The sequence below is a fragment of the Staurois parvus genome, unplaced genomic scaffold (genome assembly GCF_062004578.1).
Source record: "Staurois parvus isolate SC_StPar_1 unplaced genomic scaffold, SC_StPar_1.0 ptg000149l, whole genome shotgun sequence".
Lineage (NCBI taxonomy): Eukaryota > Metazoa > Chordata > Amphibia > Anura > Ranidae > Staurois > Staurois parvus.
The window spans coordinates 1,801,212-1,945,390 of record NW_028317945.1 but is presented as its reverse complement, the minus strand read 5'-3'; the positions used below and the strand labels follow the sequence as shown (position 1 = coordinate 1,945,390).

Genomic DNA, 144,179 nt, shown 5'->3' with positions numbered 1-144,179 from the left:
CTTTTTATGAGGAGGTGAGCAAAACCTTGGACAGAGGGGTGGCGTTGGACTTGGTATATTTGGATTTTGTAAAAGCATTTGACACAGTTCCCCACACACGGCTAATGTGTAAGGTAAAGTCTACAGGATTGGAAAAATCCGTATGTAAATGGATAGAGAACTTGCTAAAAGATCGTATTCAGAGAGTAGTGGTTAATGATTCATACTCTGAATGGTCTAGGGTTGTCAGTGGTGTACCCCTAGACTCAGTGTTGGGACCCTTACTTTTTAATGTATTTATAAATGATATAGGGTCTGGGATTATAAATACCATTTCAGTCTTTGCAGATGACACCAAGCAGTGCAGTGGAATAACGTCCTTACAGGATGTCTCCAACTTACAAGCCAACCTCAATGCACTGTTTAATTGGGCAAATATGTGGCAAATGAGGTTTAACGTTGATAAATGTAAGGTTATGCACTTGGGGGCTAAGAATATCCATGCATCATACATACTAGGGGGGAGTACAACTGGGGGAATCAATGGTGGAGAAGGATCTGGGAGTTCTGGTAGATCACAAGCTTAATAATGGCATGCAATGCCAAGCTGCAGTTTCTAAAGCAAGCAAAATCCTCTCTTGTATTAAAAGAGGTATAGACTCCAGAGAGAGAGATATCATATTACCCCTGTACAAATCATTAGTAACACCTCATCTGGAATATGCAGTTCAGTTTTGGGCACCAATTCATGAAAAGAACATTGGGAAACTGGAGAAAGTACAAAGAAGAGCAACCAAACTGATAAGAGGCATGGAGGAGATCAGATATGAGGAAAGATTAGAGGAACTGAATTTATTCTCTCTTTAGAAGAGGAGATTAAGGGGGGATACGATCAACATGTATAAATACATCAGTGGTTCATATAGTGAACTCGGTATAGAGCTATTCATCCTGAGGTCATCACAGAGGACAAGGGGGCACTCTTTACATCTGGAGGAAAAGAAATGTAATCTCCAAACACGAAAAGGTTTCTTCACAGAAAATGTGGAATAGACTCCCTCTAGAGTTGGTTCTGACCAGCTCAGTGGATTGCTTTAAAAAAAGGCCTGGATTCTTTCTTGGATACACAGTATATAACTGGTTACTATTTATAGGTAAAGTTGATCCATGGAATATCCGATTGCCTCTCGGTGGATCAGGAAGGATTTTTTCCCCTGCAGGAGCAAATTGGATCATGCTTTGCTGGGTTTGTTGCCTTCCTCTGGATCAACTGTGGATGTAGGATTATAACTTTTTTTTTTTTTATGGTTGAACTGGATGGACTTTTGTATTTTTTCAGCCAGGCTAACTATGTAAATAATTTCCTTTTAGGAAGGGGGAACAATCTTTTCGCTCCATGTGTACCATATTCATATTCAAAATACTGTGTTGGTTTTCCTGAGTTGCTCAAGGTGTGTATAGGCAATAATATTATTGCTATTATTATTAATAATAATAATAGTAATAATATTATTAAACATTCCATTGGTGTTTTTTTCTGACTGCATTGAGTCAGTAATATGCTAATACAAATACAGTTCTTTGTTCTGTTATTTGTTTGTTTTTTTCTTATACTAGTAATGGCGGCGATCAGCGAGTTATAGTGGGATTGTGGGACTACGGCAGGTATTCTGAAACGGGGGGGAACTGACTGTCACTGACATCCCCAGTGACATTCCCAGTGACACTAATACAGTGATCAGTTCTATTAAAAAGCACTGACACTGTACTAATGACACTGGGCAGGAAGGGGCTAATATCTGGGGCGATCAAAGGGTTAACTGTGTGCTGTGTTTGTTTTACTGTATCTTACTGTACAATACAAAGCAGCATGCTGGAGCTGACAGGGGAGAGATCTGTATTGTTTACATACAGACCTCTACCCGTCAGTGTTCCTCGGTGATCGCCGGGTGCTGGCGGGGAGTCTCCGGCAGCTGTAGCCGCCAATACCAACAGGGGACCCAAGAAGAGGAGGTTTGGGGCTGCTGTGTGCAATATCATTGCACAGAGAGGTGAGTAGAATATGTTTACATTTCAATTTTTTTTAAATTACAGTTAAAGCCATTTTCATGCACAGTATATACACTTCAAACTGATATGTTTTGGAAATACAGTTGCAAGAAAAAGTATGTGAACCCCTTGGGATTACGTGGAGTTTTGCATGAATTGGGCATAAAATGTGCTCTGAACGTCATCTAAGTCACAACAATAGAAGAACACAGTCTGCTGAACATAATACTACACAAACATTAGATGTTGCCATGGTTTAATTGCACATAACATGTAAACATTCACAGTGCAGGGAGGAAAAAGTATGTGAGGCCCTAGCTTAATGACTTCTCCCAGAGCTAATTAGAGCCAGGAGTGAGCCAACCTTGACTCCAATCACTGTGATGATATTGGATGTGTTGCTGACAGCTGTCCTGCCTTTAAAAAACACACACCTGTTTTGGGTTTACTGGTTTCAAGAAGCGCTGTCTGATGTGAACCATGCCTCGCAGAAAAGAGCTCTCAGAAGACCTACGAACAAGAATTGTTGACTTGCATGAAGCTGGAAAGGGTTACAAAAGTATCTCCAAAAGCCTTGATGTGCATGTGTCCACGGTAAGACAGACTGTCTACAAATAGAGAAAGTTTAGCACTGTTGCTACTCTCCCTAGGCGTGGTCGTCCTGTAAAAATGACTGCAAGAGCACAGCGCAGAATGCTGCATAAGGTAAAGAAGAATCCCAGTGTGTCAGCTAAAGACCTACAGAAATCTCTGGCACATGCTAACATTTTTGTTGGCACATCTACAATAAGGAAAACATTAAACAAGAATGGAGTACATGGGAGGACATCACCGAGGAAGCCATTGCTGTCCAAAAAGAATATTGCAGCACATTTGAAGTTTGCAAAAAGCACCTGGATGTTCCACAGCACTACTGGCAAAATATACTGTGGACAGATGAAACCAAGATTGAGTTGTTTGGGAAGAACACACAACACTATGTGTGGAGAAAAAAAGGCACAGCACACCAACATCAAAACCTCATCCCCACTGTAAAACATGGCGGAGGGAGCATCATGGTTTGGGGCTGCTTTGCTGCCCCAGGGCCTGGACGGATTGTTGTCATTGATGGGAAAATGAATTCCAGAGTTTATCAAGACATTTTGCAGGAAAACGATACATTTTTTCATGATGGAATAAGGCTCTGGACAGCATCGGAAACGCTTATAAACACGATTTGCCACGTTTTGCTGCGTTTACAAGCATTTTGTGTTTGAAACGCTGATAAAATCAACTGCTGAACACAAGTTTTCTGCGTTCAAAAAAACGACTGTAAACAAAGATGTGTATATGGACACATAGGAAAACATTAGGGTGAGTTCATGGGCTGCTGAAAAAAAAGCTGAACAGCTCCTAAACGTGAGTTTATCAGCTGCAGTGTACATGAGCCCTAAAATGCAAAGGAGTCTTTTTCCTCAATATTGAGCAATACAGACTAAAACAACAATCAGATAAACTTTCAATCCTGCAGATTGAAAGCACTTTAGAAAAAATGTAAGGTACTTGTCATGACAATCAAGAGTCAGTGCCCTTCAGTGCTGCTTACTAGTGCCCATCAGTGCCACCTATAAGTGTCCATCATTGCCACCTATCAGTGCCGCATATCAGTGGAGCCTCATCAACACACATCAGTTAAGGAGAAAAATTACCTGTTTGCAAAATTTTAAAATAGGAAGAAAAACTTTTTTTTTCAAAATGTTTGGTCTTTTTTTAGTATATAGTGCAAACAATAAAAAACCCAGTGGTGATTAAATACCACCAAAAGAAAGCTCTATTTGTGTGAAAAAAAATTTCATATGGATACAATGTTGCATGATTGCACAATTGTCATTCAAAGTGCAACAGCTCTGAAAGCTGAAAATTGGCCCTGGCAGAAAGGAGGTAAAAGTGCCCAGTAGGCAAGTGGTTAAAGACACCCATTATCATCTATAAACTTTCTGCCCCTCTATCATCTACATACTTTCTGCAACAGTCCTGCTGCTCAGAACTATTTCTCTGAACATCTGAGAGATATCTAATATTACACCCTTGATAATTAACCCCTTGCTGGACACTTTGCCACTCAGTTCTCTTAGGGAACCAATGTTCTACAACCGGTTCCATGTTGCAGAAATTATTCCATCTAGTGCAGACTTCAAGAGCTCCAACGTGGCCGGCCAAAGACTTACTTTTAGGACTGTATAAGAGTACCTGTTATCCTGCCTAGTGGAAAGTTTACAGTTACCTTGCAGTTATTGCATTATAGTCTAGGCCCTAACCTCCTCACCATAATAGACTCTAAGCAACTTTGTCAATCTATTGATACCAAATTCACCATCACCTTAAGTTGCTCATTTCGAGTGGGGAAATATACATTTTATGGAGCCTTATCAGAATCTAGGGAGGCACTCCTATTACATTGGTTGATATTTGAAACTGTCAACAAGTGTTCTGCTTTGTGATCTTTTGTCATTTTTGAGTATTCATATTCTCAATACATCTTGTTATCATACTCCATGGTCTCGAGTCTCATTGCAGGGTGACCCTGAGGCACTAGCCAAAAGTTATCAACCGGTGCCTATTGATGAGTATACCCGAGGTGTCAGAGGCACAGTGGTATTTGTAGAGGTCAGGGTAAGAACAGAGGACCCAATACAACCAGTGGCTTCTGCGGGGGTAGCGCAACAGTAGTATATACAGGAGAGGAAGGAGAAGAATGTAAGAGTGGGCAGTATTAGCAGGAGAGGAGTGTGAAGTATATGATTGTGAATAGTTTGTGCAGGAGAGATATGTGATGTATATGATAGTGGGGGTAAGTGCAGGAAAGGACTGTGGACTGTGATGCTATGCGTATGAAAGGAGTGGGGAGTGTATGACAGTATGTGTAGGAAATGAGTGTGATGTGTATGAGGGTATGACAGTGGGTAGTATGTGCAGTAAAGGAGCAAGGAGGATGTAACATGGCCAGTATATGCAGGGGAGGAATGTGGATTATATGAGAGTATGACAGTGGGTAGCATATGCAGTAGAGGAATGTGTAACAGTTTTGAGTATATGCAGGAGAAGAGTACAGAATGTGTTTGATGGCAAGCAGTATATACAAGAGAGAAATGTGGAATGTATGGCAGCAGTTAGTATGTGTAGGAGAGATGTGCACAGTGTATGATGGTGGTTTGTATGTGCAGGAGAGGAGTGCGGAGGGTATGATGGTGGTTTGTATGTGCAGGAGAGGAGTGCGGAGGGTATGATGGTGGTTTGCATGGGCAGGGAGTGGAGTGTGGACATATTGACATTGGGTAGTATGTGTAGGGAGGGGAGTGTGTAGTGTATGATGGTGGGTGTTATGTGCAGAAGAGGAGTCTAGAGGGTATGATGGTATGTGTATTAAAGGAGTGTGGAGTGTATGATAGTATGTGCAGGAAATGAACATGGAATGTGTGACAGTGGCTATGTGCAGTACAGGAGGGTGCAACGGTGGCTGGTGTATACAGGAATGCAGATTGTATTACAGCATCTAGCATATGCAGAAGACAGTGTAGGAATTTTTGAAGATAGGAAGTATACGCAGTAGAAGAGTGCAGACTTGATGATGGTGTGTACAGGGATAGGAGTGTAGATGGTATGCGTTTTTTTTTTTACTACAAAATCCTCCTTGAGATTGAAAAATAAAAAAGCGGACATTCAGGAGGTGTGCCATAATAAGAAGTCAATTCCTATGGTGGTACACAGAGAGGAGGAGGGGCCAGGGGTGTCGGCGAGGAACCTGAAAGAAGAGGATCAGGGTCTGCTTTGTGCAGCACCATTGCACAGAGCAGGAAAGCATATCATGTTTTTTATTTTTAAAAGAAAAAAAAGTTAACTTTACAAAAGCTTTAGGTTCTTGGCAAACATCTTCCCTTACAGAGAGGGGTAAGCATCTCAATATCTGGCACACTGCTTTCACATCTGATTGCATTTTCATTTTGTCTATAGCCCAGTAAGGTGTCACTGAGTGGTACACATTTGGACAGTGGTAGCATGGAGGGCAACTGAAGTTGTTGTGATACGACCCTTCACTCACTTTAGCTTTAGTCCAGCAAAAAAGATGGCGTTCTTTCTTTATGTAGAAATCAGTCTGAACACTAGTTAACCACTTTCCTACCAGAACAATTCTGAAATTTCTCACATACATATAAAAATCTGCATTTTTTTTTACTAGAAAATTACTTAGAACCAGCAAACATTACATATTTTCTGAAATCAAATGCCCTGGAGAATAAAATGGTGCTTGTCACAATTTTGTATGTCTCACAATATTTGTGCACTGGTTTATCAAACGCAAATCTTCAGGAAAAAATACACTTTAATTAATCTTAGTGCGTACAAACACAATAAAATTCCCCATTTAAAATATAATAGATGATGTTCTACTGAGTAAATAGATACCCAACATGTCATGCTTTAAACTTGCACATACACATGGAATGGTGGCAAACTATGGTACATTAAAACGTACGTTAAAAGCACTTACAGGTTACCAGTTTAAAATTAAACAGGAGGTCTGGTGCTATAATTATTGCTCTCACTGTGACATTCTCAATGATAGCTCACATGTGTGGTGCAATCACAGTTTACAGGACCATTTACATTTGCATGTGAGTACGGGAGACCCTTTTAAAAAATTGTTTTAAAATGTATTTTTTTTACACTGTCTCTTTACTTTCTTCTTTTTTTTTATTCAACTTTATTGCTATTACAGGGGATGAACAACATCCCTTGTGACAGCATGGGCAGTGAAAAGTACTCTTTATGGGGATATCTGGGGTTTAATAGACCCCAGATCTTTCCCCTGCCTTTAACCGCTTGCCTACAGGGCACTTATACCCCCTTCCTGCCCAGGCCAATTTCCAGCTCTCAGCGCTGTCACACTTTGAATGACAATTGCGCGGTCATGCAACACTGTACCCATATGAAATTTTTATCATTTTTTTGTGACAGAGCTTTATATTGGTGGTATTTAATCACCTCTGCGTTTTTTATTTTTTCCTAAACAAACCAAAAACCGCTGAAAATTTTGAAAACAAAAAAAGTTTCTTAGTTTTTGTTGTAAAATTTTGTAAATAAGTGATTTTTCTCCTTCACTGATGTGCGCTAATGAGGCTGCAGTGATGGGCATTGATAGGCTGCACTGATGGACACTGATAGGTGGCACTGATGGGCACTGATGAGGAGGCACTGGTAGGTGGCACTGATGGGCATTGACAGGCAGCATTGATATATGGCACTGTTAGGCGGCACTGACTGGCACTATTAGGCGGCACTGACTGGCACTGTTAGGCGGCACTGACGGGAACTGATAGGAGGCACCGATGCACACTGATAGGCGGCACTGATTGGCAGCACTGATAGGTGGCACTGATGGGTGACACTGAAAGGCAGCTCAGGTGGGCACTGATATGTGGCATTGATGTGCACTTGTAGGCACTGATATGTGGCATTGATGTGGCACTGGCACGTGGCACTCTTCAGCACTGGCAGCTGGCACTGATGGACACTGACAGGTGGCACTTCTGGGGCCACACTGATCATCAGGGCACACTGATCATCAGTGCCCTGATGATCAGTGTACATGTCCCCTCCGCAGAATGCCGATTACCGGCTCTCCTCTCCTTTTGAGCTGTCAGCGTGACAGCTTGAGAGGAGAGAAATGCCGATAACCGGCATTTCAATGTTTACATGTGATCAGCTGTGATTGGAGACAGCTGATCACATGACTGAGCAGACATGTTCGGCTCCTTCCGTAAATTGGCGTTGCGCGCTCCCTGATGTGTGCGGTGAGAATGGGAGGACGTCATATGACGTCCTCCCAGAACAAGAGAACCACCTTGTGCCCGTCATTGGACTATATGGCGGGCGGGAGGTGGTTAAAAGCATCTGATGAAACTAAGATCGGTTTGATCAGATGCTTTGCAAGCTGGTAACGGCTTATAAAAAACAAACCAAAAGTGACAAAATTCTTGTTGCTTCCGGTTTCATTCATCACAGAGGAGGGTAGGGTATGGATGTACCTTCTTCTCCTCTGTGCTCAGCTGGCCAAACAGAGAGCTCCTGGCCTCCCCAATCACATCAGAGAGCTTGGGAACAGCAGCAGGCAGCAGAAGGGGGGGGGGGTATCTGTGCTCTTTAGGAGTGATTGGGCTGCTGTATAGACACTCGGATCACTTCTACAGGAAATCAAAGGAAACCTATTTCAATCATAATTACAATAATGGGTACGGATTTTGATACTCTATTGTTGTCTCCATGCATAGCTGACAATCATGAGTCCCAGAGATGTCTTTATTATCATGATTTCCATGACAGAACCTTCAGACACTGAAAAAGCAATACTGCTTTTATTGAATATTGCAATATTGAATTCTAGATAAAAATTTTAACAAACAAAATATAATATTTTCTATTCTACTACTTAAAAATGTACAGTGTAATTTTCTGCTTCTGAATTAACAATTTTTGGTTGACGTTCCTGGAGTAAACTGTGATGAACATCTTCACAGGCCCCATATACTTTACGTTTCTTTTCTCCAAAGAAACGTAAAGTATAAGGGACCTGTGAAGATGTTCATCACAGGTTACTCTGGGAATGTCAACCAAAAATTGTTATTCAGAAGCAGAAAATTATTTCATTGTCCATTATATGAAGTGCAACTCAAATTCATATATCCTGGCATTGATCACTGTTCGATTTCTGAAAAAGATACATTGAAATCTAAATTGTAAGAAGACGCAATCTACCTAGTAGGCATGGAGTAAGCTTGCTGTCCTTTTTACACAATAATAATGTTGGACGTCAGCCGATTAAAGTTCATAAGCAATACGCAAGCAGTGTTGCTGCTGGACTAAGAAGAACAGCCCTTGATCATCCAAAAGACCAAATATGGGTTTTAAGAAAAATGTACAATCTAGTAAGCAATGAACATGTTGTAGACAATATGGTGACAATTGTGAATGTTGCATCTGGAAATATTGTATGTTAACAAATTTGAAGACAAAAAAGGAGGCTACTCCCTGAAATATTGCTCCAAACAAGAGACCAGAAAAGGAAAACACAGAGGCTCTACATAGTTTTCATTTTCAGCTCAATTATGAGGACAAGAAACCTGAAGAATGAAAAATAAATCTGACACCAATATTTGTAGTAAAGACTTAATGTAAAGAAATTGTTGTAAAGCTGTGTACAATATTTAAACATTTTTTTTAAAGAGTGGCACCAATTAGGGAAATTATATTTTGCATCCTCTATGTTTTTCAGATCAACTTTTAAATATTTTTATTATTTTCATACAAAAGCTTTCTTTCTATGCCTTTTAAGGTTTGTATTTTAAATATAACAACTTATTTAGAAAATTCTTTATACTCTATTGACAATTTGATAAATCTTGCATTATTTTTTACTGTAGGCTGACATCTGTTTAGAGTTGTTCCTTAAGATTACTTCTAATAAGATGACAATAATTGTTTCACATATAACAAAGACTTATCCAGAGTTTTGTGTTTGTTTCAATAACTGTTGGTAAGTATTTTCTATTTAAAATTTTTTATTAAAAATTGTATGCTTACATATGGACAATGTGTAAAAAACCCAGATGTTGGCAGTATACAGAGACCAAACCCAAATAAATGAATGGGGCTGTATTATTCATACCTATATTAACCATTAGCCGCCCGGCCTATAGCCGTTTGGCGGCCGCAAAAGTGCTGCAGATTTCCGGGGTATACGTCATTTGGCGTCCTCCCGCACATGCGCAGTTTGCGCGGTTGCAGAGCCGCGCGGTTGCAGAGCCGCGCAGCAGCGCGATCTGTCACCGGCCGTGTACCTCGGACATGGCCGATGACAGATCTGAGTACCGGCCCCCGTTGCCGGTACCATGTGACCTACCATGACAGTTGTATACAATGGATGGCTTCATTCATGCCATCCATTGTATACTAGTGCCTAGCTGTGAATGGTCACAGCAGGTCACATGCACATGTCATGTGATTAGCTGTGGCCAAATCACAGCTAAGCACAAAAAAAAAACCTGAATGAATCTATGTCATTCAGGTAAATGCTTGCTTATAGCAAAGTAATTCTTTGCTATAAGCAAATTGTGTAAAAAAAAAATAAAAAATACTGATCACTTCCCCAAAGTAGTACAATGTTACTATGGTAACATTGTACTACTTTGGTCATAGTGAAATATGAAAAAAAATAATATACAATTTAAAATAATAAAAAAAAATATATATATATATTTTTTTTTTCATACTGTCACCAGTCAGTGTCCCTGTTCACTGCTATGCCAGTTATATGATGATGCTGTACTGCACTGGTGACAGTATGTAAACAAAAAATAGTGAAAATAATTTTTTTAATTTTTTCATTTTCCGAAAAATGACCAAAAAAATACAACTTCAAAAGACTCGCCATTCCTCTTATGAAGTACGTCGGACTGTCTACTCTGCAAAAAGGGGTCCTTTGGGGATATCTGTACTATTCTGACTTTCTTGGACCTCAAGAAATTAGATTGGCTGTCAGTACTTCAGGATTGATCAATCTTCAGATCTATACCATAGTTTGTGAACTCTATAACTTTCCTACAAACTAAATAATACATCCTAATTTGGGTTATTTTCACCAAAGACATGTAGCAGAATACATCTTGGTCTAAATTTATGAAGAGCAATTATTTATTTGTAAACTTTTATAACAGAAACAAAGAAAAACGTGTTTTTTTTTCAAAATTTTTGGTCTTTTTTTGTTAATTTAGCAAAAAATAAAAACCCCGGCGGTGATTAAATACCACCAAAAGAAAGCTCTAGTTGTGTGAAGAAAATGATAAAATTTTAGTTTGGGTACAATGTTGTATGACTGCGCAATTGTCATTCAAAGTGTGAGAGCGCTGGAACGTGAAAAATGGCCTCCGTAGGAAGGTGTAAAATTGCCCGGTATTGAAATGGTTAAGAATGTTTTTGTTTTCTATAAATAATGTTATTAACTGGTTGCCGACCAGCCACAGTGTTTTTAAACGTCATTCTGCAAAACAGGTAGGGGGCACGCGCGAGGCGCGTGCCCGCCCTACCCGTCCCGCCGATCACGGCAGCGGGTGTCAATCATCGAGTCCCGGCCGGCTCCCGGCGATTGCTGGCAAACAGTGACACAGAGAACAGCTGCAGCGTTTACACTGCAGCTCTGCTCTCTGTCAGTTCCGAGCACCCTGATCCTGAGAGAAGAGTTTATCTCTTGGGATCAGCATGAACCTGTTAAGTACACACCCCCGCCCCCTAGTAAAACACTCCCCTCACACAGTTAACCCTTTCATTGCCTAAAAAAAGTTAACCCCTACCTCCCCAGTGCCATTAGTACAGTGTCAGTGTTTTTTTTTTTTGCACCGATCACTGTATTGGTGTCACTGGGGATGTCAGTGACCCCAAGTCAGTTCCCCCCCAGTGTCAAAATGTCCGCCGCAGTCCCGCCATAAGTCGCTGATCACTGTCATAAATCGCTGATCACCGCCATAAGTCGCTGATCACCGCCATTATTAGTATATTTTAAAAAAAATCCCAATATCTTTCCCGCCATTTGTAGACGCTATAACTTTCATGTAAACCAATTAATTTACACATATTGGGATTTTTTTTTTAGCAAAGACATGTCGCAGAATACATTTTGGCAGAAATTTATGACGAAATTTGATTTTTAAATTTTTTTACTGGACATGTTTTATAACAAAAAGTCCAAAATATTGTTTTTTTTTCTCAAAATTGTCAGCCTTTTTTTTTTATAGCGCAAAAAATAAAAAACGCACAGGTGATCAAATACCACCGAAAGAAAGCTCAATTTGTGGGAAAAAAGGATGTAAATTTAATTTGGGTGCAGTGTTGCATGACCGCGCAATTGTCAATTACAGTAACGCAGCGACGTAACACAAACCACTTCTGTAACCTCTTTCTGACCACCCTACAGCAGAAATACTGCTACAGGGTGGCACGGGTGCTCAAAATCACATATATATATATATATATATATATATATATACATACACACATATATATATATATATATACACACACACCCACGTGATTCGCGCTCCCGTGGTTTTCAAGCCCCTCCAAGATAGCGTCAGATTGCCCGTCAGTACACCATCACATTTAAACCCCTTGATTGCCAGGAGCACGCTCATGCACAATAAACCTACATTGCTAGTAGAGTGTCTGAACGGATCAATATCTTTGATCAGATCAGCACTGCAAGGGATTTCCGGCAAGAAGAACCGCGATCGGGAATGCGCATAAAGATTCCCACAGTAGAATTGCCGGTTGTGCTCATGCACGCAGAAACACGCATACGTGCACACGCACGGCGAAGATTGGCGCCAGATGGACTATTTAAGGTGTGCCTCTGCTCATGTCCAGTGCTGACTGGTCTTCAGCTCCCCCCTGTGTCCTGCTGTTCCTGTAGGATTCCTCCGTTGCTGACCCGGCTTGTTCCTGACCTGACTTTGATTGCTCTCCTGATACTGGTTCCTGACTTCGGCTCTGCTCCTGACCTTGGCTTTTCCTTCTGATTCTGTACCGTGCTGTCCGACTGTTGATGACCCCGGCTATTCCATGACACTGCTCCTGTCTCTTGTCCTCACTACCTGCCTTACTCTGCTGCACGCCTGGCAATCTACCAAACCTGCTCTGCCTGCTACTCCTGTGCCAAAATCAGATGATAATCAGCCTTCCAAGGTCATCATCTGCAAGAGCAGCAAACAACAACCACTGGCGTTCTTGTCCCCCTGGTGCCTAGACTCCCTCTGTTCCAACTTCAGCGGGGTCAGGGCTAGTGACACAAGTAAGGCCGACCTGGTCAATTCAGTCTCCTATCAGGTATATGACAAGCACTATACCAACGTTCACATTAGTATAGTGTCCCCAAAAACACAGTGTTAGTGGGATCAGCCCCGGCACCTGCCAGCACCTGCGTTTAGCCCCTACGCTTACCCACCCCCCCTTCTCCCCCAGCAAGTGCAGTGTCAGTAGGTCACTGTCACTTGATACATTGCACACAAAACCACAGTGTTCGCAGAATCAGGCCTGATCTCTGTTAGCACTTGCCTGTAAATTTTGATGACTCTCATATGCAGCAGAGTGCCAGTACTAGTGCCGCTCTACCTTTCGGTGAACTGGCAAGTACCAGCGGTCTAGTACATTTTGGTCTTTCACATACCTCCTTGATTTTTGGAGCTGTTTTTCATGGAATATCTGTATGTGTTGATTGTGGATCAAAGCAATTTATATGCACAACAATTTATCGCCGCCAACCCAAATTCAAACCTTGCCAGACCAGTCGCATGGAAACTCATTATAGTTTTCGAATTTACATTTTTTTTGGGCCTAACCCTCAACATGGGCATTACTAAAAGAAATAAATTGCGGTTGTATTGGTCCGTAGACCCAATTCATCATATGCCGTGTTCTCTGCTGCCATGGCCAGGCATAGATATGAGAGTATAATGTGTTTTATACATTTCAATTACAACACACTCTGTCACCCTCGGGGTAACCCTGAATTTGACCGGCTCCACAAAATTCAGCCCCTCGCAAATCACCTTAACTCACAATTTTCAGATGTCTAGCAAAAACATCTGCATTGATGAGTCCCTCATTAAGTCTAGCAAAAGTCTGCGTTGATGAGTCCCTCATTAAGTCTAGCAAAAACATCTGCGTTGATGAGTCCCTCATTAAGTTTTCTGGCCGTCTTGCAGTCAAACAATTTCTCTCCAGCAAGCGTGCCAGATATGGGGTCAAGATGTAGAAGACCTGTGAGAGGACAACAGGCTATACTTATAAGTTTCGGATTTACGAGGGAAAAGATAGTCACAAGGAGACCCCCGGATGCCCAGACTACATGGGGAGCAGTGGCAAGATAGTTTGGGATTTGGTGTCATCCTTTTTACATATGGGGTACCACTTATACGTGGACAATTTATATTCAAGCGTGCCACTATTTAGACATTTGTTTAATCTTGGAACTGGCACATGTGGCAAAGTGTGACCTAATGTGTGCCCACCATTAGAAGTGGGTGGATGCAGGGCGGTGTATTCTAATGGTGTGCATACCACACACTTTTTCTGGCAGAGATTTCTTCTCTTTTTTTCATTCAGTCCACAAGGTGCATACAAAAAAAAAAAAAGAACATAGCATATACACCCAACAAGGACCAGCGATCTACTGATACATCACTGGACTTTGAATGGTTATACCAGGATGATGCCTACAGCTGCAGGCATCATCCTAGTATCATTTTTTCATGTAAAAGCAATCCTAGTGGCTAATTAGCTTCAGGATTGCTTTTACAAGCAGCGGGAGATGATGCCCCCCCTCCCCTGCTGCCTTCCATGGCCTTCTTGGGCAGTCTCGTGCCATCGGGGGAACCTGAGAATGCAGCCGGTGTTTCTACCAGCATACCATAGAGCTGATTGGAGACCAGAGGGGTGCCAATCATCTCTATAGTCTAAGAATTCGGAAGCTACAAGCATTTCATCACTTCATTTTCGCAGGATATAAACAGCAGCATTTGTAAATTGGGAAAGCATCTGATCACACCGATTTTGGTTTGATTAGATAATGTAAGGGCAGAGGAGATATGCAGAGTCTGATAGACCCCAGATTTCTCAAAAAAGAATATATGACAATGCCAATTGAAGTTATAGGGGATATTTGCATTCCCTGTCATAGAATTAAAAGTGATAAAAAAAATAAATAAATGAAAGGTACAATGTAAAAATAATTTAAAAAATTCAGAATAACTAAAAATAAATAAATAAATCGCCCCTCCCATGCGCGCACACCTTGTGTGTGCACAAGCCTTGACCCTGTGCCGGTATGTAAACAGCGGTTGCACCATGCATGTGAGGTATTGCCGTGAACGTCAGATCAAGGGCAGTAATTCTAACACTAGACCTCCTCTGTAAATCTAAAATGGTAGCTTTTAAAGGCTTTTAAACGTTGCCTATGGATATTAAAAATGTTTGCAGTTTGTCATCATTGCAAGGGGCATGCACAGTTTTAAAGCATGTCATGTTTCGTATCTATTTACTTGGCATGCCATTATCTTTTACATTTTACCAAATAATTGGCCAATATATTGTGTTTTTGTGCATTAAAAGTAAAAAACGTGTATTTCTTTTTTTTAATTGCATTTGAAAAATCGCTGCGCAAGTACTATGTGCCATAAAACATTGTAGTACCCACCATTTTATTCACTAGGGTGTCTGCTTTAAAAAAAATATATAATGTTTGGGGGTTTAAATTAATTTCCTAGCAAAAAATACTGATTTTTTTCATGTGAACAAAAAGTGTCAGAAAAGGCTTGGTCTTCAGGTGGTTAGAAGAGTGAGTGATGTGTAGCATAAACTTCTAATGCTGGGCATAGAATGCCCCCACCCCCCAAAACTACCCCTTTTTGGAAAGTAGACACCCCCAAACTATTTGCTGAGAGGCATGTTGAATCAATAGAAGAATTTATTTTTTTACGACAAGTTTTTGGAAAATGACAAAAAAAAAAATATATATATTTTTTTTTTTACACAAAATTGTCACTTAAATGATTTACTGCTTACACATGTCATGGGTATATGTGGAATTACTCCCCAAAATACATTCTGCTACTTCTCCGGAGTATGGGGGTACCACATGTGAGAGACAGTTTGGCAGTCTAGCCAAGTACAGGACAACAAAATCCAATAAGCACCTTCAGGCTTTTAAAGGGCTTTATTTCCTCATTACACTTCCAGACTACCTATCACAGTTTCGGAGGCCATGAAATGCCAGGATAGCACCTAACCCCCCAAATGACCCCTTTTTGGAAAGTAGACACCCCAAGGAATTTGATAAAAAGCACGGTAAGTATTTTGCAGATCTCATTTTTGCCACAAGTTTTTGGAAAATGAAGAAAAAAACAAAAACAATTTTTCTATTCTTTTTTTATATTATTATACAGTATTTATATAGCGCCAAAGGGTATGCTCAGCGCTGTACAGTAGCAAGGGGGACATAACATGAGACAAGACAGTAACAATACACTACACAAGCAGTTCGAGGGCCCTGCTTTTTTGAGCCTTGTGAGAAAAAATGAGATCTGCAAAATACTCACCATGCCTCTTTTTAAATTCCTTGCGGTGTCTACTTTCCAGAAAGGGGTCATTTGGGGGGGGGTTGTGCTATCCTGGCATATCAGGGCCTTCGAAACTGTGATAGGTAGTGAGGAAGTGTAATGAGGAAGTTACGTACCTTCAGGCTTTCAAAGCGGTTATTGGATTTCAGGCTCCTGTATGTGGCTAGGCTCCCAAAAAGTCTCACACACGTGGTATCCCCATACTCAGTAGAAGTAGCAGAATGTATTTTGGGGTGTAATTCCACATATACCCATGGCTTGTGCAAGAAATAAATAATTTAAAAGACAACTTTGTGTAAAAACAAAAAAAATTGTCATTTTCCAGAAACTTGTGGAAAAAAATTAAATCTTCCATGGACTCAATATGCCTCTCAGCAGATAGCTTAGGGTGCTTACTTTCCGAAAAGGGGTCATTTGAGGGTTTTTGCACTATCCTGGTATTTTAGCACCTCAAGAAATGTGATGGGCAGTCAGAAAGTAAAAGCTGTGTAAATTCCATTATCTATACCATAGTTTGTAGACGCTATAACTTTCACACAAAGCAATAAATATACACTTATTGGGATTTTTGTAACCAAAAACATGTAGCAGAATACATTTTGGCCTAAATTTATGACACAATTTTAGTTTTTTTGGATATTTTTTATGACCGAAATGAGAAAATATCGTTTTTTTCAAACATTTTTTTCAAACATTTTTTTTTCTTCAAAACTTTTTCTGTTTATAGCACCAAAAATAAAAAGTGCACAGGTGATCAAATACCACCAAAAGAAAGCTCTATTTGTGTGATAAAAGGACATAAATCTCATTTATGTACCGTATTGCATGACCGCTCAATTGTCCGTTAAACTAGCGCAGAGCTGTATAGCAAAAAAATGGCCTAAATTGCAGTATCTATACCAGCAATGGGCAAACTACGGCCCGGCGGACCTTTTAATCCGGCTTGCGGAGCGTGGCAAACATCGGCTGTCAGAATGTGTGTAGGCGGGGCAGCGTTAGGAATGTGAGGGGAGCTAGGCTGAGGTAAGTGAATTGACACAGGGGGGACTTGGCTTACTACTTGGGGGGGAATAGTACTGTGGGGGATGAAATACTATATGAGGGATGAATTAATATGGGGGATGAATTAATATGGGGAATGAATTACTATATGGGGGATGAATTACTATATGAGGGATGAATTACTATGGGGGATGAATTACTATATGGGGGATGAATTACTATGGGGGATGAATAACTATATGGGGGATGAATTACTATGGGGGATGAATTACTATATGGGGGATGAATTACTATGGGGGATGAATTACTATATGGGGGATGAATTACTATGGGGGATGAATTACTATATGGGGGATGAATTACTATATGGGGGATTAATTACTATGCTTACTATGGGGGAATATTACTATACTTATTATGGATGACACATACACATCATTCATCTACTCTTGGTCCGGCCCCCGGGTCCAATATATGAACCCATTGCGGCCCTCAAGTCAAAAAGTTTGCCCACCCCTGATCTATACCATAGTTTGTAGATGCTATAACTTTCACAAAAAGCAATCAATATACACTTATTGGGATTTTTTAACCAAAAACATGGAGCAGAATACATTTTGGCCTAAATGTATAACTAACTTTGAGTTTACTACTATAAAAAATATTGTTTTTCTTCAAACTTTTCAGTCTTTTTTTGTTTATAGCATGAAAAATAAAAAGCGCACAGGTGATCAAATACCACTGAAAGAAAGCTCTATTTGTGTGAAAAAAGGACGTAAATTTCGTTTGGGTGCAGCATTACATGACCGCGCATTTATCAGTTGAATTAGTGCAGCGCCGAGTAGCAAAAAGAGGTCTGGCCAGGAAGGGGGGTAAATCCTCAGGAGGGCAAGTAGTTAAAAAAGTGTTTTTATGCACCAAATTATATAATTATGGCTAATATTTAAAATGATGAGGTGTGCTACCAATCTTCCAATAGTTACGTTTCAGTTAATTTAACAGTGTGGGGTTGATTTACAGCAGAAGAAAAAAATTTGCAACACTTTCATCAGCTCCAATGTTATAAAGCCCACATTTTTTTTGCTGGCATCTTCTCAATGCCTTCTTGCAGGTAACAGTCTTCTGCCGTCCTAATTAGGAGGCATGACATGACATAATTCCTGCGCATTCTTGGGAGTTCATTTATCCTGGAACGCAGGCTAAATTTTAAAAATCTAAATTAAGCTGGGAGTGTCTCCTCTGCAATGAAAGGATCCTGATTGATCATCCATTTTTCCCTTTATTTATATTTTAATTAACCACTTGCCTACCAGGCACTTATACCCCCTTATTTACCAGGCCAATTTTCAGCTTTCAGCGCTGCCGCATTTTGATTGACAATTGCGCGGTCATGCAACATTGTACCCATATGAAATTTTGATCATTTTTTTCTCACAAATAGAGCTTTTTTTTGGTGGTATTTAATCGCCATTGGGCGCTTTACTTTTTGCGCTATAAATAAAAAATTGCCAAAAATTAAAAAAAAAAAAGTTTCTTTGTTTCTATTATAAAATTTTTCAAACAGGTAATTTTTCTCCTTCACTGATGTGCGTTGATGAGGCAGCACTGATGGGCACTGATAGGCGGCACTGATGGGCACTGATAGGCAGCACTAAAGGGCACTGATAGGCAGTACTGAGGTGGCACGGATAGCCGGCACTGATAGACAGCACTAATGAGGTGTCACGGATAGGCGGCACTAATATGCAGCACTGATAGGCGGCACTGATAGGTGACACTAATGATGGGTACTGATAGACGGCACTGACTGGCATCACTGCTGGGCACTGACTGGCGGCACTGACTGGCACAACCGCTGGGCACTGACTGGTGGCACTGACTGGCAGCACTGCTGGGCTGCACTGGTGGGTGGCACTGGTGGGCAGCACTGGTGGGTGGGCACAGGTGGGTGGAACTGGTGGGCACAGGTGGGTGGGCACAGGTGGGTGGCACTGCTGGGCACAGGTAGGTGGCACTTCTGGGCACAGGTGTGTGAAATTGCAGAGTGGCACAGGTGGGTGCACTGCTGGGCACAGGTGGGCGGAGCTAGTGGGCGCACTGCAGGGCACAGGTGGGCGGAACTTGCGGGTGGCACTGCTGGGCACCGATCATCAGGGCACTGATCTTCAGTGCCCTGATGATCGGTGCCGATCCCCGCTCTGACAACTGCCGGTTCTCGGCAGTACTTTCCTCACGATCTGACAGCGTGAGGAAAGTGCAGCCGAGAACCGGCACTTGCATTTCCCTCTGATCAGCATGTCATTGGACACCGCTGATCAGGTGGTAAAAGGCCGCTGTGATTGGCCTTTTACCACATCACGTGATCAGCTGTGTCCTTAGGACACAGCGATCACGGAGATCACCGGGTGCGCGCCCCCTGGGGCGCGCAGGAGAGCACGTTCTGGGGGGACGTCATATGACGTCCACTCAGAACTGGCCGGCCGCAGTGCAGCCGTCATTCGGCTATCTGCGGTCGGCAACAAGTTAAGGAGTAAAGCATATTTCCTTTCAAAGGGGTTTTTAAATGCTTATCTTACATTTTAATGACATTTGAAGAAAAAGTACCTATACGTTATTGTGAGGGAGGCGTGGGTGGAACAGAACATGCACGGAGAGCAGGATTACACACAAGGCTTTTATCGAAAAGCAGGGATACCAGAGTTCTGGTAGGCAAAGGGCTAAGTTCGCAACATGGGGCTGGCACACGTCAGGGATAGCAGAGCTCTGGTGGGCAAAGGGTTAAATCCATAACACAGGGCAGAACACACTACAGAATGGGAGGACTCCAGCAGACAAAGGGTTAAGTCCGTAACACAGAACCAATACGCTCACATTACAGCAAAACACACCGTGCTCCACAACAGTGTTGTAAAGTATTCACTTCATCCAACATATACAGAAGTGCTTCCCATCACCAATAAGTGTGCCATGCACTCACCGTCTTCTTTGACCGATATATTATATGGATCATAAGTACTAAACATTGGTATATCAGTTGCTTGTCCACCGCTATCCCTTAGTAGCTATTTCCATGCTACTGGCCCTATAAGAGAACAGATTTCAGCTTCCCACAGGAATGGTACATGCTCAGGGGAAAAGAGGTCAAATCATAGTGCAACGCCATAAAAAAGATTTCCTTTATTAAGCTATTAAAATCCACTCACGAAGTGCAAAACAGTGAAGGCATGGAATTCCAATGACAAAAATGGTTCCTCTCACCACAATTCCTAGTTTGCACAATACCGGAAGTAATGTCACTAGGCTCCACTCACATATTACGTCACTTAATTGCAACTTATCTTTTTTTTAAATGTTCTTTTCTGCAGGCTGTAACACTTAAAACTTAGTTTCTCTTAGGGCTCGTTCACACTAGGCTGTTTTGCCAACGCTTGCCAAACGCCCCTATAGCGTTTGGCAAGCGTTGGTCCGGTGTTTGCGGAGCGTTTTTAACGCTCGGCAAACGCTCCGCAAACGCCGCATGCGCGGTTTAGCGGCGGTTGCTAGGCGTTTGCCGAGCGTTAATAACGCCCCACAAACGCCTATAATGCATTTGAGTGGTGTTACCGCTCCGCAAACACCCCGCAACCGCGTCGCAACCGCACCGCAAACGCCGGCAGGGCGTTTGCGGAGCGGCACCATAGACGAGAATAGGAGGCTTCAAAGCCTCCTGACTCGACCAGAGGCGTCCGTTTTGCCGCGACGCAACGCGACGCAAACGCTCCTGTTAGAACAGCACCATGTGCTGTACTGTGCAGAATTGGCAGAGGCGTTTGGGAAGTGGTAAAAACGCTTCCCAAACGCCTCTCTGCCACCTGCACACAAGGCTAGTGTGAACGTAGCCTTAGTTCTCTCCTATGAAGGGACTGGGGAGCTGCCAGCTTACCTTTTTAGATGCTCTATTTTGGACACTCTAGAAATGAAAAATCCTACATATTTCTCTTTGTTTATGGTTGGGCTGGGCAGCTGTGTGTGCGATAATTAACCCTGTCTGTATTGTGCAGACTGAATTTCATTATCAGTTGTAGCTAGGTTTGGATACTGTCTGTCTTAACCCCTTCCCGCCTGTGCCTCCCGGCCCTTTAAGAGTTTCAGCCGCTGGGTGTGGTGTGGTTTAGGGATCATGTGACCGCCGTGACGCATTGTCATGGCGGTCACATGATTGGGAAAGGTCCCGATCGAAAGAGCAGACCGGGACCTTTCCGTGAGTACCGGACATGTGTGCTGGGAGTGCGCAGGGCGTGCGCTCTCAGCATATATGTTTTTTGTTACATGAACGCAAATGTGCGGCCGCTCGGCGTCTAGGCCCAGACGCCGGGAGGCCGCACATTTGCGTGCGGCCGGCGTGAAGGGGTTAATAAAATAGTTATTATTATACAGTATTTATATAGCGCCAAAAAGTTTGTTCAGCGCTGTACAGAGTAGTGGGGGACAGTACATGAGACAATACAGTAACAAAACAGTAAACGTGGGGTTCAAGGGCCCTGCTCTTTCGAGCTTACAATCTAGGAGGGAGGGGATAGTGGCACAGGAGGAAGTGGCTGTGGGGGATGGAGTGGTAGGAGGAGTGGAGGAGATCGGCTGTTAGGTGAGGGTGGGTTAGGCTTCCCTGAAAAGATGGGTTTTCAGGGTGCGCCTGAAGGTGAGAAGGGTAGGTTGACAGTCTGATGGATTGGGGTAGTGAGTTCCAGAGGATGGGGAAGCCCTGGAGAAGTCCTGCAGTCGGGCGTGGGAGGAGACCAGGGAGCTAGAAAGTAGGAGGTCTTGTGAGGAGTGAAGAGTGCGGGTTGATAAACTAATAAACCAGTTAAAGGTTTATAGGCTAGTCTTCTTGCATTGTATGTTAGGCTAGGTTCACACTGTGACAGGCGCGGCGTCAGACCCCAGCCCTTCTCACCAAACTTGTGACTGAAGGACTAGCCAATCTAGAAACCGCGCTGTCACGTGAGTAACAATGCCACACCCAGCTGCACCCTGCACACCGATGTTCCCACTAATTGGACCACGATCGACGTACCAGCAGCCTGAATGCGATTGTTACTGGGTCAGGTTAATTACGCAATTAACCCTTCACACTGCCACCACCTCCTTTTTATACAGAGAAAGAGGAAACTCAGCAATACACTAGGATGATTGGTTAACCGTCAGTATCCCGCTATCTCTACAGACCGGTTATACAGAGGGTTAAATACTAATAGTAGCGTTCTTTAGGGGCAGGGACTCGTAAGTTACATTCAGGAGCTATAGAAACAGTTCAACACTTTTAGAAAGTAAGATTTATTACCAAAAGGTCGAAAGGGTGCAGTAAAAATATTTACAGAAAGAAGATGTAACCTATATATATATATATACATATATATATATATACATATATATATATATATATATATATATATAAATATACAGAGCACAACAACACAGCAAACAGATAACAGAAAGAAGTATAGGTAAATAAGTACTTGCCAAATAAATGCCTGGGGTTAAGCAGTATCAAGTATGATGAGCTAAAAAAGGGGTTTCTGGGGGGCGTGTCCAAGATGGCGACCGGAGCGGCCGCATAATCCGGAGCTCCGGCGCCGACCAACACAATCCGCTGCCATCCATGCAGCTGCGGACCACAATGGGGCAGCGGAGGCCCCTGGTGACATCCCCTGTATCTAGGACAGGGGCTCCAGGCGATATCTCCACCATCTGTAGCGGCGGACATCCGCGGCCTGGCGCGGCCGCATGATCCGGGACTCCGGCACCTCGTATGTTAACCCGCTGCCATCCGGGTGGCAGTGGCTCATCCGAGGACATCAGAGGCACCCTCTGCATCCCCTGGGTCTGGGAGAGGCATGCCGCTGTATATTGCCGCTCCCCGTGGCGGCGAGCATCTGCGGCCTACTCCACCTGATATGGACCTCCTCATCCGAGCCACAGTGAGTATAGGAGGCAAGGGGGCTGGCGGCTACTGATCATCCTGCCCCCCCAATGACTCAGGAAATGGGGCTCCCGTTCTTTGCTCCAGAAACCGCCCTCCTCTGTGACCACAGCCCCTGTTGAGCCCTGAGGCCTATATACTGCCCTGGTGGAGTGCCGGGGATCCCTGGATCTGTCCTGGAGGGCCCTGGGATCATCATAGGGGGACCTCTGTTCTATACGTGTCCCTCGTCCCTCTCCGACCCTAAGGTGGGAGTTGGAGCCATCATCCTGCTCCTGGGAGTTATTGATGGTGGCTACCAAAGCCTATGTCCTCTCTACATCCTCACAGCTCGCTAATTATTTTTACAATATAAAGTTTTTGCGGATAAGCCCAATAGCATTTATGTAACTACAACCCTAATCCTGTTTCGGGCGTTATAGGTCACCTGGGGTTATTATCTCCTTTGTCTATCTAAGTTCCAGTTGATCACCCTCAGGAGACTCCCTGTATGCCGTCCACCAAGAAAAAAAGGGGACAAGCTCAAAAGTCCCTCACGACATACCTACTTAAGACGCATGAGATTTGCAGCATGTCTCCAGATAATACAGAACGAGCATCCCTGTCCGATCCCACGCAGGATACCACAGCTCCTTCATTAGCTCTGGTCAGTGAATATACACAGCAACTTACAAAGGGAGACCTGGAGTCTTGCTTGGAAACTATGTACACCAAGCTAGCCGCTAAATTCCAATCAGAACTGCATAAAAGCACTAATGTTCTCTCTCAGGAAATAGCCACATTGGGCTCCAGGACTGACCGCTTGGAAACTAAACATGATGAACTTAGCCTGGCTTATGGTGAACTTTCCAGAGATCATGATCATCTACAAACAGCCTTTTTACAATTGCAGGCGCAGGTTGAGGACCTTGATAATCGAAACCGCAGGAATAATCTACGAGTCAGGGGAATCCCGGAGTCTGTGTTTGATCTTTCACAAACCATAACCAAGTTATTCAAATCACTCCTTCCAGAGCGTGACCCTGGATCCTTTGCTTGTGACCGCATTAATAGAGCCCTGTGCCCTAAAACACCTAACGATAAACTGCCTAGGGACATTGTCCTGTGTATGAAGGATTTTCTGACCAAAGAAGACATACTTTGAGCTGCTCGCAATACCCCAACGATCTCCTTCGAAGGCTCGGTTTTACAAATCTTTCCAGATCTTTCTCCGGCTACATTGGAGAAACATAGAAAATTTCTCAGCTCGTATCCGCTATAAATGGGGCTTTCCTTTTAAGCTGATAGTTCCTCACAATGGGAGCACATATATAGCCACATCCCTTCCCGAAGGTTGAGAAATTTTGGCCACATTGGGCCTGGCGGACGCCCCATCACCTCAACGTCCGCCCTCTACCCCTCGTGTCTTTCCCATTTGGCATACTCCATCTCCACGGAGGGATAGAAGGAGAGTCTGACAAGAACCGGGTTGATATGACTATGCTCATTTGCCTATTACCCATGGTTTTGATAGTCCTTAGTCCTGGTCCACAGTTTACTATGACTGACACAAGAATCGGGATACAGGGATTTTGCTCATTTCTATCTCTTACACCTTTAGGATATGCACTTTTGTGGTCACTGCTGTAATATTTCTGTGTTTCTGAAATCTATGTATGCTTTCTCGTTGATATCTGGATGTGTTAAGGCTTATCAAGGGTCCTCGGACCCTCTTAATACCGCCCATTCATTCATGGCTTCCAAACTCTTGAACACGTTACCCCACCCTGCCGCCTGACATGGCCGGAGGTGTCACCGCCTGTGTGGGGTGGCAGCTCTGTTTTCCATGTTTTACGGAGACAGGGTTTGGGCTCATTTAGCCCTTTGATGTTTGAATTTTCTGTTTTTTCAGGTATGGCAAATTGCCTGCCTGATCCATGTTTTTCAGTTATCCTCTTAATTGTAGGAGCTATTAAGGCTTCACTTCTATTGTTTTTTGTCTTTTCTCTTTTCAAAGCTTTAGTGCATGATGTTGGTTCTGTGCCGGTTTGTGGACGTCACGACCCCCATATTGGGGTCTGGATGTCCCCTAAGCTGGTACTACTGCCTGTTAATCTGTCTGATGTGGACTTGCGGGTCCTTATGTCTAGCCAGACAATTCTAGGAGATGTCTTTTCAATGTGTATTTTTATAATGATAGTTACAACTTTTATATACTATGGTAATTCAATGTATTTCACATAATGTCCAGGGTTTCAACTCACCAAATAAGCGCAAAACAGCCTTTCTTCAATATAAGCATCTAAGGACTAAAATTATTTTATTACAGGAAACACACTTTGCAGCCGCAAAACATCCGACATATTTTCATAAATCCTATAGGCAGGGGTATTATACCTTATATTCCTCTAAAAGTAGAGTAGTAGCCATCTTTCTACATAAATCATTCCCCTTTGAGGTTCAACATGTGTATCATGATCTGGACAGTAGGTTTATCATTCTTTAAGGCACCTTCTCAGGTCGAGAATTTAGGATTGCTAATATCTATGCACCAAATTCAGCACAAGCTTCCTTGTGTTTTGATGTTCTGGAAAGGGTTTTGTCCCCCCATCTATTGGTGGGTGGTGATTTTAACCTGGTAGCAAACCCTCTTTTGGACCGAAGCTTCTCCTCGCACTCCTCCCAGGCTTTCCCAAAATCCCTCACTAAAAAACTAGATGCCCCCCAATTTGTGGATACCTGGAGGGCGCATAATGCGGGAGCCAGGGATTACTCATTTTATTCTCACCCACATGACTCTTATGCTAGATTAGACTATATCTATTGTACCCCTACTTTACTATCTAATTCTAGGATAGCTTGCATCCACTTGAGCCCCTGGTCGGATCACAATATTATGGCATTAACCATCACGTTTATAGGATTGGCCCCTACCCCCTTCTATTGGAGACTTAATGATTCTATGCTTACTGATCCTGACTCTCGCCAAGAGGTGGTTACGTCTATCCAGGAATATTTTCAGTCTAACTCGACTCCTGATATATCTTCAACCACACTATGGGTAGCTCATAAGGCGGTCCTACGCGGCCGCCTTATCTCTATGGCTTCATCCAGAAATAGAAAAAGATGGCAGCACATTCTACTTCTTACCCGAGAATTAGAAGCACATTATAGAAGTCATATTGCAAATCCATCTCTTCTTAATAAACATTTATTGTCCCAAAAGCGCTTAGAATTGAATACCCTGCTTTCCCAAAAGACTGAAAAAGCTCTCCGCTGGTCGAAGGCCTCATTCTTGTTACATAGCAACTCAGCATCCACTATGTTTGCAAGGAAATTGAACCACTCTCTGCGCCCCCCACATGTTTATAAGTTACGCAATAACTCGGGCGCTATTTCATCTCTACCTCAGGAAGTTTTGGGTATTTTTGAAAACTTTTATTCTAACTTATTAGCTCCTCCACAGTCAGATTCCGTTCCGCCATCCGACTCATGGCTGGATTCTATACCCCTCCCTGCTCTTACACCTTCTCAGCTTGCCTCTCTTAATGCCCCTTGTACGTTGGAGGAAATAACCTGTGCGATTAGCGTGCTAAAAAGTTCTACTGCACCGGGTCCTGACGGATTCACCGCTAGTTATTATAAACATTTTGCCCCTACGCTGGCTCCCTATTTGATAACTTTATTTAATGATGTCTTGCAGGGGGGTAAGTTCCCTGAGAAGATGCTATTGGCTAATATGTCTTTAATACCCAAACCACAAAAAGACCACAGTTTACCACAAAACTATAGACCAATCTCAGTAATGAATAACGATTTGAAAATATTTAGCCGTATTTTGGCGGACAGGTTGGCCCCTATTATCTCCTCTTTGGTCTCTCCGGACCAATCGGGTTTTATTCCTGACAGATTCATTACTGATAACATTCGCCTCACACTAAATGTTATTCAAGATGCCAATTTACATTCTAAAGAGGTTCTGTTGAGGAGTCTGGACATAAACAAGGCCTTTGACAGTGTTCTTTGGCACTATTTATTTTCCTTGCTGCAGAAAATGGGCTTCAGTGACGAGTTTTTAGCTGGTATACACGCCCTATATGACTCTCCTAAAAACAAGAATAAGGCTTCCTGGCTGTAACTCTGAATTTTTTACCTTGGGTAGAGGTACCCATCAGGGCTGCCCTCTTTCACCCCTTTTATTTGCGCTGGTGTTGGAACTTTTGGCAGTAGCGATCAGATCACATCTGGATATTTCTGGCTACCCATTATTAGTTTCACATTTCAAAATAAGCATGTATGCTGATGATGTTATGCTTTTTCTTACTAACCCATTAATTTCATTGTCTAATTTATGTGCCGTATTGAACGATTTTGCTATAGCGTCAGGTCTTACTGTTAATTTTACCAAATCAGTGATTATGCCCGTTAATGTTCCTGATCCCCTAAGTGCATCTCTCCGTAGTTCTTTTCCATTTCGTTGGGCCATGGACCGGATATCCTATTTAGGTATTCATCTCACTCCCAGATACTCGGATATGTTTGCGGCTAATTATTCACTATGTGTATCACGTCTCTCTACTCTATTGAAGATTTGGCATGGTTACCCTATTTCCTTCCTGGGTAGAGTCACGGCGGTTAAAATGAATATTTTGCCTAAACTACTTTATCTTTTTAGAGCTCTTCCAATCCCGGTCTCGAAACCGTTTTTGGACCACTTTTAGCGGACTATCAACAAGTTTATTTGTGGTAATAAGCGTCCATGTTTTGCTTCATCTGTTTTGTACCGCTCACAACGGATGGGAGGCCTCGGCCTTCCCAATTTTTGGCTATATTACCTCTCGGATTGTTTTGCGCAACTATCACAATGGGCAACTATTAACTCTCAGATCCCATGGATCAAGTTTGAATCTCAGTCTATACGCCCATTCTATTTACCGGGTATTTTGTGGTCCAAAATTTCCCCTCGCTCGCTTACCTTTCATATCTCTATAGTGACCCATTCACTGACACTTTGGTCAAAATACAAATCTAAATTGAATCTGATCTATTCTATTCCCCCAGGTGTTTCACTTTTTGGTGATCCTACTTTTGTTGCAGCTTTTTCTTCTTCTCAAACATTTCGTTGGTGGTATGATCGCTCTTTTATCAGATTATCTGATTTTCAAAGAGGAGGATCTTATATTATCTTTGATATGCTGCGCGTGCTTTTTGATATCCCTCTTCGTGAGTACCATCGTTACCGACAGATTAGACATTTTTTTGGTTCACACTTTGGCCTTGTGCCATCTTCTCCGATTTCCTTTTTTGAACGTATCAGCCGTGACTCTCCTAGGGGAAGGGGTCTTATTTCTGATCTTTATCATCAATCTTTGATCTGACTTTTTCATACACCCCCCCCATATAGACAAAAATGGGAGGAAGATAGTGGTATCACTTTTTCGGATGAGGATTGGGATTCCATGGTGGATAACATATGTAAGTGTTCTCGATCTTTCTGTTCGTGAGACAGCCCTCAAGGTTTTAACTAGATGGTATTATACCCCATCAAGACTACATGTACTGTTCCCACAAACGTCCCCTTTATGTTTCCGGGGCTGTGGCCTCACGGGTACTTTGGTTCATATATTTTGGGATTGCCCGACCATATCTATTATTTGGTGCAAGATATCTGAGGTGGCTACCTCACTGGTGGGTACCCCGGTACGATTATCTTTACAGACCTGTCTATTGGGGGCTCATATCCTGGGGGTCTCTGATGCCATTATGAGATTGATACATACTATATGTATTGCCACTTTATGGTCTATTGCCTTACATTGCTGTAATGCTCATGGAACGTATTCATTATACCCTACTGGATAAGATTCACTTATTTGATAAAAAATGGGAGTCATGGAGGGATTATAGACATTTATTGCATAATTAATAACATTCCTAATGAAAGTTGACTGGCATATACCTGATCATCTACATATTTCATGTACTTGCAACCTACTCTTTTCTATTTCTTCTCTTTCTTTCATTAATATACTTTTCTGTATTGTACTTTTCAAAAGTGCCTTGTTTTTGCTGTAAGTATCATTTGAAAATGTACTGTTGTTTTACAGTCTACTTTTGTACAATAAAACCGTTTGTAAACAAAAAGGGATTTCTGGTCTCACACTGGGTTTTGTTGTTGCCGCGAGATTCTCCTTTGCTTTCTGTCCGTTAGATGTTATATCGAAGACAGTCCTCATTTTTGTGACTGAACACAAAACATAACACTTCTCTTTTCTACTCAAAATCTCTTCCCACAATGGACAAGCCAAGCCTTATTTGGCAAAGAATTGTTAGGCAGGGACTCAGCATCATACGCTGGTTGCATTCCTGAGGGAGGGGGAATGAGGAGATACATGAAGCCTTCTTACTACAGGAAGAGCCTGTGCCTGGCTCTTATATGCACGATACTACACCTCCCCCTCTCAGGTGACTGCATATTAGTTTAAGAGAAATACCACAATGCAGAAATTTGGAGCAGAATGGAGAACTGTGCCTCTCCCTGTGGGCATGATTGTGACACACAGCTATGCCGTTTTTCATTTGATCTGTCTCTGCAGTGCTTTTTGGATGCGTTTTGTGTGGGTTTTTTTGGCCAACTAGTTCCTGGGCAGATTCAAAAAAGGCATAAAAAATGCACACAAAACTCAGCACTTGCATTGTATACAGTTGCAAGAAAAAGTATGTGAACCCCTTGGGATTACGTGGAGTTTTGCATGAATTGGGCATAAAATGTGCTCTGAACGTCATCTAAGTCACAACAATAGAAGAACACAGTCTGCTGAACATAATACTACACAAACATTAGATGTTGCCATGGTTTAATTGCACATAACATGTAAACATTCACAGTGCAGGAAGGAAAAAGTATGTGAACCTTTGGACTTAATAACTGGTTCACCCTCCTTTGGCAGCAATAACCTCAACCAAACATTTCCTGTAGTTGCAGATCAGACCTGCACAACGATCTGGAGTAATTTTGGACCACTCCTCTTCACAAAACTATTTCAGTGTAGCAATATTCTTGGGATGTCTGGTGTGAATCGCTCTCTTAAGGTCATGCCACAGCATTTCAATTGGGTTGAGGTCAGGACTCTGACTGGGCCACTCCAGAAGGCGTATTCTGTGCTGTTGCAGCCATTGTTTTGTTGAATTACTTGTATGGTTTGGGTCATTGTCCTGTTGCATCACCCATCCTCTGCGGAGCTTCAGTTGGCGGACAGATGGTCGTACGTTTTCCTGCAAAATGTCTTGATAAACTCTGGAATTCATTTTCCCATCAATGACAACAATCCGTCCAGGCCCTGAGGCAGCAAAGCAGCCCCAAACCATGATGCTCCCTCTGCCATGTTTTACAGTGGGGATGAGGTTTTGATGTTGGTGTGCTGGGCCTTTTTTTCTCCACACATAGTGTTGTGTGTTCTTCCCAAACAACTCAATCTTGGTTTCATCTGTCCACAGTATATTTTGCCAGTAGTGCTGTGGAACATCCAGGTGCTCTTTTGCAAACTTCAAACGTGCTGCAATATTCTTTTTGGACAGCAATGGCTTCCTCCGTGGTGTCCTCCCATGTACTCCATTCTTGTTTAATGTTTTCCTTATTGTAGATGTGTCAACAAAAATGTTAGCATGTGCCAGAGATTTCTGTAGGTCTTTAGCTGACACTCTGGGATTCTTCTTTACCTCATGCAGCATTCTGCGCTGTGCTCTTGCAGTCATTTTTACAGGACGACCACACCTAGGGAGAGTAGCAACAGTGCTAAACTTTCTCCATTTGTAGACAGTCTGTCTTACCATGGACACATGAACATCAAGGCTTTTGGAGATACTTTTGTAACCCTTTCCAGCTTCATGCAAGTCAACAATTCTTGATCGTAGGTCTTCTGAGAGCTCTTTTCTGCGAGGCATGGTTCACATCAGACAGTGCTTCTTGAAACCAGTAAACCCACAAAAGGTGTGTGTTTTTTAAGGGCAGGACAGCTGTCAGCAACACATCCAATATCATCACACTACTTGGAGTCAAGGTTGGCTCACTCCTGGCTCCAATTAGCTCTGGGAGAAGTCATTAAGCTAGGGCCTCACATACTTTTTCCTGCCTGCACTGTGAATGTTTACATGTTATGTGCAATTAAACCATGGCCACATCTAATCTTTGTGTAGTATTATGTTCAGCAGACTGTGTTCTTCTATTGTTGTGACTTAGATGACGTTTAGAGCACATTTTATGCCCAATTCATGCAAAACTCCACGTAATCCCAAGGGGTTCACATACTTTTTCTTGCAACTGTATGTGATTCCATTAAAGTCTATTGAACTAAAAATGGAAAATGCTGCGGGAAAAGAAGTCCCTGACCCTTTCCAAAAAACAACTGTATAGATGTGAACGTGATCCATAGGAAATCATGATAAATGGCATGCACTGTGTTCCTGCAAAACACAAAATGCATAGAAAAACACACAGGTGTGAACCTGGCCTTAATGAGTACAGACTCACTCTGACACTGTTGAAAAAATCTTGCAGTCATCCATGACACCTTCTGAAAAAAAATCTAAATGGTAAAAAAATGTTTTTTTTTAAATGTATAGGCATGCTGTGTGAATGGGAACACATAACAAACATATAGTTTTTTTTTTCAAATTTGACTGCGAAAGTGGAAATATGTTTTAATTAATAATTTCTTTGCAAACTGGTAATATCTTTGCAAAGTGAATGTGCTTTACCAGTGTGAGAAATCAAAACCTATGTATTAACATATTAAAGTTGTATTTTGTTACATCAAAGTAAATTCTAAAAAGAAAAAAGATAGGCATTAGATTGTATTAATTATATTTTTTTATTGTGTTATACAAATAAAACATAACGTTCAAAAGTTAAACATTTTATACTTTTTGTAAGGCTACTATGCAAAGGCAATGTCTGCAGTATATGGCATAGCTGAATCCAACATAAAAGCCTTCAGAGAGTGAAGGATATATAGACTTTTTGCAGATTCATGTTGCTAAAATAACATTTAATAAAAACTTATCAATCTTTTACATAAAAAAAAAAAAAAAGGTCAGTGCATAAAAAGTAATCTAACTATAGGGTACAAAAAATAGTTATGGTGAGAATCAGAATGCTGATCTAAATGCAATTGCAGTATATTACCAATCAAAATAAATTGCAGTAAGTTTGTGTGTTTAGACTTCAGGGATCGTTGGTAACTTATTTGCGTAAATGGTAAGATACATTTTTTTATTTGGATATGTTGTCTAAATTATTATTTTTAGATGAGTATGTATTTGAACTTTTTACATGACTTGGCTGCAATTATAGGTGGAAAATCTCTTTCTTAAAGTGTAAATGTACCTTTTCTCCAAAAAATGAACTCACACCACCCTCCCGACAACACCCTGTCTGCCTGTACTTAATTGTTGCAACCCCATGCCTGCTGGTGTAATGTTCCATGCAACTTACACTGCAATGCACAGAACTAGAGTCTATTAACAACCTAATGCTTGCAATGGTGAGCCATTAATGGCCAGCATGACCACGTGACTACATTAAATAATGAGGATCTCTCCTGCTTCTGGGAGAAATAAATAATATCCTGACTGTCAAACTTTCTATGACATTCACATCTTTATGAAAACTGTAAGATAATTATGCAGCTGAAAAAAAAAAAACTGGAGAGTATATTTGTTTCTCAACAACAAATCAACCATACACCCTCACTGTGCAAATTATTGCATTCTGACTAACAAACATCTTGCAATGTTCTTTAATTAAAGTGTAATTGGATAACAACTGATGTGACAGTTTGTACCGTACACACCGACAGCAATGTACAGGTTAGGTTTTGTCTGTCTATGCATAGCACACATGCAGTGTCTATTTGCAAAGTAATGTCAGCCACTCCAGCATCATTACAAAGTGTAAAAAGATGTTACATAAAAGCCTTCACACTTATTACTAGCACAGAGTAGAAAGATAACAAGTATAACCTAAAGGCATGTTATATAATGTTATCTAATGATTTGATTTCTTTTATTACAATTGTTGTTAACTTATAATTATACTCACTTCCCCTCCAGCAATTTGATGCCCACTAGATCCTTGAAGACCAATAACATCTTCCTCGGGTCTTTTCTTCGGTAAAATATCTTGGGCCTTGATCTCCCCGTGTCGGGATGCTGTAACTACCAATCAAGCATGTGAATTGATTGATCTTTGAAGTTGCTGAAATTGTATGCAAAGATGTACTTATTCATCTTTTTGTACATTGATAAGAATCTTTTAATGCAACAGAATACAACATACCTTGAAAAATGCACAATGTGCAAGAGAATTTTCTCTTAGCTTAAAGTGTTACTATACCCCGGACCCTGCATTTACTATATCTGGGCTCCCACACTACACAGAACATGGAAGTGCAATTATTTTAGTAAATATAAACTGCTAAATACCTTTTCTCATCAGTAGCATTTAGCAGTCTTGGTGTGCAGCCCAGCACTAGCTAAAGCTTGTAGGAGGAATTTATTTCTGCTGAAGGAGGATGGAAATCCCCTGACCTGTCTGGACAGTGCTGATTGGCTCTGTGCTTATCACATGCTTCCTCACAAGAAAAAAAAACCTCTCTAGCAATATACACCAAACTGAGCATGTGCATGCCTACAGTTCAGTCTGGAGATAAGTGGTGGTCGCTTGACAAAGGGGAGGAAGAAAGGATCAAAGAGCCTTTTTACACAATGCATAGGATTAACCCCTTAGGTTCCACAGTGAGTATAACAAGCATGCTTTACTGCATATACAGACTGATTATACTGTTGTTGGTTTGTAACACTTTAGGCTGGCCATACATTGATCAAAGTTCGACCAGTTCAGCAGGGATCAGCCACATTTTGATCCATGTGTGGCCAGTGAAGTTGATCCAATCCACTTCTGTTTAACATTCCTCTTGGATAAAATAGTGCAGTAGGGAGGATTCCCTCATCCATTTCAGAAGTGTGGAAGGGAGAACCATGTATGGCCAGTTTTTGAAATTGAAGTGAAGCTCTGCTGACTTCCACCATCCAATCACATGCAAGGAAAATTTTTATTTATATATATATATATATATATATATATATATATACATACATACATACATACACACACATATATATATATATATATATATATATATATGTATATAAATATATATATATATATATATATATACATACATACATACACACACATATACATACACACACATACTGTATCAAAGATATCAGATATACCTATTTTCATTCGCATTGCGGGGTTCGTGAGTTTCTAGGTGCACCATGGTGAAATGGATGTTTGTGTTAATGTCGTTGACCACCATGGGTTTACAGAAATTCACCCCTGTCACACACAATCTACCCTCAGGAATGTTGTCTCTTACATTTGTTATCTCATTACAACATATAGATTCAAGTGCTGTTGTCATGGGCATGCATCACCTTTCAACATGTTATATGTTTTACTCGTTTTTAGGGTGGAACATGTAACATGTTCCCATAGCCGCAGCCGTGCCTGCCCCCCCCCCTTCCTCTGACAGATCTGAAAACAGAGCGGCTGTGTGGGGTTCCACCCACGCAGCCACATCATTCATTCACGGACTTCTGTGAATGAACTAACTACAAGTCCCGACAGCCTTAGCGGCTGTGAGCCTGTAGATTTTAATGAACTGCCTTGGCACTGTGGAGCTCCATGGTAGTTCATTGAAGCTTCCTGTCAGAATATCTGCTTACTCGTACATCCCACACAGCAAGCAGATATTTTGACAGGTCTGCAGGAGACCTGCATGGCATCAGCGATCTACTGATCACTGGTGCAAGGCTTTCCAAGCTCCTGCAGACAAAAATAATAAATGCACATTTTTTTTACCTGCAAAAAAATGTGCATTTATTATTTTTGTCCAAAAGGTGAACTTACCCTTTAATCTTTGTCTCCTCTATTTTAGCCCTTGTCTCCATCGATCTTTGGCTTAGTGGATTAGAGGAGAAACATGGATTTTCTTCAGGTGCGGAAACTGAAAGCTAAATTATGATGTAGTGATACACTGCTGCTTAAGTTTGTTCACTCCACCACTCTGTCTCTCAACCCCAAGAATTGTCTCAGCCCCAACTGACACACCTGGCAATAGTGTAAGTGCAAGGACCAATGAAAAGCACACACGTTATAATAAAACACAGAGATCAGCTTTACTGTAAGACCTCTATGGGAAGTAATAAACATTAACAACAGGTATTCGTTTGGTGAATCAAGAGAACAGCAAATACGGTGACCGAAAGCAATATAGCTCACTTTTACACTCAGGCAGCTTTCAGGGGATTCCAACCATGAATAACCCCAAGAGCAGAGGCAAACACTTAAATGGCAACCTCAACGTGGATTTAACTCCTCTACATAAATTCAGCTCTATGATGTCCAAGCAGGAGGAGAGCAGAAGAATGACTCTCTGTTGTGTCAGACTTCTCCCTTCTAACCCCTGACACCACAAGCCCAGTAGGCAAACACTGTACCCAAATGATGCTTAATAGCTACTTTCCAGGGTAAAGCTATTCCCTCACACACCATGCAATATAGAGGCCTGAATACACATGCGCGTGCCCATATGGCACCAGTAACTTCAGTCTCTTTGTAACAGGATGAATCTTGGGATCTTCAGCTGGCCACTTTCATTGGTGCACTTAAACTCCTATGGTAAAGTATAATTGTAATCCTGTGGCAGTATTTGTATAGCAAACCAAATACTGTGTCTGGTGAGTATGGGCAAAGTGTAATGTCTCCGCATGTGTGCAGTGTTCCTGTCATCTGCCAGTGGGAAAAAATCCCTCTCGCCAGATCCTGTGGCTAAGGCCCAAATGATCGTCCTGGAAATGACAGGCTCCTCCGGTCACCTCACGATGAGCACTTCACACTGTCAGTGTAGGCACTGTACTGTAGGCCACCTCTCTCAGCTTGGATGTTCCCCTGACTGATGTAGATAACCAAGCATGCAGTGAACTGACCATAAGCACTTTGCCACATGCAGACTGCCTCCTCTCAGGAAAAACAAGATGGAGTCCTTCACTCTGCTCTCACTAAGCATGATGGCCTTTGTAATTCTATTTCTATATAAGCCTATCAGGCTGTTTCTGTTCAAGACTGCATATTCCACAATGCTTTGCAACTGCACCTCCTGCTTGAGAAAGTCCCTGTCAGTGGCTCCTTAAATGGCTCTTCTGATTGGCTCTCTCTCTATTACAGTCTGAGAGGAGAAGGGGAGGACTGAAATCCCTCATTGCCTTGTGTGTGTCCAGTGCAAGGGTGAGATTTCAAAGGAGATGCAAGTCAACAGGTCACAGCAGACACAGGTAGGATTAATTTCCTCTGCTACACACTCCCTCCACCAAAGAACCTTTGGTCCTCCAAAGGCAGTAACAATCCTTGACCTGGTACATGCTTAATATATACACGCGGAGAAACCAAACAATTTACATTCTCATAAAATCTTGGCAGAGGAACCTCCCACCAGTTAACATAGGAGGGAAGGTTGTCCCGCCTACAAGCCACCTTAGTTGGAATGGCCCAGCCAGATGTGTCAGGGGGTGAGTCAGGATTGTCGACCACCAAATCTGCGGTGGAAGGATCAGGTGCTTCAAGAGTCCTTTTTGCAGTGAGAACGGCTGTAGCCATTTCCTGGCGAGATGTATCAAGTCAAACATCTGGGAGGGAGGTGGCTTGTCAGTACTGTAATACCACTAATGCACCCGTTGAGCCTGGACTGCAACAGTGACGCCCAGGCGTGCAAGGACCTCAGCCTTCAGCTTCTCATAATCCTGGGCAGCATCTGGTTCCAGGTCATAATAGGGCTTTTGGGGTTCACCTGTCAAAAATGGTGCAAGCAGTTCTGCCCATTGCTCTTTTTGCCATCCTTCCCGAACAGCAACTCTTTCAAAAGTTGTGAGGTAGGCTTCCACATCTGCAGGCATTATCTTTTGCAGGAAATAGCTGGCCTGCACCATTTTCTGTTCCACTGGCAGCGGATCTGCGGACTCCTTTAATTCCACCAGGTGTTGGGCCATCTCCTTGAGGAGCCCTCGGCCTGCTTGCTGGGCCTACGCAAGCTGGTGATTCGCCTCCCGTTGTGCTTGTTGGGCCTCCGCAAACTGGTGATTCACCTCCTGTTGTGCTGCATTGGCCTCTGCGAACTGGCGATTGGTTTTCTGCTGGGTTCCAGTGGCCTTCAGCAAGGCTCTTATGTCCTCAATCTTCCCACTTGCTCAAGAAGTCGCCTATCAAATCCACAATATGTGGGGGTAGCTCGGGGGGGGGGGGGCACGGAAATCACCTTCCCTGGGAAAAAGGTAGTCCAGACAGCGGGGTTTTCTTAAAATCTGACTTGTCAGTTTTATTTAAAAGGTTGCAAGCATCATAAACAAATAAAACGGAAAATAAATCCTCGCCATTCAGGCACAAGATTCCTATCTCACCGGTGAAGGGCTTCTCCCTGTCACCAAAAAAAAAAAATCAAAACAGTATGCAAATGTCTTTTCTTGTACAATGCAAACTTTCATCCACAGCTCACTCAGATATGGCTTGGAGTCCCAGGCCAAGAGCAACTTCTTGCTCCAGTCCTGCCTTATATACACACACAACTATAGTGCCAAAAGTATTGGATCATTGGATTCAGGTGTTCCAATCACCTCCATGCTCACAGGTGTATAAAATCAAGCACCTTGTGGTTTATCTTCAAGCTAAAGGCTGCCCTTCCAAAGCTAAGGCTGCATTTTAAGAGTTAAAACAAGTCTGTATTTCAAGTCTGCATTGAAGTAGGTGCCATCCTCATAGGTTGGGGAGCCATTCATCTTCAATCCCCTCCAAAGAGAAAACTTACAATATCGATGATCGTGAGCTTTTCTGCAATCATATTTACTTTAAAGGAGTTGTGTCAACTCCAGAAAGGATCTCCACATTGCATAGCAACTTTTGCTGACCACAAAAATAGTTGTGGTCAATAAATATCTTCTACTGCAGCCCCTTACCTGTACCGGTTCCTAAGAAATTCACATATTGCAGATTTCCCACCTTCAAGAAACAGTACTTTAAATTGGGTCATTACTGAGTTTTCCAGGATGGATTACATTCTGCTTCCTGCCCTCCCTTCTGCTCCAGCTTTGGTCCCATCTTTGTTCGAGAGATTTTCCACTGGGTTTCATCCAATATTGTCTCCGATAAGGGTGTACAATTTACCTCGTTTTTCGAAGGCCTGCTGCAAGTTACTCAATGTCTCATTGAACTTTACGTCATACCACCCAAAGTTCAATAGTCAGACTAAGAGGGTGAATCAGGAACTGGAAATATACCTCCACATGGTTTCTGGTTTATGCTTATCACAATGATTTGGCTGTTCTCCTTTCTTGGGGTAAATTTTTCCACAATCAAACAAATTCCAGTTTTTCTAAAACACCTTTCTTTTATTGTCCTTAGACTCGGTGCCGTCTCTACAATTTGCTTCTGGGTTTATTGGCCCTTATATGATCATCTTCATGATAAATACTGTCTACTTAAAACTTTGCATGCCCACGCTATTCAAGATTTACAACATTGTCTAAGTTTCTCTTCTTAAATTATAACAAGTTCTCTCAGCCTTTTCCGACCACAGCTCCAAACAAACAGGAATACAAAAGGGGATCAAATCTGAGACCCTCGCTTTGCCAGATATACTTCAGTGCCTTATTGGTTGGAAAGAATATAGTCCTGAGGAGTGTATTCACACCACAACTTGTAAGAATATTTCATCAGAAATTGTTTTGTAAAACCTCTCTCAGGAGTAGGGGAAGGCCACTTACTAGACCTTCCACATTCCAGCATTGTCTGCCTCTATGGCAAGTGGTTATACACACTTCAGAGTTTTACCTGGGGTGTCACAGCCATGTCCAATCAGGCTCTGTCTCTTTAACTGTCTGTGTTGTATATTAGCAGCGCCTTCCTCAGCCCAGTCTTTTTCTTGACTGCTTCCTTGGATAGAGTTTCTCTGCATTTCCCTTGCCTGTTCCCTAGTAATCTTTTGTGCTCGGACCCCTACCTAGCATCTTGGTTATCCATGTCTGCTGCCTGCCCTGACCTCTAGCTTGTATGCAGGATATCCTCATTAGTGCCTGCCCTGACTTTGGGATTGTTTCATGGTTATCTGGGTTCACTGTCTACATAGACTTCTCGCCTGTATCCTGGTGACCCATTCCACTCTTCAAGAACCCATAGTGCACACATCTGCTCCAGATCTACACTTAAATTGCCAAAAGTATTGGGACACCCGTCCAAATCCTTGCATTCAGGTGTCCCAATCACCTCCATGGCCACAGGTGTATAAAAATCGCACACCTAGGCATGCAGTCTGCTTCTACAAACATTTGTGAAATAATGGGTCACTCTCAGGAGCTCAGTGAAAATAATACCATGGTATGGTATTACATGGTATTATAAATTCCACTGTCAAATGTTAGTGGTATTATAACAAAAGTAGAAGCAACTGGGAACAACAGCCACAAGTGGTTGGCCATGTAAAATGACAGAGCGGGGTCTGCGCATGCTGAATTGCACAGAAGTCGTCAACTGTCTGCTAAAGACCTCCAAACTTCATGTGGCCTTCCAATTTCCACAACAGGGCATAGAGAGCTTCACAAAATGGGTTTCCATGGCCAAGCAGCTACATTGAAGCCTTACATGACCAAGTGCAATGCAAAGCGTCGGATGCAGTGGTGTAAAGCACGCTGCCACTGAATTCTAGGGCAGGAGACGTGTTCTCTGGCAGTCTGATGGACATGTCTGGGTTTGGCGGTTGCTAGAATGGTACTTGTCTGACTGCATTGTGTCAACTGTAAGTTTGGTGGAGGAGGGATTATGGTATGGGGTTGTTTTTCAGGGGTCGGGCTTGGCCTCTTAGTTCCAGTGAAGGGAACTATTAAGGCAACAGTGAAGGGAACTATTAAGGCAACAGCATACCAAGACATTTTGGATAATTTCATGCTCCCAACTTTGTGGGAACAGCCCCTTCCTGTTCCAACATGACTGCGCACCATTGCACAAAGCAAGGTCCAGAAAGACATGAATGAGCAAGTTTGGGGTGGAGGAACTTGACTGGCCTGCACAGAGTCCTGACCTCAACTTGATAGAACACCTTTGGGATGATTTACTGCGGAGACTGCGAGCCAGTCCTTCTCATCCGCCATCAGTGCCTGATCTCACAAATGCGCTTCTGGAAGAATGGTCAAACATTTCCATAGACACACTGCTAAACCTTGTGGACAGCCTTCCCAGAAGATTTGACGCTGTTATAGCTGCAAAAAGTGGGCCAACTCAATATTGAACCCTACAGACTAAGACTGGGATGCTATTAAAGTTCATGTGTGTGTAAAGGCAGGCATGCCAGTACTTTTGGCAATATAGTGTATTTCCTAGTCTTTCCAATATGTGTTCTTTGTGGTTAACGGTGCCTAAAGCAGGATAAACCTAGTGGTTGAAAACTTGAGTTAGCACGCAAATTGAGTCCAAAGCCCCAATGACAGGGTTCCTGGTGAATGCCGACTGATCCTTATAGTCCCTGGGCAGATCCTATGTCACCTGGGACCCTCCTTGAACACACTGCCAAAGTATAATTCAGCTTTCAAGTCACATCTGTTACACTGCAATAATGTCTGGACCCTGTTCTACAGTGCCAGATTCAAGATCTTATGTGATCTGGTGTGATGCAGCATGGTTCATGTTTCAAAGATCCAGCTCCCAGGTATTACCTGTTCTGCAGTGCTTTGTACTACCATACAAACAGCTCTCAGTCTACACTTCTCAGGTACTCCAACCACCACCACATGGGTATTACATATAGTGTCCAAACCAAATGCACACTGCTCAGGTGAGTATCAGCTGTAGTCCCATGCAGGTGCTTACCCAGGCTGGTCACCGTATACTGGAGAGAGAATAATGGCCACATGTCGTCATAGGACTTGATCTCAATAGAAATTATTTAATGCTCCATGGTCAGACAAACAGCACAAAGGACTCATGGATTAAATAATTTCTATTCAGATCAAGTCCTGCAGTGGTGTGTGGCAATTATTCTCTCTTTCCATCACATAGTGTGTGACTGAAGGTCCACATCAGCGCAGGCACCACCTTGACACCATGCTTGTTGTTTTGATGCTAAACTATCGGCTTCTATACTTCCTGACTTAGAACAAGTGTATCTGGGAATTCAAAGAAAAAGTCAAAATTCCTTATCTGCATGCTTGTTCCAGGTTACAAATTTGAATCTGGGCTCTGGTTGGTCGATGGGCCCTCATCCCTCAATTGGTAGTAAACCTAGGGTGATTGGGTGTGATCTATATAGGAAAAATAGGATAGTACCTATTTTCAGGTGGGATGTGTGTGTGGTTTATGGGTAGCTGGATGCCAGGACAACATTATCATTTATAAAGCCTGCTTAGTTACTACGACCCTCAGTACTAGGGAACTGAATTTTCCACATTGGCAGACCCAGGTATTATATGATATGCACAAAGTACAAGTATTGTTCATCAAAGAAACACACTTTAAGGCCACTTCAGTACTGAGTATACCTATGAAGTATTACACTAAATGCTATATGTCACAATCCAATATGCAAGTCCAAGAGCAGGGGTAATAGGATTTCACTTCACTTTACCAGTACCAGAATTACAGGCATTAGTATGACATGTAATACTAACATCTATGCAGCAAACCATAGTCAAATACTCATTTCTTTTTTGTATAAGCTTGGAGAGTTCAATGAAGGTATAATAATTGTGGAGGGTGGTTTGAACCTCACCCTTGACCCCTCAATGGCAGGGAATATACAGTTGTGTTAAAAATAGCAATGTGTTGAAAAAAGTGAATAAAGCTCAAAATCCTTCTAATAGCGTTTATTTCCATACACACAAATGCATTGGGAACACTACACATTCTATTCCAAATCAAAACATGAAGAAAAAAATATAGCAAATTTGTGTTGTTCCTCTAAAAAAAATTGAAGAAAAGGGAATATTAGACTGTTCAAACATTTTTCAGTTTTATATAGTGAATGTTTGAGTTTGTACAGAAGAATACAAACACTGCTATTTTTTTTTGAAGATTTTGCTCTCCATTGAAACACTTGATTAATATTTAGTTGTATAACCACTGTTTCTGACAACTGCTGTACATCTGTGTTGCATGGAGTCAACCAACTTCTGGCACCTGTGAACAGGTATTCCAGCCCAGGATGATTGGACTACATTCCACAGTTCTTCTCTATTTCTTGGTTTTGCCTCAGAAACTGCATTTTTGATGTCACCCCACAAGTTTTCTATTGGATTAAGATCTGGGGATTGGGATTGCCACTCCATAACGTCAATCATGTTGGTCTGGAAAAAAGATGTTGCGCGTTTACTGGTGTGTTTGGGGTCGCTGTCTTGTTGGAACACCCATTTCAAGGGCATTTCCTAGCATGACCTCTTCAAGTATTCTGATGTATTCAAACTGATCCATGATCCCTGGTATGCGATAAATAGGCCCAAAAACCCACAATTATAGTGAAAAGATCAAAACCCAAAGAGATTACCCAAAAAATAAAAAATATCAAATATATATAAAAGAACAAAAATAAATAAAGTCCCAATATGCAAAGTGTCCAAATAATGTGTCCAAACAAAGATCAATTTCTTGATAGGAAGACGCTTCCTACTCCACTGAAGAAGATGCAAATCAATCACAGGTGCTCTTCAAATACCTCAAAAAACAAAATCTCAACATAGTATATTACCTTTTAAATCCCAGAACTAAAGTGCCACACGTGTATCATGCAAAAAAAAAACACTCCAGTGTCACAGCACTCATGTGAGAGAAAAAAAATATATATATATATTTAAATTTTATAAATATCACTGCAAACTATATATAAAGTGCATAATTACCCTAAAACAATAATCCTTGTTGACAAACTCCAGAAGAGACGTCCCCCAGGTGTCCCCCAGAGCTACAAATTGATAGTGCTGGATAGGAGTAGCAAGGGGGAATTACCTGGTGATCGGGAGACCCTCTACACACGGAAAGGGGATCGCATACTGGGCATGAGGAGTTGGATGCTGTCTTGCTGATCTTATCGTTTTTATATGTAAGTGGCTACAATAAATTTTATATATGATTATAATTCACATACTGATTCCTGGTCTGTTTGTGAGGTCCTGAGGAACAAGAGGATACCAATCTAACGACACTCTGTACATATGTGGTTGATTACAAACTGGAATTTGTTTGTTTTAGGGTAATTATGCACTTTATATATAGTTTGCAGTGATATTTATAAAATTTAAATTTTTTTTTTTTTTTCTCTCACGAGTGCTGTGACACTGGAGTGTTTTTTTTTGCATGATACACGTGTGGCACTTTAGTTCTGGGATTTAAAAGGTAATATACTATGTTGAGATTTTGTTTTTTGAGGTATTTGAAGAGCACCTGTGATTGATTTGCATCTTCTTCAGTGGAGTAGGAAGCGTCTTCCTATCAAGAAATTGATCTTTGTTTGGACACATTATTTGGACACTTTGCATATTGGGACTTTATTTATTTTTGTTCTTTTATATATATTTGATATTTTTTGGGTAATCTCTTTGGGTTTTGATCTTTTTACTATAATTGTGGGTTTTTGGGTTTAAGTCAATGAATATATATTTTATTAGTACTTCAGGGGAAGGATATTGATATGACTTTAAGGGATTTTTGAGGATTTTATATATATATGTGTGCTGATTTATACTTATTCGATAAATAGGCCCAACACCGTAGTATGAGAAACATCCCCATATCATGATGCTTGCGCAACCATGCTTCACTGCTTCACAGTGTGCTGTGGCTTGAATTCAGTGTTTGTGGGTCGTCTGACAAACTGTCTCCGGCCACTAGACCCAAAAAGAACAAATCTTACTTTCATCAGTCCACAAAATGTTGCGCCATTTCTCTTTAGGCCAGTCAATGTGCACTTTGGCAAATGGTAACCTCTTAAGCACATGTCTTTTTTTCAACAGTGGGACTTTGCGGGGGCTTCTTGCAGATAGCTTGGCTTCACATAGGAGTCTTCTAATTGTAACAGTACTTACAGGTAACTTCAGACCTTCTTTGATCTTCCTGGAGCTGCATGTTGGCTGAGTCCTTGCCATTTTGGCTATTCTTCTATCCATTCGAATGGTAGTTTTTCGCTTTCTTCCACGTCTTTCAGGTTTTGGTTGCCATTTTAAAGCATTTGCAATCATTTTCTGCACATCTTTATATGTTTTCCCCTCTCCAATGAACGTTTTAATCAAGGTACGCTGTTCTTCTGAACAATGTCTGGAACAACCCATTTTCCTCAGAATTTCAGAGAGAAATGCACTGTAACCAGCATGTACAACATTTTCTGTCTTCCTTCCTTAAATAAGGGCAATAATTGCCACCTGTTTTTCAAAGAATGAATGACCTCACTAATAGAACTCCACACTGCTATTATTTTGAACATGCCCCTTTCAATTAGTGATTCAATTACACAGAATCAGCAGCATGCATGTCATGACTGTTGGGTCTGTTGGATTTCTATTACTCTACTACACCTGCTAGTAAATTATTGTCTTTTAGAAATATCATTTCTACCAAAAACAGTGATTGATCAGGTTAGTGATGTCTGACTGCTATTATTTTGAACACAACTGTACATGTAACCATGTCACAAATTAATAAGCTTAAAACATAAGACACACGAATTACAGCTAGTTGATGTCTGGCACATACGTCACCCTAAAGATAGGGACTATACTTGGTACTCAGCAACACACTCCATGTACCGTAGGATTGATTATTACCTAATCTCCCACTGCACATCCACAGGCATACATAGGGTCCCAGGTGCAGTTGGACCATGTTCCTATATTTTGCTCATTGTAGCTGGTGGGCTTGATTAAACCTGCTGGAACACAGAAACTGAATGGGGCACTATTGAAGGATGATGTAACTAATGAGGGAATTTCTATAACAATCTCAATTTTTTGTGAAATCATGCTTATGATCCAACACCACCACCTGTTATGTGAAAGGCGTTAAATGTATTCTAACATGGATCTTTATAGCACATGGACCACAACTAAAAAAAGATCTTTTCTGTAGCAACCCTTCCTAAAGAAATAGAGACTTTGATAACATGCCATAAAGAGTACCTACCAATGACATGGTAGTTTTTCCAGTCATTGCAACAGAAGAGGGTTTACCCCCCAAAATTTTTAGAATGCAGGATCTATGAAGTTGAGGGGGTCTTCCCAACTTTGGGATTATATATCGCAAACTGCTTTACAATGGGTGGACATTTAGAAACATGTCTTATTTGAGTCCAGGAGTGAGATCACTTGGGTAGGGTAGTTGTTTTCTTGTACTCTTACAGCAGCACTGTCAGCCAGATTATCTGTGGCCAGGCTACAGCTGACACTGCTCACTCATCTCCAGGCTTGTTTTTCCCTGGCAACTATCTCATATTGCAGTGCTCTTGTGTATTTGAACTGTGTCTCTTGGGCGCCATCTAGGGTATATTGATGGACACAACACCTTCACACTAGTTACTGCAAAGAGCACCTGTTTTAACAATTTCACTGTTAACAGCTATATTTGCTGCCAGGATGTAAATTTGGAACTAGCTTTAACAACACCTTTTATATCTTAACAGATATCTAAAAGGGGAATAGGATTTTAGTTAACTATACACATATTCAATTTAACACTAGATTATGCCAGGTCAATGTGAGTGCACCCGAATTGCTTTTTTTTTTTTTTTAAAGACCTATGTGCGGAGGGCCCTTTAGAGATACAGCTGCAAATTTAATTTTGTTTAATGTTCTTGTGCATTGTGGGACATCTTCTAGTATTATAAAGCAGCAATATTATTGTGAATTGTTGATTGGTCTCACCTTTACCAAAAAAGGTAAGAACTGCATAGTCCATAGAGAGTGTACAACCCAAAAGGCATAGATGACCTGGACCTGGACCAGAAAGAAATCACCTTAACAGAACCAATGTGGCCTATACACAATATAATTCAATACATGTTGCCAAAAATATAATTTTATTGCACTTTTTAAATTTCAGGTTGCAAAATACCCCATAATCCCAACCCAATCAAAGCAATATTACAATAAGAATGCAGTGAGAGGGTGACTAGAATTTAGACAGTATCCACAATGTCAATTACCTCAAACTTCAAGCAGTATAAATGTGTTTTAATACTTTGCTCTAGGTTTCCTCATAGTCATAGAAGATAAGGCAATAGGTTGACCTGGCAGTCCCAGTTCATGCAAGAATTGCATTTATATCCCAATTTTTTCAGTCTTTAACAGTGTCCCTTTATACATATTCTAAATAATCAATTAGAGGGACAATGGATGACTTACTGGTGTGTAGTGTAGATGGAAGGGGCTGGCAAGCAACTAGTCACTGCTCAAAACCATTAGTCACACAATGACTAAAGTATCAGTCCATTCTTCAAGTTGCTTTGGGATCTATAGTGTTCCGTGCAGTAGGTAATTCTTCATCAATAAGCCAGCATCATTAGTCAGCCTTGTTGTCTTCAACTGTACATAGCAATTCAGCTATATACTTTTACAGTAGGCAGAAACAAAATAAAACAGCTGATAATAGTAAGCAGGCGCAATAGGTAGCAGCTTGAGCAGTGAAATAGCAGGAGGCAGCTAAAGCAATAACTCAGTCCTCCATCCCACAAAGTCTGCTCGCTAATGTTCTCAGTCTGCCTTCTGTGCCATCCATACCATCAGTCTGCCAATGCCCTAGCACTGCTGTGGGAACAGCATGACATCAGACATAAAACCCTATGATGTCAAAGTGGTTTGACGTGTAGGTGTACCACAGCTTCATCAGGACATAGGGATCTCATGAACTGACATCCTTTTAAAAGTGGGTTCTTAGGGCTATTCCTACTCTCAAAACTTAACAGGACAGGCTCCAGCAACACATGACATTTTAGAAAAATCTCTAATTACTAAAGCTCTTTTAACAATTTTTTTACCATCTCCAACTTTCACACTATATAAAGTTAAATTAATTCAATAAACAAAGCGGAACTCCACCCAAAAGGGGAAGTTCCCCTTTAAGGACTGCTCCCCCATTCCCCATTAATGATTGGCACCTTTGGGAGGCGGGAGGGAGCGGGTACCCGAATTTGACAGGTACCTGCTCCCACTTCTGGTCCAATCGCCTAGGCGCTTGGAAACGGAAGGTGTAGTCCCTCCCTGTAAAAACATCCAACATCACTTTCCATGAAGCTATAAAGAAAACCGAATAACATATCCCATAGAGAGGGCCATGACATTCAGCAACTCAAAGAAAATTATATTTTATACATGTAACAAAATCTATGGGTCATCACATATTCTTGGATAGACATGTTTTCTATCAATGTTTCCACATTCCATCCTGAGAAAGCAGCAGATATATCTGAGAAATGCATTCAAATGGAACACTCTGCCAGTGGTTAGGAAAACCTCTCCCCGTTTATACTGGAGTAACAGACTGATAAAAACTATGGAAACTCATTAAGCAGTCATGGGCTTTAAACATTCCTGCTTTTTTGGAACAGATCTTTCCACTATCCATTTTGTAATTTGCACATATTGATAAATTGTGTGCATTTTAAGATCTGTGATGGATCCATAGTTATTTTAAAAGAAAAAAAAGTCATCAAAATGGATGGAGTACCAGGTTGGCCCTTCTTCCAATTGTTTTTATATGCATACTGTAGTGTCATGTTTCACATGACTGTCATATGCCTTTAAATGTTGTGTTTTTTCTCTGCTCCTCCCTTTCGTTTAGTTTAGCTAATGTTGCATACATAGCCCTTCCCCTCTGCCAGAGATGCATTGCAGTAAGCCTCATGGCATGGAGCAGGAAACAGCATGTTCTTTTGACCTATGGAATTTCATTGTTGCAAGATTCTCTCAGGTTTATGGAATAAACTTCACAAGATCTACAAGATGTCATTCTCATTGAGTCACCGACTGTGGTATCCAACAGATGTTGAAGTTATCACTATCTCATCACAACTGTAAGTCACAGAGATCACACTATCAATGCTTAGATTGGAGATATAGAACAGTCAAAAGAACAGTGGAATGCTTCATAAGAATCCTTGCTAACTAGTATACACAGTGAGATGTTACATAAATACTGGATATAACAGCTATAGAGTGCAGCCACCTCTACACAAGTTTGTACATGCCTCCAAGTATATCCCAGCATAACAATCATCAGTGTCAGGACAAATTATTGATGTGAATGTTATACAAGTTTATACACTGCATGTGTACACATTACAACACAACACAACACAACTCTTGTCCGTGAACTTATAAGAAAAAAAAGAAAATATTCCTGCAATTATTGTATTAAAAACTGAACTCAGCCACAGAAGAAGTTATACATTTCTCTGTAAAAACTGTATCAACCCCTCTCCTTGCTAACATGTTTCTGGAAAGTAATATACAGTGTGGGGAAACTAATACACAACTACAATCAGAGCTTCATCCAGAGCAGGACTTAGAGAAAAAGAGAAAAAAACGCTTAAATCTTAATGCTGAAAAAGAAGAATTGCTAATATTAATGACTTATGGTCCAATACTGTTAAATGCATGTCTGCTCTCGCTCAACAATCTCATGAGCCAATACAACTAGAGGGGGCTATCCAGCAATTGAATGTTGCTTATGAGAATCATCAAAGCCTGTGTGTTAAATATATTGCTCTGTTAAAATGGTACCACACTCAAGAGTCATTGGAAGAATTAAGGAGTTTTGAGGAGCTCAATCTTGAAAGAGAAAATGTAGTGGTGCGAACAAAGGCAGAGGTGAGAATAGCACAGTTTCATGAATCCAGATCTTATCACTCTGCGTCTACTAGACACTCCTCAAGATCTTCCAAATCCCTACAATCAAGATCTTCTACACTCAGTCAACAACTAACAAAAGCCCGTGCTGATGCTTCTAAAATTCAGGCAGCTTTCGCCCAAAAGAAAGCAGAAATGGAGGCTCAGGCCGCACAAATGGAGGCTCAGGCCGCACATCAGAAAGCAGAGAAAGAAGCTGAAGCCACACGTCAAAAGGCAGAAATTGATATTTTGGAAAAACAATGTGAGCCATGGCAAGGTTAAGGGTCTTAGAACAAGCCGCTAGTGAAAACGAAAGAGACAACAGTTCCAGACACTAAGTTGTATCTTATGCCTCAGATTCTTCTCACACCTCTCCAGAACGTCAACTCCCTGTCACAGCAGCCAAAATACTCAAAGTATCTGCTCTGCACCTACTGTACCTCAAGACCATTTGCCTTTATATCTTCTAATACATCAGACTGCAGCATCTCAGCTAGCCACAGACACTGGTGTGTATTTAACAGACCGTCCACCTTACTTTGACACCAACAGAGTACCTCCTAGCAAATGCACTACTCTACAAACCAACATGTCAATGGACTTTGGACCAGCTCCAGCATTGAATGCCTTAGCAGCAACATATGTTCCCAAGTCACTCAACGTAAGTCCACCAACCGTCACAACCAACTCTGTTCCACCTGCAGTCATGCACCCAAAATCTGAAAACACGAGCATGTTACAGTTTGCTAAATACATGCTCCGCAGAGAGATTGTTAAGACAGGCCTCACTAAGTTTGATGACAAGCCTGAGAATTACAGAGGCTGGAAATCCACTTTTAAGGCCACAATGAGTGACCTAGACATCAATGCCACAGAGGAATTAGATCTACTCATCAGATGGCTAGGTCCACAGTCTACTGAACGCATCAAGAGACTCAAAGCAGTTCATATTGACAACCCTGCTGCAGGCCTTAATGCTGCTTGGGGCAGACTTGAACATACCTTTGGCAGCCCAGAGGCCATTGAAGATGCTTTATTCAAAAGGTTGCAGAGCTTCCAAGGATTTCTGTTAGCGACAATCTAAAGTATCAAGAACTCAGCGATGTTCTATTAGAGCTTCAAATTGCTAAGGCTGACATCAACTTACCTGGTCTCAGTTACCTTGACACCTCTCATGGTATCAAATCAATTGTTCTCAAGTGACCATATGGAATTCAAGAAAGATGGGCAGCGCTTGGATCAAAGTTTAAGGAAGAACATAAAGTTGCCTTTTTTCTACTTCTGCGAGTTCATCAAAAGAATTGCAGACACTAAGACTGACCCAAGTTTCTCATATGGGGCCTGTAACCCTCTCAGTACACTCTCTCCAAGACCTATGAACACACGTATGTTGCACAGAAACCGTAGAGGTCCAGCGTTAGTGAAAAAGACTAATGTTCTACCTGCACCTGCTACAGTTCTTGAAAATACTGATCAAAACAAGAGAATTGAGGACCGAAATCGCCAATGTCCAATACATAGCAAACCACATCCACTTAAGAAATGTATGAACTTCATAAAGAAAACCCTCCAAGAACGTAAGGAACTTTTGAAAAAATTCTGGGTTTGCTACAAATGCTGTGCCTCCACAGAACACTTTGCAAAGGACTGTAAAGCGGTCATCAAAATGTATAGTGTGCCAGCGATGACCATGTGCAAGTTCTTCATTAATATTTCGCACAACTCTACTACGCTCACAATCTTCCTGAGGCAAAGCAAAGCAAAGTAGGGAGTGCCCAGATCAAGCAGCACCTACCACCCCAGTGCTCTCTACATGTACAGAGGTCTGTGGAGAAGGATTTTGCAACAAATCTTGTGCAAAGATATGCTTGGTCCCTGTATACCCCAAAGGTCAACCTGAAAAGGCCATAAGACTGTATACTATTCTGGATGATCAGAGTAACAGATTTCTTGCAGGAATGCAGTTTTTTTGAACTGTTGAACATAACGGGAGATGCTCTGCCTTATACTCTAAGCACTTGTTCCGGTACTACAGAAGTCTTAGGTAGGAGAGCCAGTGGTCTTGTAGTTGCTCCTCTGAATGACAATGTGGAAATATCTTTGCCCACTATCACTGAGTGCAACCAGATTCCAAGCATCAAAGAGGAGATCCTTACTCCTGAAGCTGCTTTCCACCATTCTCAGTTAAGGCACATAGCAAACCAAAATACTAGCCCTCGATGAAAATGCTGATATCCTGCTGTTACTTGGTCAAGACATCCTAAGGGTGCACAAAGTTAGTCATCAAATCAATGGTCCACACAATGCACCATATGCTCAGCGTCTGGATATGGGATGGGTCATCATAGGCAATGTCTGCCTAGACAAGGACAGGAGGTCCTACTCAGTCGCTTCCTTTAAAACACATGTCCTGTCAAATGGACGAACAACTTGTTTCGCACAACGACCACATAAATATATTGTGAAAGAAAGGCTATTTAAAAAAGGTGCACAACAGCACATTATACAAGACAATAAGAAAGCTCTTAATCTCTGGGATGACATCGGCAACACAGTGTTCGAGGTAACCACTAAAGACAATGAGTTAGCAGCTACCATAGAAGACAAAGAATTCTTGGAATCATCTTGGTAGAACTCTTTACTCATGGTTTTCAACAGTTGGGTGGCACCTCTACCATTTTGTACCCCAAGAAAGACTACAAAACAACAGGGTACATGCAGAATCACGGTTTGTTTCTTTAAATCGCAGTTTGAATCAGAAGCCTGAGATGAAAAGGCACTTTGTGGACTTTATACAGAAGGTGTTTGAGAGAGATCATGCTGAGCCTGCACCTCCTCTTATGGAAGGAGAAGAATGTTGGTACTTACCATGTTTTGTTGTCTACCATCCTCGCAAGCTGTCAAGGATCCGGATATGATCAGAGATGTGTGGACTGACACAGGGAATGGCAGGCTTCAGGAGTAATGTAATAATATAATTTATTAAGAGCTACACAAGCATACAAAAACGCACAGTGCAAATAAAACCCAAACCTTCAACTAATATCTATATGTTCAGAAACACAGGTGTAGTCAGGGCTGGAGAGGTAAAGTGGTCAGGCAGGCCGGGTCAGGAACAATTGGGCGGATCTGGTACAGAGGAGTAGGCAAACGGATAGTCAAAAAGGAGAGCTGGGTCAGTAAAGGCACAGCTCAATCGTGGTCAGAATCGAGCAGGAGAATCAAGCAGGTAGATGACAGGATACAGGTACAGGACAACAAGGGCTCATGGGAAACAACACCAAGCAACTGATTGCAGGCCTGGTTACGGTTTAAATACACCTCCTGCAATCAGCCTCAGGTGATGGCTTGATTGCAGGAGGCGAGATACTGGCTGCTGAAAAGCACCCGCTGGTAAGAACTGGTACTGCAGCCCATAGAGCAGGTGAGCCCCAGCACCACCAGCGGTGAGTCCTTTCCTGACACAAGCCTGATCAGATTAAGGTGATCATTGGAGTAATCTGCACTCAGTGACAGACATGGTAAGACATACCCCCTCTCGGAGTTGAGGGGGGGGGTGGAGCCTAAACATGGCGGCGACGGAGAGCACGATGCGAGTGCTCTCCGATAACCTCCAAACTGACCATCCCGAGACCCTCATGGTGTGAAGCCCTACCTGACTGAGGAGGGCTCCAAGGGAGGAGAGGCTGGCGCGGTGAAGGGAGTGGAGAGCGGGCACGGACCTCCGGGAGGAGAACACACTGCAGAGATCCCAGTGCAGCTGTCGGGTTGCCGGGGAATCGATGCAGGGCGGTGTGAGCACGCTGCTCGCCGCAAAGGACTACTGGGAAGCGGAGATGCCGGCCGGTTTCCTGACAAAGCGGCAGTGACACGCCAGTTTCCCCGGCCCTACATGGCTGGAAATTCGTGCGGCTAGAGGATGGCTGATCTGATGTGACAGGGTGCAGCCGGCCCATAGCTGCTTGTACCTCCTGGCTGACTGTTTGATCCTGAAACCCAGAGGAATCCCCCCCAGGACTGAGCAGCAGTGAAGGCCCTCCACACAAGTCTTGACTCTCCGTCCGGAGAAGGGAAAGGTGAGTGAAAGCTGTTGGGGGCCTATTGTGGTGTGGACCCCTGAGCGACATAGACGTCCAAGGGGTGAAGGAGGGGTAGATTCCCAGGGGTTAGAAGAGAAGAAGAGAGGAGGCCCAGGTGTTCCAGGAGAGTAAAGGATATAGGAAAAATTTGCAAGTCTATTAAGATATATAGAGGACATGAAGAACAAAGGTCCCAAGGGAGCAGGGCCCAAAGGGTCCCAAACAGGAACAATAAAGAAAGTTACATCATATGGAAATACTACGCCAGAAAGGGCCCAAGGCACAAAGGGAGAAATGGACACTAGTTCAGGAACTAGCCCTAGATTATCATTGGGCATGAATAGCAACGGTAGCCAACAAACAGTGGATGGCTTGGGAAAAAAAGAATCTGATGGTGAACTACAAATACCAAATAAGAAGGAGATGGTAGAAATGTTTAAAAATTTGGAAAAAATGATAAAATATGAAATGACAGCTATTCGAAAGGATTTAGGACATCTGCTATCAAGAATGGAAGAAACGGAGGAGAAAGTTAAAACTCAGGCCCAGAATATAGATAATCTAAGGGAAAAAATAAGCCAATTAGAAAATAACCAGAAAAAAATGATCTATAGGATGGAAGAACAAGAAAATAAAGAAAGAAGGTGTAATCTTAGAATACGAGGAATCCCAGAGACTGCTAAAGGGGAAATACTATATGAATTAGTTAAAAAAATCCTAAACTCCACAAGAGACAGACCTGAATCAGACGGGATCAAGTTAGACGGAGTGTTTAGAATAGGAAAGTTCAAACAGGCTACTGAGAAGGAAAGACCGAGGGACACAATTGTCCAGATCCAAAATTTTGGGGTCAAAGATGAGATTTGGAAGAAGATTAAGGGAAGATCATTAATTAAGTTTGGAGACTTGACTATCCAAATCTATGCGGACTTAACAGTAGAGACCCTAAGGAGAAGGAGATCCCTGAAACCCCTGTTGGAGCAAATGAGAAAACAGAATGTGCAGTATAGATGGGATACCTCAGCATCTCTAGTTGGCTGGAAAAATGGGGTCACAGCGTATTTGAGATTTCCGGAGGATTTAAGAGATTTTTGTGATAGACTGGACTTGCAAAGAATGGAGATAGCTGGGTGGGAAGAAGAAAAAGAAGACAAAAGAAATACAAATGATACAAGAAAAGAGGACTGGCAACATGTCGGGGGGAGGGGGGTGGGAGGCCCCGGGGTTGGGGAGGGAAGAGAGGGAGAATTAAGTAGAAAATTTTTATTTTTTTTTCGTCTCTCGCCCCTGGTCTTCCCCCTCTGGATGTTGAGACCCGCTTGGAGGCTCCGGTTAGGGGAGGGAGGTAAAGAGTAAAGATTCTCGCTGAGTCTTGACGATAGACAGAGGGAATCAGGGGGGTTGGAGGAGAGGTGAGCCGTACAGAGGCGGAGCTTACGCCCCAAATTTTAAATCAATGGTGGAAATGGATCCACAAATGATTAGTAGACAGTTTATAGGCCTAAAAATGGGTAGGGGAAAAAGAAGAGAGGGTGTGAGGGGGGGAGGGGTGGTGGGGCTAATATTCTGCAAGATATTCGGGCCTAATAGGAGGAGACGAATTAGAAGATAGAGAGACAGAATCAAGAAGGATGGAAGAAATACAGTTTATAACATATAATGTGAATGGGTTGAATTGTCCTGGGAAAAGATTTAAGTTGTTTAAAGAGTTACATCACAGGGCAACGTCAGTGGTATTTCTACAGGAGACACATTTTGAGATAGAATCAAATGTGAAATTAAAATCCAAACATTACCCAACATGGTATTACGCCGACTCTCCAATCAAAAGAGCAAAGGGGGTGGCAATAGGATTGGCAAAGAATATGAGAATTGAGTTGGAAGATAGAAAGACTGACCCGGAAGGGAGATTCCTGTTTTTGAAGGGTAAACTACAGGGAATTGAATGTACACTAGCCAATATATATTGCCCCAACAAGAAACCTGAGATCTTTTTGAAGGGTTTGCTAAAAAAATTGATAGACTTTAAAAAAGGGCGGTTGATAATAGCAGGAGATTTAAATCTTTGTGAGGACCCACAAAAGGATGCAACCTCCCTTGTGCAGAGAGAGGGGGGTAGGTCTCTGAGAGCCTTAAAGAAGGCGATCCACGAGTACCAACTGGTGGACACCTGGAGAATGATGCATATGAAAGACAGAGACTATACCTTCTTCTCTAATGCACATGAGATATACTCGAGACTGGATTGAATTCTAATAGATCATCAACTCATTGAAATGCTGGTTAAAATAGAAATAGAGACAAGAACTTTTTCGGACCATGCCCCAGTCATAATGAAAATAGGATGGGGGAAAAGGTGGACGGGAGGTTTAGGATGGAGGTTAAATGAGGCTCTTCTCTTGGATGAGGATATTGTGCAGAAGATCAGGGAAGAGATTAAGGTATATTTCAAGGAGAATGAGACAGAGGAAGTATCGACAGCCACAGTATGGGAAAGTCATAAGGTATATATAAGAGGAATCTTGATTGCGATGGGAGCAAGGAAGAAAAAAGAAAGAAGAGAGAGGGTTAGTGGACTCTTAGGGGAAATCCTGGATTTGGAGCAGATAGATAAGAAGAAAATAACAATAGAAATAAGACAGAAGTTAATGGATAAAAGACGAATTAGAGAGATTGATGGAAGAGGAGAGGAGAAGAGTATATAACAAAGTATTAAGTGAAAGATATAGATGGGGTGATAGACCAGGAAAATACCTAATGAGAGCCCTGAATAAAAAGAAAAACAGGAATTATATAGAAAAGATAAAAAGCCCTAAGGGGGAGTTGGTCCACTCAACTAAAGAAATCATTAAAGTATTCACGGAGTACTATAGAAAGTTGTATAACATCAGCCACCAAGGTTCACCAAAAGAAATTAGAGAAGGTATTAATGAAAAAAGGATGATATATTTAAAAAATGCGGGATTGCCAAAGCTCAGTGAAACACAATTGAACTCCTTGGACGCAGAAATTTCCCAGGAAGAAATAGAAGTAGCGTTAAGAAGTACAGGGGGAGGGAAAAGCCCAGGCCCGGATGGTTATACAGTTAAGTACTATAAAAAATTTTGTGAAGTACTGTTACCAAAGTTAAAGAAATATATGAATGACTTGGGAGGTGGGATGGAGGGGAGGAGGGAATCCCTTCAGGCCCATGTCGTTCTCATTCACAAGGAGGGAAAAGATCCTTCTCAGTGCTCTAGCTACAGACCAATTTCATTATTAAACACTGATACCAAGTTGTACGCAAAGGTCCTAGCAAACAGGCTGAAAGATCTAATGCCCGAATGGATCCATGGAGACCAGGTGGGCTTTGTCCCGGGGAGAGAGGGTAGAGACAATGGGATGAGAACTTTGATGCTTATTCAGAAAAGTAGAAAAGGGAAAGCCCCGGTGGTGCTCTTGTCAATTGATGCCGAAAAGGCGTTTGATAGAGTGGACTGGGGCTTTATGATGGACAACTTGGAAGTGTTGGGGATTGGAGAGAGAATGCGTGAGTGGATAGGTAAATTATATAGGGAGCCCACCGCAATCATCACGGTAAATGGGGAGAGGTCGGAATCCATTGGGATGTCCAATGGAACAAGACAAGGATGTCCATTGTCCCCCTTGCTATATGTTTGGACATTGGAACCCCTGCTGTCAATAATAAGGAGCAGTGGAGCGATAAAGGGAATACAGATAGAAAACATAGAACATAAAGTAGCGGCCTTTGCGGACGACCTACTGTTTTATGTAGGCAACCCCCGAATAACACTACCAAGTATAATGAAGATCCTGAAGGAATATGGTGAACTATCAAATCTAAAAATTAACCCAACAAAAACAGAGATTCTGAACATTAATATACCAAAGAGCGAAAAAGAAAAGCTACAAAAAGAATTCCCCTTTATCTGGAGAGAAAAAGATATAAAATACCTAGGAATAAAACTTGCTATCTCATATAAACTGTATAGATTAAACTATATTTCTCTGATAAATGAGACTAAGGACGAACTAAAAAGATTAGAAGGAGGAAACCCATCATGGTTAGGACGTATAAACCTAATTAAAATGGTAATTATACCTAAAATACTCTATAGATTTCAAATGATCCCAATCAAACTCCCAGAGGCGTTTTTTAAGATAATGAGAAGAATGTTAACAAGATATATATGGAGGAATAAAAAACCAAGAATATCATATGAAACACTAAGTAGGACTAAAGAGAAAGGGGGGATGGGACTACCTGATGTCAAGAGATATTACAAAGCAGTAATTTTAGCAAGAATTTATGATTGGACTTTTAACTATAAGGGGAAAAGTTGGGTAAAAATAGAAAATGAATTGAGTGGAATTAATTTGAGTAAGATGATATGGGTTCCAGCACATTATAGAGGAATTAAAGAAAGCACAAGCACTTACACTTTGGGTGTGTTAAGGATATGGGATAATTTACATAAACACATGAAATGGGAATTCAATTCTATATTAATGCCTCTTGCAAACACAGAGTTCTTCCCTCCAGGAAAAGATGAGATATCAGGGAGATGGTTTAAAAAGGAAGATATCCAATTGAGAGACGTATTGGTAGAGGGGGAATTGAGAACATTTAAAGAATTAAAAGAGAGGGGAGGAGATATGTTTTCTAAAATAGATGAGTGGAAATATCAACAATTAAAATGTTTTATTGGAACTCTCCCAAAACCCTTGAGATTAAAAAAGGAGTGGAATATGTTTGAAAGGCTATTAGAAACACGCCGAGATGGGAAACACGGTGTCACAAAAATGTATAGAATACTCACAGAATTAGACACAGACACAAAGTTAATTTTTATAACAAATTGGGAAAGAGATATGGAGGTGGAGATAGATGAAGATCAACAGAATAAGATATTTAGATTAGTTCACGAGAGTGTTAGTATGAGAGACGTTGAGATTAATTATAAATGTTTGACACGATGGCATATTACACCGAGCACTGAGCACAGGATGAGGGAGGAGAATTCAAAAATGTGTTGGAGAGGATGTGGGGAGGAGGGCACGGTGTTTCATATTTGGTGGCAATGTCCAAAAATTCAGGCTTTCTGGAAGACAATAGTCAATTTAATAGAAATAATAACTGGAAATAACATAGGATTAGACCCAACCATGTGCCTCCTACATAATGTTGAGACAACAGTAAATAAATACAAAGAATCAGGAGTATGGTACTACTTAAGTGCTGCAAAAGGGTTGATTCCCAAGTTTTGGTGGAAGACAGAGGTGCCGACGGAGGAGGATTGGATCAATAGGGTAAACCAGATTAGTAGAATGGAAAAATCTTATTATATTCAAGAAGATAGGTTGAAATTATACTACTCGCGATGGGAAAAATCAGGATTGAAAGAGAAATATAGAAAACTCTAAAATAGGAAGTTATTTAAAGTTATTGGGCCTTGAGAGATTGGAGACCTTGCAGAGGGGAGGGAGGGGGGAAGGGGGGAAAAGGTGGGTTGGGAGGAAAGGGAAAGAAAAGAGGTAAATACAAGGGACAAAGTAGAAATGTATGGATTATTTATATGTATTGTGTCTCTTCTTATGGAATTTTTGTAATAACATGAAAAATTAATAAATATTTAAATTAAAAAAAAAAAAAAAAAAAAAGATTAAGGTGGTCTTTGACTCAAGTGCTCGTCATGAAGGTGTCTCCCTCAATGACGATCTTCTCACTGGGCCTAATCTGAACAACAATCTCATAGGAGTTTTACTTCACTTCAGACAAGAGCCAATTGCTGTTATGACATTCAGCAGATGTTCCACTGTTTCATCGTCCGTGAAGATTACAGAAACTTCCTTAGGTTCCGATGGTACTGTAATAATCATGTCAACGATGAAGTCATAGACTATCGAATGAAGGTACATCTTTTTGGTAACAGTCCTTCTCCTGCAGTAGCAATTTATGGACTTAGGAAAACAGCTCAAGAGGGTGAGAAATAATTTGGATCTGATGCAAGACAGTTGGTCAAAAGGAATTTCTATGTAGACTACGCACTCAAATCTCTGCCCAATGAAGAAGAAGCTATTGACCTTCTTACTAGAACCCAGAACATGCTTGCCACTGCAAACCTCAGACTTCACAAAATCATCCTTAACAGCGATAAGGTCATGATAGCCTTTCCATCTGATGACCATGCTGTCAGTGTGAAGAAATTCCAACTAGGATCTGACCTGTTACACAATGCAGTCTTGGATTGCTTTGGAATGTTAAACAAGACACATTCACATTTCAAGCATCAGCCTGTGATAAGCCCTTCACAAAGCGAGAAGTATTGTCTACAGTAAACAGCATTTATGATCCCTTAGGTTTCATTACACCTCTCACCATTCAGGGTAAGATACTGCCGAGACAACTTACTTCTGAAAGCTCAGACTGGGATACCCCATTACCCAAGGAGAAACAACAAAGGTGGGAATCCTGGAAAGTCTCTAAAAGCATTAGAACTCCAGATATCACACTCTTACACCCAAACATCCTTAAAGAACGCCACCAGAAGAGAGATTCAGGTCTCCTCTACACCTGCACAATGGCACTATGTTCCCACAAGCCTCAACCCTGCTGACCTCGGCAGTCGTGAAGTACCTACTACTGCATTTCAGTACACATCTTGGCTATATCCACCATGAAAGAAGGTTCTACGCACCTTTACTTCAGGCCTATAAAAGGAACTAGTACTTCTTTTGCCTAAAGAGGAAGACAAGTCATCAACCTGATTTAAAGGGAGGTAAGAAGGAATCGTGCATGTTGCTGCCTTCCCCTCTGAAGTTGGATTTCCATGTCCCAACCTGGACTTTTGAGACCAACATCTGCATTATGATTAATGTTTGCATTGTTTTCCCTTGTTCTTCCCTTCCCTCTTGTTTTGCAGATGTTCCTGGAAAGAATCTTTATTATTATATTGGACTTGAACTAACGTTTATTATAATAGAAATCACAGATTTTGACGGGGAGTGTCATGTTTCACATGACGGTCATGTTGACTGTCATATGCCTTTAAATGTTTTCGGTGTTTTGTCTCTGCTCTTCCCTTTCGCCAATGTTGCATAGATAGCCCTCCCCCTCTCCCAGAGATGCATTGCAGTAAGCCTCATGGCATGGAGCAGGAAACAGCATGTTCTTTTGACCTATGGAATTTCATTGTTGTAAGATTATCTCAGTTTATGGAATAAACTTCACAAGATCTACAAGATGTCATTCTCATTGAGTCACTGACTGTGCTATCCAACAGAGGTTGAAGTTATCGCTATCTCATCACAACTGTAAGTTACAGAGATCACACTATCAATGCTTCGATTGGAGACACAGAACATGTACAAATTAAAAATATAATCAGATGCAGAAATGACAGCGGTTTTGCTAATGTCATTTTAAATGTAATTTTGATCTAAACCCAAATCCAAAAATGTAATATATTGCAGCTTACTAGGACTTGGTGTGGTGGCTGCATTAATTTTTTTTTTCAAGCTTTTTTGCTTTATTTTCACCTAGTAATCCAGCAAATAACTACATCATTCCTTTATTGTAACTATGGAGGGGCCAAGTTTGTTACCACAGTCTGCTCTCCTGATTTGGACTATGAATGGTCCATATCGCCTTATCGCCCCTACATTTTGGGCAAGGCAATTGGTAGTTTATAGACGATAGTTAGGAACGAAGATATTCTTAAGTGCAGCTGAACACATTTCTGGCAAAAACGATGGGTATTTTCTGAAAATGTTGTTAGCTTGAAAAAGAAAAATAATGCATCTAAGAACTGTAAACTGCAGTATATGGCTTTTTTTTTGTTCTTGAGTTTAGTAATCTTTTAGGGCTTAATAAAATATAAACTATGAACAAACACTGTACAACAATTCTACACAGTTGTCAGTCATAATGAATCAAAACTTCATATGGTTATGGAAACAGGTTTTCTTTAATATTACTCACAAATAGATTAGTTATTCTGCACTTTAAACATGTGGTTTACCTTATATTCAAATTGCCAGTCTGCATTAAAAAGGTTTAATACTGTACAAAACTTTAAAGCATATACAGAATTTTCATATTAAAAAAATAATATTGGATAATTAGGAGCCATGAACATTGTTCTCAAGTTATGAAGGAGGTAACATCACTAAAACAAAGATTCTTTCCATAATATAAACTATTAAAAAAGGTGAAAGTCATCTATGCTGAAATGGCCCTAAAAAATGAAAACTGCTATCCTAATATTTTTGTTTTACAGATGAGAACAGCTTGATACTATAATTAGTATGTGTTAAAGAGTCCACAATTTATTTTATTTTATTTTTTTTTAATACACATACATATTTTTTTGTAACGCTTACCAATTTGTGTTAAAATTGTCTTTAAATAAATTATATACATGTACATGAAGCAACCATTTGGTTATTAAAGAGGGTGACTGTATTTCCGGCTTACTGCTGCTAACAGTAGCTGTGCTTTACTGTCCCGTTTCAAATTTTGTGTGAATGGCAAAGCTTTTGATCCATGCATGGCTGTCTCTGGTAGACTTCTGTAGAACAAGAATGTTGGGAAACTTGTCGATCAGCAGCTGCAGCCACTGTTCAGTGTGTTTTCACAGCAAAATTAGTGCCACTGTCAAAATCCCCAGCAGAGAGGATCCCTTCATTTGTGTGGATGGAGGATGTTTTTTTTTTTTTCGATCAGCCCATTGGCTGATTAAAAAGGAAAAAGAAAATATATGGCTAGCTTAACAAATCTATACGGCTGCAGTTTAAGGTGGCCATGAAGACTGACTGGTTTCCAAGATTAAAGCTGGCCAAAACTTCAACGCAAATATACATCAAACTATTGTACAGCAAGCAAATAAAAATCCGATAAATCGAATAAATTATTGTACAGTTTAAAGCACTAAAAATCGACATGGAAGCAGCTATACTTGTGCCCTACTTATACAGGTTGTGTCTCCTGCAAAATGACAAGGTTAATCTTTCAAAAAAGTGGCAGCTAAATTTGCTTTACACAGTTTAGGTGGCTAATAGGGATATTTGCCTTTTTTCTGTCGGAATGCAACCATAGCAAGGAAGCTGTATTTTCAGGTAGTGTACTTTGAGGTATAACATTAAAAATAGTTAATATGTATATATTCACACACACATTTTCAGACAAACTGACATCCTTTCTAAATGGCTGCAGATAGAAGAGGTTACTAGATATGAAATGTTGTTTTAATCAATCTGAACAGACTAACAACCTTCCATTAAGAAAGGGAAACTGTACAGCACAAATTTCTGTGCACTACTAATAGGCAGAAAGCACAGCTGAAACATAAAATCTGAAAATGTCACTGCACGTATGAAAATTTGTGAAAAAAACTATACAAAACAGATGAATGAAAAATAACACACAATAAAACTGTTATTTGTATTAAAGCAGGACTTCACCCAAAAGGGCGAGTTCTACTTGTCTGCATTCTGGACCTCCCCCCCACCTCCACATTTTGCACGTTATGGGGGGGGGGGGGAGCGGGTACCTGCGCCGCATTGATCGGAGACAGAAATTCACCCCCCCCTTCCCACGCAGCCTTCTGGGACACTTCAAAGGTCCCAGAAGACTGTGACCCATTCACAAAGTGCAGCGCGCTTCACGTATGCATAGCAGGAAACCAGCTCTGAAGCCGCAAGGCTTCACTGATGGTTTCCCTTACATAAGATGCCAACCCCTGCCCCCAAAGCCAATTGAAGAATGGGCTTGGGTGGGGAGATCACTGGATCCCTGAACAAGGTGAGTGCCCTTATTTTATAAGTCAGCATTAACAGTATTTGTAGCCACTGACTTAATTTTTTTGAGTGAGCCTGGAGCTCTGCTTTAAGCTGACCAAAGGAGCATACATACATCATGAGAAAAAAAAAAAAAGACAAATCTTAAACAGTTGGACAGTCTAAAATCAAATGGATTCATAGCTGTACGACAGAAAGTCAAATATATAGCAGATTATGTAAATTGTCAATATAAGAAGCACCACATGGTATGGGGACCCTGAAAAAAAAACAGAAATGTGTGCAAACCCACCCTGCCTTAAATTGCTGCTTGGCTGTAGAGATGGCTAGAGGTCCCTGAAGATCCTTCTAACACAGCATTTTCTTTGTTTAGTATTATTAAACTGCAGTTTAGCTCAGTCAAGAGAATGCTGTATTTAGGCCAAAATGTCTGCATTGCAGATGCCATAGGACTTCCAGAAGATATCAGTGCATAAGCCGTAGAAATGCTTTGCAACATCTCAACAGTCATTCAACCATTCAGGGATGAGAATCTATTTACAGGTTTGTTTTCGGTTTTGGATACACCAGCTGGAAGGAAAAAAGGTTTGGAGGAAGCTGGAGGTCAGCTTTAATTTTACAGTGTGATTATACCATTCATATATGGGAATATGGAAAGCGGGTGATCTTCAGTGGTGCTGACCATTCAGATCTGTAATAGGTCTTATCAGAGAAGTTTCTGTGGTCCTCACAGCTTCTGACTATTTAGACCTGTAATAGTGGTTTGTCCAGTTCAGCCTTTTACAAGGTCAAAATGCAAACAAGGAAAGGCAATAAAAAAACAAATCCATGATTCTTTCTTCAAAAAGAAAAAACTCTTTCCTCCAGAAAATCCTGTCCAAATTCGACTGTAGTAGCCATTTTCAAGTGTTCAAGAAGTGTTCCACTTCTGCTAGGTCCAGATACAGACTAAGTTTGCTCATAAAAAATGTCTAACAAAAAAATAGGAGTTTGAAAGAAGAATCACTCTGAATCACTGAAGTCACTTTGAATAAAAGCAGAACAGAGCAATTATAAGAGTTAAATTTTAATTACAGCAACTATACAACATTCTTGTTACAGTCTGACACTAATTCTTAAGCAGACATTTTAAGACAGATCGTGTCAAATACCAAACAATATCTAACCTATTTACACACATTTATAAAAAGTCAAATTAAATTAGACTACAATGTCAATTTGCACATAAAAAACATAGATTTCAAAAGGGATTGCTCCATGTTTTGTTTCAATAGTTACAGTGTAGTTAGCGAAAAATAGTTAAAATATTTTTTAGACTGAAGCAGGATGGTGCAATGTTTGCCAATCATAGTATAAAAGTGTACATACAACATCACTGTGTAGTGATGCAGAACAGTCAGAACCCAATTATCTAGATTAGCTTGAAGAGTCAATAAGTTTCAATGAATTTTATGAAATAAAATAACTCAGAGATCCTTCAGAAAGCAGTTTACAAAATAGATCTTTCAGAGGATGCTTCATCTTTATGAATGAAGTCCCCGACTTGAAATAAAAACACAGCTGATGGAATCTAAACGCCGGAGCTGAATTCTTGTCCTGGGTCAAAAGGATCATCTGGGCTATGCTAGAACAGTCACTTGGCAGGAAGTTTGAGACTGGCACAAAATTACACACTAAAAATATTTAAAAACATTCTGTGCAAATCTGAAACTGTAAGACAAGGTAGTGAGGTATTTTTTCATAAAGAGTTTACTTGCCATGCTCCATTCTTACTGTACATGTTTTTTAGGTCTTATGTCCTTAGGTTATCTCATATGAGAAGTGCTCAAGGTTTCATATTTATGTTGGAGGAACTCTAGACTGTCTATGGTATTCATGCAGCAAAGACTTGAACATTTCCCAAGTAGCACAAATGGATAATATAAAGTGTGTAGAAAACATAAGGATCCATTCACACTTGTAGGACTCCAAACGTTGCTGACTTTGGAGTGCAACTTTGAATGGGTACAACTTGGATGCAACTTTGGCTTTGACCAATGCAAATGGACAACTGTTGCACAACTGACACACGTATAACATTCGGGTGCAACTTCCATGCGACTTTTGAGCATTTACATTGCAGTCTATGGCACTCAAAACACATGCAAGTCGGACAAAAGTAGTGCAGAAACCCTTTTTAAAGTTGCTGTGACTAAGTTGCACAATTTTGAACGGTTGTCATTGAAAAACATGGAGTGCAGCTTGTCATGCGACTTTAGTGTCCAAAGTTGCTTAAGTGTGAATGCAGCCCTTAGTGAACAAGACAATTAATACAATTCTATTTACAAAGTCTTCTAGTAGCCCCACCAAATATTGGCCAAAGCATAGTAAATGTAAGACCAACCAGCCAGTCTAGATTGCACAAAATACCAGACAAATTAGGACAACCTAACACTGACAGCAATAACATCTTGGAGAAAAACAGTTACTTTACTGGTAAGCTGCACTGGTGTATTCTGCCTGGTTTGACCATGTGGTTGCCTTTGCCAGTAACAGCGGATTAAAAATGGTTGAAATTTGCACATGCGTGGAAAAGTTGTAAATCTTTCAAATTGAGTGGAAAGCTCCTTCTTTTAACTGGGATAAGAACTTCCTAGCTCAGAGCTCATCATAATGAACAACCCCATATTAACCACTTCAATACCGGGCACTTTTACCCCCTTCCTGCCCAGGCCAATTTTCAGGTTTCAGCGCTCTCACACTTTGAATGACAATTGTGTGGTCATGCAAAACTGTACCCAAACTAAATTTTTAGCATTTTGTTCACACAACTAGAGCTTTGCTTTTGGTGGTATTTCATCACCACTGGGGTTTTTATATTTTGCTAAATTAACAAAAAAGTCCAAAAATTTTGAAAAAAAAACCATGTTTCTTTGTTTCTTTTATAAAAGTTTGGAAATAAATAATTGTTCTTCATAAATTTAGGCCAATATGTATTCTGTTACATTTCTTCGGTGTAAATAACCCAAATCAGTGTTTATTATTTAGTCTGTAGGAAAATTAGAGTTCACAAACTATGGTATATACACCTGAAGTACTGACGGCCAATCTAATTTCTTGAGGCCCAAGAATGTCAGAACAGTACGGATATCCCCCAAATTACCCTTGTTGCAAAGTAGACAGTCCAACGTATTTCATAAGAGGCATGGCGAGTTTTTTGAAGGTATAATACATTTTTTTGTCATAATTTTTTCGAAAATGAAGAAATTAAAAAAAAATTCACAATTTATTTTGTTTGTTTTTGTTTTGTTTTTTTACATACGGTCACCAGTGCAGTACAGCGTCATCATATAACTGGTGTGGCGGTGATCAGGGACACTGACTGGTGACTGTACGGAAAAAAAAAAATTTTCTTCAATCTTTTTTATTTTTTATGATTACATTTTTTTTCTCTTATTTTCATATTACACCATGACCAAAGTAGCATGTTACCATGTTACCATAGTAACATTGTACTACTTTGGGGAAGTGATCAGTATTTTTTTTTTTATACAATTTGATTGCTTATAGCAAAGAATTTTCATTCAGTTAAATGCTTGCTTATAGCAAACGATTCATTCAGGTTTTTTTTTTGTGATTAGCTGTGATTGGCCACGGCTAATCACATGACACAGATGGGCTGTGATTGGCCCAGCCCGTGCATGTGATCACGGTGACCATTCACAGCTAGACACACTTGTATGCAATGGATGGCATGAAAGGAAGCCATCCATTGTATACAACGGTCATGTGACCTGCTGTGATTGGTCACAGAAGGTCACATGGTACTGGCAACAGGGCCGGTACACAGATCTGTTATCGGCCATGTCCAAGGTACACAGCTGGTGAGGGATGTCACCACAGCGCGGCCCTGCAGGCACGCACAAAGTGCACTCCGGGAAGGACATCATATGATGCCCTCCCGGAGGGACGAGAGGTTCGCTCGGCCGTCATATTACTATAGGCCGGGCGAAAAGTAGTTAAAAAAAAAATAAATAAAAAGTGAACATTAATTCTGCAGCATCAATTTAGTAATGGGGTGAAAAACACTTCTGGTATAGATTCATATTACTAGGAAAAAAAATTAAATTTCTCCTGCAATAATTTTTTTACCCATTGAGGTCTGTCCAACAATACTGATCAGCATTTAACCACTTTCCCGCCGCCCTGTAGCAGAAATACTGCTACAGGACGGCTGGTGTGCACAAAATCACGTATATATACACACACACGTGATTTTGCATCTCCGGGTAGTGGGCGCGCAGAGCCACGCGCGCCCTACCCGTGCCGCCATTGGCGGCCTCACCTGTCAATCACCGGGTCCCAGCAGGTGATTCCCCGCCGGCACCCAGCTGTTCTGTGCAAAGTCACGCAAATATACACAATTGACATTTCCAGGTAGGAGGCACACGCGCTGCCCTACCCGTGCGGACGTCGGCTCCCGCAGATGTCGATCATCGGGTCACAGGCAGTGATACATGGCTAGGACTCTGATCGGCAAAGCAGCTGACAGGGGAGAGATCTGTGTGTAAATACAGATCTTTTCCTGTCAGCAGGGACGTGTTGCTTTCTATCTCTCTGCAAAGCAGAAAGCGGCATGTCCCCTAGTAAAACAGCACACAGTAAGCACAAAAACAGTACACAGCTAACCCTTTGATCACCCCAGATGTTAACCCCTTCCTGCCCAGTGTCATTACAGTGATCACTGCCACTGATCTCTCCAGTGAAACTAATACAGTGATCAGTGCTAATAAAAAGCAGTTAGTTCCCACCTAGTGTCAGAATGCCCACCGCAGTCCCACTATAAGTTGTTGATCGCCACCATTACTAGTATTAATAAAAAAATAAAAATCCAAGTGTATATACTGCCATTTGTAGATGCTATAACTTTCGAGCAAACCAATTAAATGTACACTTATTGGGATTTTTTTTTTTTCCCCCACCAAAGACAAGTAGCAGAATACATTTTTCCTAAACTCATGAAGAAATTAATCTTTTTTTATGGGGTATGTTCTATAGCAAAAAGTAAAAAATATATATTTAAAATGTTCTGTATTTTTTCAATTAATAGGGAAAAAAAAAAAACAAAAAAAACACAGTGATGATCAAATACTACCAAACGAAAGCTCTATTTGTGTGGAAAAAAATAAAAAGGATATGAATTTAATTTGTGTACAGTGTTGCGTGACTGCACAGGTGTCAGTAAAAGTAGTGCAGCACCGTATAGCCAAAAAAAAAAAAATCTTCCAGCGTTCAAGTGGTTAATTCAAAAGAATATACACCCCTTTATAAAAGTGTAAACTTTATTACATTGGATATAGGGGCAGCCTTGTTTTAAAGAACCTCATCTAAACTATCTCCAGAAAACATTAAAAAGTCCATTTGTAAAAGGTTTTCGCTCAAACGTTACATTTTTTCCAACTGAATCCAATTAGAAAAATGTGCTGTTACTCTTGGGTGAAAGTTGTGTAAACCTTGCATGGAAACACTCATAAAATTATAGAATAATATGAAGTCTATATATAAGGATTTTGCCACATTAAACAGATACTGAGAAAGCAATCAATATTGGTGATCACAGCCAGATTACTAAATGTTAAACATTAAGGAAAATAAAACTACAGTGGTACCTTTGTTTACGAACGCCTTGGTTAACGTAATTTTCGTTTTACCAATGAAAATCCATTGAAAACAATGCCTCGGTTTTCAAATTTTTTTTGAAATACGAAGCAAGTTTCCCCAGGATGTGTTGTGCCTGGGAGGTTTATAGCGCCGCCCCCGTCCATGCTGGAGTCTGTGGGTAGTCTGTGGTTAGCACGTGGCGTCGAGTGTGGAGGTGTTCTTCAATGCATTCCTATGGGAAACCGGGTTTTGGTTTATGAATTTTTCGCAATACGAAATGTCCTGGAGAACACATTAAATTTGTAAACTGAGGTACCACTGTATGTGCATAATCACATATTGCTGTATATTTACTAAACATAGAACAAAAAAAAAAATAAAAACAAAAAAACCCCAAAAAAGGTCTGATTTCACTTTAAACATCTAGAGCGATCAAAGGGTTAACTGTGTGCCTAACCAGTGATTTTGTGTTTACTTTCATTGGTGAGATTCCTGATGACGCGTTCCTGGGAAATACATTGAAGCCCAGCGGTTTGTGGTTACTTCCCATCTTTTCCGTGCGTCACTTCCAGTGATTGGGTCTGACCCATGGACCGCATGCTGGCTCAGGCATAGTGAGCGGCGGTGCACAGTATTTGATTCTTCCTATGCCTATTGAAAGTGCCTTTGGCACTGAAACATGTGAGAGCAATTTATATCTTTTACATTTTTTGGACTTCAAATAAACTTACTGCACTACAGAAACCTCTTTCTTTGGGTGTTTGTACAGTTTCACCCTGCTTGCACGAATCTGCTATGTGGGAGACCGAGAAGATATTGGTCATTTTGATATAGTGGAATATGATTTGCCTTTTGACTTTTTATGTCTGGTGAGTTATAACTCTCACTGCACATGGTGAACACACTTGCATTATTGGATCACTCAATCTTTGTTTTTGGGCACATGATATGGGTAGTTATTTTATGGAATTACTATATGGAGCTTTCTTCTTTATGAACACACTCATATTTTTGACACTGTTGATGTTGATAAATGTGTACTATGATTATATATGTGAAGTATTTATTGTAACAATCAATATGAGTAGTGCCTTTTCTTAGATCAAATAGAATTGTTTTATGGGAGTTTTCTACCTTCCTCTGGATCAAAATCAAAATTTGCTCCAGTGGGGGGGGGACGGACAAAAAAAACCCCTTCCCAATTCCCTGGATCAACAATCCTTGTGTTATCACCTAAAAATTTTAATATCCAGTCATATTTTGTGCTTCTACTGAGCTGACCAGAACCAGTTCTTCCACAGCTCTTACTGTGAGGAAGCCTTTCCATATTGGGGGGGGGGGGGGGGGGATTAATCTTTTTTCCTCCAGACATAAAATAAACTCCCTTTGTGAGGATCCTAAAATTAATAACTCTACACCAAGATCACGATTTGAACCATTTATGTATTTATACATGGTGATCATAAGTCCCCTTAAATCTCTCTCTAAATTAGGTCTCACCATTTATTTGTAAGATGCTTTGCCTAGACATTGCATGCTATTAGGTCAATGATCTACCAGAAAACCCAGATCCTTATCAATTATTATCTCCTCCTAGGAGGTACGATGCATGCAAGTTTTTAGCCCCCAAGTGCATAACTTTCCATTTAATCACATGTAATCTCTGGTACTTTAACAGATCTATAATAAACTTTGACTATGAGCAAAATATCACAAATCAAATAGTCATAGCTACTTTTGAGCCACAGACCATACTGTGCTTAGTGATCCCATAAAAGAACAACTCTGTCGTAGTGATTTGCACTGATACCATATACTTTTATGTAATTTTTCCCCTGAATGTGGTACAAAAAGTTAAATGGACTCTGAATAAAAAGGTGAGCAGCAATACTTCCTCTTCCCTGGTATTGGCGAATATGGCCAATATTATAACACAATCACTGCCTGTACTGTGAACTACGTAGAGTAACAATAGAGTTCTGCCTGCCTCTAAAAGTACTGCCAGCTTTACTAAGGTTGTAAGGTTGACTGGAGTTGGAAGGAAACAGGTTAGTTCTTAAGAAGATGCTTACAACTGTCCATATTGGCTCTCATATCTGGAAATGATGTTCCTGCATTTTCCCAACTCTCTGCGTAGTTCAGCCACCTCTGTGCGAAGTGCTGTGTTTTCCTTTTCCAAGAAAGCTGCCCGCACAGTAATCTGGTTCTCTTTGAGCCGCCGTGCATCTCGAGAACGCTTAGCTGCCACGTTGTTCTTTTTTCGTCTGTTCCAGTATTTTTCATCCTACAACAATACACCATCATAACAGATTAAGGCGGCTGTACTGAAATGCATTTTAAAATGATACTGCAGAATAGACTACTTTTAATTTTAAATAACCTCAATAAAATAAAACCCCATGCCCTATATTATCCAAAGAACTACTTTATGTTATAATAGAAAGCATTTCCCATAGCAATCTGTGGCTTAAAACTAGTTGCAGGCAGAGCAGCTGAAGGTCTGGAGACAAAAAGAACTTGATGATAGATTTTAAAATGGCACAGGACAGTAAATGGTGACAACAACTGGGAGTGGATTTTGAGAGAAGTTTCAGAATCACAGAAAGAAAAATATGCAAGTTCACAAAATCAGAATTCCCAATTTGCAAACTTGTTCTAGGTCAAAATTAAAAAGGTACTGTAAGAAGGGGGATCCACATAACTTCAAAAAGGACGAAAAAGGATGTTCTTTAGAAGAATGTATCAGTATTTGCTGCCTACATACACCACTCAAAAAATTAAATGGAACACATCAGATCTCAATGGGGAAAAATATCATGCTGGATATCTATACTGATATAGACTGGGTAATGTGTTAGCAACGTAATAATGCCCCATTGTTTGATCAAAATGAAAATTATCAACCTACAGAGGACTGAATTCAACGACACCCCAAAATCAAAGTGAAAAAATTATGCAGCAGGCTAGTCCATTTTGCTGAAATTTCAATGCAGCAACTCAGAATGGTACTCAATAGTTTGTATGGCCCCCACATACTTGTATGGATGCCTGACAACGTCGGGACATGCTCCTAATGAGATGATTGATGGTGTCCAGGGGTATTTCCTCCCAGATCTGGACCAGAGCATCACTGAACTCCTGGACAGTCAGATGCAACCTGGAAGCGTCGGATGGACTGAAACATAATATCCCAGAGGTGTTCTATTGGATTTAGGTTAGGCAAGTGTGGGGGCCATTCAATGTTATGAATTCCTTCATCCTCCAGGAACTGCCTGCATACTCTCACCACATGAGGCCGGGCATTGTTGCACACCAGGAGGGACCCAGGACCCACTGCACCAGCATAAAGTCTGACAATGGGTCCAAGGACTTCATCCCAATACCTAATGGCAGTCAGGGTGTCATTGTCTAGCCTGTAGAGGTCTGTGCATCCCTCCATGGATATGCCTCCCCAGACCATCACTGATCCACCACCAAAACGGTCATGCTGAACAATGGTTCAGGCAGCATAACCTTCTCCACGGCTTCTTCAGACCCTTTCACGTCTGTCACATGTGCTCAGGGTGAACCTGCTCTCATAAGTGAAAAGCATAGGGCACCAGTGGCAGACCTGCCAATTCTAGTGTTCAATGGCAAATGCCAATCGAGATCTATGGTGAGCACAGGGCCCTCAGGCACCCTCATGAAGTCTGTTTCTGATTGTTTGGTCAGAGACATTCACACCAGTGGCCTGCTGGAGGTCATTCTGTAGGGCTCTGGCAGTGCTAACTTGTCCTCCTTGCACAAAGGAGCAGATACCGGTCCTGCTAATGGGTTTAGGATCTTCTACGGCCATGTCCATCTCTCCTAGAGTAACTGCCTTTCTCCTGGAATATCCTCCATGCTCTTGAGACTGTGCTGGGAGACGCAGCAAACCTCTTGGCAATGGCACATATGGATGTGCCATCCTGGAGGAGTTGGACTGCCTGTGCAACCTCTGTAGGGTCATGGCATCGCCTCATGCTACTAGTAGTGACACTGACCCTAGCCAAATGCAAAACTAGTAAAAAAACAATCACAAAAGAGGGAGTAGGGAAAAAATTGTCAGTGACATCCACATGTAAAACCATTCCTGTTTTAAAGGTTGTCTCATTGTTGCCCATTTAGTGCACCTGTTAATCCATTTCAGCTGCCTTGGTGTTAATGAAATTAACAACCCCTCTGCTACTTAACTGACCAGATGAATATCCCAGGAGTTTATTTGACTTTATATACTCTGATTAAAAAGTGTTCCTTTATTTTTTTGAGCAGTGTACTGCTTTCGAGTGCACTGCTTATGTATAAACTACCCTGAGCAAGTGTGACAAAAACAAACAAACCAAAAAATTACAGACTACTGTGGTAGCATGCAAAGAGACGGGAACCATGTGCAGCCAGTAGAAAAGTCAGCTTACTACTAGTAAGACACCCCACTGGTAATTTAATGTCCGGTGTTTAAAGTACAAACAGAACAAAGTGTAACATTTACCTTCATTTCATCCGGTACATATACTTTCTTTGCTTTTTTGATCATGGGCTGAGGTTTCAATTCCTCCTCTGCAAATTTGTGTTTTCTAGGGTCAAATAGCTCTCCTCCTGGCACACTGGACAGCACCAGGTCAGTAGGATCTGGGTTGAAATTTACTTTCACCTCTATTTTCTCTGGGTCAACAGGGCTAGGAGGATCATTTTCTTCTTTCAGAGGAATGTCTGCATTGGAAGCATAATACAAAACACAAAAATAAACAGCCTATTCTCAAGCATAATCCTTTTCAAAACAAACAATATGCTGCAAAAACGATTACTTAATAAAAACACTATTAAAAAACACACCTCATAATCCCCATCCTGCCCAAAAAAACACTGTAAATTACACTTTCCTCAGTATGATACCCCACATGACTGAGGAAAGATTAATCTGCACTCCATTACACGTAAGAGAAGTGTCCATAAAGTGCAAGTATTTCATAATGCAGAATAGTCCCAAATTCCAAAAAACCAAGAAGCCACTTAGATGTGCAAAATTCGAATTCCTTATTCTACCTCAAAGAGGCCTGCTGATGTCATCGCATACTGAAAGTGACTGCTGTTCTGCCAGCTTTGGTGATTTTTTCTTTTCAAATCTTTATTAAATTTTAAACACAAATACATCAACAACAGTGCAGGTTCAGAATGTAAAGTAAGCACATCTTTTCCTTAGCACTATAACATACATACATACGTAAAGTTGCGAGAAAAGAAAAACAAAAGTGGCTCATCGTTACCAATATATGCTTAGAATATCAAGGGTAGCAAAAATAGAGGTTATACTTCCAGTCCAAATGATCACACATAAACAAAAAACATACCGTATGTGCATAGCGCTTTGCTGAATCTATTCACATAAGACCCGAGATAGCGGGCCCAACTGAACTCGACTTCGAAAATATATACACATATACACAGAAGAAAAAAAAAAAAAACAGAACCCAGATGGAAGGAAAGGAAAGGGAGCAGAAAAAGAATAAAAAAAGAGCATCCACATGAGCAAGAGGAGACCAAAGCTGTCACATTATCCTTTATGAAAATCTTGCAGTAATTTCTATACAGTAATGTTAAATGGCATAGCTAATGCTTTCCAATGGGACCATTTTGGATCAAACTTCTCCATAGAATAATGACTAAGCGCTAGAGCCCTCTCATACACATAGTATGTCTGTACTCTTTGAATTACTTCTGAAATGAGAGGAGAGTTCGTCGATTTTCCATCTACTAGTAATAGCCAATCTAGCAGCATAAGAATGTGACCTATTATTGTTCTATATTTACTAGGGAAAAGGTTTAGCTTGAGGTTAAGAAGGGCCAAGTATGGAGCTGGAGAGGAAATTGTACCTGACACCCTAGAGATAAGTGCGAAGATGCCCCGCCAGAATAATTGCAAGCAAAGACACTTCCACAAAATGTGAAGTATATTCCCCTCTCCGCCACAATTTCTCCAACATAATGGTGATGTGCTAGGGTACATTTTAGATAATTTATATGGAATGAAGTAGCTACGATGCATTATTTTCAGGGAGCAATCCCAGTGATTAGCGCATTTAGAAATACTCAAACTGCTGTTCAAGGCATCCTCCCATAGCTTTGGTGATTTTTAAATGCGCATTGTCTTTTATACATACGTGGATGCATTTTTATGACAGCTAAAAAAAAAGGTACCATGTGATATTTTATACTATGTAGAGCGTTTGTATGCTTGCCTTTACACGAGTCTATGCTGCTGGAGACCGAATATGGCAGTTTCAAGTAGTGGTGCACCAAAATGAAAAATTCGGTTTTGGCACCAGAAAATTCAGGGTGCACTAGGCCAAAAACTGAAATGTCTGCATATGTGGGGGTGGGGAGGCTCAAATTTTAGATTGATTTTTTTTTTTTAATTTATGATTTTATTGCCATCACATAAGGGAACCAATAGTCCCCTATGTGATAGCATATAAAGTGACAGGTCTTCTTTGTAGGGGGCAGGGGTCAGTGTGAGCAAGAAGGGAGCAGGAGAGGAGCATTGTATACAGGCAGGCTACCGGACTTGCCGCCAGCAATTGCATTTAAAAACTTGTCTGTATAGGCTGTTCCCTCACTGTATACACTGCTTATCTCCTTTCCTGTCTAAGCACCCCCCATCTGCAGTACACACAGCCCCCCCCCCCCAAACACGCCCCTCGGGCTGCAGTTACCGGCACCTGTATCGGCTCACTTTTTTCCTATCGGCATGATGTCAATAGGACTATTTTCGGCTGATATGCTTCGGTCGCCGAAATTTCAGGGCATCCCTAGTTTCAAGGATTGCGTTTGGTGATCGCCCTGTGATATACATGGAGACACGCTGTTGATGCCTGAGTATACCTTCTAAGCTTTCTAGGACTACTCTGGGGGTGGTTGTTATTTGGTAAGTTTGAATCTTGCGACTATTTTTAATGACTGAGGAAGAAAAAAAAAAAAAAAAAGAAAAAAAAAAGTAGTATTTAATTTTGTACTTCTAAGGGACCTCTTGGCTTTTTGGAATTTTGGACTATTCTGAATCATTTAATACGTGCACTTCATGCACACTTTTTAATTTGTATTCCTGCATTAGGTTATGAATTTATGCACTAGTTTGTCAATTTATGATGGGTTTATGAACTGTTTATTTTTGCACATTTTCTAGTGCAACACCGTATGCTGTTTTTTGGGGGTTTATTGGGATGGAGGTTGGAGGGGACACATCTTTTTGTATTTCAGCTTTTGCGTTTTGTATTTTTACATTTTTGGGCACATTTGCACGGTTTTTCCACCCTTGCTTGCAGCTAGAAGCACACAGCTGTGTGCTCTTAGCTGTAAGAACAGTAACTGACAGCGTCCGTTCCTTACTAAGGATCAGATAGCAATCAACATCGTTTTCAACCACATGATCACCAATGTCAGGTAGGGCATGGTCTTGATTTGTAAACAGGTGTAACTGACAGTGACAACAGTGATTTTTTTCTTAAGTGTATGTAAACCTTTAAATAAAAAAAGTTCTTATTTTGCTCCCTTATTGGTCTACTAGACACACTGCCGAGAGTTTTGCTATATCTGTTTCAAAAGAGAAAAAAAAATAGCTTTGGATCCAGGAAGAAATTCAGTACTTTTTTTTGTACTGTGCACGGTGTCTAACCAGCTGTCCCAGTTTTTTCAATGGGCTACTAAACACATAAAAAAATTACAATTCGGAATGCGCTAAATTATATCACAAAATGAATTAATTTGTGTAAAAAAGTCCAAACATCTTAAATACAAAAAAATCTCCAGTGAGGCAATCCATAAATAAGTGTAAAAAAATGTGTAGAAACAAATGTCCAACACCCTAAACGAAATTTCTTCTTAAACATATAAATACACCGTGCTTAATCCACCACCAAATGAATGGAATAAACTCACCAGAGCTCAATGCTGATCAAATTATAAATCAGCACAAGCGTGTTTGCTCTGGGAGCGATGAGAGAAGACAGATCATGAAGCAACACTCTGTAGCATGGACACATCCAGATACCAGGAGCAATACTCTGCAGTGACTCTGAAGTATGGCCAGGACTCCTTATATAGCGATCATCCTCCAAATATATAGTAATACCACTCAAAAATAAAGGAAAGGCATGATGGTGCAGTAAGTAAAAACCATTTAGCTTTATTGCAATCTCATCTTACTCACAAGGTTAAGTGTCCACCTGACACTGGTATAACAAGCGATCAGATACAAGGAATGGACGAGCCCCGTTCACCGCGGACACCTCGCCGACAGCTCCAGGGAACGTCCTGACGTCATCCAATAAGCTCCGCCCTACGCATTTCGTCACTCTGACGTCCTCACGGAGCGGCATGGATCAAGACGTCAATACAACCCATATATACCGCTCGCACTCTGCATAATAGTGCTTCTCAACCAATAGCGGCAATGATACAATGACACACCGCTTGCTGCCTCATAGACATCACACCGCACGGCCCATGTGGACGGCTGGTGGCCATCTTTATTCCACTGTCACTTTGATTTTAATGTGAGTTATATTGCATCTACTTTTGTTACCCCTTTATTTAATAAAAGTTACTACACTATGGAAATTCTTTTTGCTCTGGCTCATTTGTCATGAGCCTCCCCTATAAGGATATCCATGGGTACTTTGCTCTAACTACAAGTGTGCCTCCCTGGTGGCTGATTAAGTGTAATCCTGGTGCCTGGAAGCCCTGATGGTGTGCTACTTCTACTGATGCCCACCAGATGACCCGGTGTTCCAGTAACCTGATGCAGATGAGCAGGAGTTGGTCCTAATTTACTCAAATGCGCATTTATTTGCGCTCTCTGGTGAGTGCAATCTACAGCCATATATTCTAATACCACTATCACGGATTTCCACTGAGTATACCTTAACTGAATATTTGCTTCACTCTTTGCCCCTTGAAACGCCAACTTGGGACGTTTACCACAACTTTATTTTGCCAAACGCCTCAGTGCGTTCATTTATTATATGATTTGATTACGGTCATAGAATATGAGATAATCACAGACGGCCATTTACATTTTATCAATAACATAGTTTGGCTCAGTCACTTATGATTTATATGTTCTAGGTTTTCATCACATTTTTAGCGCTGCATGTTTTTATTTTATATGTTGTTTTGGAAGGTTTTAGAGGTTTTTACCTTTCATGCTAGCAGCTCCTTGTCAGATTATATTCAGCGCTAGTTTTTTACTTACTGTTTTGAGTTTGTCATCATTGGAGTCTTCACTGATTCAAAGTCCAGACTGCTGGCATCAGGCACCTCTGGAAGTGCACTATAGGCAGCTATGAAGCCATTAGTGAACTGGGAGTTGGGGGAAGCCATGAGACTGATTTCCCATGTGTCTAGGATTTGACAATATAATGTGAAGACAACATAACTCAGATTGCTAGGCCTAAAGTACTCACATATCTGGCTGCTGGTAGCAGGAGAGGGTCTGGCAGTAGAAGGTTTCACTGTAGGCAAGCAGCAGTTTCACATCTCACTTGCAATCACACATGCCACTCCACCTACCAAATGAGATAAACTCTCAATCCCTCAGCTTTAACTTCTATCACAGTGGCACCAGGAATTTTTAAAACAGCAGGGTGTGCATCTGGACGCACACAGCTCGGCTCTGGTCTCAGGCAAGAATGAGCACACATGCGTGTCCCCTTAGTGCCTGATTAGCTAAGTGAGACACCAGCAAACATGGAGGAAGAAACAGCATCTTTGAGACCCCATAAGACAAAGAGGAAAGGGACATTTTAAAGGACAATGGGTATACACGATAGGCAAATCAATATAAAACAGTGTTAAGCCTGAAACCAAAAATATAATATATTGCAGCTTACCAATCGTGGGATGTGGTGGTTGCATTAGTTTGTTTTATTTTTAGGCTCCCCTCCCACTGTTTTCACCTGCTGATCTAGCCAGTAACACCACCTGTATTAGAGTGACCCCACTCTGGATGAAGGGGCACAGGGAGCACCATTGGACAACAGCATTGTCAGTCTGGGGGGAGGGGAATGTTAGATGTATAGCAGATTTAGATGCACTTAAATTGAGGCCAAACTCAAATACTGCGGTTACAGCAAACAGTTTTGTTTTCCTTTTGGGATAAAGGGTTTACATTAGAGCTCGACAAATCCCATGCTCCAGGTCACCACATTGAGCAAAAACCGCGTTCTGACACCTGGGCCCCCACCAGTCCATCCACCGCCAGAAGGGCCAGCAGGGGGGGGGGGGGGAGAAACACTGTCAAACACGGTCTTGAACCAACCTTGTCCCGGGCTGATCAAGGACGAACACGAACAGTGACAGTGTCAGTGGGTGCAACACCCTGCACCCACTGACAGGCACATGTTGGAGAGGGATCACTCCCTCTACCTCCCCTTCCAGCAGCTGGTCAGGCAGTAATCAGGAACTCACTCAGCAGCGAAAAAATCTGAGGTGGAGCCGGCTGCAAGGTTCGCATTTTGATTGGGTGGGACTTAGGGAGGGGGTGTGGCCAGCCACGTGAGAGTCTCAAGCTGCAGGGAAGCAGATTCCAGGTTGGTATAGGTGCAGCAGGTTGACCTCTTACATTAAGAGATCTGGTAAGCAGCAAAGTTTGACCATATGTTCTAATTGGGGCGGAGACGAGTGCTCATTTGACCATCTCCCTATAAATTTAGAACAGCTCATGGGGGGAGATCACTGATGGGGGGCACAGTCACTGATGGGGTGCTGCTTTTGCGTGAGTGCTGCATTGATGGAGTGCTAAGAAGCAGTTAAACACAGCAGTTGAACTAAAGCAAGATAACTCAAACAGCACGAAGATACAACAGCAAGAAACTCTACTGCATTCTGGACAGACTGCAAACACCCTGGGAAACATCTCTTACAAGTCTGAGTGCCACTCCGTGTACCTTTTAATATGTCTCTCTACTCCTCCTTTTCATATTATTTTCCTGCGTTCCCAAAATCTCACTTCTTTATCCCTCTGCTCCACCCCAAAGCTTGTACATCTCACCCTCACTGCTACCATCTCCCTACTACTGCTCTCATCACCTCCTGCTGATACTTCACTTTCCTGCTGACCCAAACACCAGGACTGGAAGGCATGTGCGCTCATGTACATCCCGCTCCCATGTTACTTTCCACACCCTTCTTCTCCTAACCTCTGGGGATATCTCCCCAAACCCTGGTCCTCCACTATTTCATTCCCACACCAGGCATCCGCTTTCTTCCGGGAATAGCCGCAATACCCTAAATTTAATATCAGTCCCCGTGCTCCCAAAAACCACCCTCCCTTTTTCATGTGCGCTCTGGAATGCCCGCTGTCTGTAATAATCCCACCTTTGTCCATGACCTTTTTGTCACCGGCTCCCTTAACCTACTAGCAATTACAGAAACCTGGCTTCAAGCAGCAGATTCTGCTTCTCCTGCAGCACTTTCCTATGGAGGCCTCATCTGGACCCACTCACCCAGACCCAGTGGTCAGAAAGGTGGTGGGGTTGGTTTGCTTCTATCCCCACTGAACACCTTTCAAGTCCTCCCTAACCCTCCCTCTCTATCCTCTTCTTTCGAGACTCACTGCATCCGGCTGTTTTCTCCCATTTCTCTGAGGATTGCAGGGATCTATCGGCCTCCTGGACCCGTGCCCCGCTTCCTTGATGATTTCTCCGCCTGGGAACCCTACTTTCTCTCCTCTGAACTACCCGCTATAATTCTCTGAGATTTTAACATCCCGATTAATGTCAACAACCCAGCTACATCCTAACTCTTCAACATAACCTCATCATTTGCATTAGCACAGTGTATACAGTCCTCCACTCACTCTGATGGGAATACATAAGACCTGGTTTTCTCCCATCTTTGTACTCCCTACAACCTCACAAACACCCACTTTCCTCTCTCTGATCACAATCTCATCACCTTCACAGTGTCCTCGTCTTCAAACACCTATCCCTCCAAGCAGCAAACAATTACCCGCAGAAACCATCACAACTTGAACCCTGCTCCTTTCCACTCTGCAACTGACCAACTCTATGACAGAATCTCTCCCGTCCTGCCCTGACCTGGCCACTGCTGTCTACAACAGTTCGCTTTCATCCGCATTAGACTCGCTTGCTCCTCTAACAACACGAAGCATCAGGCCCCGACCGTTACAACCTTGGCAGACTGACGACACCAGAAATCTTAAAAACGACAGTCTTGCGCTGGAGCAATTGTGGCATAAAACCAAATCTCAACAAGCATTCACCCTATATAAATCTGCTTTCTTAACATACAAGTCCTCCCTTCATGCTGCCAAAAAAGCCTACTTTGTCACTCTTATTAATATCTTGTCATTGATTGACTGTCAGGGCAGGGCTGTGGAACGGACAGGTAGGCCTAGTGGCAGGGTAACGCACTGGCTGACGACAACCACCACCAACAGACCGAAGTCCCTCAGGGCGCGGAGTCTAAGTCCCAGGCTGCCCTTCACCAGGGCCCCTGATGGTGGGGATGGACTTGACGCAGCCAGGAACCAGGTCGCGGCCCCCGAGACACCCCGGCTGCGGTAATGGGCGCCGCCAATAGCGTGTAGCTGGTGAGAATGACAATAGCGTAGTCAGGCAAGCCGGGTCGACAACGGGACAAAACGGTACAGAACAGTAGACAGAGAATAACAGGTCACGGGCCACGTTCAGCAACGGAGAGTCAGATCGAAGGAAAACACAGAGAATGGTCAGGTCACAAGCCGAGTCAAATACCAGAAGAGTCTGAGCATATACACAGAGCTGTAGCAAGACAAAGACACAAGACACAAGTGCAAAGAGCATGTGCGGGCCACAGGCTTATATGTCATCAGCCACACCCCTCTGGGGGATGGACCTCAGAGACCTGAAGGCATAAAAGGATTCCCACCATGCACAGCAGAATCCAAGATGGACGCCAGCACATGGAGTAACATAACCTCAGGGAAAAGTTAGGACCTTGACAGTACCTCCTCCTCAAGGGCCCCTCCCCCTCCGCGGCTCAACAAAAGGTTTCTGAGGAAAGCGGGTAGAAAAGCGCGGAGGAGGGCAGGAGCATGGACATCCGCGGAAGGAACCCAGGAACGCTCCTCGGGACCATAACCGCGCCAATGAACCAGGAACTGTAATCAACCGCGCACCAATCGAGAGTCCAGGATCCGGCTCACCTCATACTCCTCATGACCGTCAACCCGAATGGGATGGGGCCGAGGCAGAGAGATAGTGAAGCGATTGCAGATCAGAGGTTTCAACAGTGATACATGAAAGATATTGGAGATCCGCATCCCAGGTGGAAGGGCAAGGGCATAGGCCACCTGATTCACCTTGCGGAGAATGCGAAAAGGACCGACAAAACGGGGAGCTAGTTTGGGTGTGGGCACCCGAAGATTGAGGTTACGAGTAGACAACCACACCCGATCGCCGACCTGGTATGAAGGAGCAGGCAACCGTCTGCGATCAGCCTGGAACTTCTGACGCTGAGCAGAGTCCCTCAAAGCCCTCTGGATCTGCCCCCATGAAGAATGCAGGGCAGCAAGATGGTTCTCCACAGCCGGAATGTCCTGTGGTGAGAACCTCTCAGGTAATACCGCGGGTTGGTACCCATAGTTGGCCATGAAGGGAGACATCCCGGAGGAGGAGTTGACCGCTGAGTTCCTGGCAAACTCTGCCCAAGGCAGGAGATCGGCCCAATTGTCCTGATGGTCCGAGATATAACACCGAAGGAATTGTTCTAAGGCCCGATTGGAACGCTCCGCAGCCCCATTGGACTGCGGGTGGTAGGCTGAAGAAAAGGAGAGACTAATACCCAACTGGGAACAGAAGGCGCGCCAGAATCTGGACACGAACTGACTCCCGCGGTCTGAGACAATCACCTTGGGCAACCCATGCAGGCGAAAAATCTCCCTGGAAAAGACCGTGGCCAGTTCTTGCGCTGTTGGTAATTTCCTGAGTGGAACACAATGGCACATTTTGGAAAAACGATCGACGACCATGAGAATGACCATATGACCCCGAGACACAAGGAGGTCTACAATAAAGTCCATGCCCAGGTGTGACCAAGGACGCTCCCCATTGGGAATGGGTTGCAGAAGACCCATTGGAAGATGCCGTGGAGATTTATTCTGGGCACAGATCGAACATGCCGCTACATAAGAGGCGATGTCGGCACGGAGAGTAGGCCACCAGAACAACCGAGAGACGACCCAAGACAACTGGTTCCTCCCCAGATGCCCAGCAGTTTTGGAGTTATGGTAGGTACGCAGCAGACGGGTGCGCAACCCCTCGGGTACAAAACATCTACCCTCCGGTCTCTCGGGAGGAGCGTCAGTTTGAGCCGCCAAAATCTGCTCCCCAAGGGGAGAAGTCAGACTGGTGCGAATGGCAGCCAGGATCTAATCTGGAGGTATGACCGAGGTTGGCTCAGAGTCCTCCCTGGACAACTCAGAGTATTGCAGCGATAATGCATCAGCCCTGACATTCTTGGAACCAGGCAAATTGGAGACCACATAGTTGAACCGCGACAAGAACAAGGCCCATCTGGCCTGACGGGGTGTCAATCTCTGCGGAACGCCGGGGACGAGGAGACTCCACCCAAGATCTGTCCCCGACAGGATCTCAGGTGCGAGCGTTTCCCGGACGGACCGGACAGGACTGCCAAAAGTGCCCACCAAGGCCACAGTACAGGCAGCGACCCTCCCGACGCCGAGCGGCCCGCTCTCCCTCGGAAAGGCGAGCAAACCCCAGCTGCATGGGCTCACCACCAGACAATCTATCCCCAGGAGGCGTGGGAGGAGAGGGAGGAACGGGTGGGACAGAAAACGCAGGTGCCAGTCGATTGGAAGGCCTCCGCAGGCGTTCCCTGAGTGAAGGCCTCTCCCTGAGCCTGGTATCAATCAGGATCAGGAAGGAAATTAGTGCTTCCAGCTCCACAGGCAATTCCTTGGCTGTGATCTCGTCCTTCAATGCATCAGAAAGACCCTGAGAAAACGCAGCCACCAGAGCCTCATTGTTCCAACCCACCTCTGCTGCCAGGGTACGAAACTCTATGGCGTACTTGGCAACGGTCCGTGAACCCTGATGCATAGACATATGCAGCTTGGCAGCCGAGGCGGAGCGAGCCGGTACGTCGAATACCCTACGGAAGGCATCGACAAAACCGGAAAACGCGTGAATCACTGGGTCATTCCTCTCCCATAAGGGATTCGCCCAGGCCAAGGCCTTGTCTGAGAGTAGCGATATAAGGAAACCCACCTTTGACCTCTCAGTCAGAAAAGCGTGGGGTATTAATTCGAAGTAAATCCCCAACTGGTTGAGAAACCCACGACGCTGACTCGGCTCACCCCCAAAGCGCTGTGGAAGAGGGGCTGAACCAGTCATACCACTGGGTGCCGCAGCAGCTGCGGCGGTGGGCGCAACAAGCGGAACAGCAGCGGGAGCGACCACCGGAGTGACAACCGGCCTAATGACACCAGGAGTAAGGTGCGCGGTGCGTGCAAGCAGAGTTTGCAACGCCTGAGCGAACTGATCCAACAGGAGATCCTGTTGATCCAGTCTGGCGACCAACAATGGAAGCGAAGGCATACCTGCACCGTCAGGGTTCATAGCACTTGTGTAATGTCAGGGCAGGGCTGTGAAACGGACAGGTAGGCCTAGTGGCAGGGTAACGCACTGGCTGACGACAACCACCACCAACAGACCGAAGTCTAAGTCCCAGGCTGCCCTTCACCAGGGCCCCTGATGGTGGGGATGGACTTGACGCAGCCAGGAACCAGGTCGCGGCCCCCGAGACACCCCGGCTGCGGTAATGGCCGCCACCAATAGCGTGTAGCTGGTGAGAATGACAATAGCGTAGTCAGGCAAGCCGGGTCGACAACGGGACAAAACGGTACAGAACAGTAGACAGAGAATAACAGGTCACGGGCCAGGTTCAGCAACGGAGAGTCAGATCGAAGGAAAACACAGAGAATGGTCAAGTCACAAGCCGAGTCAAATACCAGAAGAGTCCCGAGCATATACACAGAGCTGTAGCAAGACAAAGACACAAGTGCAAAGAGCATGTGTGGGCCACAGGCTTATATGTCATCAGCCACACCCCTCTGGGGGATGGACCTCAGAGACCTGAAGGCATAAAAGGATTCCCACCATGCACAGCCGAATCCAAGATGGACGCCAGCACATGGAGTAACATAACCTCAGGGAAAAGGTAGGACCTTGACATTGACGCAATTCGTAGGGGCATCGCCACTGCACAGACATCCATCCCACTTAGCATACCTTATACTAAACCTCCCTCAACACTTTCCTCTTTTGACCTTGCTACTACCAAAGAGGTCACTAAGGTTTTCTATGAAGCCTGTCTCACTACCTGCCCCCTGGATCCTGTCCCCTCACAACTACTACAGTCACCCTCTTCTTCCATCCTATGCTCCCTCACTCACATCTTCAATCTTTCCACATCTACTGGTGCCTTCCCCTCGCCTCTCAAGCATGCGCACATCACTCCAATACTTAAAAAGCCCTCCCTGGACCCCACCAACCTGAACAACTTAAGACCCATCTCCCTGCTGCCATTTACCTCTAAACTGCTAGAACGCTTAGTCTACAATCGCCTGAGCTCCCACCTCACCGACAACAACCTTCTTGACCCTTTACAGTCTGGCTTTCGCTCACTACACTCCACGGAAACTGCCCTACTAAAACTCACTAATGATCTACTAACTGCTAAAACCAATGGTCACTACTCCGTACTCTTACTACTTGAGCTCTCTGTGGCTTTTGATACAGTTGACCATCCCCTCCTCCTCAAAAAACTCCACTCTCTTGGTCTCCGAGACTCTGCTCTCTCCTGGTTCTCCTCCTACCTATCGCAGCGCTCCTTCAGTGTTACCTATAACGCTGCCTCCTCCTCTTCACTCAATCTTTCTGTAGGGGTCCCTCAAGGTTCTGTCCTTGGACCCCTTCTCTTCTCCATCTACACCTCCTCCTTTGGTCACTTGATAAAACTCCCATGGCTTTAAGTACCATCTCTATGCTGATGACACACAAATCTATCTTTCTACCCCTCACCTCACCCCTTCAGTCTCCACTCGCATTACTAACCTACTAAGTGACATATCGACATGGATGTCACTCCACTTCCTCAAACTCAGTCTTTCCAAAACTGAGCTCTTAGTATTCCCCCCAGCCCGTGCCCCCTCCCTTGACTTCTCCATCAAAATCAATAACACAATCATCAGTCCCTCCCCTCATGGCAGGGTGCTAGGTGTAATCCTAGACTCCCATCTGTCCTTTCAGCCCCAAATCCAATCACTGTTCAAATCTTGTAGACTTCACCTCCGCAACATCTCCAAGATACGCCCGTTCCTAACCTTGGAGACTACTAAGCAACTTATTCACTCCCTGATTGGCCTACCAAATCGCAGGCTATCCCCTCTTCAGTCTCTCATGAATGCTGCTGCCAGACTCATCCACCTTACTAACCGTTCTGTATCTGCCACCCCTCTCTGCCAATCCCTCCACTGGCTTCCCGCTTCCCAACGGATAAAATTCAAAACACTAACAATAACGTATAAAGCTATTTATAACTCTGCCCCAAATTAAATCACAGATCTGGTCTCTAAATATCACCCAAACCGTACTCTCCGCTCCTCGCAAGACCTCCTACTCTCTAGCTCCCTTGTCTCCTCCTCCCATGCCCATCTCCAAGACTTCCCCCATCCTCTGGAACTCTCTACCCCAATTTATCAGACTATCGCCCACTCTGCTCACGTTTAGGCGATCTCTGAAAACCTCTCTCTTCAGGGAAGCATATCCTGCCCTCAGCCAATACTTGAATGTTCTACTCTTCCAACCAGTCCATCCCCCACAGTTACTAGCTTTTGTACCACTAGCCCCTCCCTTCTAGATTGTAAGCTCCAAGGAGCAGGGCCATCAAATCCCTCTTGTATTGAACTGTATTGTTGCTGTTGCATGGAGGAGGAATGAGGTGGGACCACTGTATGGTGGTGGAGACACCGAGGTTCCTTGAATTTTCAGTGAGGAACAGTGCCTCAGTGTTTTTAACAGTGAAGGGGGAATCATTTTGTATCGTTGGTGTCAGTGGGAGGAATTATACCGTTATTGGTATCAGTAAAAGGGATAATGCTCCATGTTTGGTGTCAGTAGAACCATTGGTATCTGTGGGGGTAATAAATGTTCTATTATTGATGTCAGTGGGAGGAATTGTGCCTCAGTGTTTTCAGTGGGAGGAATGAGTCCCTGCTCTTGGTATCAGTGAAAGAGAGTGCCCCCTACCTGTCCTGCTGCCCGCCTCTGCCCCCCCTCCCGTGACACTTCTCCCTCCTGCCCTGCTGGAACTAAGCGATCAGCAGTCTTTGTTCACTCAGTTGTCACTATAGAGCCGGCGGGTATAATTATTTGTTGTTTTTTTAAAAATTCCAACCCTTGAACAGAATCACCTTTGCTTTCAGATGTTTGCAGTAAACCGGATGGTGACATGGGGGATGCAGAAGAAGTGGAAGCTGTCTCCTCTTCATCTTCTAGCTCAGAAACTGGCATAAGTGGGTTCTGAATTGCTTGTGCAAGTTGTGTTGGGCTGGATGGGATTCCATTCTCCAACAGGAATTCATCAAGGTCCATGTACTCCAAGTGGAAAGATTCCCCATCATAAGGAATGGTCTTATCCCAGATAGGCGGCATGAGTGCAGCAGAAACAGACAATGAATTTCCATCAAGGCTGTCATCTTTGTCCAATTTGGTCTTGTCTTTTTCTAGAAAACATAAGAACACCAAAATGAATATGTAAAAAGTACCTGCACTAACTGCAAACAAAAATTAAATATGAAAACGCTAAAAATAACTAGTATATCATATAAGCTCTGTACATTACAGTTCTGCCCCCTAAAAGAAAGTATGTAAAAAAAATTATAACCAATGAAACATTAAAAAAAATTGAATGAATCTAAAAGCTTGTTGCACATGGCATATCTTGTTTTAAAGTGCACTTTTAGAAATGAATTGGAAATACCCTCTAGCGCAACTTTAGAGTCACCTATAGAAGCTGAAACTTTAGGTACATGTGAACCCAGCTTCTTACTGTCCAGTCTTCCCAAGGCTACCACATTGTTGACATACTCCAGTATTCCAACTTACCCTGAAACTTACCAATACACTGAGCCCTTGCAAAGAGACAGCCATCCTGGGCACAAAGGTATTTGTTCTCAAAAGGCAAGTCTGACAAATGTGTGTGGATTCCAGAGAACAACAGAACAGCAAAAGGACAAAGCAACAGACTGGGAAATAAACACTCAGATTTGTTTACAAGTGAAGTCTGTACATCTGCTGTTGGATAACATGTTTTTTGAGTTCACGGAGGACACCGGAAGTAATCTGCTATATTATAATGCCACGTACAGGAGGATTAGACACTGACTAAAAAATATATATATTTTAGGAGAGTACACACGACTTTCTATGGGGGGCACTCACCCAAGAGGAGGAGCCAAGTTAGTGAGGAAAAACCATTGCACAGAGCAGGCAAGTATGTTTTATTTAAAAATAAAGCTTTACAAATCAACTAGAACAGAGCAGAGCTGACAAGCAAAAACTAGGTAGAATCCTTGAAGACAAGAACACCCTCTACTGGCTTATTTGAATCCCTGTTAAGGTGGGTCACTGGTAGATGAACAGTGGGTACAGACCACTGTTTAACTCACTACCTCCCAATGGAAGATGCTAAAAGATCTTTGCATCTGTAGGCGCTCTAAAAAAGACAAGACTGAAGACAGCAGGCTGATCCTCCAGATGCACATTAGCATGTACAGGAACAATAAGGGCAGAAAGGCTGCGTTTTGTCTGAGGCAATGAGAGGAGCCTGCAATTTTTCTTTGGCAACATCAAACAGACAGAGACCATAAGGACCCTCAGTGTGATTCAGAGATGGGTGATCAGATATTGAAGGCAGTGAAGCATCTAAGGTCATTACCTGCTAGGAACTGAATGAACTAGCCACTAAAAGCCTTGCGTAACCTTCAGTAGAGGCCCTGATGACAAGGCAGGGACATGGCCTTACCTGACACAGCTAAGGTGACTACGATGAGATTGTACTTTAAAAACCATAGGGTCATAGGAGTCGAGACTTGAAAATATAATGTGCCGCGCTCCACTACATAAATTAATTTTGTTAATAAAAGTGCAATATGTGCCTATATATCCATATACCATATGATCCAAAAAAAAAAAAAAAAAAAAACCACACACACACACACACACACACACACACACATATATACACACATATACACATATATATATATATATATATACACACACATACACACACACACACATATACAGTCAGGTCCATAAATATTGGGACATCGACACAATTCTAACATTTTTGGCTCTATACACCACCACAATGGATTTGAAATGAAACGAACAAGATGTGCTTTAACTGCAGACTATCAGCTTTAATTTGAGGGTATTTACATCCAAATTAAGTGAACGGTGTAGGAATTACAACAGTTTGCATATGTGCCTCCCACTTTTTAAGGGACCAAAAGTAATGGGACAGAATAATAATCATAAATTAAACTTTCACTTTTTAATACTTGGTTGCAAATCCTTTGCAGTCAATTACAGCCTGAAGTGTGGAACGCATAGACATCACCAGACGCTGGGTTTCATCCCTGGTGATGCTCTGCCAGGCCTCTACTGCAACTGTCTTCAGTTCTTGCTTGTTCTTGGGGCATTTTCCCTTCAGTTTTGTCTTCAGCAAGTGAAATGCATGCTCAATCGGATTCAGGTCAGGTGATTGACTTGGCCATTGCATAACATTCCACTTCTTTCCCTTAAAAAACTCTTTGGTTGCTTTTGCAGTATGCTTTGGGTCATTGTCCATCTGCACTGTGAAGCGGCGTCCAATGAGTTCTGAAGCATTTGGCTGAATATGAGCAGATAATATTCCCGAAACACTTCAGAATTCATCCAGCTGCTTTTGTCAGCAGTCACATCATCAATAAATACAAGAGGACCAGTTCCATTGGCAGCCATACATGCCCACGCCATGACACTACCACCACCATGCTTCACTGATGAGGTGGTATGCTTAGGATCATGAGCAGTTCCTTTCCTTCTCCATACTCTTCTCTTCCCATCACTCTGGTACAAGTTGATCTTGGTCTCATCTGTCCATAGGATGTTGTTCCAGAACTGTGAAGGCTTTTTTAGATGTCGTTTGGCAAACTCTAATCTGGCCTTCCTGTTTTTGAGGCTCACCAATGGTTTACATCTTGTGGCGAACCCTCTGTATTCACTCTGGTGAAGTCTTCTCTTGATTGTTGACTTTGACACACATACACCTACCTCCTGGAGAGTGTTCTTGATCTGGCCAACTGTTGTGAAGAGTGTTTTCTTCACCAGGGAAAGAATTCTTCGGTCATCCACCACAGTTGTTTTCCGTGGTCTTCCGGGTCTTTTGGTGTTGCTGAGCTCACCGATGCGTTCCTTCTTTTTACGAATGTTCCAAACAGTTGTTTTGGCCACGCCTAATGTTTTTGGTATCTCTCTGATGGGTTTGTTTTGTTTTTTCAGCCTAATGATGGCTTGCTTCACTTACAGTGACAGCTCTTTGGATCTCATCTTGAGAGTTGACAGCAACAGATTTCAAATGCAAATAGCACACTTGAAATTAATTCTGGACCTTTTATCTGCTCATTGTAATTGGGATAATGAGGGAATAACACACACCTGGCCATGGAACAGCTGAGAAACCAATTGTCCCATTACTTTTGGTCTCTTAACAAGTGGGAGGCACATATGCAAACTGTTGTAATTCCTACACCGTTCACCTGATTTGGATGTAAATACCCTCAAATTAAAGCTGACAGTCTGCAGTTTAAGCACATCTTGTTCGTTTCATTTTAAATCCATTGTGGTGGTGTATAGAGCCAAAAATGTTAGAATTGTGTCGATGTCCCAATATTTATGGACCTGACTGTATATATATTGTGGGGTTAGCTCAAGTGGGGGATCTCCTTCCCTGGGACAAAGGTAGACCGCACAGCAGGCTTTTGTCAAAATCTGACTGGTTGTCAGCTTTATTTAAAAGGTTTGCAGAAAATAAACAAAACATGAAAATAAACCCTTGCCATCCAGGCACTAACTAAACAAAAGGCTTTTCCTCTCTCAGAGGTGAAGGGCTTCTCCCTGTCACCAAAATAAAACAAAAGCAAACCTTTTCTTGTAGGTATCGTCCGTACACACAGCTCTCTCAGAATACCTCTCTGAGTCCCAGGCCACGAGCAACTCCTTGCTCCAGCCCTGCCTTATTTATACCACCTGTTGGTGATCATCAGTGGAGCCCAAACTCTGGTCCGGACCCATCTGCTTAACTGTGGCCCCGAAAACCCGGAGTGGACTCCACCTAAACGGTCAGGTATGAGCATATGCGAGGTGACACATAGCGTCCCTCTATCACCTCGCCGTTCATCCTGTCACATATCCCCCCCCTCTGCTCAAGCCCCTGCGGCTGAGCAACTGTCCCAACCAGACAATGGACCCGGGAGAAGGCATCTACATTACTTTGCAGTTTCCCCGCTCTGTGTTCCACTGTGAATTTGAACACTTGTAGCGCGAGAAACCACCTTGTCACTCGACTGTTTTTCTCCTTATTATCACACATCCATTTGAGCGCGGCATGATCAGTAACCAACTTGAATGGTCTTCCTAACAGGTAATATTTCAGGGCCTCCAAGGCCCATTTGATGGCCAAACATTCCTTCTCCACAATGGCATAGTTTCTCTCATGTTTGTTGAGCTTTCTACTTAGGAAGACCACAGGGTGCTCCTCCCCATCTCTGATTTGGGACAGTACCGCACCTAGTCCCACGTCAGAGGCATCAGTCTGTACCACAAACTCTGTTGTGAAATCTGGAGTCACAAGCACAGGTTGAGCACAGAGAGCTTGTTTCAGCCTTTGAAATGCGGTCTCCGCCTCAGGATTCCACTTAATCATGACTGACCCCCTACCTTTTGTCAGATCTGTCAGTGGGGCTGCAATGGTGGCAAAATTGGGGATAAACCGCCTGTAGTATCCCGTGATTCCAAGAAATGCCCGAACTTGTTTTTTATTTACAGGTTGGGGCCACTTTTGAATTGCCTCAATTTTATTGATCTGAGGCCTAATGAGACCTCGACCAATGATGTAGCCAAGATATTTGGCCTCCTCTAAGCCAATGGCACACTTTCTGGGGTTGGCGGTAAGACCTGCTTCCCGCAGCGAATCTACGACCGCTTGCAAGAGGGACAAATGAGATTCCCAGTCGGGACTGTGGACGACATCGTCCAAATAGGCAGCTGCATATTGGCGATGTGGTCCCAACGTCTTGTCCATCATCCTTTGGAATGATGCAGGAGCCCCATGCAAACCAAACGGCATCCGCTTATACTGAAAGGACCCCTCGGGGGTGGAGAATGCTGTCTTTTCTTTTGCAGCTTCCGTTAAAGGAATCTGCCAATAGCCTTTGGTCAGATCTAAGGTGGTTATGTACCGAGCCATTCCCAACCTGTCAATGAGCTCATCCACCCGAGGCATCGGGTACGCATCAAACTTAGACACACTGTTCAGTTTCCTGAAATCATTACAGAAACGAATTGTTCCATCTGGTTTTGGGACCAACACTATGGGACTCGACCACTCACTGTGAGATTCCTCAATCACTCCCAACTCTAACATGTCCTTTATTTCCTTTGCCACCGCTTCCCGCCTGGCCTCGGGAATTCTATAGGGCTTGACATTTACGCGGACCCCGGGCTGGGTAACTATGTCATGCTGTATGACAGTCGTCAGTCCAGGTAGGTGGGAGAAGAAATCTCCATTTTTCCTCACAAACTCCTTAACATCATCTTGTTGGGCTACTGACAAGGTTTCCGTTATAGGTACCTGAGGGGCCACGGGAACCACGTCCTTTTGGGGTCTTGGTACTGCCAACAAACTTTCCCTGTCTTTCCAAGGTTTTAAGAGATTCACATGATAGATTTGTTCGGGTTTCCTTTTTCCTGGCTGGTAAACTTTATAATTTACTTCCCCCACTTTCTCCCTAATTTCAAAGGGACCTTGCCACTTTGCGAGGAATTTACTTTCCACGGTGGGGACTAGCACCAGCACTCTATCCCCAGGGTTGAAGGTACGGATCCTGGCACCCGGTTATAAACCCTTCTCTGGACCTCCTGGGCTTGCTCCATGTGTTCCCGAACAAGTGGCATGACAGCTGCGATTCTATCCTGCATCTGTGAGATATGCTCGATGACACTTCTATAGGGCGTGGTCTCTCCCTCCCAGGTTTCTTTTGTGACATCTAGCAATCCCCTGGGGTGTCTACCATACAGTAATTCAAAAGGTGAATATCCTGTAGATGCCTGAGGTACTTCTCGTATAGCAAACATGAGATATGGTAGCAAAAAATCCCAATTTCTCCATTAAGCTCTATTAAGTGTGGAATCTTTCAGTTGTTCCGTACAAAAAAATACATATATATATATATATATATATATATATATATATAGCGTATTTTCCGGTGTATAAGGCGACTGGGTGTATAAGACGACCCCCTAATTTTCCAGTTAAAACATAGGTTTTTTATATTCGTTAATTCCAATATATATATATATATATATATATATATATATATATATATATATATATATATATATATATACACACACACATACACACACACACACACACTTTTTTTTTTATTTTGGCTTATATGGTATAGATATATAGAGCACATATTGCACTTTATTAACAAAATTAATGTAGTGGAGCGCGGCACTATATATTCATTTATATGCATTATTATATGAGTAAGTGTTCAGTGTCAGTGAAAAACGATTGTTATAATTATATTTAATTATTTATGCACTTTCATTACTCACAATAGTAGCTCGCAAGCACTTTTTATATTTCGGATTCAAGATTAGAGACATCAGTGCCCTCAGAAGGCACAGAGTAAATGTCCCTGGAATCATTACAGCATGAGTGGAGGATATACTCTGCAGTAAGACCAACCTCTCTGAGTCTAGATACAGACATGTTGCAACTGAATGGAGCTGGTAGCCAATTAAGATATGAAGGCCTGAGGTGCCCAGGGTTATTTCAGATGGGAACTAGGAACAACCAGAGATCAGAGTTATATTTGGCTCTTTTGCAAAGTAAAAGTAGCAGTAAGGCGAAAGTTTCTCAAAGATGATTGATGGGAAGAAGGTTTGAGCATGTGACGGCAACACTCCACCCAGTGGATGACATCAGTGCTAAGTCCCACAGCGGTCACTCTGTGGTAAATCTGGCAGTAAACCGGAAATTCAAAAAGGCAGTGCAAATAGCGAGGTAGCAAAACACATTATTATTAGAATACCTCTAGAAGAATGTATGCATGTACAACATACAGCCAGAGAAAAGTGGGGACTCAAGAAAATATTTAATGGGAAACTGGCCGATTCATAAAAAGGATAACAGGAGCAGCTACAATTTAATTATTTTGGGAAAAGTGGAACTTTACTTACTGAATAAAAATTTTTGCACAGGCAGGATTTTCAATGCAGAATAGATACTATTGGGGGTCATTTACTACAACTGGAGAGTGCAAAATCTGTTGCGAGCCTGCATAGAAAACAATCAGCTTCCAGGTTTGTTTTATTGTTAAAGCTTACTGAAACAAGCGGAAGGTAGAAGCCGATTGGCTACCATGCACAGTTGCACCAGATTTTGAGTGCTGCAGTTTTAGTAAATCTCCCCCACCGTCTCTTCTGCCTTAAAACGCAAAAAGAAAAAAAAAAATAAATAAATAATGTGTTGGAGTGACAACATCCCATCCCTGTGCATCAAAATGGCCAAATATCAGAACCTGGAAGATGGTCGCCCGAATGTGCCAGCAACTGGCGAGGGACCACATTGCTGAGTGTACCCAAATATAGTTCTGCTTTTAGCAAGCCAGCATTTAATCTTCCCTTCACTAATCCCCTATTTAAGTGTCTGCTGAAACAGGGCATAAGAAACCAGGTGTAAGCAACAACTTAAAGTGGCTATAAAGCCTAAACGGTTTTTTTTTTTTTTAACCTTAATGAATTCCTTGCAATAAAAGTAAAAAAATGTTTGTTTAGGTAGTAGTATGCCCCTCAACCCCTCCCCTATACTTAGCTGAGCCCTCATTCAATCCTGCGCTGTGCCCATATGCAGTGGCTTTCTCCCCTCCCTTCCTTGTCTCACAGGCTTAGCTGAGGCAGAGAGAGCCATTGGCTCCTGCTGTTGTCAATCAAAGCCACTGACAAGGTAGAAGGGGCAGCCCCACTGTCTGCATCTATATATGCAGGCAGTGGGGCTCAGGAGCAAGCCCACATGAGTGCACGATACAAAGTGGCTTCATATGGGGGCAATAGAAATAGAGTCAGAAAAGCTGACAGGTTTATAGATGCAGGCAGTTGGGCTCAGGAGCAAGTCCACATGAGTGCAGTAGAAAGAATCAGAAGAGCTGACGGGGGAACCCAAGAAGAGGGGGTTCAGGGCTGCTCAGTGAAACTTCACTGCACACTTCTTAAATAATATATCTAACACACACACACACACACACACACACACACACACACACACACACACACACACACACACACACACGGAAATAAGTATTTGATCCCCTGTTGATTTTGAATGTTTGCCCACTCACAAAGAAATGATAAGTCTGAAAATCGAATGGTAGGTTAACGCCGAGACAGAATAGCAACAAAAAAAATCAAAAGAAATGCATGTCTAACAGATTATGCGCTTATTTGCATGTTCATGAGGGAAATAAGTATTTGATTCCCTATCATTCAGCAGGATTTCTGGCTACCAGGTGTCTTTCATACAGGTAACAAACTGAGATTAGAAGCAGTCTCCTAAAGGGAGTGCTGCTAATCTCATGTTACCTGTATTAAAGACACGTGTCCACAGGAGCAATCAAATAATCAGATTCAAAACTCTCAACCATGGCAAAGACCAAAGAGCTGTCCAAGGATGTCAGGGACAAGATTGTAGACCTACACAAGGCTGGTGATCTTATTATAGCCCTCTTGCCATAAATGCTTATCTTATGACTTTTTATTCTCTAATATATTACACAATTCTAAGCACCTATTATTCTCCTATACAGTCTTAATAAGCATTGAATGATGCGCTCTTATTGTGTATTTATTTGCATCTGTTACATGGAATTTCATCCTGTGGCAATTGACTGTTTTACCCCCTGTGGCTGACAGCGACATTGCCTACATTTCCCTGTAATAGGGAGACGATATACTAATTTTTCCTATGGCAAGATGGCACCCGCCGAGTCGCCGCCGATGTGCGCACGCGCAATCGCCGCACTAGCCCATAAATTAACTGGAGGTCTGTCATGCTACTGTTGGCCTCCCCTCTGATGATGTGCTCTGCACGAAAGGCCTTAGGAGGAGCCAACAGCGTGATGTCACAGCCGCCCGGAGCCACGAGGAGGCCCGGCGGCCATCTTAATTAAGGGTCAGTATCACTCTGCATACTTTTATGACATTTGTAGTGTACACTACCGTTTTATTTACTTTGCACAAAAAAAAAAAATTTGAAATACTATACTATGGGCATGTGTCTTTTGGAGCCTACTAATTTTCAGGACACCACCACCAGAGGGAGGGAGCCCTGTATCCAGGCTGTTTACCTGTCCAACCTTAAGGGGACCTCTGGACCTAGCAGTTTAACCATACATCCCCAAGATTTGATGATCTATCCTGGAAGCTCACCCATTCCGCCTGCCTAAGTGATCTCGGTGGATACTGATTACATGCGCGTCCAGTGAGTGCGCATTTCTATTATTTGTTCCTGCCTCAAATCTTGGTATCTCTGCTATAACAAGTGGACCTTACTATATGAACTGTTCATCCTATATCTTCTGTGTGGACATTTATGACATATTGAGATAATTTAGCGCTGCACTTTATTTATTGGTTGTTTTATAGGTTTGCTGTGATTACCTTTAGTGCATTGGCTGCTGACAAGAGAGCGCTCACTTTGATTTCTATACACTGATTTGTACTGGGCTACCAAACTATCGCCAAGCAGCTTGGTGAGAAGGTGACAACAGTTGGTGCAATCATTCGCAAATGGAAGAAACACAAAACAACTGTCAAGTCTCCCTAGGTCCAGTGCACCATGCAAGATCTCACCTCGTGGAGTGTCAATGATCATTAGAACAGTGAGGAATCATCCCAGAACTACATGTGAGGATCTTGTGAATATTCACCAGGCAGCTGGGTCCACAGTCACCAAGAAAACAATTGGTAACACTACGCTGACAAAGATTGAAATCCTGCAGTGTCCACAAGGTCCCTCTACTCAAGAAAGCACATGTCCAGGCCTGTCTGCAGTTTGCCACTGAACATCTGAATGATGCAGAGGAGGACTGGTTGAAAGTGCTGTGGTCAGATGAGACCAAAATTGAGCTCTTTGGCATCAACCGTGTTTGGAGGAGGAGGAATGCTGCCTATGACACCAAGAACACCATCCCAACTGTCAAACATGGTGGTGGAAACATTCTGCTTTAGGGGTGTTTTTCTGCTAAGGGGACAGGACAACTGCACCACATCAAAGGGACGATAAACAGGGCAATGTACCGTCAAATCTTGGGCGAGAACCTTCTTCCCTCAGCCAGGGCATTCAAAATGGGTTGTGGATGGGTGTTCCAGCATGACAATGACCCAAAACATGAGGCCAAGCAACAAAGGAGTGGCTCAAGAAGAAGCACATTAAGGTCCTGGAGTGGCCAAACGTCAGCCACCAAACATTAATGACTTGGAGAGGATCTGCCAAGACAAGTGGGCCAAAATCCCTTCTGAGATGTGTGCAAACCTGGTGGCCAACTACAGATAACGTCTGACCTCTGTGATTGCCAACAAAGGATTTGCCACCAAGTACCAAGTCATGTTTTGTGAAGGGGATCAAATACTTATTTCCCTCATGAAAATGGACACTTGAGTGGAGGGACTGGGCGGGTAGATGAAAGTGGTGCTGTGTGATCTCAGAGGTCAAGAAAAGCATGTTAATATACCTTCTTAAAGATATATGGGACTGTATATATATATATATATATTAGAAAACATCTAAGAGGAGGGATCCTACGTAGGTGCAATAATACCGTCTGTGAGCAGCAATCAGATTTCCAGGCAAGTTCCATTAATACGAGGAGCAGATCCACTAAGGGAGGAGGTGTAAGAACTCCTCAATCTAAAAAAAAATATGAGTACAATTAAGAAATATATGCGGATTCAAGAAAAAGTCCACAGATACAGTGTCCTGAGAAACAAAAGGAAGGAAACAGAAAAGATGACTGGGAGCAGATTAGACTGTCATTTGGAAAGCGAGATGGAAATTAAACAAATTATTCTATATATACGGGCACTGTAACGGAGCAGACTGGGACGAACCAACAGGGAGTTATATCTCAAATCCCTACAAAAACTGAGATGGCGGAAAGGAAAGGTTTGCAAAATTGGAACGTTCCATGAAAAAATGAAATGGCGGTGATTCATGAGGACCTGGGAAGAATGCTAACAAGAGTAGAACAAGTGGAAGGGAAGTGGAAAATCAGGCCCAGCAGATCGTGAAACTGGAAATGCAAGTGGAAGTGTTAAAAAAGGAACAAAGGAAGTTGTTATACAATCTAAAGGATCAAAAGAATAGGGAGAGAAGAAAACTTGAGGGTCCGGGGTCTACCAGAAGATCCAAATGAAGAGGACCTGTGGGGAAAAATAAGGAGTGTGTTTAACCCTCTGATAGGAATACCTGACACAGACCCACAAAAAATTGAGAGAGTACATAGAATTAGACGTCCACCAGGAATTACATCAGAATTTCCAAGAGGTGTGATTGTTCGCTTTCATTATTATGAGGACAGAGAGAGAATATGGAAAAAACTGCATGAGACATCTGAAATAAGTTTTGGAGAAACAAAGTTGCAAGTTTTTGCGAACATATCTGCTGAGACTTTGTCTAGAAGAAGAATGCTGAAACCACTACTTGAGCAGATGACGGGGTTTCCAGCATGCCTGATTGGGTGGAAAGAGGGGAAATCAGTTAAGCTGAGATTCCTAGAAGATCTAAGAGACTTTGTGAAAAATTAGAACTGCAGGTTGTGGAAATTGCAGGGTGGTCAGAAAGGTCTAATGAGAGAGTGGAACTAAGAAACGAAAAATGGCAGCAAGTAAATAAAAAGGAGAAAATGAATAACTAGAGAGGGGCTTGGAGTGGGGATGAGGAGGAAAGGGGGATCAAGGTTAGACGTACATGTTCAGAACCATACCCTAAAATAGGAATCGTTAGTGGGGTAAACCTGCGTCAGATTCCAGGGCAATACATAGGCCAGGGAGTTCTTAAAGGCAAGATGGGTAGGGGATGGGACAGGGTTGGGTAGCTGTCCATGAAATGAACATTTTTTGCCTGTCTTCATGTAAATGGATGAGTTGTGGAGAAGAGAAATAGTAAAAAGATATGAGCTCGATTAATATTATGACCTACAATGTGAAAGGTTTAAGTTCTCCAATTAAAAGACATAAAGGTATTGAGGGAAGTACACCAACATTCTATAGATCCCAATGTCAAGCTATATTCAAGGAACTATCCAAACTGGCATTATGTGGATTCACCAATAAAGAGGGCTAAAGGAGTTGCAATTGGATTTTCAAAAAAAAAAAAGGTTTTGAGGTTGAGGAGAAACTGGTAGATCCAGAGGGTCGTTATCTGGGCCTAAGAGGGGAAATACAGGGAAAAAAAATATATACATTGGTTAATATTTATTGCCCAAACAAAAATCCTTAAGTATTTCTTCAAGAAGTGCTCGGGAAAATTATGGATTTTAAGAAGGGTAGTCTGATCGTGGCAGGAGATTTTAATGTTTGTTTGGATCCTCGGATGGATGCGACCTCAAGTGCACAGAGAGAGGAAGGTAAAAAATTAAGAATGTTGAAAAAGAGGTTATGTCAACATCAATTAATACATACATGGAGAGTGAAACATCCCAGAGAAAGATCATACCTTCTTCTTGTCTGTGCACAGATAGTCTTCACGACTGGTATAGAAAAAAACAGCAGTGAGCGCTAATCCTGAAAGCGGCTGAGCACTCTAAGCAACCAATATAAACTTAAATGAAATAACATAAAAATAGTGCAGCGCTAAAAGTAGTGACAATAAGACAAATAAAAGTCCACTAAAAGTCTTGGTCATATGGACGTGTCCAGTGACAAATGAGGATTCAGAATTGGTGATCCGTGTGGAAACGGCTGAAAAACGCACTCACCAGAAGTAAGACACATAAACGCAGTGTGCATCTAGAGCTCATGGATCCTCAATCCAGAGGGGAGTAAAGCTGGTCCGGTTACAGGAATGGTGAATCCCTCCTCTGTGGATGCAGCAACAGATCCTCCTTCTCTCGATTAGGTGTAGAATTCCAAGATCAAGATTCTGCAAGCAAAAGCTCCTCAAGGGAGTTTTAGGGAAGGACACCCATAGTGTAGTAGGTAATAAAAAGCAGCTTTATTAAAATAATGATAGCCAATTCAAAGTAGGCAGGTATCATAAAGATGTGTCAGCAAGACAAACTAACCCTAGTCTTCACGACTGGACTATATATTAATAAAGCACAAACAACTGGAAACCTTGATTAAATCCGATATAGAGGTGATGTCTATTTCGGATCATGCTCCTGTCACAGACTACGGCGAGACTACGGTTAGGAGATCATCGGAATAAGAGGGCCATGTGGAGATTAAATAAGACACTTATACAAGACCCCGAAATAGAGAGAAGGCTAAGGGAAGAGATCAATCAATTTTTTGCTCTGAATGAAATGGAGGAAATATTGGTGGCTACTATTTGGGAGGCACATAAAGCTTATAGGAGGGGAATCTTGATAGCTTTAGGGATGAAAAAAAGAAAGAACGAGAGAGGAAAATAAAGGTGGTAACGGAAGAGTTATATAAAATAGAACAGGTACATAAAAAAAAAAAAAAAAGCAGGATATAGACATACATCTATATAAGATAAGATCACCCCTAAAAAAGAAGAACTGAAAGATTTATTATAACAGGAGACAAGGAAGTTCTTTAATAGTGTTTCAAAGGAAAGATACCGGAGGGGGAATAGACCAGAAAAATATTTGATGAAGAGATTGAAGGATATGATATCCAAAAATTATATAGAAAAAAAAATTAAAAGATGAGAACGGGGAACTGGTACACTCCACCACCGATATCGCTAATATGTTCCAAAAATTTTATAGTAAGCTTTAGGAGGTGAATCCTAAAAATAAGTAATGGAGGAAGAGAAGAATAGGAAAAGACAAGAATTCTTAAAGGAGGCACACTTGCCAAGAATAGCAGAAGATAAATTAGCAGCCCTAGAATGAGTAATCTCCCAGGATAAAATTAGAGCGGCCCTGCAGAGTACGGCTGGAGGAAAGTGCCCAGGTCCCGACGGTTATACGGTGGGACATTCTAAAAAATGTAAAGAGATATTGGTACCTAAACTCTGTAGATACATTAATGCATTAGGTGAGGGGACAGAAATTAGAGAAGAATCACTACATGCGTATATAACAGGTATCCTTAAAGAAGGGAAGGATAGTGCACAATGTGCCAGTTACAGACCCATATGATTATTAAATACTGACAAAAATTTATTTGCGAAAGTTCTAGCCACCAGGATGAAAGAGCTAATACTGGAGTGGATACATTTAGATCAAGCAGGATTTATTAAAGGAAGGGAAGGAAGAGACAATGGCCTAAGAACATTGCTCCTCCTACAAAAAGAGGGATGCAGCTGACAATTATACTGTCGATTGATGCAGAAAAAGCCTTCGATAGGGTAGATTGGGGATTTATGATTAACACGCTTAAAGTATTAGGAATAGGGATTAAAATGGTAAGATGGATAAAAGGGCTTCATAACGGCCCTTCTGCATCGGTCAAGGTGAATGGGTCCCTGTTAGGGTCCTTTAAAATGCATAATGGTACTAGGCATTATCCCCATTGTTATTTGTCTTATCCCTGGCACCACTTTTGGCACTGGTAAGAAAGAACACAGATATTAAAGGAATTAAGATAGGAGAAGTAGAACATAAGGTGGCAGCGTATGCAAATGATATGCTGTTCTACATAGTCAATGCCAGATTGACGTTGCCTAATTTAATGGTACTATTAAAACGATACGGGCATTGTCAAATTTGAAAATAAACTTTTCAAAATCTGAGATCTTAAATAGTAACACTTCAGAAGGTAGAGATGCAGATTCTGCAAAAAGACTTCCCTTTTACATGGAGGGAGAGGGAATTAAGCTACCTGGGAATAAAGTTAACCCCGTCAATAAAGAACTTCTATCAAGTTAATTATATACCATTAATAAATTAAATTAAAGATGAGCTGAGAAGTCTCTCAATAGGGTGGGTCTCGTGGATCAGACGTATCATCTGGTTAAGATGGTGATAGTCCCAAAAATCCTGTATAAGTTTCAAATGCTCCCAATATATTTAACAGGATCGTTCTTTAGGATAATAAGAAAATTGATACTGAGGTTTATTTGGGCTAATAAGAAACCAAGAATTAAGTATGAGGTTCTATGTAACAACAAAGAGAAAGGAAGATTACATTTGCCAAATATGAGGAAGTATTATATGTAGGTGTTATTGTCACGGGTGGTAGATTGGACGCATAACTCAGAGGAAAAAAGTTGGGTTAAAATGGAAGGTATATTAAGTAATGCTCAATTAGAGAGGATTATCTGGATTCCACGAAAGTTTTGAGAGTTAGATGAAAATAGTAGTACGCCGACATAAGCGGTGTTGAGAATATGGGGTGGGTTACATAATTAAATGGGTTGCAAGTACAATTCACTGTTGATACCCCTGGTGGATACGTTTTTTTTTCCACCAGGAAATAATATTTCTGGGATATGGTTTAAAAATAGAAACGCACAGTTAAGGGATACAGTAGATAAGGGGAAGTTATGTACATTTCAAGAATTAAAGCGTAAAAAAAGATTTATTTTATACATTAGATGTATTTAGATATAATCAATTAGGATACTTTGTCTCAACGCTCCCCCAACCACTGAGGATGCCTGAGGATATGCTTCCATTTGAAAAAAATGTTGAGTTATGGGACATTTCATAAACGTAACTTCTAGAATATACAAGATTCTTATTGAATGGATGGGATCTGAACCACCGTTATTCTTAGAGATGGGAAAGAGAATTGGGTACAAAAATGAATAAGAAATAGAAGAATAAAATGTTTAAGTTGATGCATGGGGTGTTGAATATGAATACAGTAGAAATGAACTATAAATGTTTAACTAGATGGTATTGTACACAGAGTGTGGCACATAAACAAAGAGAAGGAATTTTGCCATTATGTTGGAGGGGTTGAGGGGGAAGGGGGACAATGACTCACACATGGTGGGAGTGTTAAAAAATTCAGGGGTATTGGCAAGATATGATAATTAAATATATACAGGAAATTTTGGGGATAACTATTCAAAAAAGATCCATGGGTGTGCCTATTTTATAGGATCGAGGTATCAGTGAAACAATATAAAAATAGTTTATCATATCATCTAATCAGTGCTGCAAAAGGGTTAATCCCCAAATTTTGGCAGTCACGGGAATGAGAGGTAAAGAAGTTATTTGGATTGTTTGTGTTTTGATAAATTGTATATCATTGATCTATGTATTGAAATAAAATTTAATAAAAAGATATTAATTTAAAAAAAAAAAAAAAAACAAAACAAAAAAAAAAAAACAAAAAAAAAAAAAAAAAAAAAAAAAAAACACACAACCATTGCTGACTGGGTTTAAAAAAAAAAAAAAAAAAAAAAAAAAAAAAAAGGCTTTAATATTTTCTGAGTCAGTAATACTCTGAATACATTTGCAGACCTGGAAGGTCAAAAATCCTTAACATACTTATCCTTGGTTAGAGAATCAATGTTTTGAAACTGAAGGCTCCATGCACACTGGGCGTTTTAATAACGTTAAAAACATGAGTTTTTCAGCGATTTTTAATTTGCGTTTAGTCTCGTTTTTTGCTAAAAACGTCGGTTTGCCGCGATTTACTGTGTTATTCAGCATTAGAATGTTTTTTCAGCTAAAAAACTCCTCTAGAAACTAACTAGTTCTGGGGGGGTTTCCAGCCAAAAAAACGCTGATTACAGTCTATGTGCGCATGGGCACATAGGATAACATGCTGGGGAGTTTACTGTCTGTAGAAAAAAAAATGTCAAAAGACAAAAACAGGAGCTGTAAAAACATCCAGTGTGCATGAGGACGAAGGGTCAGCCAAACAGCAAGACAATGACTGCTAGTTATATATTGTTCAAACTTCAGCCCATTCCTGATCAATTATCAGTAATTCAAGCCATGGGTGAATCTCCTAGCATTACCTGCTTTGTCTAACTTTCCTGCCTGTTCACAGTCCTCTGAGGAATGTACAAAGAGCTGCACATGTGCAGATTTCTTCACATTTCCAGCAGAGTGCCAGGATGAATGATTCCCATACAAATGGGGGCGTTACATCATCCCACACCAGCCAAGCAAGACGGACAGCCAAACACCCAGAAGATGCCAGCACCACCAAGGGACCAGCGATTTAAAAACATTCATGCCAAACAGTGACTCCAGCCCTTCAGATGCAGCTACTATTCAGGTTTCAAACAAGCACAAGAATACAGTAACTGACAGATGGAGGGATGGGGGAATCTAGTGATTTCTCTCATTCAGCCCATGGGATTGAAAGAAATCCATGTGGGTATGGCTAGCATAATATCTGCAAAAATAAATCAGCAATGGCAACTTCTAGGTTAACATAAGAAAAATGCATCCATTTAACTTCTAAATTAGAAAAGAAATGGACCACCTCCAATGCACAGGTTTTTGCAACTGGATTGTTCATATCAGCCAAAAAAAAATATGTCTCGAGTGTCCCCAAGTGCCGATACACACGTGCGGTGCGGATTGAAGCTCAGGTTTCATGGATCAGGTCAGGATTGTATCCTCTTCACAACTGATAACGTCCAGTTTAGAAACTGTTCCCATAGAAGTCAATAGCCTGTAATCTACATCTAAACAAGACCGCAATGCTCAGAAATCAGACATGACTCTTTTTCAATCCGCACTATCAGTGCCTGTGAACAGGCACCATAGGAAGCAATGTTATTTCACGTCATGCGGATTGGATGTGGTTCAAACCGCATATATGTGAACCGGCACAAAGGCTCCGTTCACATCTGCGTGTTCCATGAATGCATACAAATTCGTGTTTTGCTCTTGCAGTACCTTGTTCCTGGCACCCCAAACGCAGCCAGTGCAAAAATGGCAAAACACGCACAAAGCTCTACACCTGAAAAAGGTACAGGAGCTTTTGTTTTGCTTACAGCAGCCCACTCAAATGATCAGAATGCTTATGAATGTTGTGCAGATAAAATGCATCTAGAAAACACTAGATTTGAATGTAGCTTAGTCCCCGGTTCACACCAAACGTGATTTCAAAGTGATGCAATTTGGTCCCGTTTAAAGCGCGACTTTAAAGTAGCGCTGATATAGACACTGGTGTGATTTCTGTGCCATCTACCTTATAGTCTAAGACAGGGGTGGGCAACTGTGGCCCTCTAGCTGTTGTACAACTAAAACTCCCATGAGGCATTGCAAAACTGAGTTACATGTATGACTCCCAAAGGCAGAGGCATGACGGGACTTGTAGTTCACCAACAGCTGGAGGGCCACAGTTGCCCACCCCTGGTCTAAGAATTAAAATCGCACTGAATTAGTGAAAAAGTAATGCAGGAACTATTTTTCAAATCGTGCTACTTGAAATCACACTTATTAAGACAGTGTCAGAAATACATTAGATGCAACTTCAGATGCGATTCGTAAATCACATGTCACACCTGAAGTTGCAGCAGTGTAAACCAGGGCTAAAGCTAGGTTCACAGTTCAGTTGCATTTTGGTGAGTTTTTGCACGTTTTTAAACACGTTTCTTTTTTTTGCAGAAGGCTGGATTTTAAACAAAGCTCTACCAAAAACATATACATGCCGTTTTGATGCGCTTCCATTGAAGTCTATGGAAACTGAATAGATGTGAACGGAACCCATAGGAAAACATGTTAAAGGATACGTTCCCCTTTAGTGACATGCTACACTCATATTCAGGGTGTAAATGTAACATGTTACTAAGGCACCTGCCAGCACCCTGACCCATTCCCCCCCATGTGGCAGTGGGTAGGGGATCTTCTCCCCACACCCACTGTCTCAATTCAAATACAGCGTGGCTGTGCCACGCTCTGCCCACACAGTTCTGTGAATGAATGAACTACAAGTATTGTCTGCCATTGCTTGCAGTTCTCAAATTGCACTGGCACTGGTGAGCACTCTCATAGCTTATCGATATTCCTGGACTTCAGTAACTGCCTGCCAGTACAGAAGATATGGACAGAGTGTACTAAGAATCTGCAGGACCCTGACATTGCACCTGTCACCTGCTGCAATGCTTTATAGGCTCCCAAGGAAAAAAAAATTAATGCACATTTTTGTACCTGAAAGAAATGTGCACTTTTTTTTTTTTTTTTTTTTTTTTAAGGTGAACTTTTTTTAAATTGCTCATTAAGCCTTCCTGCTCTTCTGAAAAAGCACACCACTGCACAGGTGTGAACATAGCCTAAAGCCTGGTATACATGATGAGAATATCCGAACGTTCGGCCATTTTTTGTTTAATTTTTTTTGCATGCTAGACTCATATCGAAAAAGAATCTGATACAAAAAGTTATGAAAATTCTCCTAAAACAGAATACAACTTCCGGTGATTATGTAATTTATTGTAATGTATTCAGTTTCCGAACATGTGTGGTCTTAGTCACTTTTTTTTTAATGGACAAATACTGTAATAATTAAACAAAAATTGTTTGTTACTGTACAAGAGAAAAATTTTCATGTTTGTTCCTTCAGATAAATTTCACATGAACGGTCATGATCGGCTCTCAAAAGCGGTGTACTAATGATCAGCTTATCGCACCGAAAACTGTATTTTTCTTCCAATTTCCTCATCATGTGTGCTAGGTATTAGGATCAGAAATGTTTATTGCCTTTTAAAAAGAAGCCCTAAAACCCAATCATCACACTGGGTCAGTAAAAGAGAGGACAACCAGGCTGTGCATGGGCAGCTATACGATCACATATATAAAAATAAATCACCCCATATATGATCACCTATATACACACAGCCCCCCATAAATGATCACCTATATACACACAGCCCCATATATGAAAACACATATGATTTTTTTTCTCAGAAAAAAGTAAACTCTACTAAAATACCGCATGAGTTATTTTATCAAGTAATGTGGTATTTTAGTAGTGATAACCATGTGTTAATGTTTCAGCTGTCAGCAGGGTTCCCCACTGACAGCTAAATGTAAAAGAATTGCCGGCAATTAAAACAATAATTTAAAAACCAGCGTGGGGTCCCCCTCCCATCCATACCAAGCCCTTCAGGTCTGGTATGGATTTTGAAGGGAAATCCCACGCCAAAAAAAAAAAAAAAAAAAAAATGGCGTGGGGGTCCCCCCCAATTCCATGCCAGACCGAGCATGCAGCCCGGCAGGTCAGGAAGTAGAGGGGGGATCACAAGCGTGCCCCCCCCCCCCCAACCATACCAGGCCACATGCCCTGAACATGGGGAGCAGGGGGGACCATGTTGATGGGGACAAGGGCCTCTCCCCCACAACCCTGGCCGATGGTTGTGGGGGTTTGCAGGCAGGGGGCTTATCGGAATCTGGAAGCCCCTTTAACAAGGGGGCCCCCAGATAACCCCCCCCCCATGTGAATAAGTATGGGGTACATGGTCCCGATACTCATTCACAGAATACAAAAAGTGTAGTGTGTAAAAAAAAAAAAAAAAAAAAAAAAAAAAGACAGGACACAGTCTTTGAAAAGTCCTTTATTAAAAAGAAAAAACTAAAATAATGTCCCCCACAGTAAATCCAACGTCAATCACGATGCCTGCTGACAACGAAACAAAAAAAAGAAAAAAAAAAAGGTTCCATTCCCGAAGATGGCTGCCTGCCCTCTGCCTCTAAACTGGCTTGACATTTCTTAAATATGTAAGAGGCGAGGCCACCCAGGGACATCACCGACATCAATGTCACCTGGGGTGGGGTCACGTGTGATGTCCCCAGATGGCCCCACCCCTTACCTTACCCCTTACCCTTTAAGAACTGTCAAACCACCAGAGCAGGCAAAGGGCTGGCAGCCATCGTCGGGAACTGAACTTTTTTTTTTTTTTTTTTCAGGTCAGCGGCGGACATTGTGATTGACGTTGGGTCTACTGCGGGGGACATTCTTTTAGTTGTTTCTTTTAATAAAGGACTTGTCAAAGACTGTGTCCTGTCTTTTTTCACACACTTTATGTTTTTTGTGAATGAGTATGGGGTACCATGTACCCCATACTCACATTGGGGGGGCAGGATCGGGGAACCCCCTTGTTAAAGAGGGCTTCCAGATTACGATAAGCCCCTGCCCGCAGACCCCCACAACCACCAGCCAGGGCTGTGGGGGAAAGCACCCCCCCCCTTCAATGTTGAGGATATGTGGCCTGCTATGGTTTAGGTTTTTTTCCTTCACTATAGCTCAGAAATTCAGCTGTCACTTTCCCCCCAGCTAACAGAGAACATTTTCTTTTACGTTATTTCCCCAAGTCAAAAGAAACAATGTTTCCTTTTACTTTCTTAAAAGAAACAAAGGTTCCTTTAACTCCGGGGAAAGTGACAGCTAATCCTTTGAGCTATAGTGAAGAAATAGCAATTGCAAAAATCAGCACCAACATACACTTCGTATTGCGAAAAAATGTGTAAACTAAGGCATTATTTTCATTCGTAAACCGAAAATTACCTTAACCGAGGCATTCATAAACTAAGGTACCTGTGTGTGTGTAATAAATAAATATATATACATACATACACACAAACACAGAAATGTTTGCCCACTCACATAGAAATGATCAGTCTAAAAATCGAACGGTAGGTGTATTGTAACAGAGAGACAGAATAGCAACAAAAAATTCAAAAGAAATGCATGTCTAAGAAATTATGCACAGATTTGCATGTTCATGAGGGAAATAAGTATTTGATCCCCTTCACAAAACATGACTTAGTACTTCGTGGCAAATCCCTTGTTGGCAATCACAGAGGTCAGACGTTATCTGTAGTTGGCCACCAGGTTTGCACACACCTCAGAAGGGATTTTGGCACACTCGTCTTGGCAGATCATCTCCCAAGTCATTAAGGTTTGGTGGCTGACATTTGGCAACTTGAACTTTCAGTTCCCTCCACAGATTTTTAATCGGATTAAGGTCTGGAGACTGGCTAGGCCACTCCAGGACCTTAATGTGCTTCTTCTTGAGCCACTCCTTTGTTGCCTTGGCCATGTGTTTTGGGCCATTGTCATGTTGGAACACCCATCCACAACCCATTTTCAATGCCCTGGCTGAGGGAAGAAGGTTCTCACCCAAGATTTGGGCTTGTGCTTTCTTGAGCAGAGAGACCTTATGGGCACTGCACGATTCCAATCCTTGTCGGCGTAGTGTTACCAATTGTTTTCTTGGTGACTGTGGTCCCAGCTACCTGGAGATCATTGCCAAGATTCTCACGTGTTGTTCTGGGATGATTCCTCACTGTTCTCATGATCATTGACAATCCACTAGGTAAGATCCTGCATGATGCACAAGACCTAGGGAGACTTGACAGTTGTTTTGTGTTTCTTCCATTTGCAAATGATTGCACCAACTGTTGTCACCTTCTCATGAAGCTGCTTGGCAATAGTTTGGTAGCCCAGTACAGCCTTGTGTGGGTCTACAATTTTGTCCCTGACATCCTTGGACTGCTCTTTGGTCTTTGCCATGGTGGAGAGTTTGGAATCTGATTGTTTGATTGCTCCTGTGGACAGGTGTCTTTTATACAGGTAACAAAATGAGATTAGCAGCACTCCCTTTAAGACTGCTTCTAATCTCAGCTTGTTACCTGGTAGCCAGAAATCCTGCTGAATGATAGGGGATCACATACTTATTTCCCTCATGAACATGCAAATCAGTGCATAATTTGTTAGACATACATTTCTTTTAAAATTTTTGCTGCTATTCTGTCTCTCAGTGTTACAATACACCTACCATTCGATTTTTAGACTGATCATTTGTGAGTGGGCAAACATTCAAAATCAGCAGGGGATCAAATACTTCTTTCCTTCACTGTATCAGTTGGACACTCTGCTATCCTTGTGGCCATCCCCATGGCCCTTTGGGCTTTATACACATACTATGCTTGTAAGTATATTTTGTGTCCTTTTATACTTTTAATAAACCTTGGATAATGCACTGTTTGCGCCACCTGTATGCTTTCTTCCTATAGTCACCTGTATATACACACACAGTCACCCATATATGAGATAGATATATATATATCTATATATATATTGGGGCAAAAAAGTATTTAGTCAGCCACCAATTGTGCAAGTTCTCCCACTTAAAAAGATGAGAGAGGCCTGTAATTGGCATCATAGGTAGACCTCAACTATGAGAGACAAAAGGAGAAAAAAAATCCAGACAATCATTGGCTGATTTGGAAAGAATTTATTTGCAAATTATGGTGGAAAATAAGTATTTGGTCAATATCAAAAGTTCATCTCAATACTTTGTTATATATCCTTTGTTGGCAATGACAGAGGTCAAACATTTCCTGTAAGTCTTCACAAGGTTGGCACACACTGTTGCTGGTATGTTGGCCCATTCCTCCATGCAGATCTCCTGTAGAGCAGTGATGTTTTGGGGCTGTCGCTGGGCAACACGGACTTTAAACTCCATCCAAAGGTTTTCTATGGGGTTGAGATCTGGAGACTGGCTAGGCCACTCCAGGACCTTGAAATGCTTCTTACGAAGCCACTCCTTCGTTGCCCGGGCGCTATGTTTGGGATCATTGTCATGTTGGAAGACCCAGCCACGTTTCATCTTCAATGCCCTTGCTGATGGAAGGAGGTTTGCACTGAAAATCTCACGATACATGGCCCCATTCATTCTGTCCTGTACATGGATCAGTCGTCCTGGTCCCTTTGTGGAGAAACAGCCCCAAAGCATGATGTTGCCACCCCCATGCTTCACAGAAGTTATGGTGTTCTTTGGATGCAACTCAGCATTCTCTCTCCTCCAAACACGACGAATTGTGTTTCTACCAAACAGTTCTATTTTGGTTTCATCTGACCATATGACATTCTCCCAATCCTCTTCTGGATCATCCAAATGCTCTCTAGCAAACTTCAGACGGGCCCGGACATGTACTGGCTTAAGCAGGGGGACACGTCTGGCACTGCAGGATCTGAGTCCCTGGCGGCGTAGTGTGTTACTGATGGTAGCCTTTGTGACGTTGGTCCCAGCTCTCTGCAGGTCATTCACTAAGTCCCCCCATGTGGTCCTGGGATTTTTGCTCACCGTTCTTGTGATCATTTTGACCCCACGGGGTGAGATCTTGCGTGGAGCCCCAGATCAAAGGAGATTATCAGTGGTCTTGTATGTCTTCCATTTTCTAATTATTGCTCCCACAGTTGATTTGTTCACACCAAGCTGCTTGCCTATTGCAGATTCAGTCTTCCCAGCCTGGTGCAGGTCTACAATTTTGTTTCTGGTGTCCTTTGACAGCTCTTTGATCTTCACCATAGTGGAGTTTGGCGTGTGACTGTTTGAGGTTGTGGACAAGTGTCTTTTATACTGATAACAAGTTCAAACAGGTGCCATTGATACAGGTAATGAGTGCAGGACAGAGGAGCCTCTTAAAGAAGAAGGTACAGGTCTGTGAGAGCCCAAAATCTTGCTTGTTTGTAGGTGACCAAATACTTATTTCCCCCCATAATTTGCAAATAAATTCTTTTCAAATCAGCCAATGTGATTGTCTGGATTTTTTTCTCATTTTGTCTCTCATAGTTGAGGTCTACCTATGATGCCAATTACAGGCCTCTCTCATCTTTTTAAGTGGGAGAACTTGCACAATTGGTGGCTGACTAAATACTTTTTTGCCCCACTGTATACACACACACACACATATATATATATATGATCAACCATATATACACACAGTCACCCCATATATGATCACCTATATACATAGTCACCCATATATGATCACCTATACACACACACACACACAGTTGCCCATATATGATCACCTATATATACACACATACACTGCCGCCCATATATGATCACCTATACACGCGCGCACACTACTACCCGTATATGATCACCTATATACACACACAGTCATCCATATATGATCACCTATATGCACAGTCACCCATATATGATCACCTATATGCACAGTCACCCATATATGATTACACACATACATACATATACACACACAGTGGCCTATATATGATCACCTATATATACACAGTCGCCTATATATGATCACCTATATATGATTACACAGTGGCCTATATATGATCACACACACATATATATATATATATATATATATATATATGTGTGTGTGTGTGATCATATATAGGCCACTGTGTGTGTGTGTATATAGGAGACCATATATATATGTGTGTGATCATATATAGGTGACTGTGTATATATAGGTGATCATATATAGGCCACTGTGTGTGTGTGTATATGTAGGTGATAATATATATGTGTGTGATCATATATGGGTGATTGTGTGTATATATAGGTGATCAAATATAGGCGACTGTGTGTGTATGTATGTATATATATATATATATATATATATACATATATATATATATACATATACATACACACACACAGTGGCCTAGATATGATCACCTATATCACACACACACACATATATATATATATATGTGTGTGTGTGATCATATATAGGCCACTGTGTAATCATATATAGGTGATCATATATAGGCGACTGTGTATATATAGGTGATCATATATAGGCGACTGTGTGTGTATGTATGTATATATACATACATACATACACACACACAGTCGCCTATATATGATCACCTATATATACACAGTCACCCATATATGATCACACACATATATATTATCACCTATATATACACACACACAGTCACCTATATATGATCACCTATAGTCACCCATATATGATCACACACACAGTCACCTATATATGATCACCTATATATACAGTCACCCATATATGATCACACACATATATATAGTGTCTCCTATATACACACAGTGGCCTATATATGATCACCTATAAACACACACAGTCGCCTATATATGATCACCTATATATACACAGTCACCCATATATATTACCTGTGTATATATATATATATATATATATATATATATCTATATATATATATATATATATATATATATATACACACACACACAGTCACCTATATATGATCACACACACACACATATACACACACACAGTCACCCATATATGATCACCTATAAACACACACAGTCACCCATATATGATCACCTATAAACACACAGTCACCCATATATGATCACCTATAAACACACACAGTCACCCATATATGATCACAAGGTTGGTGTACACACAGTAAGGTGGAGGAAAGATTCCACCCTTCTGCCTCCAGGGAAGCAAACCTCCGTAATGTGGAGAAATAGCCTCAGGCTACAACTAGGCCACTAGGACAGTCGAGGGAAGGGACACTACAGGGTCACCGACTACTGACAGGTCATCACCACCCTGCCGCCAGGTATAAGGTGACACCTTCACACCACTTCTCCTATTCTCATGTGTTTACAAGCACCCCGGTGAAGCCCTGGCCCCGCTTCTACGAGCACAAATGTGGGTCATGGCCGCTGGCAGCCGAGGGAGGAGGCGCCATGGCCGCTTCTATCTCCTCACCCACTTCTCCTGTATCCAGAAAGTTCTTCGGAGGGTTCTCTATGAGTTTCTTCAGCACAAGGGGAAAGGACTGGCCGAGAAGACACCCGGGACCGGCCGGAGAGGTAGAGGCCTCGACTGAAGGCTGAGGAGCAGACATCCTAGGACCGATAACACCCACTAACTAACCAGGCTTTGCAGCCCACAGCTTCACCTTCACTGAATTACTCATGAGCTCTATACACTGACTGGCCAGCGCACTGCCTCTATGCAAACAAGTTTTTTCTGCACTAGCTTGCTCGGCCAATTGGCTGTCGACCACAGTCTGTGACGTGAGTGGAGGGAGGGCTCTCACTGGCTATTAGATATGCAAGGAGCTGCAAAAAGACGCTGCCTGGAATAAGAATATTACCTTAAGAGCAGCTCATTGGCTCCCCAACTATCTTAATTTGCATTAAGCAGATCTAGTGTTCTGATTTGCCGATGCTCTGTCTTACGCAACTCTACTCACACTTTGGCGTCACGAGACACCACAATTGAAGTCACGTTTTGTAGGAGAGGTTTGTTGCTGTTGTCAGACCCGCCTCTCTTTTCGGGCGGCAATGTGGAGGCGGAGCCCATAGGGGGTGTATATACATGTGCTGTATATGATTGGTTAAATATGAGGAATGTCGCCGCCCATAGTTTACCACTCCGAGCTGTCACAGGGCTGCAGCACGTGTCGGGAAGCTCAGTGTTATGAGATGGGATGACCATGTGGTTGGAGGAATGTCAGTGTACTTTCTTGTGTAGTTGTGTATGTCTGCTTTCTTCTAGTAGCGCCAACATCTGCAGCCTATACACAAGTGATGGTGAATGGTAATTATATAAAATATTGAATATGCATGGACTAATCCGAATGTTTCCAATACAACATAAAAACTGCTCTATAAACTCGATGACTGCATTCACACATTGCATTTGGAATTGCACTACAGTCGCAGTAAAACGCACCGTAAAATGTGTTTGGGTGCCATTCATTCTTAATGGAACTTCAAACTCTGTGATTTTGTCGTGATTGCATCACACAAACTTGTCATCCAAAAGAAGCTCCTCCTTATTGAGTGACAAGCTTTACACAATGCGATTTGTCGCCCGACAATAACCACAAAATTGCACCGTTTGAGATTCCGTTAAGAATTAATGGCACCCAAACACGTATGGTGCAGGAATCACAGGCAGAATTGTGGCAATTCTGCCCTCTATTCAAAATTGCTAAGTGGGGATGCAGCTTAGTGCACTCATTACTTTCAGTGGAGCACAATTATCAGACCTGACAGATTAACCGTTTCCCCGCCGCCCTATAGTAGAACTACTGCTGCAGGGCTGTGCAAAATCACGTATATATTCGTGATTTGCATTTCCGGGTGCGGGCGCACGCATTCCCCTACCCACACTGCCATTGGCGGCTAGGCATGTCAATCACCGGATCTTGGTCAGAGATCCCCTGCCGACACCCGACGACTGCTGTGCAAAGCTAACGGGAGAGACCTCTGTGTGTAAACTACACACAGGTGTGTAAACAACACACAGGTTTATTTTACTAGAACATTTCTTTGAACCCCTAAACATTATATATTTTTAAAAAGCAGAGGCCCTAGAGAATACATTGTTGGGTATTGCAATTTTTTGTCACGCGGTATTTGCACGGTGGTTTTTCAAATGTGTATTTTTTTTTAAAAATACATTTTTGAATTTTAATGCAAAAAAACACAATACATAACTAAATTTTTCTGGTAAAATATAAAAGGCGATGTTACACCGAGAAAATAGATATCAAATATGTCACGCTTTAAAATTGTGCACGCCTGTGCAATGGTGACAAACAATGTCAATTTACTATCCATAGGCGATGCTTTAAAAGTCTTTGCAGGGTACCACTTTAGATTTACAGAGGAGGTCTGGTGGTAGAATTACTGGACATGATCTGACGTTCACAGTGATACGTCACACGTATGGGATGATCGATATTTGCATGTGTGCGAGCACGGGGGGATGGGGGCACTTTAATTTTTTTGCCCTTAAAAGCATTTGATCACACCAAGATCAGTGTGATGAAATGCTTTTCATTTTTAAAATGACACCATTCATATCCAGAACCAGAAGTGATGTAAGGTCATCGCTTCCAGTTCCCTATATCATAGTGGTGAACAGAGCAGTTCCGGTTGGCAGAACTTTAGCTCTGAGAAAATAATCAGTATGCAATTTATGAAAACAGGCGGGGATCTGGAATTAAGGAGATTCCCTACTAATTTTCACAAATCAACTGATAATCTGAGTTCTTTATTTGAGCTAAATTAAAGATGAAATAAAAAGCAATAATGTGCAAAAACATAATTATTAATAATAAAAATCAGTGCAAAATGGTAATGAAATATAATAGGTGATGATAAATAATAAACAATTCAAAATAGCAGTACAATGATCCAATCCAAAATAATGATTATAAATTCAAACCAGCAATTACTTTTAAATATTAATGAGTTAAAACCAACTGTCTAGAAATGAAGTGTAAGAAACTATCAGTAACTCAGCAACATGTGACAACAGCTATGTAAATCGACCACGTGGTCGCTCTACAACCAGATATTCAAAGCCTAACGAGTACCTTGGCATGAATTGACGTTGGAATACCATACACAGGCCAATCCAATCAGCTTAGAATCTATCTGAGGTCAAGTAAATTGTTACACTAAGTTGTTTACCTTGTTTTATATACACACATATTATTATTTCAGGTACTTATATAGTGTCGTCAATTTACGCAGCGCTTTACATATATATTGTACATTCACATCAGTCCCTAAGGGGTGTACAATCTAAGTTCCCTAACTCACATTCATACATACATATGCTAGGGACAATTTTAGAGCGAAGCCAATTAACCTACCAGCATGTCTTTGGAATGTGGGAGGAAACCGGATTACCCAGAGGAAACCCACGCAAGCACAGGGAGAACATGCAAACTCCAGGCAGGTGGTGCCGTGGTTGGGATTTGAACCAACGACCCTAGTACTGCTAGGCGGAAGTGCTAACCATTTAGCCACTAATATATATATATATATATATATATATATGTATGTGTGTATATATATGTGTATATATGTGTGTGTATATATATATATATATATGTGGATTTTGGCCCACTCCTCCACACAGATCTCCTCTAGATCTGTCAGGTTTCGGGGCTGTCGCTGAGCAACACGGATTTTCAGCTCCCTCCAAAGATGTTCTATTGGATTTAGGTCTAGGTCTGGAGACTGGCTAGGCCGCTCCAGAACCTTGATATGCTTCTTTCGGAGCCACTCCTTGGTTATCCTGGCTGTGTGCTTCGGGTCGTTGTCATGTTGGAAGACCCAGCCAGGACCCATCTTCAATGCTCTGACTGAGGGACGGAGGTTGTTGCTCAAAATAAATGGCCCCATTCATCCTCCCCTTAATACAGTGCAGTCGTCCTGTCCCCTTCGCAGAAAAGCACCCCAAAGCATGATGTTACCACCCCCATGCTTCACAGAAGGGATGGTGTTCTTGGGATGCAACTCATCCTTCTTTTTCCTCCAAACACGATGAGTGAAGTTTAGACCAAAAAGTTCTACTTTGGTCTCATCTGACCACGTGACTTTCTCCCATGCCTCCTCTGGATCATCCAGATGGTCATTGGCAAACTTCAGACGGACCTAGGCATGTGATGACTTGAGCAGGGGAACCTTCCGTACAATGCATGATTTGAAACCATGACGGCGTAGTGTTCTACCGACAGTGACCTTTGAAACTGTGGTCCCAGCTCTCTTCATGTCATTAACCAGCTCCTCCCTTGTAATTCTGGAATGATTCCTCACCTTTCTTATCATCAGTAATACCCCACGAGGTGAGATCTTGCATGGAGCCCCAGTCCGAGGGAGACTGACAGTCGTCTTTAGCCTCTTCCATTTTCTAACAATTGCTCCAACAGTTGATCTATTTTCACCAAGCTGCTTGGCAATTGCCCCAAAGCCCTTCCCAGCCTTGTGGAGGTCCACAATTTTGTCTCTGGTGTCTTTTGACAGCTCTTTAGTCTTGCCCATGGTAGTAGTTGGCGTCTGACTGACTGTGGGGTGGACAGGTGTCTTTAAAGAGCTCAGACAGGTGCTACTAAGTTAGATTAATGGGTGGAGTAGAGGTGGACTTTTTAAAGGCACATTAACAGGTCTTTGAGAGTCAGAATTCTTGCTGTTTCTTAGGTGTTCAAATACTTATGTTCAGCAGTGCAAGACAAATAAATTCTTTAAAAATCATACAATGTGATTTCCTGAATTTTTTTTTTAAATTCTGTCTCTCAGAGTGGGAATGCACCTACAATGTGAATTTCAGACCCCTCCATGATTCCTAAGTGGGAGAACTTGCAAAATCGCAGGGTGTTCAAATACTTCTGTTCCTCACTGTAGATATATAGATATAGATATCTATATAGATATAACTAAAATATAAAACCTGAATTACTTAACCACTGGTCTACAGGGCACTTATACCCCCTTCCTGCCCCGGCCAATTTCCAGCTTTCAGCGCTGTTGCACTTTGAATGACAATTGCGCGGTGATGCAACCCATATGTACCCATATTTTTATAATTTTTTTGTGACAGAGGTTTATTTTGGTGGTATTTAATCACCTCTGGGTTTTTTATTTTTTCTTAAACAAATCAAAAACCACTGAAAATTGTGAAAAAAAAAGTTTTCTTAGTTTTTGTTATAAAATTTTGTAAATAAGTGATTTTTCTCTTTCACTGATGTGCGCTAATGAGGCTGCAGTGATGGGCACTGATAGGCTGCACTGATGGACACTGATGAGGAGGCACTGGTAGGTGGCACTGATGGGCATTGACAGGCATCACTGATGGGCACTGAAAGGCAGCACTCATATGGCACTGATAGGCGGCACTGTTAAGTGGCACTGACTGGCACTGTTAGGTGGCACTGATAGGCAGCACTGATGCGCACTGATAGGCGGCACTGACTGGCACTGATAGGTGGCACTGATTGGCAGCACTGATAGGTGGCACTGACTGGCATTGATAGGTGGCACTGACTGGCACTGATGGATGACACTGAAAGGCAGCTCAGATGGGCACTGATATGTGGCATTGATGTGGCACTGATGGGCACTGGCAGGTGGCATGGATGAGCACTGAGTGCTGGCACTGATGGACGTTGACAGGTGGCGCTGCTGGGGCTACACAGATCATCAGGGCACACTGATCATCAGTGCTCTGATGATGTGTGTACATGTCCCCTCCGAGGAATGCCAATTACCGGCTCTCCTCTCCTCACGAGCTGTCAGCGTGACAGTTATATTGCCGCGCTCCAGGAGCCGCACATGCGCGGTTAGAATGGGAGGACGTCATATGACGTCCTCCCAGAACGAGAGAACTGCCTTGCGTCCGTCATATTACTATATGGCGGGCGGGAGGCGGTTAAGTAAGCAAGTATTCACTTCATGCAATACTAATAATAATGCAATTGACATTTTTGGTTAAAATATTCCTGTCAAATAATAATAACACCATATACAATGTAAAGTTTAATATGCACTCTTTTTCCAGAGGTTCATGCAAAAAAAAATCATTCTGAACAGTTATTTTGTTCTTTGTTCAATCTAGACATGGACTCATCTGTTTATCTTACAACTTGGTATCATGTCTAGTCTTTATCTTGTAGTTGTCTGATACCACCATACCCCCCCAATCTATAACCTGGGGGGACATACCACTCCCACTGTTTGTACAAGCAATTCAGCAGCTAGTTAGCTGCCCGGATGGCCTGTACAAGAGAGCCAACTGTTGGCTGTAAAAAACGGTACTAGAATGATGCCTGCAGCTGCGGGTATCATCCTGGTATAACCACTTGAAGTCCAGCGACGTATGGGTATGTCACCGGTCATCAAGTGGTTATCTTGTAAAAGTAGCAGTGACATAATCAATGTGCTGTACATATCCTGTGCAGAGAGCAGAGCTTTGGTAGGGACCCAGCAGTCTCCACCCACTACAGGATCCCTGCAGAAAAACTACAGGAGGGGCGGAGACAAGACCAGTCACTCTGCACAAGGAGATGAAGCAGCAGTGAATGGTCCTTGTTACAGGAAGCTCCTGCAGAGAGGCAAAGTTACACACTAGATTATTGCACAGAACTGGAAGAAATACACAAAGCACACCAAGATTCAAGATTGTTTAGCTGACATCTTTCCACCTTCGCAAAAGTGCATTGTTCATTTAACATTTGTCAATCCTGGTGGTGCCAACAGGGGCACTTATAGCTTGAATGGAGGCTGTTTCAGCATGAATCCATCAAAATTTGAGCCATGTATGGCAACCAATAGCTTGTTGCAGACAGTTTTTTATTAAATCCCCCAGTTGTCTACAAGTCAAGCTTAAAGCCGATTTAAACTTCCTGCTATTCTTACCTCTACCTTCCAGCAATGTGCTGGTTACACCCCTCACCAACCATTGTCATCTTAACCCAAGTTCCAGTTTTTCAGCCTCTTGATTGGCCAGCAGTAAATGACGTCATTCCGCACAGATCAGCGTGCATTCAATAGAAGACTGCAAGCAGGTTAGTAAGTGCGTATTACTGCAGAAGAGACATAGCAAAGATCTGCCTGCTCTCAGTTTTCTTAATCTTAGGTTTAAGAAGTCAAAGCTAAAGAAGACTGAATTTCCTATTTAACACATATTACTGCACAAGTATTGTCCCTAGAACTGCCATGCAGCTATCACCAGTGTATGCATGTATTCAGGACGTAGCTGCAAAGGCTGTGGGAGATCTGTTGCACATGAACTGATATGTGACAAAGGATAAAAAAATGATTTTATTAAAATAAATAAATGGCAGTTGTTTGTGATGCACAATGCTTTGGAAAACTAAATGTCACTCAGTTAGGTTTCACTTTAAAGTGGTCCTAAAGGTTGAAGGGTTTTTTTTTACTTTTAGGCTACTTGCACACTGATCTGTAGCAAAAACGTATATGAATTTTTTCTGTGTTTTTACGTTTGTGGTGCTTTTTTAAACGGCATATGACTAAATACGCACCAAAAATGCAACACAAGTGCGCTTTTTATGCGTTTTTGCTGCGTTTTCTATTGATTTCAATGTGGAGGTGTATTTTTGCGGTGTTTTTTTTACAGCACCAAACCTGCACCAAAATGCAGCAAGCAGGAGTTTAAAAAACATGCCGGACCTGAAACAAATCAATGTGAAGTGTTCCATAGGAATAAATGGTCACGCATTTTTCTTTCACTTTTTTTTTTAACGCAAAGGAGGAAGAAAACAGATCAGTGTGAAAGCAGCCTTATGTATTCTCTGCATTAAAGTAAACAACCTTCAGAGTGCAGCTCTTTAACGGATGTAGAGAAGAGGATATGCAGATAAACAGGTACAACGTATGTAGGAGGATTTGTTTCATCTTTGTGTTACCTGAAGCTAGTCACTTCACTAGGTATATGTAAGGGTTTAACCATTTGACGCCCGGCCTATGGCCAAATGGCGTCCGCAAAAATGTATTAGCTTTCCGGGAGGCCGCCATATGGCGTCCTCCTGCACATGCGCAGTTCGCGCGCTTGCAGAGCCGCGCAGCGGCGCGATCTGTCACCGGCCGTGTACCTCGGACAGGGCCGATGACTGATCTGAGTACCGGCCCCCGTTGCCGGTACCATGTGACCTGCTGTGACCAATCACAGCAGGTCACATGACAGTTGTATACAATGGATGGCTTCATTCATGCCATCCATTGTATACTAGTGTCTAGCTGTGAATGGTCACAGCTAATCACAAGCACAAAAAAAAAAAAAAACACCCTGAATGAATCAATGTCATTCATGTAAATGCTTGCTTATAGCAAAGTAATTCTTTGCTAAAAGCAAATTGTGTAAAAAAAAAAAAAAAAAAAAAATGATCACTCCCCCAAAGTAGTACAATGTTACTATGTTAACATTGTACTACTTTGGACATAGTAAAATATGAAAAAAAATCTTACAAAAAAGAAAAAAAATTTAATAAAAAATTTAAAATAAAAAAATATATATTTTTTTTTTTCACACGGTCACCAGTCAGTGTCCCTGATCACTGCCATGCCAGTTATATGATGATGCTGTACTGCACTGGTGACAGTATGTAAAAAAAAAAAAAATAGTTAAAATAATTTTTGTTTATTTTTTCATTTTCCGAAAAATGACAAAAAAAATACAACTTCAAAAAACTCGCCATGCCTCTTATGAAGTACGTCGGACTGTCTACTTTGCAAAAAGGGGTCATTTGGGGATATCTGTACTATTCTGACATTCTTGGACCTCAAGAAATTAGATTGGCTGTCAGTACTTCAGGATTGATCAATATTCAGATCTATACCATAGTTTGTGAACTCTATAGCTTTCCTACAAACTAAAAAATACATCCTAATTTGGGTTATTTTCACCAAAGACATGTAGCAGAATACATCTCGGCCTAAATTTATGAAGAACAATTATTTATTTGCAAACTTTTATAACAGAAACAAAGAAAAACGTGTTTTTTTTTTCAAAATTTTCGTTTTTTTTTTGTTAATTTAGCAAAAAATAAAAACCCCAGCGATGATTAAATACCACCAAAAGAAAGCGCTAGTTATGTGAAGAAAATAAAATTTTAGTTTGGGTACAATGTTGTATGACTGCGCAATTGTCATTCAAAGTGTGAGAGCGCTGAAACGTGAAAAATGGCCTGGGCAGGAAGGTGTAAAATTGCACGATATTGAATTGGTTAAAACTAAATGTGTTGTGCTGTTCAGTACATGAATAATAAAATTCAACAGTGTATAGACCAAAATACAAAAAAATATAAATTATATTAAAATACATAAATCTGACAATAATTTACTATAATAGAAAAGTCCATATTACTTAATTGTAAAAAAAAAGTCCATCCACCGAATGTAATAACAACCGTGCTCAGTCTGTGTTTCAAATAAACAAAAATATTCCTGTGCTTCCAATTGACACCATTATGCGTGTCATCCAGTGCAAAAAAGCCTCTTACTGGAAGTTGAGAACTCACAAACAAATAGCGCTTTAGGGGATGGATCAGCACTCGGATTCCAATAGCTTTCAGCCCTTGATGTAAATAATATGACCCCACTAACAACACCGCCGTACGATTTCCATTGCGGCTCGGGCAGAACGATCAGCATACCCGCATGTTAAAAGGAAGGGGGATCAGTCAAAGTGCAATATTTAAAAACCATTTAGGTTTTCTAAGTAAGTGTATTCAGGGTGTAACATGTTATGAAAGCACCGGCCTGCTGATCCCCAGCTTTGACAGCTAGTGGGGGATGTTCTCCCCCAACCCCCTCGCTAGCTGTCAAATGTAAAAAAACATGGCCATGCAGGGATCTGCCCAGCCGGTCGTGTCACTCCTATGTGAATGAGAAACTAGAAACCCTGACAGCCTTAGCGTCTGTCGGCTTGTAGTTCTCAGTGAACTACCACGGAGCTATACTGGCAAATCTGCAGGAGACCTGCATGACACCAGCGATCCACTGTTCGCTGGTGCAATGCTTTACAGACTCCTGCAGCAAAAAAATAATAAATGCACATTTTTTACCTGCAAAAAAAGTGCATTTATTATTTTTTACCAAAAGGTGAACTTATCCTTTAACCACTTGCCTACCGGACACTTTCATCCCATTCCTGCCCAGACCAATTTTTAGCTTTCATTGCTGTTGCATTTTGAATGAGTATTGCGCGGTCATGCACATATGAAATTATTTTTTTTAGACATATAGAGCTTTCTTTTGGTAGTACTTAATCACCACTGGGTTTTTAATTTTTTGCTAGACAAAAAAAAAAAATAATTTTGCTAACATTTTTTTTCTTAGTTTCTGTTACAAAATTTTGCAAACAGGTGATCTTTCTCCTTCACTGATGTGCACTGTTGAGGCTGCACTGATGGACACTGATAGGCTGCACTGATGGGTACTGATGACGGAGCATTGATGAGGCAGCACTGATAGGCACTGACAGGCTGCACTTATGGGCACTGACGAGGAGGCACTGATGAGGCTGCACTGATATGCGGCACTGATGGACACTGACTGGCGGCACTGATGGACACTGACTGGTGGAATAGATGGACACTGGCAGCACTAATGGACACTGGCAGCACTAATGGACACTGACTGGCAGCACTGATGGACACTGTTGGGGCTGCACTGGCCTACCTCTGATTTTTTAAATACACTTGCCGATTACACTGTTCAACAAATTTTTATTTTTTGCCAGTTTTGGAAACAAAAGGATCCATTTCTTAATGAATTTCACATTCTGAGTTCAAATATAACAATGAAATTTGTCAATTGGCTCTAGTTTTTCTGTAAACGGAAAGTTTTCTACTATAGGCGTAATGACTACATAATGCACAATAATTATATAGATAGATGTCTTTCCACAAATATAAAGCAAGTGATATTGACTACATAACAAAGCCTCAAAGCCCTTACCGGCTCTCCTTTTTTATCACGCTGTGATAGCATGAGGAAAGTGCAGCTGGTACAGTGAAGGAAATAAGTATTTGATCCCCTGTTGATTTTGAATGTTTGCCCACTCACAAAGAAATGATCAGTCTAAAAATCAAAAATGGTAGGTGTAGTTTAACACTGAGAGACAGAATACCAGCAAAAAATTCAAAAGAAATGCATGTCTAACAAATTATGTACTGATTTGTATGTTCATGAGGGAAATGAGTATTTTATCCCCATCATTCAGCAGGATTTCTGGCTACCAGGTGTCTTTCATACAGGTAACAAGCCGAGATTAGAAGCAGTCTTTTAAAGAGAGTGCTGCTAATCTAATTTTGTTACCTGTATAAAAGACTCCTGTCCACAGGAGCAATCAAACAATCAGATTCCAAACTCTCCACCATGGCAAAGACCAAAGAGCTGTCCAAGGATGCCAGGGACAAGATTGTAGACCTACACAAGGCTGGACTGGGCTACCAAACTATCGCCAAGCAGCTTGGTGAGAAGGTGACAACAGTTGGTGCAATCATTTGCAAATGGAAGAAACACGAAACAACTGGTGCACCATGCAAGATCTCATCTTGTGGAGTGTCAATGATTATGAGAACAGTGAGGAATCATCCCAGAACTACACGTGAGGATCTTGTCAATGATCTCCAGGTAGCTGGGACCACAGTCACCAAGAAAACAATTGGTAACACACTACGTCGACAAGAATTGAAATCCTGCAGTGCCTATAAGGTCCCTCTGCTCAAGAAAGCACATGTCCAGGTCCGTCTGAAGTTTCCCACTGAACATCTGAATGATGCAGAGGAGGACTGGTTGAAAGTGTTGTGGTCAGATGAGACCAAAATCGAGCTCTTTGACATAAACTCAACTCACCGTGTTTGGAGGAGGAGGAATGCTGCCTATGACCCCAAGAACACCATCCCAACTGTCAAACATGGTTGTGGAAACATTCTGCTCTGGGGGTGTTTTTCTGCTAATGGGACAGGACAACTGCACCGCATCAAAGGGACGATGGACGGGGCAATGTACCATCAAATCTTGGGTGAGAACCTACTTCCCTCAGCCAGGGCACTGAAAATGGGTCATGGATGGGTGTTCCAATATGACAATGACCCAAAACACACGGCCAAGGTGAAGGAAAACTGAGGGCTGGGCCCACAGATTCAGAGGGTACACGATGCCACACAGACAGCGGTTCTTTTACAACAATTACGTTTACTGAACAGTTATAGTGAACAAGTAGTTGAGCATACATAAACAGAATGATAAGAGTGCATAACCATACAGTAAGAATAGTACTGTCAAACACTAACCCCGTACTTGCGTACTTTTCCTCAATGTCCATAAAGCAGCCTGGCTGCGCCTGAATGTTCCTGAGCAAGATATAATGTTGGGGTGCATCCTAAGTATTGCGCAATACTATTTGTAATCCAAAGGAAAGTGGAGTGTGTCTCTTGTAGCTTTCTGGTATATACAAAATGTCACTGAACACGTGTGGTGCTATGTGCTGCGGCAAAGCCGCACTTACAGTTCCTTGCCAGGCTCTTGGTGCTTTTTCCTGATCCACTGGTCCACTCCAGAACCGGACCATACAGTCACTTGTTTTCTGGTCTCGTCGCGGTGAATCTTCCCTAGGTGCCGTCACCAGACTCCACTGTGAGCCGTAAATTCTCTTCCAGGCTCCACACAGATTCTCCAGCCAGACACAGACTCCCTGCCACTTCCTGCTCTGAACCAGAACTCCTCCCCTTTCCAGAGAGTTTGTGATGCAGTAAGTAATTTCCTAATTGCAGCCTCAAACCTGCATTTACAGTTCACTATGACCCTTCTGAGGGTGCTACTCAGCCCCTAAATTAGCATTAATTAAACTTTATAAGGTAAATAAGCATTAGTTTTGTCTTAGTAAACTTCAATGCAAAATCGATTCTTGTACTTTGCTGCCATCTACTGACCAAAGAGCATATTGCAGGCATACTATAGTTTAACTTTGCAAATCAGTATTTATCCATGCCCCACACCCTTACAAAGGCAACAAAGGAGTGGCTCAAGAAGAAGCACATTAAGGTCCTGGAGTGGCCTAGCCAGTTTCCAGACCTTAATCCGATTGAAAATCTGTGGAGGGTGCTGAAAGTTCGAGTTGCCAAACATCAGCCACCAAACCTTGGAGACTTGGACTTGGAGAGGATCTGCCAAGAGGAGTGGGCCAAAATCCCTCCGGAGATGTGTACAAACCTGGTGGTCAACTACAGGAAACGTCTGACCTCTGTGATTGCCAACAAGGGATTTGCCACCAAGTACTAAGTCATGTTTTGTGAAGGGGATCAAATACTTAGTTCCCTCATGAACATGCAAATCAGTGCATAATTTGGTAGACATGCATTTCTTTTGAATTTTTTGTTGCTATTCTGTATCTCAGTGTTACAATACACCTAACCATGTAGATCTTATCTAACCCTTTCCTTTTTAAAATAAAACCTTTTTGGCTAGAGTTGCACCAAAATATGAACCAGGAAAGCTGTAACTTTAATTGCCCCCCCCCATGAACTGGGTGGAGAATAAGATAACCAAGAGCTTTCCTCTGTGACATAGTAGGGTGTTTTCATACTTTGTCATCTCATCAGATACATAATTAGCAAAACAAATTACACAGCACAGGTAGAGCAAGGTAACATACATACATTAGCTTGTAAATAACTACAGTCAGGTCCATAAATATTGGGACATCGACACAATTCTAACATTTTTGGCTCTATACACCACCACAATGGATTTGAAATGACGAACAAGATGTGCTTTAACTGCAGACTGTGAGCTTTAATTTGAGGGTATTTAAATCCAAATCAGGTGAACGCTGTAGGAATTACAACAGTTTGCATATGTGCCTCCCACTTGTTAAGGGACCAAAAGTAATGGGACAATTGGCTTCTCAGCTGTTCCATGGCCAGGTGTGTGTTATTTCCTCATTATCCCAATTACAATGAGCAGATAAAAGGTCCAGAGTTCATTTCAAGTGTGCTATTTGCATTTGGATTCTGTTGCTGTCAACTCTCAAGATGAGATCCAAAGAGCTGTCACTATCAGTGAAGCAAGCCATCATTAGGCTGAAAAAACAAAACAAGCCCATCAGAGAGATAGCAAAAACATTAGGTGTGGCCAAAACAACTGTTTGGAACATTTTTAAAAAGAAGGAACATACCGGTGAGCTCAGCAACACCAAAAGACCTGGATGACCACGGAAAACAACTGTGGTGGATAACCGAAGAATTCTTTCCCTGGTGAAGAAAACACCCTTCACAACAGTTGGCCAGATCAAGAACACTCCCCAGGAGGTAGGTGTATGTGTGTCAAAGTCAACAATCAAGAGAAGACTTCACCAGAGTGAATACAGAGGGTTCACCACAAGATGTAAACCATTGGTGAGCCTCAAAAACAGGAAGGCCAGATTAGAGTTTGCCAAACGACATCTAAAAAAGCCTTCACAATTCTGGAACAACATCCTATGGACAGATGAGACCAAGATCAACTTGTACCAGAGTGATGGGAAGAGAAGAGTATGAAGAAGGAAAGGAACTGCTCATGATCCTAAGCATACCACCTCATCAGTGAAGCATGGTGGTGGTAGTGTCATGGCATGGGCATGTATGGCTGCCAATGGAACTGGTTCTTTTGTATTTATTGATGATGTGACTGCTGACAAAAGCAGCAGGATGAATTCTGAAGTGTTTCGGGCAATATTATCTGCTCATATTCAGCCAAATGCTTCAGAACTCATTGGACGCAGCTTCACAGTACAGATGGACAATGACCCAAAGCATACTGCAAAAGCAACCAAAGAGTTTTTTAAGGGAAAGAAGTGGAATGTTATGCAGTGGCCAAGTCAATCACCTGACCTGAATCCGATTGAGCATGCATTTCACTTGCTGAAGACAAAACTGAAGGGAAAATGCCCCAAGAACAAGCAGGAACTGAAGACAGTTGCAGTAGAGGCCTGGCAGAGCATCACCAGGGATGAAACCCAGCGTCTGGTGATGTCTATGCGTTCCAGACTTCAGGCTGTAATTGACTGCAAAGGATTTGCAACCAAGTATTAAAAAGTGAAAGTTTGATTTAGGATTATTATTCTGTCCGATTACTTTTGGTCCCTTAACAAGTGGGAGGCACATATGCAAACTGTTGTAATTCCTACACCGTTCACCTGATTTGGATGTACATACCCTCAAATTAAAGCTGACAGTCTGCAGTTAAAGCACATATTGTTTGTTTCATTTCAAATCCATTGTGGTGGTGTATAGAGCCAAAAATGTTAGAATTGTGTCGATGTCCCAATATTTATGGACCTGACTGTATTTAAATTCTTCTATAGCTAATATTGTTTTTTTTTCTTTTCTATGTACAACTATCCTGATAGAACTGCTGATAAAAATGTATTAGTACCAGGGCGTTTTCTTTTCAGCAGGGGAACGCTGAAAAGAGACCTTTTGTCTCCAGGGAGGTCTATTATTGCTGTGGGGGGAATTAATTGTTGATAGGAGGGAAACTGAGAGGGTGTCTGTCCTTGCTGGTTGATGGAGCATCTATTGATGATGGCTGTTGGGAGATCTATTGCTGCTGGTGGGGTCTTGTGTTGTTGGGAGATCTACTGTTGCTGGAGGGGTCCATTGTTGCTGGAAGGGGACATATTGTTGCTTGGGGGTATTTTGCTGCAGGAGGGTCTATATTTGCTGGACGGGGATCTATTGTTGTTGGAGGAGGATCTGTTGTTGCTGGAGGGGGATTGGTTGTTGCTGGCTGTAGGCGATGTATTTTACTGCTTTTCTTGTTATCATTAACCAATTCCATACAAATTACCTAGCACCACAAAATATAGTCTTTAAAAGGGGCTGTACTGGGAGTTGGATAGGGGGTGGAATCCAAAAATGGTGCTTAGAGGTGGGTAGGGGGCAGAGACAAGGGGTGACTCGGAGGGGGGGGGGGGGGGGAGTATCTGCACTTATTCTCTGAGAAAAAAAAGAACTGTTTAGTATTTTTTTTTAAATCACATAGCTATTCCTCTGGTGAAACTGGGATGTATGTTATGCAAATCACTGTACCTACCCACGAGGTTGCCGAGCTGTCAGCACCCCTGCAGCTGCTCCAGCAGTCTGGGGGATTTGAAAACTCCGCTGTTTCCCCTCTTCTCCATGCAGCGCTTTCAGCATAGACTGGATCAACGGTCAATTCTGATTGGTCAGTGCCGTCACGTTGATGGCACTGACCAATTAGAATTGATCTGATCCATCCCGGAAGCACTATAGAGAAGATGAGCAAGGATTTAAAATACTTGGATCTCTGGAGCACCTGCTGGGGGTGCTGACAGCTCAGCAACTCTTGGCGTAAATAGGGCATGGACCGTGGATGTGCAGAGGGTGTCTGGTGTAGGTTCACCTTTACATTTTTTTCTGTAAAGGTGAGCTAACATACATTCCAAGCTGTTTTGTCGTTTTTGCTGTATGTTTGTGCCAAAAAACAACATATCTTTTCAGTCACTGCTGCTGGCTCCAGGTCCACAGTGCAAATTCTCTGAACTTCAACGTAGTGGAGCATACTTCTTGAGTGCACAGTGGACTAGGGAATGTGCAGACTCCAACTGCTACCAATCACTTGCAGTGAGGAGGAGGAAAAGGGGAGTGGCTTGTCACCAGGACTATTGCTTTCTGTAGACGCAAACAGACTTGTACATAGTGCCATTCATAAGCAAAAGTGCTCATGGGTGGCGCCATGGGACCCTAAGGGGAGAAGTGCCACCCTAAAAGCAGACATCAGTATCAAGCTAATTCTCATTGTTCAGGGAAAGCAAAAGGAAATACAAGAAGAAACAGCAAAAACTGTAAGCTATTTCAATAGCATCTGAAATAACTTACTAAATATTACCTTAAAGCGGAACTTCACAAAAAAAGGGAAGTTCCGCTTTATATCCTCCTCCCCACCTCTTCCACTTTTGAAACTTTTTTGGGGGGGTGGGGGAGAGAGGGTACCTAGTTTTTTCACATACCCACTCCCGCTTGCACTGGAATTGCCTAAGCGATTCCACCAGAAGTTTTCCCCTCTCTCCCCAAGCCCATAACTTCCTGGGACTCGTTACAGGTCCCAGGAGGCTGCGGGTCCATTAGAAAAGTGCAGCACAACTCACGCATGCACAGTGGGGAGCCAACTGTGATGTCACAAGTGTCACAAACGTGCGCACCAGAGACTGACACAGTCTGCCATTTTGTTAAGAGTAGCCATGTTATTACCTCATTTTTCCCCCCCTCTCACTCTGAGAGGCACAGTGACAGATGTGTGTGTGTTAAAAGTGTCACAGGCCAGATCCCAGCAGGGAGCCACGAGGTGCCTCACTGTCCCAAGAAGCTGTACCATTTCACACCTCAGAAGAGATAAGGCAGGCTTTCTCCTGAGTTGAGAGAGATTCCAACCTCATAAAACTTAACTCCGCATAGGTGACAGAATCAGATAACCTCAGTTAAAACCATTTTTCCCCTATGTCTCATAACTTGGAATATGAGAGACTTACATAAAAATCGAACATATCGTCAGATGGACGATGAGCAGGCGAACAGTTTGATGGGTCACTCGCCTTGTCTTGGACACACAGGAAAGCAGAAAAATAGATCTTGCGAACCGTTCAGTGTACACTTTCATAATTCCTATCTAATCAATCCTCAGACTTGTCTGCATAATAATCTACCCGCGGATGGAATGTCACTTGTGCATAGGAAAAGTTATGAAACCCAAATAGGAACTACACAAGATTTTGGCTCTAGTTTAGGTCGACACCCAGACCTCCACGCCTACACGGGGTATTGGTCCTTAGCATCAGAGACACCCCCTGCTGGGGAACTACAAATTGGGCTGTCAGGCCTAAGAGAAAAAGTTGAAGACGTCTCCCATTTTCAACATCAATACAAGCTGGGAAGACCCCTGCCTTTTGCTCTGAAGCTTGGATCTGCTAACCCAGGACTTTGGCAAGTACCTTAACCCTTTCACCTCTCTCTGATATCTCTTTGCTGTGCTGTTAGTCTCTGTATGTTTATATATATATATATATACAGTATATATATATATATATATATATATATATCTTAGTTACATCTTTTTTCTGTAAATATTTTTATTGCACCCGTTTGTCCTTTTAGTAATAAATCTTTTTTTCTGAAAGTGTTGAACTGTTTCTATAGCTCTGTATTGCAATTTACGAATCCCTGCCTCTAAAGAGAACGCTACTGTTTGTTTAACCCTCTGTATAACAGGCCTGTGTTATGACTGTTTTATACAGACGATTATCTAAATCATTATAGTGTTATAGCTGATAACGCCGAGTTTCCTCTTTCTCTGTACAAAAAGGAGGTGGTGGCAGTGTGAAGGGTTAATTGCGTAATTAACCAGACCCAGTAACAATCGCCCAGGCTGCCGGTACATCGATTGTGGTCCGTTAGCTGGAAAATCTCTGTGCAGGGTGCAGCTGGGTATGGCATTGTTACGCACGTCACATCCCAGTTTTAGGCTGGCTAGTCCTTCGGTCATGAGTTTGGAGGGAAGGTCTGGGGTCTGACGCCGCAATCGCGACATATTGGTGGCAGCGATCGTGGGATTGTGACAACAAGGAGTCACAACTGGCTTCCCACAATAAATGTGTCAGAACCTCTAAGTTACTTCATTAGTAACCTTAATCTTCAGACAAGGGAACGCCATATGCCTTTTACATAGAGAATAATCCATTTTTTGCACAGTGGTTTCCTGGCTTCAACTTCAAAGAGGAGAAATAAGTGTAGATTCACACTGGGATGTGGGGAGTGTGACTGATGCATGTGATTTTTCTCTATCAACGAACATTCTTCACAATTTAGATATCATTATTTTGGTCTTTTTATGGTCTTTTATGTCTTTACTTCAACCTTCATACTATTGCTAGTTATCTATGGAACATACAACAGTAGCTTTGTTTTCTTCCAGGTGCTGCATTTTAGAAATCAAAGCTATTTAAAAATGAAATATAGATCTGGAAAATAGCTGTGATGATTCCTGAGAGGATATGGTAGCTTTTAAACGAAACGAGGACTGAAGAATAAACATAGCTCATTGGACAACTTCCTTCTGTCACTCGTGCAGTGTGTGTTTACTGAAAGTCAAATCTATCAATCAGGTTAAGAAACGTATATGTGCCACAGGCTCAGGAGCGGACTGACCATTTGGAAACTCGGGCACTGCCCGAGGGCCCGGGGTCAGCTGGGGGCCCCATGAGATGCCCCTGGTACCTTTTTCATAGGCTTTTTTGAGTTTGGGCAAGGACACAGGGGCCCCATGATCCCCTATTGCCCAGGGGCCCCATGAGTTGTCAGTGCGCCCCTGCACAGGCTTATTATTGTTAATTAATCTCTACATCATACATTATTATTGACACTAGTAATTCTAAATTTTCTTGCATTATTTATACAAATCAGACCTTGTATGGCTGTCATAACTATGTTGTTGGTCAAATACTGTGCAAATGTCTTCTAATTACTGATGAACTGGCCCATATTTGCTTAGTGCGTGGCCCTATCTGTCTCACCACACATCAAATTGTTGGCTGAACAGCACCTTCATTCAGTCAGATGCAGGTGCTGTTTGGGTCATCTGATATTTGCTGACAGTGACTGTCAGAATACAGTAGCCCAGCAGGGAGGATTCTTCCATCCACACTTTTACAGCTCATTTACACCACCAGTGCCCTCTGACGATCTGTGGTGGATCACTTTTCTGAAGGTGTTTGACAGGCAGTGAGGAGGTGTTATGTCACCTCTTCACTGCCTGTTTTAACCCCTAAAAACCTATACTACCGTGCTGCAATTGAGTGCATTGCATGCATTTGCAGTGCAGTTACAACACTTCCCTATTCAGTTTAACGAGTCAGGCTGTAAGAACAGGGAGAAAGAGCAGCGCCTTCTAAATGTAGCAAAAAAGCAATGACTTTATTAAACAAAGAATTGGCAACTAACAAAAGTAGTAGATAGAAGTGCTCATATAGCTGAGACGACTGTAGTGGTGCCGGTCTAATCTCGCTAGTCCCACAGGGGGTGGATTCTGAATACAGCCCTTGGCTGTGCTGGTGGCTCCTAGCACTTCCTGGTGGGTCAGGGTCCCCGGGGGAGGCAGAAGTGACATCAGTGCCAGATGCAGAAGCAGTGTCTCTGGATTTTGAAGACTTTATTTGTGTGCTATAAGCCTTAATACAAACTTGGACAGGTTCTTTTCACTAGATACCCCTCTTCCTGTTTGATGTTTAGGGGGCTGTACTGCCTGTCGAACATGACAGGGGGATCACATACACCAAGGCTAGTATGCACTCCCATCTGTTGCTTTTGCAGCTTCAGGGGCAGCGGTTGAGGGGGGGATAGTAAATACACATCTCAACTTTTTTTTTTTAACAATCCCTAGCCGCAAGTGCAAGCCATAGTGTGTCTGGAGGGATAAGTTAAAGTGGCCATAAACTATTTTTCTTTTCCTTTCAACCACCAGGTTGAATGAAAAAAATGACCCAATATCCCCATCTGCACAATCGAAGTGCATAAGGGAATCATTACTGCTGTGCTATTGTATTCTGATGGTGGGACTTCCCTGCTGTCAGAACACACTGATCTACGTTTCTGGCTAAGCTGGCAGCCCTGATCATTCGGGAAAATCCCAACAGGCTGGTTGTACAAAAGTCAATCGGTAGATCGACTTCTCTACAACCAGCCTGCCCAAAGATAGAATTAAATTCAGCCAGTTCACCAGGGAATTTCCATCCATGTATGGCCAACTTTAGATTTTGCCTATAGGCTGCATGAAAAAAAATCTGTCAGTGTGCACTATCCTTGGTTTTCTGTGGTGCAATGTGTGATCCATGCTGAAAACAAGTCTGGGTGGTTAGACAGCTTTTAGTTTATTGTAAACCCCCAGACAATGCATACAAACAAATGAAAGCCACACTTCCACAATGTGTGACCTCTGTCATCATATTAGACTAGAAAAAGGAAAGCTTTACAGCATGGCGTCCTTTTATTATGTAGTGTGAGTTGTTGGTGACACAATAGTGATATCTGTTTGTCCACATAATTCCTAAAATGCTATACAAGTGGGGCGTTCTGTCCCCTCTCCTGTTTCATCCCCAACCCTAGAAAAGCCTGAAAACTATAAGAAAGAATTTTGTTGTGTCTGTTTAGATAACTTAATGAAAATCAATGGTATCCAGTATAGCATATAATTAGATATCAGTTTTAAAGTAACCCTGTGACAAACCAGGGCCGTGCCAACAGAACATAGGTGAGAAATGCATACGCAGAGTAGAATACTTCAGTAAAAATTTCATGCCAAAGCAATCAGCAGATTTAGGCCCCATTCAAACTTGCAAATGGGGCCATTTGTGATGTACAGGTATTTCTATGTAATCTCTCATGCCATGATTACCTGTGGATGATCAGCCCTGGACACAGATTTACTAAAACTGGAGCACTCAGAATCGGATGCAGCTGTGCATGGTAGCCAATCAGCTTTTAACTTCAGCTTCTTCAGTTAAGCTTTGGCAATAAAACCTGGAAGTTGATTGTTTTCTATACAGAACTGCACCAAATTTTACACTCTTTAATTTTAAAAAATAAACCCTAGACTGTCTGCATTCAAGGCTGATCATCTGCAGGTAATCGCTCCATAAGTGATTACATGTGAATGGTTGTGAATAGCTGCAGGCACTGTCAGTATCCAATTTCTTTTAGTAGTGCTTCCCTTGCCAAGGAAGCCTGGTTGCATAAAACCACCCATTGACATAATTGAGTGTGCGCAGCCATACTTGGGTATATGCATAAACACAGGTATAGCGTACGCAGTGTAGAAATTTTTATATATACTGTATATACAAACAGAGAAATCTTTTGACTCACCAGTGTTTAGGTTTTGGGATTTCCCTGTCTGTTCAAAGTCAGGGTATATCTATACAGCTATTTAACTCCATATCTCTGTTTTTTGGCATTATCCTTGTAATGCCAGTTCTTAATGATCCTTCATCATGGTTACGCTCAACATTAGCGATGAGCTCAGGTGTGTTCGGACATGAGTCCTAATCTGCCTTATCCCGCTGGGAAGCTGTCAAAGCAGACAGCTAATCAGAGATGGCAAAGGCATTCCTCTTATGTGGACTTATGTGTGAACATGCCTGAGCTCCAGGGGCGGACTGACCATTTGGAAACTCCGGCACTGCCCGAGGGCCTGGGGTCAGTAGGGGGCCCCATGAGATGCCCCTGGTACCTTTTTCATAGGCTTTTTTGAGTTTGGGCAAGGACACAGGGGCCCCATGATCCCCTATTGCCTGGGGGCCCCATGAGTTGTCAGTCCGGCTCTGCTGAGCTCATCTCTGCTCAACATACACTCAGGTTTTTTCAGTCATGTCCAGATATGCACAGCTCTGCAAACATATTTTAGTAAACCAAAAACTGGACTGTATAATATGGATCACCAGAGGAGCCACTTCAGATGTTGCAAAACATAAATGTGCAAATACTCCGCCACCAGATGTCTGCTCACCTCCAGCCATATGGCCTCACATAATAAAATGTTTAGTCTAACTGTGCTTTAGGTCCCATGTGGAGTCTTTTATTTATGAGGTGATGTGATGGTTAGAGCGAAATTCCGGACTAGATGTGAATGATAGCTGGGGTCTATCAAGTCGATCTACAGTGTCCATACTGGGACCAAAAGCGCAATTAGGCCAAACCTAGTATTATGTAAGGTCATATTGCTGGAGGTGAGCAAACATCTGGTGGCAGAATATTTGCACATTTATGTTTTGAAGCACTTGGTGGTTACCTAAGGAAAGAAGGATGAAAGCATTCCAATGAAGATAAATTAACTTATTTATAGACATATTTTTTTGATTTTAATTTTGGAATTTATTATATTGTAGCGCTGCACTGATCATTGTATTAATCAGTTAATCCTGATATGAGATAAAGTTTTGGGTGCACTAGCGGCTTCTTATTTTGAAAAAAAAAGTAATTTTGATTATATTATATATTCAGCACTGAGGTGATTTATTAGATGGGTAGCTGTTATCTATAGTAGTGCGCAAGATTATTTTATTGTTTTACTGGTCACTTTAGATGTTACCTTTTTATTTCTCCCCCTCATATTAAGGTTCAATTCACTGCATTTACAAGCATTCCAGTGCAAGAAAAAAAATGCATGCTGCTGTACTTTTTTGAAAGCCTTGGAAATGAAAGCAGTGTGAACTAGTGTGACTGGAAAACATTGATTTTACTGTGCATGTATTCACACCTGAAATATCTGGTGTAAACAAGCCCTCAAGGATGTGCTGTTCAGATTTGTGTTGTGTAATATTGCTCAGGCACTGAAAAGTTAAGCTGCTATTGCCATATCACTTGGCACGACTATACTGAGAATGTTGTCTGGCAGACCTCACCCTTTCTATCCTGCATTTTCATACCTAGAAGAGCTGCCAGTATTTTTCAAAGTAGGTCAATGATATGGAAGCAGATCAGCCACAAGCTGAAACAAATGTTCTGATTTACCTCTGACCTGAATAAGCATGTGGTTACACCCACTCACTGTGTTTATCAACGGTATTATAAAACTGGCATCATTATGACATTATTCACACCTGGCATCTAAACAATGGTAGAAGAAATTCAACATGCAGTAACAGCAAATATAAATGTTGGCTAATCACAGTCTATCTTCAAACAACCTTGTATTATCTTTGTATTATGAGCATTTTACAGTTTTTGTTGTTTGTTTTTTGTTTTGTGGGGGGTTTTTTGTTTTTGTTTTTTTTACTTCTAAAAAGGAATACAATGAATAACACCTCTTCTATCTGAGAACTGCTACATTGTACCCAGGGGTGGACTGACCATTTGGAAACTCGGGCACTGCCCGAGGGCCCGGGATCAATAGGGGGCCCCATGAGATGTCCGTGGTACCTTTTTCATAGGTATTTTTGAGTTTGGGCAAGGACACAGGGGCCCCATGATCCCCTATTGCCCGGGGGGCCCCATGAGTTGTCAGTCTGCCCCTGATTGTACCTATCCCTACTATAAGTTGCATACTTCCCTAAAGGAAAGGCACAAATAAAGATATTGGATACAAAGAGAATAGTGATGCAAATAAACAGAAAACAAAATTTGGGTTAGTTCAGTAACATATAAAAGGCTTTTCATAATGGTCCAATGCCTATTCAGAAGCTATGCCATACAAATGCGAAGTGCCTGGTATAGTAAAAAAAATTCTAATAACTGAATTAATGTACAAAATGTAAGATGCAGATATAACTGCAACAGATGCAAATACAAGTTGCCTTAGTATTTTCTGTGCAATAAACAGACATGATCCTTTAGGCTTATCCCATTAGCCTTAGTACACACCAGCAGTAGATAGAAATGCCATGCAGCATTAAGGTTATGTAATATCATTGTGGACCACACATTAATTGTATGCAGTATCATAGCAGACCACACACTCTAGAGCAGTTAATAACAGGAATGAGCTTTGAAGCATCTGCATGGACTGATTCAATAGCATGCCACATCACCAACGAGTGCAAGAACATTTAAAGATGAGCTTCAGTCTCCTCCCCCATAAAAATGAAAAGTCATCAACTACAAATACTGTAGTTGCTGACTCTAAATATAAGCATACTTGTCTGTCCAGGGATCCAGCGCTGTCCTCACTTGAGCCAATTCTTCAATGGGCTTCGGGTCCAAGTTTTTGCATCGTAACTAAGGGAGACCAGCAGTGAAGCCTTATAACTTCACAGCCAGCTTTCCACTGCGCATGCACGAGCCGAACTGCTCTTTGTGAATGGTCCTGCAGTCCTCCTTTACCTGTGATGTGTCCCAAAAGGCCGTGAGCAAAGAAGGGGGGGGGGAATGAAAGAGAAACAGATGAATGGAAACAGGTACCTATTAAAAATAGGTACTAGCACCCCCCCCCACCCACCAAAAAAGTTCCAAATGTTAAAGAAGCTCGGGGGGGTGGACATAGAAGCAGAACTTACCCTTTTGAGTGAATTTCTGCTTTAAGCTGGCCATAGATGTATAGAATATCGATATGTGTTGTTCAAAAGATATTGTTTCCTTTTAACCTCCCTAGCGGTCTGATTATTTCAGATTTTTGGTGCTGAGAAACTTCTCAGTTTCCAGGCAGAAAGAACAGACAAAATTCAGGCAGGGCACAGGACAAAGCACTAGGGACAAAATGTATGTGAAATGGGTTGAAACAGCAATGTTTTGCTATGTAAAATTTGTTTGGAAAAAAATGAAATTTTTTAAAATTTTCAAATTTCCTGCTGCCGGCGGCGCCTGTACATCCCGACGCCACAGGGACCGGAACACAGAAGCCGGATGCCGGCATCGGCCGGAGGAGATGGCCGGGGACGCTGCAGGGGACACATCGCGGGAGCGAAGGACAAGGTAAGCTCTGCAGGGACTCCCTATGCAGGGCCGCATGGTAAGCCCGAGTGTAGCTCGGGGTTACCGCTTTTGGCACTGATATTTTACCCCGAGCTACACTCGGGAATACCGCTAGGGAGGTTAACATTTGATTTTATATATATATATAAAGTGCAGCGCTATCTCTAAATAAACTAAATAATTTATAAATATAAAGTGCAACACTAATTATACAAGTGCTCCAAAAAATAATACCACAAGGTACTAAATAAATGTGCAAAATAGTGCATACAAAAGTGTAAAACGTGTATTGCAATTCATATAAAGTGCAAATTAGTGCTACTATTAATCACTCCAACCATCTGTTGATACATAAATCCACAGAAAATAAATAAATAAATAAATTGTCCAAATGCAGAAAAAAACTATTTTTCACACGTGAACACACTGTGTAGCTCCAAACTTTAGCCGTGATGGCCTCTCACCTCCTTACCCCGACCCCACAGGGTCAGCTTGCTTTAAACAGGGCACTTCTTTTGATAGCTCACCAGGGCCTCGCCTCTAATACTCTATCTGCGGTCAGCTCCTCGGTTCATGAATAAACAAAAGAGACTAACATAGTGTAACCTGTTTATTTGCTGATGTGAATATGAAAAAAAGAGATTGCCCACTCACATTTAAATTCGTCTTCTCACAGCCTTCAATACCCCATGCTATAAATCAGCTCCTCGGTTCATGAATAAACAAAAGAGACTAACATAGTGTAACCTGTTTATTTGCTGATGTGAATATGAAAAAAAGAGATTGCCCACTCACATTTAAATTCGTCTTCTCACAGCCTTCAATACCCCATGCTATAAATCTCCTGCATGGGTATTTTGATACAGGGATTTCAAATATGGCCGCCACGCCGGAAATGACGTCACCGCGCTCCCAGAATCCTCCTCGCGTACCGACGCGTTGCGTCACGGTAGCACGTGACTTCCTCAGGGTCCCAGCTATGTTCCACTAGCGGTCCTTTTTACTACAGTTTGGGTGTACCCGGGGACCTGGTCTCAGCCTGTTCCAAGTCCATCCCCACCATCAAGAGCTCTGGTGAACAAGCAGACTGGGGCTTAGACTCCGCGCCCTGGGGAATCCCAGACTGTGGATCCATAGAGCTACCGTTAGATCGTGACAGGTAGATTTTCCAAATGAATATTAAAATAAACATTCATATTAAGCAAGCAGCACTTCAGCAAGCAGTACCAAATGACAACAGCACCCTTGCCGCTCATGGCAGGCAATTCAGATACTCTTTCAGAGTGTGAAGGTATAAGTAGGAAGCATGTAAAGGTGGAAATGGGCCCTTATGATAATAGAGTTCTATTAAAATGTAATCTTCCAAATAGGAGCACATGCCAATCTTTTAAATCATATGATCATAAACATGATTACAATAGAGTGTCATGTCCATTAGGATTGGCGGCATGATTTTTCTACATAAGTTACATCTACTTTTAACATATAGTGTAAGCATTATGTATTAAAGTGTAACTAAAGGCAAAACTTTTTCCTGATGCCAACATAGCAGCATACATGTGATTTAGCTCTGCGCCTATATCCACCCACAGGACCTGTGTAAATCTATAAAAGTCTGTCTGAGAGCAACCTCCCCCATTCTCCTTTTTTGTCCTAAAGATCTACACCTGTAAGACCATGATGTTGTGATAAGTTCCTAACTGTTGACTGAGTCGGAGTCCATCTGGGTTCAGTCTCTCCCAGGTTCAGTCCTGCATCTTAGGTTGCTAAATGAACCGACAAGGTGGGGAGCCCCTTCTGGTGGTCTTTTGGGGCTGAGGAGTTCTCTAACCAGAGACGTCAGAAGCTCATGTGCTGCACCTGATTTTTATCATGGTTAGAGTAAGGGAGGATTATAAACCCTGTTCATCCATCTGTATTCCATTGGGGAGATTTCCCTTCACGTACTGTACCATATCCAAAACAGGAAGTGAGAGGAAATCCCTCCAAAGTGAAGGAATCCTGGGGAGTAACCAGGCTCACCAGAACTCAACCAGAACTCTTTTGGTGTCAAACTAAAAATTTGGGATTTTCTTTTACTTTCAAAGACAATGGCAAATAGAAAGGGTAATTCTCCTTAATGGGGCACAGACAGCAATATAAATTAACCGGTGTTCTTAACCCCTCTCCACTATATCCAAAAACTAAAAAAAAATGCTTTTAGTTACATTTAACAAAGCTTACCTGCAAGTAAAAGGAATATCGCCTAAATGTGCACTGTTTACGAGATTTTCGCTATTTCTGCAGCATCACCGGTGCATGTGTTTTGTGCTCTAAAGGAAAGGCCATCCCTTCAGAGTGCTGTGCCACGATCGTGGCTCCCATGCGCAAGCACTGGAGTGATGTCATTGCAGCTCTGCCATTCAAATGGCTGGAGCCCGTGAACCCGGAAAGGAAGACCGGGTGAAGATGAAAGCCTTGTCAGCACTGACAGCGTGCCACTGGAGGGCTTTGTTTTAAAAGTCTTTTATAATGCGCTAGTATGCAATGCATACTAGCACATTATGACATAAACTTGCAGGGGACCGGATTTTTTTTTCAGACATTACTACCACTTTATTGTCACTGAAAATTTACCTTACACTTTTCAAAACATGGCATGTTTTGCAAGCATGAATGCAGATCATTTCTGTACACGATATAAAAAATATTCACAAAAATGTAATTGTATTCATACTTGAATTTACCGAAGAAAATAAGGATCCTCTAGTGTTATAAAAGCCAAGAAATCATGGGCAGGAACCAAACAAATGTTGAGAAGAACGCAAAGATTGTGATGGATTTGTTAGTGTGTCTTATGGTCTTGGGAATAAGAGGATTTTATTATATGAAATTTTAGAAAGTTTAAATAACAAATTGTTGCAAGATATTTAGGTTGGTGGTGTGATATTGTGGCATTAACAGGCTAAAATTATTGCAATAGATTGAGCAGCACATAGGCTTTACAGTTAAGCTCTTGTTTTGAAACACTGGGGATTCACTTGGGTCCCCAATTACAATCCACCACTATCGTCTGGTGCGTTGAAGAACAAGAACATATCGCTTGGTAGAATGTCCCTCTTCATGTTTAAGAACAAGGAAGGGGATGAAATGATTGCCACTGGAAGATGCTGCAGGCACTGCCTATTTTAGGTGGTCAGAGGGGACAGAGACCAGGGTAGGCTGCTTCCCAAGATGGTCGCTGGGCATTGTTTGTTGCTCTACAAAATGGCTGACAGACAGATTTTGGGGTTCCCATAGCCATGAGATCATGATTTGCTCCAGCCAACTGGTATCTCAAATCTATGGGAAATTTAGCAAATGAAATAAACAAATTCAGGCTGACAAGCTATATTGGTGCCCCGAACAGTAAAACCGATGAACATGCAGTGCACACCCATCAGAAAAGAACTAATAATCCTCCATTGCAGAGCTACTCAGAAGTTAATTGCCAAGGCAAGGTGTGATTCTGTTTTTCCATGCAACCCCTGTGATATCACATAACCAAGTTCACAGAACAAATGTGGAAGCATCATTGCATTTTGTGGTGTTTCAGCATGTTGGATAAAAATGTTATGTTATGAAGGTCTTAGTTAAATGTCTCATGTTTTGGTGCTTTTATTGAAGTAGAAAACCTTATGAAGCCTGCAACTGAAGGTATAACTAAAGCGGTTTTTGCAGCAAATAGCATGGTGCCCAGAGGATGGGTGCCTCATTAACATATCTTAGTCACCAGGGTGCAGCGTGAACATGTACAAACTTGTCACGTTCAAGAAAGATCTTTTCGGTGGATGACAATCCATATTATTGCTCATAAATAGTTGTATAACAATTTATTTCAGTCTGAAAGTATTGTCAACCTTCCATTACTTTTAATGATAATGTCATCATCGATTAATACGAGTTAATGTAACTGCAGATCCAATTTTGCTAAAGCAATGCAAGACTGCAAAAATAATTAAAACTGAAGCCACCTTTTATTCTATGCCACAGATAAATATTTTATAATACAATAATCAGATTGTGAATTTTGTGATTAATTCATTTCCGTCTACGGCAGAATTATTAGCATTATTTTTTTAGGGTTTAGCAAGAGGAATTTGCAACCATGCAAAGTTAAGCTTGCACAAGACAATCCCACTGTGAACACTTTGATAATTAAATTAAATTCATCTGTGTTTTACCTGTGTCCTGCTGTGGCACAGAATATTCCAGGAGAGATTTCAGCATTTCAGGAATATCCGGAAAGCCTTTGACAGCCTCGGTTTTGGACATTGTTGTTGCTGGAATGGAGCAAAGGCAGCAGAACACACACTGTGACACTTGTCTGGGATTTCACAAGAAAAGAACCCAAGGGAGGAGAGAGCTCGGGGCTATTGCACTCAATGACTCTCCAATAGCTGTCAAAGGGAGGGAGCAGTAAAATGGAAATTTTCCCAGACCAATGACATGAGAAATGGATCTGTTACCTAACCAGAAGGAGGAACTTTATCTGGCAGAAGAAGACTGCACAGATAAAAGTGTGTCACCTATATTTACGAACTTTAACCCAAGCACTGCATAGAGTAAAAAAAAATAATAATTGCAGCCACCCAAAGTAAAAGACACAGATTATTGTGTTCCTATTAAAGTAGATGGAAAACCAATCACTAATATCTTGTATAATCTTTATAATAGTAAAGTTGAAATTTAGCCAGATAAATAAATCCTACTAGACGACGTCAGCTTGCCTCCTTTTGCACGTATAGCTATGTAAACATTAAAAATAAATGTCTGGAAAAAAAAGTGCTTACACTGTTTAAAACCCATTAATAAACTGTCTCATCCTGCTCTGCACATGCTCAATTGCTTTTTTTGCTATATTTTGGCACTGCCAAAAATTTAGAGGCTAATCTGAAAATCTGCTGCTTAGAGACTCTGGGCTTCAGCAAAATGGCAGCTTCTGGCAAGAAGAAACGAATGCTGGAGGCAATTTACAGCACACACTCATTTTAGTAGCACAATTATTAATGTGGCATATACAGTGGATATAAAAAGTCTACACACCCCTGTTAAAATGTCAGGTTTCTCTGATGTACAAAAATGAGACAGAGATAAATCATGGCAGAACGTTTTCCACCTTTAATGTGACCTATAAACTGTATTCAACTCAATTGAAAAACAAACTGAAATCTTTTAGAGAGGGAATTAAACATAAACAACTAAAATAATGTGGTTTATTTTAGGGTGTGCACACCCTCTTATAACTGGGGATGTAGCTGTGTTCTGAATTAAGCAATCACATTCAAAATCATGTTAAATAGGAATCAGTACACACCTGCCATCACTTAAAGTGCACAGTACAGCCATTCAGAGCATTGTGATTACACTGAAGCACCACTGACACGGCCCCCTAGTAAAACACTACCTGCACAGTTGACTCTTTGATTGCCTCTCATGTTAACCCCTTCCTGTC

At 41.9% G+C, this 144,179-nt stretch overlaps 1 protein-coding gene across 3 annotated transcripts; it reads right to left on the bottom strand.

Moving 5' to 3' along the window:
* Positions 1 to 61,164: 61,164 nt before the first annotated feature.
* Positions 61,165 to 143,058, bottom strand: TEF (TEF transcription factor, PAR bZIP family member). 3 transcript variants are annotated; one of them, XM_089674228.1, is made up of 5 exons: positions 142,909 to 143,058; positions 87,163 to 87,474; positions 73,162 to 73,382; positions 70,727 to 70,938; positions 61,165 to 64,038 (listed from the first exon to the last, which is right to left on the bottom strand). In XM_089674228.1, exons 1-5 carry the CDS (start codon positions 142,997 to 142,999, stop codon positions 64,017 to 64,019), a joined length of 858 nt encoding a protein of 285 aa, XP_089530354.1. In that variant the 5' UTR covers positions 143,000 to 143,058; the 3' UTR covers positions 61,165 to 64,016. The 3 variants fall into 3 exon arrangements, with proteins under 3 accessions (XP_089530354.1, XP_089530353.1, XP_089530355.1); XM_089674227.1 differs by lacking the exon at positions 142,909 to 143,058 and adding an exon at positions 113,692 to 113,928; XM_089674229.1 differs by lacking the exon at positions 61,165 to 64,038 and having other exon boundaries at positions 70,723 to 70,938.
* Positions 143,059 to 144,179: the final 1,121 nt, after the last annotated feature.

Bases quoted from the DNA above. Each gene is read 5' to 3' on its own strand.
- TEF (XM_089674227.1), bottom strand. From the start codon at position 113,830: ATGTCTGCTCCTCAGCCTTCAGTCGAGGCCTCTACCTCTCCGGCCGGT. The intron at 70,939-73,161 runs GTAAATGTTACA...GTATTGTTGTAG, and splicing joins ATGTACCGGATGAAATGAAG to GATGAAAAATACTGGAACAG. The intron at 64,039-70,726 runs GTAAGCATCTTC...TTTTATTCAAAG, and splicing joins GAGAGCCAATATGGACAGTT to TGACTTCAGTGATTCAGAGT.